General features: G+C 48.6%; 5 protein-coding genes across 9 annotated transcripts; 3 read left to right on the top strand and 2 right to left on the bottom strand.

Moving 5' to 3' along the window:
- The first annotated feature begins 1,914 nt into the window (after nucleotides 1-1,914).
- Nucleotides 1,915-18,049, top strand: LOC143832305 (trehalase-like). The gene is made up of 15 exons (XM_077326527.1): nucleotides 1,915-2,063; nucleotides 3,147-3,247; nucleotides 5,801-5,948; nucleotides 6,566-6,653; nucleotides 7,808-7,908; nucleotides 9,194-9,286; nucleotides 9,763-9,879; nucleotides 10,226-10,348; nucleotides 10,482-10,531; nucleotides 12,812-13,012; nucleotides 14,253-14,470; nucleotides 14,703-14,814; nucleotides 15,564-15,676; nucleotides 17,305-17,358; nucleotides 17,756-18,049. The coding sequence occupies exons 1-15, from the start codon at nucleotides 1,969-1,971 to the stop codon at nucleotides 17,855-17,857; spliced, it is 1,716 nt and encodes a 571-aa protein (XP_077182642.1). The 5' UTR covers nucleotides 1,915-1,968; the 3' UTR covers nucleotides 17,858-18,049.
- A 2,886-nt stretch (nucleotides 18,050-20,935) lies between these two features.
- Nucleotides 20,936-27,259, top strand: RBM8A (RNA binding motif protein 8A). Its single transcript, XM_077326515.1, has 6 exons — nucleotides 20,936-21,120; nucleotides 22,816-22,875; nucleotides 23,926-24,003; nucleotides 24,158-24,294; nucleotides 25,437-25,573; nucleotides 26,859-27,259. The coding sequence occupies exons 1-6, from the start codon at nucleotides 21,054-21,056 to the stop codon at nucleotides 26,902-26,904; spliced, it is 525 nt and encodes a 174-aa protein (XP_077182630.1). The 5' UTR covers nucleotides 20,936-21,053; the 3' UTR covers nucleotides 26,905-27,259.
- A 1,588-nt stretch (nucleotides 27,260-28,847) lies between these two features.
- On the bottom strand, nucleotides 28,848-45,770 carry LOC143832675 (gonadotropin-releasing hormone II receptor-like). Its single transcript, XM_077327471.1, has 4 exons — nucleotides 45,488-45,770; nucleotides 33,097-34,280; nucleotides 31,242-31,446; nucleotides 28,848-29,933 (listed from the first exon to the last, which is right to left on the bottom strand). The coding sequence occupies exons 2-4, from the start codon at nucleotides 33,670-33,672 to the stop codon at nucleotides 29,449-29,451; spliced, it is 1,266 nt and encodes a 421-aa protein (XP_077183586.1). The 5' UTR covers nucleotides 33,673-34,280; nucleotides 45,488-45,770; the 3' UTR covers nucleotides 28,848-29,448.
- Nucleotides 45,771-55,015: 9,245 nt separating this feature from the next.
- Nucleotides 55,016-71,506, bottom strand: ANKRD34A (ankyrin repeat domain 34A). The gene is made up of 2 exons (XM_077326504.1): nucleotides 70,861-71,506; nucleotides 55,016-58,716 (listed from the first exon to the last, which is right to left on the bottom strand). Exon 2 carries the CDS (start codon nucleotides 58,618-58,620, stop codon nucleotides 57,073-57,075), a length of 1,548 nt encoding a protein of 515 aa, XP_077182619.1. The 5' UTR covers nucleotides 58,621-58,716; nucleotides 70,861-71,506; the 3' UTR covers nucleotides 55,016-57,072.
- Nucleotides 71,507-81,446: 9,940 nt separating this feature from the next.
- Nucleotides 81,447-102,350, top strand: POLR3GL (RNA polymerase III subunit GL). Of its 5 annotated transcripts, none has more exons than XM_077326485.1 (9): nucleotides 81,491-81,589; nucleotides 83,337-83,394; nucleotides 88,068-88,203; nucleotides 88,831-88,960; nucleotides 93,598-93,666; nucleotides 95,205-95,261; nucleotides 95,741-95,814; nucleotides 97,855-97,968; nucleotides 101,835-102,350. In XM_077326485.1, the coding sequence occupies exons 3-9, from the start codon at nucleotides 88,078-88,080 to the stop codon at nucleotides 101,919-101,921; spliced, it is 657 nt and encodes a 218-aa protein (XP_077182600.1). In that variant the 5' UTR covers nucleotides 81,491-81,589; nucleotides 83,337-83,394; nucleotides 88,068-88,077; the 3' UTR covers nucleotides 101,922-102,350. The 5 variants fall into 5 exon arrangements, with proteins under 5 accessions (XP_077182594.1, XP_077182600.1, XP_077182586.1 ...); XM_077326471.1 differs by having other exon boundaries at nucleotides 88,015-88,203; XM_077326479.1 differs by lacking the exon at nucleotides 83,337-83,394 and having other exon boundaries at nucleotides 81,447-81,589; nucleotides 88,015-88,203.
- Nucleotides 102,351-106,463: the final 4,113 nt, after the last annotated feature.

The following is a 106,463-nucleotide window of genomic DNA, read 5'->3' as shown; positions in this document are numbered from 1 at the left end:
TGTTTTACAGTCCGCAGGAGCAAGCTATTCCCTATTTGACTGTTTTGTTAGATTCCCTGATATATGTATACATTGTCCAGTATTTGAGGAATCCATATCATAGTGGTAAACCAGGACTGGAAATTGTATTGTGGAAATGGTTGGGGTGTCTCATTCAAAGAGGGTGATGGTTCTATCAGCAGGCATGGATCAGTCCTAAACCCAGGGGTGACCAAACTGTGGCTCTCCAGATGTCCATGGACTACAATTCCCATGAGCCCCTGCCAGCACATGACACTAGGGGCTCATTGGATTTGTAGTCCATGGATATCTGGGGAGCCACAGTTTGGCCACCCCCACTGCTGGGCCTGTGGGTCTGAGTTCAGGATATGCTTCTTGCCATGCTCTTGTTGCTTTAATATATTGTTTGCAACAGCGGCTCAAACAGGTAATTCATATCAGCCTCCCTTGAGAGTCACAAAGGGGTTTTGTCAACACAAAAATTTTGCTTACAAGTTGGGGCCCCCTGCTGGACAAAATATTGTCTGCAGTGCCTCATGCCTTTATGCATCCTGCCTTCCTTGATCATCTTGTACCACAGTCAACAGTGTACCTTTGAAAGCTTAATTTAACACTTCAAAGCCCATTGAGCTCAGTGGGCCTTACTTCCTTGTGGCCAAAGGAGACCCAGGCCCTGAATACTGGGGAAAGACATAGGGCAATGATGTATCAGCAACCCCAATGCTTGTGGGAAAGAGCAAAAAGCTTCCTAAATACGAAGATGGTTGGTGTCAGTATCCCTACCAAAAGGAGAAATAGATGAGCAGTGATAATTGAAACCAGGTAAAAACACCACGTGGCTGGGATGACAGAGATCTCAGATAAGGCTACATTATTTACAGCTCTCCCAGTAACCAGGTTAAGCACCTTGATTCATTATTATGTTAGCATTAGAAAGGGCTAGATCCTGTCAAAGAAAGACAAATAAAATTTCCAGAGCTGTTGAACTGTTTATTATACAATTACAGGAGACAGAAAAAGCCAAATCACAAAAAAAAGTTACAGCCTCCAAGCCCATTTTTGACTTCTTGCAAACAAATCATTCCTAATGACATCCCCTTCCTGACAGTCTTTCTGCTAAATTTGTCAGCTGCTAACTTAAAGACTCCTTCAAATCAGTTTGTCGTTTGGTTTTTTTGGTTTTTTGTTTTGGTATCATCCCTGCTTTATCAACGTAGCGTGTTCACCTATGTGAGTTCTTTGCGCAGCCCTAAAGGAGGCCTCAGCAGCCCTAACATGGTTGTGATCAGGCCAAAATAGATTTTCTTCCCCAATCCAAGGGACTTGGCTTCAGTCCTTTTGCCTCGAATAGCCCTTAGATCTTCTTCCCCCACCTAGCTTACACGCAAGGCATTCCTGTTGCCAAATAGCTGGACTTTACAGGGCTTGCCATATTTTAGTGACTAATCTCAGTGGGACAACGGATATCCAGGTGTGTGTCATGGTTTGAAAATTAACTGGCCTCAAGTTCACAGAATCCAGCATCTTAGACCGAATCTGTTTCTCAATGAACAAAGAATTGGGCCCAATTTGAGTCTTCCTGACTTGGCCATAACAACACGAGGGAATTGAAGTCGGAAACTTATACTGGGCTAAATTTCAGGCTGCCAATGGGCTCTTTCCCTTCTTGCAATCATCTGCAACCAGACATTGAAAAAGCCAGTCTGCTGTTGCCATGTTCTCGCTGTCAAAAGCCAATACACCTACAAGCACATTCTCTCTGCTGACTCAGATGTGATGTGAAGGACTCATGTTTCATGTGTGCAGGCTTGTGAAGCAGGAGAAAATAAACTCTGGCAGGGAAATTTGGCCACACCTCCAAGCCCTAGTTACACTTCAAAACCACCCTTCGGACTTGATTTTACTTCCTGGATGTTGTACGGATGAGACCTACCTGCTGGTCTGTGTAGCACTTTCACCTCTGCCAAGATGCCAGCCCTACCCCGTTGGGTGCTCCTGGGCCTCTGTATGGCTGTTCCCATCTGGCAAGCAGCGGAAGGCCGTTTCCCACCCCCCTGTGACAGGTGAGCGAATGTCACTGATAACGGGGAGGCAAATAGAGTGTGAGGCTGGTTCTGTTCTGTCCCAGCTGGCTCAGAGATAGCAGCTGAGACTCAAGTGCTCAAGCTAAGGGTCCAGGTGGTTGCAGTGGGAAGCTGTTTGGCTGGGGAAAATAAGGGCCTCTCTGTGAACCATACCATAAATGACTTGAGCTGCATCCAGGAAGAGGGACAATCAGGGATATGGGGACAGTGAAAGAGACAGGATGGGTGGGTTAATATTCTGGCCCAGAGCCCTCAAAATCAGGAATGCAAGCTCTTTTGCTGTCTGCTGCAGATGCAGAGGTCTGTTCTGAACTGTGAGGCATCTCAACTCACCGAAAGACCTTGCAACAAAAGAGCAGGCATGGGCTCAGCCTCTGAGGCAGTGGGGTTAGGGCAAAGTGAATGAGTGGCACAGGAATCAGCAGGCATCATGAAGGCCTGGGAGGTGCCTTCCGTTCCCCTCTATGCCATGGGTGAATCTGAGCCAGTGATTTGTCAACCTACCTCATGGGCGATGGGAGGATAAAATCGAAAGGGATCAAATTACATGCCACCTTGGATGATATATTTATTCATATATGAACCGTGTTTATCCCCAGCAAGGGAGCCAAGATAGCTTACAATAACCTTTTGTTCGTGTTATCCACAACAACCCTGTGAGGTCGATTAGGCTGAGAGCCAGTCACCCAGCAGTCTTCCATGGCACAGTGGGAATCTGAACCCGGTTCTCCCAGATCCTAGCCCAACACGCAAATCACTACCCCACAACGTGTGAGTCCAGTGGGATCTTTAAGATTTTCTGAGTAGGCACATTTTGTCAGACACAATAAAACAGACTTCTAGGTAGAGTTTGGGGGGTGTTAATTGCTAGGAAAGGCTAGTCCAGATGCAGAAGTCACTGAGCAATGAGTAGGGCTAAGATTGGACTGAAGCAAGTTGGTAAGGCCTGCAAATGGAAGCAGCTGGACATACAAAGAGCTGTGCTGTGTCTCCTTTCCTGGAAGGATTGCATCTCCTGTTGGTGCTGAGTGCCTCTTGCTTTGTGTCTTTGCTTTCCCCTAGTAAGATCTACTGCACCGGAGAGCTCCTGAGGCAGGTCCAGTTGGCCAAGCTCTTTTCCGACGACAAACACTTTGTGGATATGCCACTGCGGGAGAGCCCAGGTAACCGGCCAAGCCCCACCCAGGCTGCTGCCCATCCTTCTCTGAATTCGGCACAGGGAAGGAGTTTCGTTTTCAATCCTGCCTGCCAGCTAACAGAGTACAAGACCCCCCCTCCCCCCGAGCCCACTTGTTTAATCTGGATAGGACACCATGTGTTCAGGACTTCTAAAGAATCCAGACCACATGGTTTCAAACCTTTTTGCACCAGAGCCAGTTTGGTGTAGTGGGTAGAAGCGTCGACTTCTAATCTGGAGAGCCAGTTTTGATTCCGCGTTCCCCCAGCTGGGTGACATTGGGTTCGCCACAGTACTGATAAAGCTGTTCTGACCAAGCAGGAATATCAGGGCTCTCTCAGCCTCACCTCCCTCACAGGTTATCTGTTGTGGGGGAGGAAAGTGAAGGCTACTATAAGCCACTTTGAGACTCCTTCGGGTAGAGAAAAGTGGCATATAAGAACCAACTCTTCTTCTTCTTCAGTAATATCAGGGCTCTCCCAGCCAAACCTACCTCGCAGGGAGTCTGTTGCGGGAGAGGGAGGGAAGGCGATGGAAAGCCACTTGCAGGCGCCTTTGGATTGTAAAAAGCAGGGCACAAAAATAAAACAACCCAGCTCTTCTAATTGGTTGCAATATTTTACAAAATTCATCCTGGTGGTTGGCAACCCTAGTTAGTGCTGTGTAAATAAGGCTACGCAGCACTAACTAGGGTTGCCAACCTCCAGGTTTAATTTTTGTCCAAGCCTCTATCCAAAGATGCCCAGTGGGAGGCCCAAAGCTGTTCTCAGAAGTCAAGAGAGCAAATCTCAGGAAACCAACCTGCACCCCTGCAGATGGTTTCTTCCCATTTTTGTGTGAATGTATTCAGCTGGGGCGACTGATCCTGGATCTGGGTGACTAACACAATACCAGATTTTCCTGTTGGTAACAGGTCTGAAAGCTCCGCCAGATTATGTCCAAGCTCCAAAACACCCAAACGTGCATTGTTTGGAAGCCTGAGGTTATATAACAGGCTGAAAAGACGTGGAAGGATGTGGTCAAGATCTGACTCATCGGGCAAGACGAGAAAGCAAACTCTGCCTTAAAGACCAAGGCTGTCAAACAATCAGACCAGCCTCTGCAGGATGTAAGACGAGCCCTGCGGGGTCACACCAAAGGTCCATTGGGACCAGCAGTCTGTTTCCCACAGTGGCCGGCCAGATGCCTCTGGGAAGCCCCACAAGCAGGGCATGAATGCCTCCCAATCTGTATTCAAAGGTAGATTGCCTCTAAAAATGGAGGCTCTATTTAGACATCATGTCTTTGGTGAGTGTTTTTTGGTTGTTGGGGGTTTTTTGTTGGTTTGTTTGTTTTGCCATCAAATCACAGCCAACTTATGGCAACTCCTCATGGAGTTTTGAAGACAAAAAAGACAAAAAGAGCAGACCTGCTAGTGCTCAGAAAGCCTGGGTATTCTTGGTGGTCTCCCATTCGACTGCTAATCAGGGAGTTCTTGCTTCGGTTGCAAGAACTGAAGTCACAACACTCAGCAATAAGCACAGATTTGTACCCAGCAAGGCACAATTCCTGCAATCACAAAATTTCAATCTAGGGAATGAACGTGGATGCAATCAGCTCCCCCCGGTACCCATAACCTGATAAACACTCACAAGAGGCCTGCAGGGTTTAACTTGCCATGTAAAGCATGGAAGATGGCTAATGCAACACGAACAGGCTTTGTCAGTTGTGCAGACCTGTTGGTTAAATGGGGCAAAATATCAAGTCCCAAATGCGATTGTGATGCAGCCTGCAAAACTATTTTCACAGAAGTGTGAGCATCGTGCTTCCCAGGGAGATGTGACAGAGCTCTTTGTACTCTCTTCAGCTGCAATTGAGTGGACTGAAAATTTAGATGTTAGTATTTAGGGAAGAGGAGGAGGTGAAGAAGAGTTGGTTCTTCTGTGCTGCTTTTCTCTACCAGAAGGAGTTTCAAAGTGGCTTCCCATCGTCTTCCCTTTCCTCTCCCCACAACAGACTCCCTGTAAGGTGGGTGAGGCTGAAAGAGCCCTGATATTACTGCTCCGTCAGAACAGCTTTACCAGTACTGTAGCGAGTCCAAGCTCACCCAGCTGGCTGCATGTGAAGGAACGGGGAATCAAACCTGGCTCGCCAGATTAGAAGTCCGCACTCCTAACCACTACACCAAGCTGGCCAATCTACCTATTTTATGTGATTATGTATGCTTCCTGTGTGGAACTGCCGCATGATAAATACATATGGGCTAGCCCGGGCCATCCAGGTCAGGGTAACTTGGGGAGCTGATGCTCCATGAATTTCTCACCTCTCCCTTTCCGACAGCAGAGCTCACTGATCATTATGCCATGTGAAAAAGTACATCCTATTTTGAATCTGGAGTTGGTGGGGGTGTAAACCAGGCCTCCGATGGGTGAGCCAGGCACCAGCCAGCCATGGGACGTATTGCTCTCCCCTCCAAGTCGCACTTCTGTCATCCCAGGATTGGTAGAATTGCACCCCTGCACGTTCTGCCCACGCCTTCCTTTGTTTTTCTCTCTCTCAGAGACTGTTCTAGAGCGCTTTCAGCAGCTGGTGAACACAACACCCAGCGGGGCCTTGTCCAAGCAGCAGCTGGCAGAGTTTGTGGAGTCCCACTTCTTTCCCCCCGGACAGGAGTTTGAGCCCTGGGAGCCCCCAGACTGGACAGGCAGGTATTGCTTCAGTTCCAACCTGCCTCTCCCACCTTGATATCATGCGATGGCTAAAGTGGACCTCTTTAATAGAGAAAAGACAACAGCTGTATTTGTTGCTAACTGGAAACCACTTCTGGTTGTTTTGGGTAATATGAACAAAAAAGAAGTGATGGTATTTGACAGGGGTGGCCAAACTGGCTCTCCAGATATCCATGGACTACAATTACCATGAGCCCCTGCTGGCATGCTAGCAGGGTCTCATGGTAATTGTAGTCCATGGACATTTGGAAAGCCGCAGTTTGGCCACCCCGGTGAATGGTTTTCAGGATTAAGGGGGAAATATGAGTTTATAGGAAGATGAGGGATTTTAAGTGTTCTATGTAACATAGTGTAACAGATGAATAATTTGATTTATCTTCATCAGAGATAAAAATCGGAAGGCTCTTCTTTCTTGTATTTTGTTACGTATGTTTCCTTTTTCTGTTTTGTTGTTTGTTCATTCTGTTATTAAAGAAACTAGATTTTTAAAAAAACAATAACCTTGACTTCCTCTACAGATCTCATTCCAATAGATTAAACCTCCTCCCTGAGTCTTTTTGTCTCCTTGAGTCTTTTTCTCTCTGGTCCTTTCCCAGCCCACAGCTCCTGAGCAGGATTTCAGATCCAAAACTGCAGTTGTGGGCCTTAGAACTGAATGCAAAGTGGAAGCAGCTGGGAAGGAAGGTAATCCTGAAGAAGTACCAGAACTGGAGAGGGTACTGGAAAGGGTCAGGGGATAATGTGGAGACAGAGAATGCAGCAGTCTTAATGCACAATTGTACCTTCAGTCTGGGAACTACCAAAGTGCTAGTAAAGCTTCTACTGTCCCTTTAAATCTTATCCTTTCCTTCTTTGCCAGCTCTGCTTCTCAGCTTAGTTAACCACTTGAATCAGTCAATTCTCATGGAGGATGGGCTATCTTTTTTTATTTTGTGGGCAGGGTTTTAGTGCTGATTACAGTTTTCTCTTTGAAGCGAAAGCAGAGATTCTATCTTATTTTTCACGAATGTCATTTCATAATTGCCCAGTTCCATATTATGTAAGTGTTGTCAGTTCATGACTGACTTACGGTGACCCCAGTAAGGTGCTTCCAAGAAGTGGCGCGATCCTGCAGAATATGATTTGGAAGCAGAGCTGTGGACATGCCCACCCGGGACCCCTCTCCTTCCTACCCACCCCAGGCCCATCACTGGCCATTTTGGGGGGGAGGTGGGTCAACATGACCACATATCACTCAATAAATGTTTAGCAAATAATAATAATAATAATAATAATAATAATAATAATAATAATAATAATAATAATAATAATAAACTCCCACCCATTCGGGTTCCACAAATCCCTGGTTAGAATCATAGAATCGTAGAATCATAGAGTTGGAAGGCCCATAGAAGCCATCTAGTCCAACCCCCTGCTCTACGCAGGATCAGCCCTAAGCATCCTAAAGCAGCTGAGGAAGTCTGATGGACAATGCTGCAGCAAAGCTAGTGAACAGGAAGGAATTTGTTAAGATGAGGAGCAGAAGCAGCAAAGAGGGAAAGTGACAGATGAAGCTTGTTGCCTGGGGAAACGGCACCTTTGCAGGACTTGGGGCACTTCCAAGTCAACATGGCAGCAGGATGCATTGGCAGATTTGACTGGGGGAATAGCATGTTCTGTTAAGTCCCGTAGGGAACCATGGATTCAGTGCTGGCTGCTGCTGATGGTGGGGGAAGCAATGCAAAAGGCCCTAGCTTGGAAGTCGTTTTGGCTTGGGGAGGAATTCTACATACATTGTCCTGAGTTCCCAAAGAAAGGCAGGTCACACATGTAAATAAATAAACCATTTCACGTTTCAGATTTCAGCAGAGGTGAAAATCAAGCCTGAACGTTACTCCTTGATGTATGTGCCCAACCCACTGATAGTGCCAGGCGGTCGGTTCATTGAGTACTATTACTGGTAAGGAGCAAGGACAGCCTCAGGGGTGGGGTGGGGGACAGGATGGAAGGGCTGTGTGGCATGCCCACATAATGATGTGGCTCAGTGGTAGAGTATCCCCTTGGCATACAGAAGGTCCCACATTAAATCCCCAGTAGCGTTACCATGTCCCTCCTGGCAATCAGCAGGGGATACGGGAGGGGGGGGGGAGAATGAGAAAGTCCTAGGCCTTGTTGCTGGTGTTGTATGGGCAGTGACATTGTCATGCCAGCGACGTCTTGGCAACACTCTGGTATTTGGGCAAAAACTCTATGGTAAAACTGGCTTCTTCCATAGAGTTTTGCCCAAATATCAGAGCATTTCCTAGGCTTTCTCCTGGCAAGCCCCCCCACTACCCACCTATGCCTGGCAACAGGGGCCCTGCCCTCCACTGTGGGTCTGGCAACCCTAATCACATCATCTCCATTTCAAAGGCATAGTCATGAAAGACCTCTTTGTACAACCCTGGATAGCTGCTGCCAGTTGGAGGAGATAACACTGACTTTTGTCATTCCAGCCGCCTAAGGGGTGAAAACTGTACGTTGTTATAGTTGTCCCAGGCCTTTTCTGTTGTCCCCCCCTTTGACTTGCAAGAAGGTCCTCTTGAAAAACAGAGGTAGCCAAAGGGGGCTTGAGGCCTGCTCAGGTTGTCAACTCCAGGTTGGGTAATTCCTGGAGATTTGGGGATGGACCTTGAGGAGGGTGGGTTTGGGAAAGGGAGAGACCCCCAGAAGGGTATAATGCTGTAGAGGCCACCTCCTAAAGCTGCCTTTTCAGCCAGGGGAGCAGTTTCTGTCATCTGGACATCGGCTGGAATGCCAGGAGATCCCAGGCCCCACCTGGAGGCGTGCAACCCTAAGCCTGCCCCTCATGGGAGCTCTGAACCATGGGGGAGGTTGGGGTGTGGTCCTGGGCACCTGTGCTGCAACCCGCTGCAAGACGGTCTACCAGGAGCATCGGGATATAAATCTAATAAATATTAAATAATATAATAATTGAAGATATCGTGCAGTTTGGTTTATACTCACCAGAATCTCTACTGGGAAAGAATGTGTGTGTTTGTGGGACATATGACCCTGGATTATATTAGCTCTCCCTTGATCCAACTGAGCATGCTACTGGGCAACAGACTGGCCCCAGCCATGGGGGTGTTCCAGTTTTCAAGCATGAAATGTGGGGAGGGTCCGTTGGTCCTCAAGAAGTCTCAAATTGCTGCAAACTCCCCCCTTGGGATGGCGAGTGGTTAAGGCCCGGCCTCTTCCTACAGGGATTCTTTCTGGGTGATTGAAGGCCTCCTGCTGTCTGATATGGTCGCCACAGCCCGGGGCATGATCCAGAATTTCCTGTACCTTGTGGACAAGTAAGAGAGGGTGTCTGGGGACAGGTAAGGGCCGAGGGCCACATTCCCCCCCCCCCAAGCCATGGAGAGGAGGAAATAGCAGAGGCTGCGTTGGGGCACAACCTGCGCCAAACTCTGCCATGTTCAGGCATGAAGCCCCAAAGTAAGAAGAAGATAAGCTTTTTAAAATATATACCCCGCTTTCCCCTACCCAAAGGAGTCTCAAAGCAGCTTACAAACACCTTTTCCTTCCTCTCCCCACAACAGACACCCTGTGAGAGAGGTGAGGCCGAGAGAGCTCTGGTAGAACTGTGACTGGCCCAAGGTCACCCAGCTGGCTCAATGTAGAGGAGGAGTGGGGAATCGAACCCCGTTCTCCAGATTAGGGGCTCCCGCTCTTTAACCATTGGGTCTCCTGGTTGGGTGGATGGAAGATATGGCAACCCACAGAATGTGTCCTGCACTCCTCAGCTGCAGCTTTTGCTTCTTGGGAACAGATTTGGGCACGTCCCCAATGGAGGCCGCATCTATTACGAGCGACGGAGCCAGCCGCCCTTCCTTACCCTCATGGTAGAGAGTTACCTGAAGCGGACCAATGACACAGCCTTCCTCAGGTAACAGACCTCAGGTAACACAAGGAGATTTCATTGCTTGTTCTTGGACATTGCTTTATATAATACAGGGGTAGTCAAACTGCGGCCCTCCAGATGTCCATGGACTACAATTCCCAGGAGCCCCTGCCAGCGAATGCTGGCAGGGGCTTCTGGGAATTGTAGTCCATGGACATCTGGAGGGCCGCAGTTTGACTACCCCTGATATAATATGTTGATGATAAAGTTGTAGTGCCTTTTACGATCTGACTTCATGGTTTTCACAATGCTGTCCGTGGTACACGGAGGTTTACTGTCACCTGCTGCCCGTAGCTGTGATTCGTAGCTAACAGCCCTGCCCCTTTTCCAGAGACCACATCCATCTTCTGGAGGCTGAGTACCAGTTTTGGCAGGAGCAGCGCGCTGTCAAGGTGACCGCTGCGGGCAAGGAGCACCTCTTGAATCGCTACAACGTCAGGGTCGGGGAGCCCAGGTGAGGTGGGGGGAATTGCTGCTGCGGTTATTTGACAGTTCCTGTGCCGTTCTCGAAGCTGGCTCTGGTCTCGGGTGCTGGTCACTTCCTTGCCAATAAGAAGCACGTTTTTCTGTCTTCTTTCATCCCTCAGGCCTGAATCCTACAGCACAGATGTGGAACTAGCAATGGGCATGGATGAAGGTACATAAAGAACTGCTACATTTAACTCGGAACAGAGAGGCTGCTACTGTCTTGGCTATCAGGCTGACAGCTTTTCTAATGGTTGTCTCTTTAGGTGTCTTTTGCAGCTACAGTATTCTCCCCTCCCTTTTGAGTGCTGTAGTAATGAATGAGTGTTGATGATTATCTTATATATATGAGCCCCAGAGAGTACTGCGATCCAGTAACGTTGTTGGTGTCAGCCATTCAGTAGAGTCCAGCTCTTTGCGATCCCATGGCACAGCTGTTGCCATGATCCCTGATCCCGCACCACCTCCCTCCCTCAGCTGTGCAGATCATTTCCAACCACTGTGCCCTTTCTTGGCCTGGTTTCCTTTTTCCACTGACCAATCCGAGCATAATTGCTTTCTCCATTAAGTAGGATCGCGTGATATGTCCAGCGATGCATCAGGCTTCATGTGCTGTAGTATTTCCTTGTTTGCGACTTCTGCTGTCCATGGAACCCGCAGAAGCCTTCTCCAACACCAGAGTTCAAATGAATCTATTCTTCATAGAATAATAGAGTTGGAAGGAACCTCCTGGGTCATCCAGTCCAACCCCCTGCAATATGCAGGACACTCACAACCCTCTCGCTCATCCACTGTAACCTGCCACCCCCTTGAACCTTCACAGAATCAGCCTTGTCCAAGCTTCTCTAGTCCAATTTCTTTATCGTCCAACTTTCACAGCCATGTGACTACTGGAAATACAATAAGTCTAACTAATCTAGATTCGGGAGTCAGGCTTATGGCCTTTGCTTTTCCATGTGAGGTTCAAGCTTGTCATTGCTGAGTGACCCAGAGCGATTTGACGTTTTATTGCCATACTGCAATGGCCACCCCTATCAATTTGTGATCCAAGAACAATGAATTCTTGAACGCATTCAGCAATATCAACTTGTTGAGGCCCTAAAGAAATGTGCCTGGCCTCAACCAGAGCCAGAGCTTTCTGAGCCCTGGTTCCTTCCTTGGCGGAAAGAGCTCCCCTGGGACATTGGAGCCCTGACTGAACTTACTATGTTCCACAGGGCCTGTAAGATGGAGCTCTTCCACCAGGCTTATGGCTGAAGCCAGCCTGGAAATTACATCTCCAAAATAAACAGGCCTTTCTTATTCTTCCCACCCTCTGATGTTTTCGTCAATTAAGTTACGCCTGGAATGTATTGTTGATGCAGGTAACTTTGACAATTCTTAATACTTTTAAGAGCCTCTTGTGGCGCAGAGTGGTAAGGCAGCCGCCTGAAAGCTTTGCCCATGAGGTTGGGAGTTCAATCCCAGCAGCCGGCTCAAGGTTGACTCAGCCTTCCATCCTTCCGAGGTCGGTAAAATGAGTACCCAGCTTGCTGGGGGGTAAACGGTAATGACTGGGGAAGGCACTGGCAAACTACCCCGTATTGAGTCTGCCATGAAAACGCTAGAGGGCGTCACCCCAAGGGTCAGACATGACTCGGTGCTTGCACAGGGGATACCTTTACCTTTAATACTTTTAATTGTGATTTTAGAGTTTATAGATGTTACTGCTGAATCGTTTTATTGGTTGTAATGAATGCTTGGTTTTTACCGCCCCAGGATGGGGGACCAAGAAGGTGGCATAGAAATTGATGAAATAAAAAAATATAGATATATTGTTTCTGACTTTGAAGTCTGTAAACTACTTGGAGCTCTTGTGTTCCAGCAGAAAAGCAGCACATAACTGATAAACAAATCAAATTACCTGTCTTACTAGGTAAGCTAGAGGTTTAGTACTATGTGAAACAGAGAAAAATACTCTCTATCCCCACCAGGCATAACGTTTAAAATCCTTGTCTTTAGTCTAAACTTCAGAAGTGCCCAAACTCTTGTGGGAAAGGTGCCCCAACCCCTAGGCAGCCAGCTCCGGTTTGGGAAGCTTTGAAGACTTGGGGGGCAGAATCTGTGGAGGGTGGAGTTTGGTTAGGAGAGGGATTTCAGTCTATTGCCACAGAGATCAACTTCTGAAGTGGCCACTTTCTCCGGGGAAACTCATCTCTGCCAGCTAGGAGATCTCCATCTACCATCTGGAAGCTAGAAACCCTAGTGAGCATTGCCCCCTCCCCCCAACCCAGCGCCTAGTGATTTACATTTAGCTTTACATCAACTTAACATTTATCATAACCTGGCATGGCTGAGGACTGCTTACATTGAGAAGAGAGAGCTGGAGCTAAAACCTGGGGGTGCTGAAGGTTTCCCCTGTCTTATCCACCTTCAACGCCCCCCCTCCCCCTTCCTGACTTTTTTCATGCAGAAGCCCAGCAGAACCTTTGGGCAGAGCTGAAAGGCGCGGCTGAGTCTGGCTGGGATTTCTCGTCACGCTGGTTCCTCCCGGGGCCGCCTCCCTTGCCAGCCACCCGGAAAGACACCCAGACCAGCACGGTGATACCTGTTGATTTGAACGCCATCCTTTGCAGAACCGAGCGGCTGCTGGCCTCCTTTTATAAGGCTCTGGGTGAGGAGTGGGCATGTGGTGGGGAGTTCCATCGAGTCGCAGCTGAATTACGGCCACCCCGTTTGGTTTTCAAGGCAGGAGGCATCCAGAGGTGGTTTGGCCACTGCCTGCCTCTGCACAGTGACCCTGGACTTCCTTGGGGGCTTCCCATCCCAGTTCTAACCGGGGCTGACCCAGCTTCCAAGAACAGGCTAGCCTGGAGCACCCCAGGCAGGGCAGGAGACCATGTACTTGGCCCCAAAGCAAGTGAGGTATTGGTGCCTCTTCCTGAGGAAGGTCCTGGTTACTTGAACCCATTTCTCGGATCACTCCTACCCAAAGGTGAGCTCTGGGGAATGGGTTGGAATTGACAGATCCCGCCTGACCACCAGCCAAGGATGGAGGTGAAGCATTGCCAGATCGAGGTTGGGAAAGTCCTGGAGATTTGGAGGGTGGAGGCTGGAAAGGACAGGGATCTCAGCAGGGTACAATGGAGAGCCCATCCTACATGTTAATTTTCTCTAAGGGAACTGACCTCCGTAGTCTGGAGATGAGCTGTAATCCTGGGAGATCCCCAGGTCCCATCGGGAGGCTGGCATCCCTAGGCCTACCTGAAGCTGGGATAGCAAGCCAAGCTAAGAACCATCACATCCAGAGAATCATTTTTCTAAACGGTCATTGGAAACCTACAGACAAAATTTGTCATATTTCCACCTCCCCACTTCCCCAAGAATGCCCATGTAGTTTGTAAGCTACTGGTAGCTTGTTCCGATTTCATAGATTAGCGTGTGCATTCCCTAAAGACCAAGCAAAAAATTGCAAAAAGATCTGCTCTAAGCTTTATTCATTCATTTATTTTGTTTTCTGAGCTGCCTACCTGACAGATCATCTTCTGGGCTTGCAGAAGCTCCCAGGTTCAATCCCCAGCATTTCCACCAAAAACAATCAGGTGGTAGGAGATATGAAAGACCCCTGCCTGAGACCTTGGAGAACAGCTGCCAGTCTGAGTAGGCAATACTGACTTTGAGGGACCAAGTCAGAAGAAAGCAGGTTCATTTCAGGAGCTCTTCCTACTCCATGTTCTGTTTCTAAGACGGAAGAAAACACGGTCACATGCTCCTTCCCCTAACCAGGACGGGGGCGGAGAGTAACTCCGGATATTTTCATTCCTCAGCAGTAGCTTTCAAAAAGGAAAAGGTTGGTGATCCCCTGGCCTTATTGGTCTTCGGATCTCCATCAAATAACCATGCCTCCCTTCAAGGAAACGGCGAGAAAGCCGACGGCTTCCAGGCGGCTCATGAGCGTCGAGCAGCTGCGATCCGGGCTGTCCTGTGGAACGAGAACGCTGGGGTCTGGCTGGACTACAGCCTTGCGCGGCGGAGGCACAACGAGGCCTTTTACCCATCCAACCTCACCCCTCTGTGGGCAGAGTGTGGGGTGGAACCAGCTGCAGCTGAAAGGGCCCTTCTCTACCTGGAGGTAAGCAATCCTCAACTGCGACATACCAGGCCTTTTTCACTAACTCATCCGACCTGCGGGGATGGCCTGGGGTGGGTGTCTCTTGGAATGCCAGCCACACTTACGTCAGCCCCCTCCTCATTAGACTGTGGACCCTTCTCCTTCTGACCCCCCTGACCCCATTTTCTTGCTGCCCTCTTGCTAGCATTCTTAGTGGTGCCTGTGTTCCATGTCACTCTTTGTGTGCCCGCAGGGGAGCTCTGCGCTGTCTTATACCAACGGGATACCCACCTCGCTAGCTTCTACAGGGGAGCAGTGGGATCTTCCAAACGCTTGGGCCCCCCTGCAGCATCTGGTGATTACAGGTAAGGACTAGTTACTAAATGGCCCAGTCGAGGCACCCCATCTGTGGCCCCTGGGATTGTCATGCTCCTGACAATGCTTGGGGATCTTCAGCTATTACAAGTGGATCTCCAAATGATTAAAATCAGTCCCCCCGGGAGAAAACGGCTGACTTGGAGGGTGAACTCTGACATTACACCCTGCTGAGGTCCCTCGTCAAATCCCACTCTCTTCAGGATCCATTCCCCCCCCCAAATCTCCATACATTTCCCACCCCAAAGCTGGCAACTCTAGTGACAACCTGAATTGGTCTTGTATGAGCTCTGAAGGAAGTCTTCCTACATGTAGGAGATGCCCCTCAGCAAATAGAATCAGAGAGGAGGGGGAGATTTCAGATTTCCCCATCTGCACAACCTCCTTTCCTTGTCCTTACGTGGCCCCCTCAATATGGCAGCCATGGCCAATACAGTGCCTGCTGACACCTTTCCTGGCTCTCATCACATGTTTTTAGAAAGTAGGTGGGTCCAGGGAGGGATTTTGCCCAGTAAGATTTCTGGATACTTGATTGGCTGTGCAGGTTTTTTTTACATTGCTTTGGGTGTAGTGGCCACCCCAACTCAATGACCTTCGACTAAAGCTAAGCCATTTTTGGTGTTGGAGACCCAAAAGTGCACTTCCCATGTTGTAGAGGTTCCTCACTCAGGGCGGACATGTTTTCCCTTCCCCCGTATGGCCAGAATTCTCACTGACACCCCTTCTTCATGCTTGCTAGGTCTGGCCAAGTCCCCATCTCCCCGGGCCCGTAACCTGGCTTTTACCTTGGCGCAGAACTGGGTGAGAATGAACCTGGCTGCCTACGAGAAGTACCACGCCATGTTTGAAAAGGTGAGGGTCCTTCTTTCCAGCCCCTGAAATCTGCACTGAGGAAGAGAGATGGTGTTAGGCTTGCCAGGGACCACTAGTGTGTGTGTGGGACTGCTAGCTCCAGGTTGGGAAACTCCTGAGATATAGGGCTAGAGCACGGGGAGGGCAGGACCACAGTGGGATATAATGCTACAGAGTCCCCCTCCAAAGCATCCATTTTCTCCAGGAGAACTGATCTCTGTAATCTGGAGTTGAGCTGTAATTCCGTGAGATCCTATTGATGGCAACCTCCAGGTGGGACCTGCGGATCCCCCTGAATTACAACCCATTTTCAGACTACAGAGATTAGTTCCCTAGGAGGAAATGAATGTTTTGGAGGGTTGATTCTATGGCCCTGTATCCCCTTCCCAGGCTCCATCCCCAATTGTCCAGGAGTTTCCCCACTCGGTTCTGGCACAGTCAACCCCTTCCTCCCAAATCCTCTGTAGGTGGCTAGGGTAGACCTGGCATCTAGGAAATCCCCTGGTGTTCTGCGGAAGCATCCTGAGATGGTGTCTGTGTGTTCAAGGGTTCAATACTTAGGGCAGACCATAAAACTACAACACAGGAAATAGAATAGTAACAATCCACAGCACCTCTCCATCCACGCAAGACGACCTCGGCTGGTAGCTGGGTTGTTTAGATGGTTATTACTTCTGCCATATGGTTCTATATTTTTTGTAATTTTTATGGTGTTTTAATGTGGGTTTAATTGGAGGTTGTATTTTATTGTATTGTGTAACCCACCATGAGTCAGCGTGCTGAGAGTGGCGGGTAATAAATCGAATATAAGAAGAAGTGGAAGAAGAAGAAGTTCATGAAGCTCACAGGGGGACCTTGACCTGTCACTTTTCCCTCTCTCATTAACCTACCTTCCAAGAATAAAACTCCTTGGAAAAAAGGTTAAGGTTAAAAGACCCAATTCTAATAAAATTAATAAAGCTGAGCAAAGATATTTGACTCCTGAGAACACAGTTTTGGCGGAAGTGGGGAGGAGAAAGAAGAACAGTTGCTTCCTATCTTGGGTTCTCGTGGCACACCCCTATGTTCCCCAAGCTATGCAAAACTTGGTTATTCAGGAGGGCTCTACTACAGAGATAATAGGGTAGCACTGTCCCTAGGAGAAATGATTAGGCAATGTGAACTATGCGCCTGGGTACACTTTGCTGAATTTAGGATCCTCCTGGATAAATTAGCTTCTGTTAGGTCAGGGGTAGTCAAACTGCGGCCCTCCAGATGTCCATGGACTACAATTCCCAGAAGCCCCTGCCAGCATTCGCTGGCAGGGGCTTCTGGGAATTTGTAGTCCATGGACATCTGGAGGGCCGCAGTTTGACTACCCCTGCGTTAGGTGTCATGCTAACCATATTTCCAGTCGGCTCCACACCCCAAATCCTGTTGTATTTTTACAGAATGCCTCATCCTGTTGATTTTATGGACTCCCCATCTAATCCGCCTTGAGGCGCAGTGAGAAAGGCAACTATAAATAACACAAACAAACAAATAAAACGAATGAGTGCATGTTGTGTTCGGGCAAAAAAGCCCTTGATGGTGACTCTTTCTCTGACGCTGAAAGCTCTCTCCTCTTAATTCCTTCTCTCTTCTTGTAGTATGACGTAGAAGGAGATGGGAAACCAGGCTCTGGGGGCGAGTATGAAGTACAGGTGAGGCTGTTTTCTCTGCCCAAAATAAAGCATGGTCTAGACCTGTTGGGGTTGCCAGCCACCAGGTGGTGCCTGGAGACCTTTTAGGATTATGACTGATCTCCAGGCATCAGTTCTCCAGGAGAAAGCAACAGCTTTGGAAGGTGGCCTCGATGGCATTATACCCTGCTGAAGCCCCTCCATTCCCACTCCCCACCCTCCTCAGCTTCCAACCCCCAAATCTCCAGGTCTTTCCCAACCCAGAGCTAGGAACTCTGGGAGCTGCAACTGCACTGCTGGGGTTAGAAATGGGTTGGGGGTTATGGGCCCCAAAGCTGGGTCTCCAGAAGTGTTCCTCCCTCTAAAGGGGGCGAGGGAACAAGGTGCCTGTCCTGATGTTTCTGATCTCTCCTTACAGGAGGGCTTTGGGTGGACGAATGCTGTGATCTTTCAGCTCCTGGATCGCTATGGTGACCTCCTCAATGTGACAGGCTCATCTGTGTCCAGCTCCGGGGTTTGAATTGGGGCCTTCCTTAGTGGCCCAGCAGCCATCTTTTGTTTGGGAGGTGATGGTTGGGGTTTACCCTGGCATTCCTTCCCCAGGACCTTCTCCCCAAAAGCAGATTTCTCTTTGGCCTCATCTTATGAGACAGTCCTCAATGTTGGCTTTATGTGAGGGCAGGGACAGTGAATAAAGTTTGTTGCTTGCTTGCTTCCTTCTCCGGTGCATTTTATAAATCTCTCACTCCAAATAAGAAAAGCAATGAGGGATCAGAATGAGAATCCAACCCCGCATCTCTTTCCCCAAGCAAGATGGAAGAACAGAAGCCTTTTCTGGCTTGTTTGTCTTCCAGCCACTGGTCTGGAGTGCACCTAGATTCAAAAACAGTAGAGGCCAACAAAATGTTCGTGATATAAGCTTTTGAAAGCCAAACAAGGACTCCATTCTTTGGATGAGACCTGATGTTCCCCCAGAATTACAGATAATCTCCAGACTGTTATGATCAGTTACCCTGGACAAAATGGATGCTATGAAGGCTCCATCCCCAAATCTCCAGGAGTTTCCCATCCTGGATCTGACTATCCTTACCCCTCCATCCCCTGCCGGGGGTACCTGACAGCCTCAAAGTCCCTTTGTCAGAAGCTCTTGTTGGTCTCTAAAGTGCTACTGTGGACCCGACTCTCTCTGTTCTTCTTCAGTCCAGCATGGCTGCCCCTCTAAAACTATCTTGGGTACTAAGAGGTATGCTGTTTCTGAACATCGAGGATTTATTGTGGTAGCAGCCTCTACTGACAGACCCATCCACATATAAACTTGTACAGGGACTATTTGGCTGGAGCTGACCAAAGGTCCATCCATTCCAGCATCCCATCATCAACCTTAGCAGGCCAGATGCTTCAAGGAAGTTCTCCAAGAGAGCACAAAGGCAATGCTCCCTCATACGCATAGTGGTATACAAAGATATGCTGCTCCCGAAGAGGAGGCTCCATTCTTAAGAGATACAAATGCATCCTATATAAGAAGATCTTTGTTGGATTGGCCCAATGGGTCAACTGAATGTTGTTTCCAGCAATGACTAGCCACATGTACAGTTGCCAGCTCTGGATGTTTTGGGGGTGGAGCTGGGAATGGGCAGGATTCTGGCAGGGAGGAACCTTAGTGGAGTATAATGCTATGCAGCCCACCCTCCAGAACGGAACTCTTTAGACTGGAGAATAGCTGTAATTCCTAGCCACAAGCCACCTATGCTGTTTAATGTTCTTCCCTGTTGCTTGGCTCTTGGTGGAAAGTGGCCCCAAGCTGATTTAAAGAGACCCTATATTGTTTTCAATGCAAGAGACATTCAGAGGTGGTTTGGCATGGCAGCTGTGGGCTTTCTTAAAGGTCTCCCATCCACATACCAGCCAGGGCTGACCCTGCTTGGCTTCTGAGATCTGAAAAAGCCCAAGTGCAGGGGGAGAAGAACACAATTTTTAAAACTACATTTTAGAAGAAGAGTGAGCAAGGATCAGACTAAAACATCACAGCAGCCAGTCTGTGATCACCAGATCACTACACCAAGTTGGCTCTGTGTAGTCTGTGCAGCCAACAACAACAGTAATAATAATAATATGGACAGGGTAAAAGCCTGAATGGACATTAAACAAGAGTGCTGCAAAAATCAGTGAGATACATTACTGACACTTGAGAACAGTATTTTGGAAATTAGAACTGGAAATCCTGTATGTTTATTAATCCTTAAAAAAAGGTAAAAAAAGCCTCAGGTAAAAAAAGCCTCAGGAACACCCTGGAACGGGCATTTAATACATAAGAGTACCGCAAAAAACAATGGGATGCATTACAGACACTTAAGAACAATCTTGTCGTAATGAAGACGTGTAACTCTCACTTCTTTATTAACCCATTCCAGGCCAAAATGCCTCTGGGACACCCTGGAACAGGCAAGCGCCACAAATATGTCTGCATTTAGAATTCCAAAATGTTGTTCTGGAGTGCTTTTAACACGTTTGGGCCCAGAACGGGTTGATGAAGGTGGGAGAGTTCTGCGTTTTCATTTCTAAAGAATTGTCCTTAAATGTCTGTAATGCATTCCATTGTTTTTTGCAGTTCTCTTGTTGGTTTAATGCCCGTTCTGGGGCGTCCCAGAGGCATTTTGGCCCAGAACAGGTCAATAAAGATGTGAGAGTTACACTTTTTCATTTCTAAATTATTGTTCTTGCATCTCAGTATTGCACCCCACTGTTTTTTGTGGCACTCTTTTTGGTTTAATGCTCTATCCGGTTTTTACTCCGCCCCATAACAATACGTTTTGATTTGTAACCCGCCCTTCCAGTGTTGGTCAAGGCGGGTAACAAAATTAAAAGCACCATCCCGTCAAGTGTTACTGACGGGCATCTACCCGGTGTGCTCCACGCGAAGTTTCAAGTAACCATGTCGATCTGCTACCGGATCATTCACGCGATTCACTTTCTCTGTCTCTCTATACAAATACCGGCCTATTGTAACGAACGGGTAAGTAGTGCTCCCATAGAGATACAGAAACCTTAACCCAGAATAAACTTCGGTAAACATTGAGAGAGCCTCTTGTGGCGCAGAGTGGTAAGGCAGCCGTCTGAAAGCTTTGCCCATTGAGGCTGGGAGTTCGATCCCAGCAGCCGGCTCAAGGTTGACTCAGCCTTCCATCCTTCCGAGGTCGGTAAAATGAGTACCCAGCTTGCTGCTGGGGGGTAAACGGTCATGACTGGGGAAGGCACTGGCAAACCACCCCGTATTGAGTCTGCCATGAAAACACTAGAGGGCGTCACCTCAAGGGTCAGACATGACTCGGTGCTTGCACAGGGGATACCTTTACCTTTACCTTTAAACATTGAGAGCCACTTTAGACCACTAGGGGGTGGTGGAGTGTGAGTGGTTTCCCTCTATCCCAGGACTCTCTATGGTGACGCCTGCATAGCTGCTGGGAAGCCCCACAAAGCCACCCGCCTCTATCTATGTCTACGCGTCGAGAAGGGCGGGGTGTAGCCGGAGAGACCTTACCAAGATGGCGCCCACAGCTCCCGCTCACGTCCCCTTCTTCCCAGAAGGCCGCTAGCTCTGTCCCGCCCATCCGGCCCCACTGCGCAGGCGCGAGGTGGCCGTTGTTTCCCGTCGCTCTTCGGTCGTCGCCTGGCTCGGCGTCTCTCTCGTGCCTCGCTTCGGAATTTGGCGGACCAAAATGGCGGACGTGCTGGACCTTCACGAGGCGGGCGGGGAGGACTTCGCCATGGACGAGGATGGGGACGGTGCGAGGCGGGGCTTGCTTGGGAGGGGGAGGGCTGCCAACTTTGGCTTGGGCGCTTCCTGGAGGTTTGGGGTCGGGGTCTATGGGGAGGTTTGGCTCCGATGTGACTCCAGATCATCCTCCGGGGAAGGGGCCTGTGTAGCCTGGAGATGAGTTCCGATTCGGGGGAGACTCCAGGCCCTACCTGGAGGCTGGCAACTCTGGGTGCGTGAGTGACCCTCTCATCCCGCCGCCCCTCTCCCTGCCCCACGCAGCAATCAGGCCTCTGCCTGCATTTTCCTTGTTCCTGTTTAGGCTGAATGAAGTCTTCTCATAGGGCGAAGGGATTCTCCTGTTCTCAGCCACGAGGGCTTCCTGTTATGCCTCCTGAATCTCACCTTGTCCTCACAACAATCTTGTGGGGTAGAGCTAAGCTGTAGTGCAGGGGTAGTCAAACTGCGGCCCTCCAGATGTCCATGGACTACAATTCCCAGAAGCCCCTGCCAGCATTTGCTGGCAGGGGCTCCTGGGAATTGTAGTCCATGGACATCTGGAGGGCCGCAGTTTGACTACCCCTGCTGTAGTGCTTGGAGTATTACGTAGGGGTGATCAAACTGTGGCTCTCAGGATGTCCATAGACTACAATTACTATGAGGCCCTATCAACACCATGAGCAGGGGCTCATGGTAAGTGTAGTCCATGGACACCTGGAGAGCCACAGTTTGGGCACCCTTGCTTTAAATACATCATGCTGCTCTGTTTCCACTGCCTGACTTTGGCTCAGATTCACTGGAGGTGGAAAAACGCATCTTGACTGATGAAGAACAGTTGGTTGTCATAGGCCGCTTTTCTCTACTCGAAGGAGGCTCAACAGTCCCCTTCCCTGTTCTCTCCCCACAACAGACACCCTGTAGGGTCGATGAGGCTGAGAGTGCCCTGATATTACTGCTTGGTCAGAATAGCTTTATCAGTGCCGTGACGAGCTGGCTGCATGTGGGGGAGTGCAGAATCGAACCTGGCATGCCAGATTAGAAGTCGGTGCTCCTCACCACTACACCAAACTGGCTATAATTTCATGTCCACTAAAGTTAATCTGCATATAGAAAACTAGGATATCAAGGTGTAAACTTACTAGTTTTTTACATTTAGGGTTTTTTTTTTACATAGACATGTTCTGTTTTTTAAAACTCTACTGCATTCTGACATGGTAGAGGCAGGCTCAGGTTTATCACTTTTGTGAAGGACTCAGCTACTACCCAGACCCCTATTTTTTATTCTTTCTGACTTGCTTTCTGTTTAGTTATCTAAAAGATAAATGGCCATATGTGCATATTTGGGGATTGGGCTCCAGAGATATCCTTGTAGAACACCCCCCCTCCAAGTCACTTGTACAAAAGAGGCAAGTTTCCTGTACTTCTCTCCCTGCCCCTGATCCAACCATTGATTTATAAATTCTCGTTGGCTTTGATGGCCAGCTAAAATAAGTGCCCGCCAGAATCCTTCCTTGCCCCTGAGGTTGTGCTTTGAAGCACTTTGTGATTTCATGGGCGGTCCCTTGCTTTCCTTCCCCAGCTCCAGGCTCAGGAAGACGGGTACCTGTGGGGCTAGTAGCCAGTGACAGTAAATTGTGTTCATTGCTTATGAGAAAACTTGCTTATTCTGTGCAGTTTGTGTTTATTGACCCAGCTGTATTCTCCTCTGCTGTCTCTTGTTCTAGAAAGCATTCACAAGCTGAAGGAAAAAGCCAAAAAGAGGAAAGGCAGAGGCTTTGGTTCTGGTAAGTTGTTTGCCTTGTCTCTTCTGTGCTGGGTTAATTTCTTTGGTGTTCTGCCTATTGATGTGAGCTTATCCAAAACTATCACATGAACTTTGAAAAGTTGGATTCTTATGTTCTGCTAGTGATAAAGGGAAGCTAGCTGGCCAGAATTCATGCAAGCTGTGAACTCTTGTCTCCTTCACAAGGGGAAGAGACACACTTTATCAGAGATATTTGGTGTATCTTCCAAGTCCAGCAAAATTGTGGGGACGAACTCTTTGCCTTCCATTGCAAATCTGGCCTAGAGAAGGGGGCTTGTCATTCTTACCCTCACCAGAAACAGGAAGCCTATTTGCTGTGATGGGCAAATGGGAATAGTATGGCCTATCAAAGCTTTGCTCAGAAGGCTAATAGACATAACAGCCCAACCTGAGTGCTGCGCAGCTGGCTGGGAAAAAGGGTCGGCAAGATAATGTCTGCAAAAGAGAGGTTCGTTTCCTGGGCAAGTAGCTAGTTGCAAGACAAGGTAATTCTTAATGCTTCTCCCAGTGTATGTCAGCAGAGGATGAGAACTTCTCTGCAGTATTCGTTTAGCCTTCTGCTTAGGACAGGGTTTCGTGAACCCCGGAGGTTTCCTGTAAGCCCTGCAAGGGTTTCCCAAATGGATGGGAGTTAAAATTTGTTAAACATTTGTTGGGTGATATGTCCATATGTTCAGGTCAACCCGCTTTGCCCTCTCAAAATTGCCATTGATGGACCTGGAATGGGAGGAAAAGGGAAGGGGTCCTGTGTGAGTGTGTACACAACTATGCTTCCCACCCATATTCTACACGATTGGGCCACTTCTAGGGTTTCTCGAAGCCTGAAAAATGTTTCAAGGGTTTCTCAATGGTAAAAACGTTGAGAAAGGCTCGCTTAGGGGCTGTAAGAAGTAGGAACTGGGTAATGGCTTCTTAGGAGAAGAGACACGAAACCACAGCCTGTTATTCACATGGAGCGAGCCCCTCCCCCCCCCCCCCGAGGATTCTGTCTGCATCTACATGGCTTGTTCTTTTGTGTGTCTGTGATCAGAGGAGGGTTCCAGAGCTCGAGTTCGCGAGGACTACGACAGCGTAGAGCAGGACGGGGACGAGCCAGGCCCACAGAGATGTGAGTATCCTCAGAGTGTTCATCCGTCTCCCTTCACCTCTTTCTAGGGCTCTGTGGAGGGGGTGGAAGTGGATTGCTGGGCAAGGCCCGTAACTCAGCTGTTTTGCCCAAGTACCACTGATGGCTTCTTGTGTCTCGCTTTCCATTCCTACAGCGGTGGAAGGCTGGATTCTCTTTGTCACTGGGGTTCATGAGGAGGCCACAGAAGAGGATATTCACGACAAGTTCGCAGAATTCGGTGAAATCAAGAACCTGCACTTGAACCTTGACCGTCGGACAGGCTACCTGAAGGTAGGGAGGGGTGTTTGGTATCTTTGCAAGGATCTGGCGGTGTGTATATAAATGGATGGATCCCTCCGTTGCCCCAAGGCTGTAGGTTGGCTTTTCCTGGCTTCAAAAAGAGGAGGGTATCAGCTGCTGGGCCTCTTTTTTCTCCAGCCCCTGCAGCAGCTAGGCTTTGCACTTAAAGTAAAATTAGGTGCCAAGCTTGTTGCATTCAGGAATAAAATGGGTGCTGGATTAGGGGGGTGGAGTGGAAGAACTTTGCGGACAGCCTCCCCCTCCCCCCAGTACCTGGAAAGGCTGCAGGCAGCTGTAAGGGAACTCATCGACAGGGGCAGCTCTCACACAGCAGGGATTTGTAGGCTGCAAGCCTCAGAGGGAAGTGGAAGGAGGAGGGGGTGGTCAGCGGTGGGACAGACGTCCTGAGTGGTTGTTTAGTGCTGAGTGGCACTTCAGCCATGAGACCAGCTCCTCCTCCAAGACCTTACCAGAAATATTAAGTGGAACAGATAGAGGGGTGGGCCTGGCACTCAGAACCCTCATCGAAGAGGGTGCAAGGAAGGAAATGTAGAAGGACGACGTCATTTCTGGCAGTGCAGAAGTAACCCGGTGAGATTTGGAATTGTATTCAAGTTCTTGCCATCCAGTGATTTGCATGTGCAAAACGTTATTATTAATCTTATGTCTTGATATTAATATTAATCTTATTAATCTTATGTCTCTAGCCCTCATTGCTTTAATCCCTATATGTATTGATTTGGCATTGTTTTGGCGCTGGTGTAATTTTGTCCATTTGTTGGAAATTGCTGGTCAAAGGACCTTAAATAAATGAATTGTAAATGGCTTAAGTTCTGACTGTGGCAAGCTTGCTCTCTCTTGTTGGCCGCATTGGTGAGCGGACATTGAACCAGCCTGCAGTCCCTGGCGATTGGCCATTCCCCTGGGTTGCCCATTCCCCTCACCTCTGGAGTCACAATGCCGCTCTCTGCCCAGAGGCCATGAGAGGCAGCTTCGTAGCTGGCTGCAGAGCAGGAAACTAAGGAGAGCAAATGATTGAACTCTGAGCGTGCCGGATGTTGAGATGGAGATGTGCGGGAGCTTCCTCGGAGGCTGGCTTTTGCTCCTCATCCCTTCGCCTCCTTCCCCCACAGGGTTATACACTAGTGGAATACGAGACGTACAAAGAAGCCCAGGCGGCGATGGAGGGTCTCAACGGGCAGGACCTCATGGGGCAGCCCATCAGCGTCGATTGGTGCTTCGTCAGGGGGCCTCCCAAAGGAAAGCGCAGGTGAGCGTTTCACAGCCGTGGGAGCAACTGGGCCCATCTCTTAACTTGTTCCCCTGATAGCATACAGGAAGCTGGTGCTTTCAGTGAATTGTCACTGTGCAGCTTGGTTCAGACCTCATGCAAAGCAACAGCGGAATTTAACCGTGGTTAGTGTGGTAGTCTGAAGGAGGGCCACTCTGTTAGCCATAAGCAGCTAGGGTGCGTCTATCTTGGTTCTTAAACCGTGGTTTGAATTTTAGTTAGCTACCGTCTCAGTGAGGCAGCTTGGTGTAGTGGTTAGGAGTGCGGACTTCTAATCTGGCGAGCCGGGTTTGATTCCCCGCTCCCCCACATGCAGCCAGCTGGGTGACCTTGGGCTCACCAAAGCACTGATAAAGCTGTTCTGACCCAGCAGTGATATCAGGGCTCTCTCAGCCCGACCTCCCTCACAGGGTGTCTGTTGTGGGGAGAATAAAGGGAAGGTGACTGTAAGCCGCTTTGAGGCTCCTTCGGGTAGAGAAAAGCGGCATAAGAACTCTTCTTACAGTTTCACAGGATGTAAAAATAACATCCTGGCTTTTCCTTTGCCACTCTCCTTGATCCAGTGCCCGGAAGGGTACCCTTCAGGTCTCTGCAGGGGAAGTATGGAGACTGTAAAAGCAGCACTTGTCAAAGCACTAAATTCTGATATCACAAACTAGCCATAGTTAAAACAAGGTATGCTTATCTGCTACAAGCGGGGGGTTTTGGTTGGCCATCTTCCAAAATGTAGGGATTATTTTGCAAGGTAGAATAAAAAGTTACCAGCTGTCTGGTCAAGACGTTGCAGAGGTGCATCACACTGACTCTACCAGGAAACAAAGTTCAAATTTTGTTTCTGCTGGTTTTACACAGTTTGTCCCTCTCAGTGTATATTTATTTACTTCATTTATGCCCTGTATTTCTCCCCCGTGGGGACCCTTCTCTCCTCCATTTTATCCTCACAACAAGTCTATGAGGTAGTTTGGACTGAGAGTTTGTGATTAACTCATGGTCACCCAGCAGGATACAATGGCAGCAGTGTGGGGATTTGAACCTGAGTCTCCCAGGTCACAGCGTGAGACACTAACCCTTGCACCGTGCTCGCTCTCCAGGGCATGAGGTTTGCCACTTGGTTACCTTCTTAGGTCAGAAGGGGTCCTGCAGCCCATCATGTGGCTGGCTCAAGGCCCTTCAAAGAACTGATTCTAGGGTGTTGTGCTGCATGTCCGAACTGCCGTTCAAAAAAAATGTGACAGGGCTTTTAATCTCATCCGTTTCATTTCAGGGGCGGCCGTAGGAGGAGCCGGAGTCCTGACCGGAGAAGGCGCTAAGGAGAAACCATCGCCACCCCCTCCTCTTTTGCCAGGGCATAGTATAAGTTTGTGGCGAATGTCCTGGAGCTCCTGGTGTGTGCGGGCAGACCTGTGAGCTGGAATATGCCTCTGGCCTTGCCCAGGGTTTATTTTTTTAAATAACGCTGCATATGCCCTCTAGAATGTTTTTTTTTTTTATTTGCATCTGTCTCAAAATACATGAGACTTCCCTTACTGGTTTCCTTGGAGCCACCCTTGTCCCCTCTGTCGCAACAGAACTCGCCCGGCTGTTCGGTTTGAGAAAGGACTCTCCGAGAAGACAGTGTTCAAAATAAAAGGCCGTTGCTTTTTTTAAAAAAAGAAAAGTCCCAAACTCTTGTATTAAGCCTTTTTTTTACTTTATGAAACGGGTGGGGTGTAAGATGTGGCCTGCAGTCGCAGACAACTATAACTGTCGTCCGGCAGCCTTCCCTTGCCGGAAGGGACAGTTGGGGGCAGCATCGGGACCCTTGAACTTGATCTTGCAGGATCCCTCAGAGATCCTGACCGTTTGTGGGCTGGCAGTAGCCGCCTCAGAGGGAAAGAGAAATGGCAGCTCTTTGGCAGTCCAAAAAGAGTTAATTTTTGACTTTCCCACCGGCAGCAACTCAGCGGGTGGCTATTCGAGTCTGTCCTGAGCAAAGAGTTGTGCTTTATTTGTGGAGCCTCTGGTTGCGCTACACAAACTTTGGGGTGTTTCGCAACCATAAATTAAAAATGCAGGGGGTGATCCATGAACATGCAGAAGAAAAAGCCGGGCATTATTCTGTATCTTCTCTGAACCACTTCCACAGGCCGGGTGATCGGGGCAGTGCTCTCCACCCACTTGGACTGCCACCTTTGAAAGCTCGTGCTAGAATAAAACCCGGTTTGCTTTGGTGACACCTTAAGAGGATGGATTGACTTGAGTTGGCGTGGGGAGTAGCTCTGTTACCGATCAGAAGTTCCCTTCCTTTCCTAAAGATTTGGTTCCTTCACTAGTTAAGAGCAGTGGTCCGCAAGCTTACGCTCGCTGCGGACCGCTGCAGCGTAGTGGGGGGAGAGGGTGGCCCGGGTGCCCGCGCACGCGCGGCAGCCCCAGCACAAACGCGCATGCGCGGACTGCCGCACACGTGCGGACTGCCGCACACGTGCGTTTGCGCCCAGCAGGGGCGTAAACGCGCATGCGCTGCAGTCCGCGCATGCATGTTTGCGCCGCCGCCATGCCGGCGGCCACGGCTCCCCCTCCCGGCCCCTCCGGGCCGCGAGCAAACCGGCCACTAAAGCTAAAGCGGCCGATTAGCTCGCGGCTTGGTAAGCTTCTCTTCCTTCCCCTCCCGAAGCGAGAAGCTTGCCGGGCCGCGAGCTAATCGGCCGCTTTAGCTTTAGTGGCTGATTTGCTCGTGGCCTGGTGAGCTTCTTGCTTCGGGGGGGGAGGGAAGAAGGAGCCACGGCCCGGCGCCAAGGCATTTGCGGCCAGGCACCGGGCCACGGCCTGCGGGTTGGGGACCACTGGTTAAGAGGCTTTCCATCCAAGTTGCCAAGCAGGCAGGGGCTATTGCAGGGCTTAGACCAGTGGTTCTCAGCCTGGGGGTCAAACGACCCTTTCACAGGGATCGCAGCAGGGCAAGCAGCTTGGCCGGGGGGGGGGGGGGGGCATCCACACAACAGCCTTGCGGGGTAGATTGAGATAGAGCATCTGTCTGGAGCAGCAGAAAAGAGTGAGATTGACATGGATAGATTCAAATGAGTAGCTGTGTTGGTCTGAAGTAGCACAATAAAATCAGAGTCCACTAGCACCTTTAAGACCAACAGAGATTTATTCAAGGCGCGAGCTTTCGAGTGCAAGCACCATCATGATGGTCAGTTCTTAGTATGACAAAGAGTGCTTGCACTCGAAAGCTCACGTCTTGAATAAATCTTTGTTGGTCTTAAAGGTGCGACTGGACTCTGATTTTATTGAGATTGATGTGGGACAAGAGGCAGAACTGAACTGAAAAACCTCAGAAAAAAACTATACAATCATGAACCATGGATCTTCACACCATTGGTCAGTTTCGGTTTAATTTCTGTGAAAGAACACTTGCATAATGTTATGGTTGGGGTCACCCCAACAGGAGGAACTGTATTAAAGGGTCTCAGCCTTAGGAAGGTTGAGAACTCCTGGCTTAGACCCTCTTGGCGATCCTGGGGCTCGCCATGATTTCCGATCTTGCACCCCTTCTTTTAGTTGTGTAATGTCTGGTCGGAGTCCATTTTGATTGTGTCTGACCACCACATTCTTTTATCAGCCTGATTTCCTTTTATCATGGACCAATCCTACCATATGACCTCATCTACATCTGTGTTACAAAGGGACAATAGGAACCTTATTGAGAAAATATTCTGGATTTATTGGTCGATGGCATCGATGGTTAGAATGATGGATGTAGAAACTTTCTGAGTCCACAGGTGGATTAGAGCCATTTGGTTGCCTGCGCCCAGAAGCGAAGGCCAAATATTTGGGGAGGAGGATGAAGCAGACCGCTGTCTCCTTCCGTCCTTTCAGATGAAGCTCTCTGCCATCTTTCTCCTGTACAACGACAGCTTGGCCCCTGGTGGACCTTCCGCTGCGGTGAATTCTGCTTTGTACTTTTCACGGCTCACCTCCGGCCGCCGCCCCGGCATTGCAGGGGAAGCACGGAAAGAGCCGGTCAGCACGGAGGCCACCCGCTTCTTCCGCCGGCTGCAACAGCAGCTCCTCCGGCTTTCCATCTGGAAGTGCATGGCAAAGAGGCCGTAGATGAGGGGGTCAAGGCACGCGTTGAAGAGGCCAAAGAGGAAGAGGATGTGGCTGAGGGCGGGGGGCACCTGCTCTCTGGTCAGCATCTCTGGGGAGAACCAGTACCAGAGGCCGAGCATGTAGTAGGGCGTCCAACAGATGACGAAAGTCAAGACGATGACGACAGACATCTTCAGGGAGCGCATGCGAGCCCGGGGAATGTTGTTAAAGGAGCGGCGAAGGTGGAACTCCCTGGACTTGGATGCGGCTGCAGCAGGAAATGAGAGAGAAAAGGGACGGAAAGTCCATGGGAGGAGAAGGGACAAATAGGCTGCCATGTGAACTGCAGAGAGTGAATGCTCTAGGTGGGCCACAAAACATCCTTCTCCATTGTTTGTTATCTCCAACTAATCTGTGGAAAGTGGAAGTTTCATCAATTCATCCTTTCCAATAGCTGTTGACCGTCCTCATTCTCTATGAATTTATTTCATACCTGTGTAAGACCATCTTAGCTACTGGCCATTGCTGTAGCTTTCAGTAACAAATCCCCAAAGATTTTCTGGCGTTATGTAAGGCATGTTGGATCCAGACAATTTTCTGCTAATGGAAAGCACTTCCGCCAGTGGAATGGAACTTCCCAGCGGAATTTCCGTGCCGCCTCTTCTTCCTCTGCAGTCTATTAATCTCAGGTATGTTTCTCATGGGCAATAAGGGGACTCTTGGGAATGCAAATGGGGGGAGGGAGTGGCATCTCCAGCAGGATGGAGAACTGGCAGAAGTTTCACAGCCCCTTCCTGTTAACAGATATTGAGTCTGAATCCAACCCAGTATTTCCTTGTTCTGAATTTGCTGCCCACCAATATCAGCGATTCCCAACTTTGACTGTTAAGGGAAAGAAATCTCTTGATTTTGGTATAAGCCTCCCATGCCCTGCTTCACTGGCTCTGTTACCCTGGGAGGGATGCAGAGCATCTGCACGTGGTCAAAGGCAATCTCATCTTTAATACTGCCCCTTGTATCCCAGTGCTCGGTCCTTGGGAAACAAACCAATCCCAGGCCCAAAGAGAATAATTTAGAAATTGCTCTCTATCAAGCCCTCTTGGTGTATTTCCCCCATATATATGTTTCCGTTAATTCAGAATCACACAGAGCTGGAAGAGACCACAAAGGGCCCTCTAGTCCAGCCCCCCACCTTCTCAGGAACTTACAAAACACACCCTCCTGACAGGTGCTCCACCAATCTCCTAAAAACTCCGAATGAAGGAGACTCTACCCCCCTCCGAGGCAGCATTTTCCATTACACAAACTTCAACTTTCCCTACATTCCTTCACAAAACAAAGACCTAGCTGCTTTCACCTGGCCCCAACTCCACTGCCTCAAAACAGCTTCATCTTGCTGACCTCCATCCAACTATTTCTACTCCTTGACTCGTTCTGGAGCCTAAGAGCTTTCCATTCTCCCTCCCACTCCATGTTGTTAGATATTTATCCCACTCATCTTCCGGAGCAGCGGTCATGGCTCTCTGTACCCCGTGCCCACTGCCCTGGTGGGAAGCACCTTCCATGTTGACCTCACCACAAGCTTTCTTCATCTTCCTCGAAATCTCGATGAAGATGCGGGAGTAGCAGACGACCATGATGAGCAGGGGCAGCAGGAAGAGGAAACAGAAGGTGAACATATTGTAGAGAACTTCTTGCCATTGCGCATGGAAACTTCCCATGGTGGCGCACTGGATGAAATAGGTGGGCTGGGAGCGGCTGACGGTGTGGAAGACGAACATCTGGAATGGGCCAAGCCCCCCCCCCAACAAAGAGAAGAAGAAGAAGAAGAGTTGGTTCTTATATGCCGCTTTTCCCTACCCGAAGGAGTCTCAAAGCGGCTTACAGTCACCTTCCCTTTCCTCTCCCCACAATAGACACCCTGTGGGGTGGTTGAGGCTGAGAGAGCCCTGATATCACTGCCTGGTCAGAACAGCTTTATCATCACCGTGCAGAGCCCAAGGTCACCCAGCTGGCTGCATGTGGGGGAGTGCAGAATTGAACCCGGCATGCCAGATTAGAAGTCCGCACTCCTAACCACTACACCAAACTGGCTTTGAGCCAGATCAGAGCTCAAAATTCTCAAAGAGTCTACCTCACTGGAGATTAAGGTCTTCTGACTTCCTACTTCTGACCTGAAGCAAGCTATTTTGGGGGTTACTTTGGACAAATGGTTTGCATGGAAACCATGGTTAAGGGCAACATGGCTGCTTTTGACTACTTGTAGGCGGGGTATGAAACCAACTCTTCTACAAGAAGTAGGCAAGTCACCTTGTGACGCCTTTGGGTAATAAAAAGGATAACACCACCCCCACCACCCACCGGCCCCCAGCTCTTCTTCCAGGAAAAAGGCCTTAGACATTTTTCTGGTAAGATAAAGGGTCGTTCCAACTTTGTCTTTATCACTTACTTGCCTTCCTTTCCTAGCCCCACAACAGACACCCTGTGAAGTAGGTAGGGCTGACAGGCCTGCTCTGTGAGAACAGCTCTAACAGGACTGCAACTAGCCCAAGGTCACCCAGCTGGCTGCATGTGGAGGAGCGGAGAATCAAGCCCAACTCTCCAGCTGAGAGGCCACTGCTTTTAACCACTTAAATGTCAACCTCCAGCAAGAGGCTTCTAGCTGGCACAGAGCAATGTGATTCATTGCCTTTCTCCCTTCTTATGACCCAAATTATCCTATAACATTGTTCTGCCCTCTTCCAATTTACCCTCCCAACAACTTTGTGAGGTAAGTTAGGCTGAGAGAGACTGGCCAAAGTCAACCAGCAAGTTACCATGGCAGAATTAGGGATTCAAATCTGGCCATTCTGATCCTAGCCCTGTACTGCGCCATGCTTGCTCATGTCCAATTCTCCCTCTTTCCCAAACCTAAAACTGTTCAGTGACATGTTTTCCTGGAGGTTTTCATAAAGGAAATTGATTGGTTGTAAGCCGGTGGCTCATTGCCTAGCCCTAAAATGGCTTGCATCTTTTTTGTCTTTCGTTATGGCAACACAGTGGGTCAGAGTTACCCCAAAGGCCTCCAGAATATGATCCCTGGTATCCACAACATAAGAGCCTCTTGTGGCGCAGAGTGGTAAGGCAGCCGTCTGAAAGCTCTGACCATGAGGCTGGGAGTTCGATCCCAGCAGCCGGCTCAAGGTTGACTCAGCCTTCCATCCTTCTGAGGTCGGTAAAATGAGTACCCAGCTTGCTGGGGGGTAAACGGTAATGACTGGGGAAGGCACTGGCAAACCACCCCGTATTGAGTCTGCCATGAAAACGCTGGAGGGCGTCACCCCAAGGGTCAGACATGACTCGGTGCTTGCACAGGGGATACCTTTACCTTTATCCACAACATGCCCAAACCCCTAATTTAGTCCATCCCCAGCATGATTGCAGCCACCTACCTGAGGCAAGGCCAGAAGCAAACTCAAAACCCAAGCCACGCACAACATGACTTTGTTCTTCCTCTTGGCCTCCCCAACACTGAGAGGATTCAAGATGGCCGCCCGGCGGTCAAGGCTGATCACCACGGTGACAAAAGCTGAGGCATACATGGCCACCAGCTTCAGGAACATGAGAACCCGGCAGGCTACGTCGCCGGCATACCACTGCACGGTGATGTTCCACACCGCATCCAAAGGCATTACCACAAAAGTTACCAGGAGGTCCGCGGCTGCCAGGTTCATGAGGAGGATTCGAAGGTGGGGTCTCTTTTGGTATTTCTGCGTGATGGTCCAGAGCACAACGATGTTGAAGAAAGCAGAGGACAGGAAGAGCACAATGGTTATTGCCACTCGGACTTTGGCAGCTGTGGAGAAAGTAGGCAACTGGAAGAGCTCCTCAGCTGGCAAACTCTCATTGGTTGCACCGCTGGCCAAGATCTCCTCTAGGCTGTTGAGTTTCCCATGACTTTGGTTGCCTACCATGGCCAGCCCTGGTTCCACCATCGTTCGGGCCTTCATAGGGAAGGTGGTGTCCATCCGTCTGGTGTCAAGCCTTCCCCAGGCGAAGATAACGTCCTGCCCTGGGCTGGCACAAGGATCCTACCAAAATCAGGGGGTTCCAATCCGGCTGGTCCCTTGCCAGTCCTTTAGGAAGCCCCACTCTTTCAAAACCTTGGCAGAGCTGACAAATCTTTGGCATGGTTCTTTGTTCAGGCAAAGCCGCTGCTACACCGGAGATGCCCAGATCCTACCGTGAACTGAGCAGAGGACACCTTCTTGTCAGATCAGTGGATTTTGTTGTGCTCTAGATTTTAACGCTGCCAACAAATGCTCCTTTGGTGGTTGATAAATAGGCTGGAAATGTTTGCTTTGGCTTGCTGTGCTCGCTTGTAAATATTCTGTTAGGGGAGCCTCCCCACTCGAGAAATGCTACCTTCTATTTAATTTTGTGGCAGGAGTTAGAGAATTCAGACTGGCACAAGGTTTGTGTCTCCAAGGCTTGGATACGCTGTTCGTTGATCCAGCACGGTCCCCACCTGAGCAAGAGGCCACAATTTTGCCTTCTGTCTGCAGGGCCTGTCTTGCCCTTCAGTGCATTTGTGGCATGTCCTTTGCAACTAGGGCACCAGCTCCACTCCAGGAACCTGCAAGAGGAAGAAAATTCAGCTTTGCTTTAAGTTTCCATACCCCTTTTTCAGGATCCTTCAGTAATTAGGCCCTGGGCCAAGAGCCAAAAATTGGCATGTTGGTATGTCTATGTATAATACACCTACTGGGGGACAAGCCAGTTGCATTCAGGAATACAACGGGTCCTAGATTAACAGCAGACAGCCTCCCCCCAGGACCTGCATAGGCTGCATGCTGCTATTAGGGAACTCACCAGCAGGGGCAGCTCTCACACAGCCGGGATCTGCAGCCTCCGAGCCTTGGAGGAAAGTAGAAGGAGGATGGGGTGGTCTGGGGTGGGGGACGGAAGGCGATTGGCTGGCCACTGGACAGGCAAGCCGGTTGGAGGAGGAAGAAGCATTAAGGGGCGGGATAGCTGCCCTGAGTGGGTGTTAAGCGCTGAGTGCCACTTAAGCGATGAGACACGCTCCTCCTCCAAGGACTTACCAGAAATATTAAGTGGAACAGATGTATTATATGAAAGGAGTATGTCTATGCTTGGTAGCATAAGCCTTTTATGATGTCATCAAAAAGATGAAGTTGAAGAGGAGGAGGAGGAGCTGGGTTTTCTATCTCATTTTTCTCTGCACTAAGGAGTCTCAAAGCAGCTTGCAACCACCTTCCGTTCCTCTCCCCACAACAGACACCCTGTGAGGTAGGTGGGCATGGGAGAGCTCTGACAGGACTGCTTTGCTCTGTGAGAACAACTCTGTCAGGATTGTGACTAGCCCAAGGTCACCCAGCTGGCTGCATGTGGAGGAGCAGGGAATCCAACCCAGTTCTCTGGATTAGAGGGCATCTTAACCACTACCCCATGGTGGCTCTCAGCAAAAGCCATTTTCCCCCACCTCATTTGAGTTATAACTCATGAGCCAAGTTACATAATACACACAAAAGAAGTTTTGCCATCTTAAGAGATACCAACATCTGGTCTGGCCTACAGATTATATGGAAGAGGTGACAGCTAAGTATGGAAGAAACCTGAATGTAGTAAACTTGTGTACCAGCAGGGGGTGCTCTATGTATGTGTGAGTTTGTAGACAGACTGCTCTGAGTTCTCAAAATATATGCTAAATGTTAACACAAACTCAGCCAACTAAACAACCTTAGTTAATTCACCAAGTATATTACAGAGCATGCATACAATTATTTTAGCAGAGATAAAGATATCTTATTTGATTCCATGCTTTAGTAAACTGATTACTAAATAAGTTAAAACCGCATAGATTGGCCTGTGACTATACCTACTGAATATATTTTTGCTTATCCATGTCGCGATATCTCAGATATACCTCTTTCTGTGTGCAAGAACATAGAATGACTCTTCTTGCCATATAATCTTTGTGTTTTAAAAAAAGTAAACATTTGGGAGGAATTTTTTCTCCAGTTGGGTTAGTTAAACATTATAATCCTTGTTTTAAATATGAGTTTTTGACTCCTTAAAATAGGAAAGGGGGTGGAAATATTTTTAAAGTTATTTTAAAACCATTATTATACTTGTATGTTATCTGTACAGGGGAAAGGAAAGGAAAGCCCATCAGTGGCTATTGGCCCCAAGGTATAGATGGATCGCTCTGCCTGGGACAGCAATGCTCTGAATGCTTTGTGTTTGGGGGGGGGGGCAACCGTGGGAGGGCTTCTGGAATTCTGGACCTGCTGGTAGGTCTCCTAATGGTGCCTGGGACTTGGCTACTGCTTGACACAGAGTATTTGACTGGATGGGCCACTGGCCTGATCCAACATGGCTTCTCATCCGTCCTCATGACGAAGCAAAACCTTCATCCCAGTATGATGCAGAACAGCCATCTTATTTCAGTCAGTCCACCTCCACTTGGTTGTTTTCATTTAGTTTCCCAATTAAAGGCAATCCCTCTCCTTGCGGCTCAGCAGCAGCCCCTTCACCGGCTTGCCACCCTTTTCACATTTTATTTTTAGCTCGGCTGCTGTTCAGCTCTGCCGGTAGCTGATTTATTCAGGTGCTGCCGGGGGACGAATGGAAAAGGACGAGGAGATAAGAAGAACAAGAAGGAGACAGCCGGCGGGGAGCCTGGCAGGCCGAAAGAATGGCAACTCCCTGGTCTATTTTTCTATGCTTCCCTTCCCCACCAGGGAAGCTCCTGAAAAAGGATGCCGGGCTTAGAAATCCTCCTCAGACAAAAGGCTGAGACCAGCATGAAAAGGGAAGCGGGGACGGCTTTTAAGTCAAACAGCCAAGTTGGGAGTCTTTCCTTCTTGTCTCGGTAAAGGTTGCAGCAAGTGTAGAAAGCTCCCCCGCCCCCTCCCTGTTTCACAGCTGGAAGCAGGGATGTGCAGCGTCCCTGTATCCTGGCCAGGGCTGCCAGCCTCCAGGTAGTGGACAGAGATCTTGAACTATCATAACTCATCTCCAGGTGACAATAGGGATGCCAGCCTCCAGGTGGGACCTGGGGATTTCCAGGTGGGATCAGGCAACAGAGCAGTTCCCCTTGAGAAAATGGAATGATTCCCCTGAGAATCCCTCCCCACCCACTCGCACCTCCACCCCCAAAGTCTCCAGGTATTTCCCAACCCAGAGCTGGCAACTCTAGGTGTCACCTGGAGAAAACAGCCACTTTGAACTTGGACTCTGCTGCATTATGCCCCAAACCTTTCCCTCCTCAGGCTCCACCCCCGATAATCTGAGAATATTTCCCAACTCTAATACTGGTACCCAGGACTGCTTTGCAAATGCTGTCTCCCCAACCAGGGATTGAACCTGGGACCTTCTGTATGCCAGGCAGATGCTCTGACCATTGAGCCATGCCCCTTCCTCTTGATCTGTTTCATCTTGTGGCATTTTGCTATGTAGAGGCTTCTTATTAATTAGCTTACAGCCCACAAAGGTGTTGGCTACCTTTTGATTATGTGTATACTAGGGCAGGGGTAGTCAACCTGTCGTCCTCCAGATGTTCATGGACTACAATTTCCATGAGCCCCTGGCAGTGGCTTATGGGAATTGTAGTCCATGAACATCTGGAGGGGGCCATTTTCAACACTGTTGCCTGGAGATAAATTGCAATTCTGGGGGATGCCCAAGTCTCACCTGGAGGCTGGCATCCCTACTTCTACCCCATTGAGGTCCCTGTCTCCCCCCAGGCTCCATCCCCAAATCTGCAGGATTTTCCCAACCTGGCAACATCACCCCCCCATCTCCCACCAGTGGCTAAAGGGGTCCTGGTAACCTCGGGAGAAACATGGATAGGGTTTACAGCTCTGGGTTGGGAAGGACCTGGAGACTTTGGGAGTGGAGCTGTGAGTGGACAGGATTTGGGGCAGGGAAAGACCTGAGTGGAATATGATGCTGTGGCAGTGGTTCTCAACCTCCCTAATGCAGTTCCTCATGTTGTGGTGACCCCCAACCATAGAATTATGCAAGGGTTCTTTCACAGAAATTAAACCGAAACTGCCCAAGGGCCGGAAGATCCATTGTTCATGATTGTATATAAATTGGGTTTTTTTCCTGGGGTTTCTTAGTTCAGTTCTGTCTCTTGTCCCTCCCTGCCGATCTCACTTTTTTCTGCTGCTCCAGACAGACGAACGCTTTATCACGATCTACCCTGCAAGGCTGTTGTGTGGATGGCGCCCCTTGGCCACGCTGCTTGCTCTGCCGCAACCCCTGTGAAAGGGTCATTCGACCCCCAAAGGGGTCCCGACACCCATCTTGAGAATCACTGTGCTGTGGAGTCCCCCCTCCAAAGCAGCCATTTTGTACAGGGGAATCCCATCTTTTTAGTCTGCAGATGAGCTGTAATTCCGAGGGATCCCCAGGTCTCACCTGGGGGCTGTCATCCCTATGGGCAGCAGGTCTCCTGGTGTCAGGCAAAGGTCTTCCCCATCACCTTTTGCACACTGACAGGAGCTTGTTTGACAACAGTAGGACAAGGATGGTATTCGAAGCCATTTTTAAAAGACAGCCTTCAGTCCTGACAGAGCAGGCCCGGCACCTGCCGAGTAATGAAATCGGCCTAGCTGTCAGGCTGGCGCCTTCAAAGCCACAGACTTATCTACAAAACAGGGCCTCGAAGGCAAAACAAGGCGAGATGAGACAGGAACAGGACCCCTGGATTGGGCATCAGAGACACTTTGCAAAATGCCAGGCTGGGCCAATGTGACAGGCGAGCAGGCCGGCTTGTCTGGCTACGTAGCCCTGCTGAGGCTAGAGCAGCCGCCCAAGTGGGCCTCAGAGAATTAAAGAAGAGAAAAAGTTGGCTTTATGCTCCAGCTTCTTAGGCTCGCTGCCCTGTTTATCTGCTCTGATCGGCAAATGGTGGTTTCGAGCTACAGGTGGGGCTGCCAACCCCCAGTTGGTGGCTGAAGATCTACGGGGGTTTCAGTTGATTTCCAGGCCGCAGAGATCAGTTCTCCTGGGGGAAATGACTGTTTTGGATGGTGAACTCAAATGGCATTATGCCCCAGTGAAGTCCCTCCTCTCACCAAACCCCTCCATCCCCAGAGTCCACACCCCAAATATCCAGGAATTTCTCAACTTGAAGCTGGTCACTGAAGGATGGCTGAAATGTTATTTATTTATTTCATTCCTGGCATTCTCCACAAATAGCAAACCTAGAGTGGTGGCTGGAGGTCTCTTGGTGTGTAGGGGGGAGCCTGCATAGCAGTGGTTCTCAACCTGGGGTTTGGGACCCCTTCACAGAGGTCGTGGCAGGGCAAGCAGCTTGGCTGGGGGGGGCGCCATCTACACAACAGCCTTGCAGGGTAGATCAAGAGAGCTGTCTGTCTGGAGCAGTGGGAAAGAGCGAGATCAGCATGGTGGGACAAGAGGCAGAAAACTGTGAAATTACCGGGGGAGGGGGGGACATTTATATACAATCATGAACATTGGGTCTTCACGCCATTGGTCAGTTTTGGTTTAGTTTCGGTTAAAGATCCCTTTCATTAGCGATCCCCAACCTGTGGGCTGCGGACCACATGTGGTCCGTCGACTAATTGGAGGTGGGCCCCGAAGGACGCCTTCTCCCCCCCCCAGCCCTTTACTTCATCCCCCCCCCCCGGCCCTTTACAACACACTTTGGGTGTCATTGTCTCCCATCGCTCCCAGATGGGACTATCTCGTTGCAGAGAAACAAGCTCAGGGTTCCCATTGATTTGTCATTGTCATGAGTTAAAATTTCCATGAAAATAAAATGTTCCTTATGTTCATTGTTGTGGCGTGTCTGTATCTTATTTTGAAGGGATGTTTAAACATTACCATAGCGATCAGAGAGCGCTAGAGCAGTGGTTGAGAGTAGAGGAGTAAACTACCCCCCCTCCCCACCGGGCCTCAGTAAAATTGTCACGCGTTGAGTGGTCCCCGGTGATAAAAAGGTTGGGGACCCCTGCCTTGCATAATTTCAGGGTTGGGGGTCACCACAACAGGAGGAACTGTATTAAAGGGTTGCGGCATTAGGAAGGTTGAGAACCCCTGCTGTAGAGGGCAGGGGTTGGGAAGGGGAGAGAGCTCAGTAGGGTATAATGTCATAGAGTCAACCGCCAAAGCTCTTTTCTCTAGGGGAGCTGATCTCTCTCATCTGGAGATTAGTTGTAGTTCCAAGTTATGTCCAGGCCCCACCTGGAAGTTGGCAATATCTCAAACACTGATACCAAACAGGTCACAATTGTTCCTGTGGTCACTGGGGGAGACAGGAGGACAGGCCTCCTCCTCTCATGCTAAAATGGTGAAAAGAAATTACTGATCTGGAAGGGGAGATGAGTTTTGAAATATAAAACATATAGAGTTGCCAACCTCCAGGTGGGGTCTGGAGATCTCCCAATATTACTGTTGATCAGTTACCCTGGAGGAAATGGCTACCTTGGAGGGTGGACTCTATGGCATTAAATCCTGCCGAAGTCCTTTCCCTCCCCAAATCCCCCCTCCTCCTCAGGCTCCACTCCCAAAATCTCCAGGTATTTTCCTAACCCCAACCAGAGCTGGCAATGCTAAAAACCTTCCTGCAAGGTGGTCTTGGAATCAGAAGTATCCAGATGTGTCCATCTTATCCTGATGACTGTCCAATAAACCAGGTGGGACATCTGAGCTGGGTCTGATCCACTCTGCTAACAGGAGGGCTTAACCCCTGTGCAAAGAGCATCACTCTATCTTCAGAGCTGGCCGGGAAGGGAGGTGAAAGCACACATGCTTGCTCTGTCCCCCTCAATCAAACAGGAAGGAGAGAAGAGATGGACAATTGGAACTATGGAAGTGTCCGAATGAAAGCTGAGTCAGGAAAAAGGAACGTTGCAGAGCTGTTGCAAGTTCCGAATCAGAATTTGAAAGGATGGGGGGGGGGGGGGAAAGAGAGTGAGTGCAAATAGTACCCTGGGCTGATTCTGCACTTACATTGTTTTTCCATTGTGGTTCCTGCTGAATTCAGATCGATTTAAACTCGGGTCTTCCTCTATCCCGCCCCCCATTGAAAAAGAAAGTGTTCTGCATTTGATTGGGGAAGCTCAGAACGTGGGGGGTGGGGTCAGGCACAAAGCAGTACGTTAATTCGGAAAAAGTAGCCATCTATACATTTACTCATGGAGTTTCTTCAAATATCGAGGCTTATATCCACTCCAGGATATCGCGGGGGGAAGGTTGGGTCACCACGAATCAGTTATGGATGTTGCAGAAGGAAAATTTAAAGTGGCCAAAATTAAAGTGGAAATTGAATTCAGTGTAGACTGCAGGGATTAATTCTGACTGGGAGTGGGTAAAAAGCCCCGTGCAGACTACACACTGGTTTCTTGTACCTCACTTTTTACTACCTGAAGAAGTCCAAGAGCAGCTTACAATTGCTTCCCATTCCTCTCCCCACAACAGATACGCTGTGAGGAAATTAAGGCTGAGAGAGCTCTAAGAGAACTGTGACTGGCCCTAGGTCACCCTGCTGGCTGCACGTGGAGGAGTGGAGAATCAAACCCAGTTCTCCAGATCAGAGATTGCTACTCTTAAACACTACAACAAGCTGGCACAAAGATCGTGCACAAATGGAAATGCAAGGGAAAAAATGTGGATTTATTGTACTCCTACTTGCACGTCTCCTTGTGGAAGATTTTGTGCAACCAATTTCTAGGCTCTATAATATAGAGAGAGGAAAAGGCTAGGTGTTGCCAAAACTTTGCATATGTGGAACTGCACTGTGTCTATGTTTGATCCAGGGTACTGTTAGCATTTGCACCTGCAAACTGAGAAAAATGGCAGCTCAGCAAACCCTTTGCAAAAGACTGTTTATGCCCAGGTCAAAAGATTCCTGTGTGCATCAAAACACCTGAGAACCCAGAAGCAACCGCAGCTTGAGATATTTCACACTGGGTACCTATCAGCTTGGACCTACATATAGTCTCTTGCCTTTAATTTAAGATGGTCAGATACAGAATCCTAGAATCCTAGAATTGGAAGGGACCATGAAGGCCTTCTAGTCCAGCCCCCTGCTTAATGCAGAGTCAGCCAACCGCTGCTTGAAGACTACCCATGAGGGGGAGCTCACCACCTGCTCAGGCAGATGGTTCCACTGCTGAACTGTGCGGACTGTGAGAATCTTTTCCTGATATCTAACCAGTACCGTTCGACACATAGATTATAGTTACTACTGGCGGTCCGGTCCGATCCTCTGCGGGCAACAGGAACTGCTCCCTGCCCTCCTTCAAGTGACAGCCTTTCAGATACTTAAAGACAGCAATCATGTCCCCTTTCAACCTTCTTGCCTTTCTTCATAGGGCTTGGTCCCCAGGTCCTGGACCATCCTCGTCAACTCTACTCTGCAGCATCTTAATTTTGTCCACTTTCTTTTTGAAGTGAGACCTCCAGTACTGGACCCAGTGCCAAGTTCTGGCACCCACTGCTCACCTCCCTCCAATCTGATGAAATACTACTGGGCGTGGTTTTCCAATGGGTTCCCTATCCACCTAACCATCCGAAAATCCAGCTTGCAGTCCTCCAGTTTACCCATCCGAACATCCTGGGGAACCTTGTCCAAAGCCTTATTGAAATCCAAGTAAACAACCTCAACTGAGTTTCCACAATCTAGTAAGACCATGAATCAGTCAAAGAAGGAAACCGGGTTGGTCAGACAGGACCTATTGGAGACAAATCTGTGCTGACTTCCTCAGATGAACAAATTGCCTTCAGATGTTTGCAGAGTGCCCCCTTTAAAATCTGCTCCACTATCTTCCCTGCAACTGAGGTCAGACTCTCTGGCCTCTAGTTCCCATGGTCCTCTTTCCTCCCTTTTTTGAAGACTGAGATAACATTTGCTCTCCTCCAGTCTTCTGGAGGACCAGTCCTTCAAGAGGTCCTAAAGATTATGGACAAAGGTTCCACAAGCTCTCCAGAAAGTTCTTTGAACACTCTCAGGTGCACACCATCAAGTTCAGAGGATCTGAACTAATCTAGTGTAGCCAGGTACCTCTCAACACCCTCTCTGTCCATTTCAGCCCACCACCCAGATACCTTGCCTTGCCTACTACCATCCCCAGATGTGTCCATATCCTGCTGGGAAACCACAGGCAAAATAGGTACAGAGCCTTTCTGCTTTTTCTCTGTCCTCTGTCAAAGTCTCTCCATCTTCAACCAACAGTGGGCCTATTGCTTCATTTACCTTGTGTTTGCTCCTCACATATCTGAAGAAGCTTTTCTTGTTTTTGTGGGCTTCCCTGACTGGTCTCAGCTCACTCCCAGCTTTGGCCTCTCTGATGGCTGAACTCCAGTGCCTAGTAACCTGCAGACAATCTTCTTCATTGCAGCTTCCACCATGCCCTTAACCACCAATGGCCTTCTATTCCCCTTCCCCCTACAGCTGAAGAAGAGTTCGGTCACTCTCAAAAGCTCACTCACTGCTTATCCTTGATTCAGGAAGCTGCCTTATACCGATTCAGATCATCTGGTCCTTAGAGGTCGGTGTCACCTATGCAGATTGGAAGAGGCACGTCTAGGCTGTCAGGAAAAAGTCTTTCACATCACCTGCCCCTGGATATTTTTACGGGAGAGACAGGGATTGAACCTAGGACCTTCTGCATCCTGAGAAGTTGCTTAACCACTGGGCCACAGCCCTTTAGGGCAGGGGTAGTCAACCTGTGGTCCTCCAGATGTCTATGGACTACAATTCCCATGAGCCCCTGCCAGAATTGTAGTCCATGGACATCTGGAGGACCACAGGTTGACTACCCCTGCTTTAGGGGCTTTAGGCTCTTCTAGCTCACTGTTGCCTGCCCTGACCAGAAGTGGCTCTAAGGTCTCAGGCAGAGAAATATCTCCCTGACTCCTGCTACCTGAAATCTTTGGACTGCGGATGCCAGGGGGTGAGCTGGGCTCCTTCTGCATGCAAAGTAAGGTTTGTTTGTTTTTTTGTTTACCTCTGGGATTCCTTGACACACACCCCTGCCACCTGCCAAGCTGGCTGTCCAGAAATTTCTTTGTGTGCAGGCGACAAGAGATCAGCTCACCTGTAGAAAATGGCTACTTTGGAGGGTGGACTTATGACCTGAGACCCCAGGGCTGTCCCTTTCCTCCCAAACCTTGCCCTGCCCAAACCCTGCCCTTTTCAGGCTCCACCCCCCCAAATTTCCCAGTATTTCCCAACCCAGCGTGGAGAGCCCTAATGTTAAGCGTCCACTGAACCGTGATTCTAAAACTGTTCCTATTGTTTGGATGTTAACCTCCACAATGGGTCCCTCACCTATTTAGGAAAGAGGAGATCAGGCTTAGCAGCCGCTCTAATTGGCTGGCTGGACAATCAAAAAGCGGAGTCATCGTCCTGCTGCTGGGATTGCCAGCTTGAACTGAGCACTGAGCATGTGCAGAAAGTCTTCCTTGCCAGGGGGAAGCAAGTTTTTTTTCCCCCCAGAGCGGAAAACGTGTTCTGCAGGTAGGGTCTCTGAGCAAATACAGAGTGCTTTCCCTTTCTCATGAAGAGGCATCCAGCTTTCTGGAATCTCGTCCTTCAGAGGTTCGCTACTGGATATTCCGTATAGTTTGGCTCCATTTATTTCGAGACAAGGTCAGCTTGAGGGTATTTCCTATAAGTTCATAGTAGACTTCCCAGACTCTTGCGAGTCCCTTGGACTGCAAGGCGAACAAACCGGTCAGTCCTAGAGGAGATCAACCCTGACTGCTCTTTAGAAGGCCAGATCCTGAAGATGAAACTCAAATACTTTGGCCACCTCATGAGAAGGAAGGACTCCCTGGAGAAGAGCCTAATGCTGGGAGCGATCGAGGGCAAAAGAAGAAGGGGACGACAGAGAATGAGGTGGCTGGATGGAGTGACTGAAGCAGTAGGTGCAAACTTAAAAGGACTCCGGGGAATGGTAGAGGACAGGAAGGCCTGGAGGATCATTGTCCATGGGGTCGCGATGGGTCGGACACAACTTCGCACATAACAACAACAACAAGACTTCCCATGTAAGTTGGATAGATTCTAAAACTAGTCCCCAAGCACATGATGGGAACGGCAAAGAAGAATATGCCGGGATTAGCTTCAGCCACTGTGCTTCTTTGGACTAGAGGCCTGCCCTCTGTGGTCAGAGAAACTATCTGGGGCAAGCTGAAATTCCACAAGGCTCCCTGGAGGGTCAGGAGTCTGAAATAACTGAACTCCAGGATCCTCATTAAAGCAGAGAGAGAGAGAGAGAGAGAAAGAGAGAAAGTTTTGGAAGCAGTTGTGCATCAAGCAGGTTGGTCTGCAGAGTGGATTTCTGGGACCAGAATGTGTGATTTCTGGGTGAAATATCTGGGCAGGAGGCAGGACCATGAAAAGAAAAGGGGAATGAGAATGACCAGTGCTGCAGGGAGCACCAAGAAGACCCTCGTGGCATCTATTAGCGCACAGATGTTCATGCGGGACCATCACATTAAAAAAAAGACAGAGCAAGGAAATTTGGCCTGAGAATCTGCCAGGATCAGAATAGCCACAAGATTCATGCACCCCCCCCCCTCCCGATAGATGTTTGTTTATTTATTGGGCCTGTGCCATCCATGCGCATGGCGCTTTCTAATGGCAAGCACTTGCACATGACTATTTAATATTCAGCCTGTCCCTCCTTGATGATCTTTGGTCTATCGCAAAGGAAAGCCAGACGGCTTGTCAATTAATTCCCTCCCGACAGTCTGGATGTCATTCATCCGAGCATCCTTGCCATTCCAGCAGCTAGTCTGCTCCAGAGGCGTGGACGGGACATTTTTGCTACTTACCCATCTCTTCTTTCTTTCCTCTGCAGTCCTGCGGCTGGTGCTGCATGAAAACGGGGAGGGGGAAGCCTTCCCCAACAGAAAGGAGGGCCGGTCGTGTTTCCTCTGCCTTCCTGGGGGCGCACACTTGCAATCCTGAGGCCGGATCTTTGTTTTCGGGGTTTGCGCAAGTGAGCACTGCGTCCTTGATGCCGTTGCGGGATAGGACGTGCTGGTGGGGAATTTCTCTGGTGCTGCAGATCTCTTGGAGGTCACTGCAGAAGCTGTTGCCGTTTCCTTCACTGTCCTCCCCGCTCCCCCACCTTTCCAATCTATTTAAAGGTGTCTCTTTTGCTCCTTCTAACAATCCAGACACTCTACAGATGGCTGGGAACCCAGAAGGGGGCTTTCCCCTCAGCATCTTCGGTCTGATCCCGGTGGGTACCAGATGTCAGCGGCTCGCTGGAAGCAGAGCATGCGGGTGGCTCAGTTGCAGGGTCATCCTAAGTGTCTGGCTGGTTTATTTAAAAAAATTTTTTTATGCATATATATATATATATTGGCATAATAGACGTGTTTATTATAAACTTGAGAAGCATCTTCTTTTAGTCCCCCACACCCAGCCTCTTTTGTAATGAGACGTCGCACCAGGAATCAGGAAAGCTTTGCCATCAAATCAATACAGAGCTACTTTCTCTCTGCAATATGTGTGCGTGTGTTTGTGGGGGGTTAATAATCTGGCCCGCCTTGCAGGGTTGTTAGGAGGATTAATACAAGAAACCATTTGCGAAATGTTTTCAGCACTTTCCAAAGCATTGGATGTGTGTTGTTATTGCCTCTCCTTGTTCCTGGTGGTGGATAAAAGGGCCTGTTTTAATCTTACTGGCAAATGCCAACACTTTACAAATTCCTAACATGCGGAGTGACATAATGTTTCATGCCATCCTCTCCCTCTCTCGGGGGTCACCTGACGAAACTGGAGCTTGATGAACAAAATAAAGTGCATTTCACACGAAACACCATTAATATGCAGAGGCTTTTGTCCCATGGGGCATCTTGGTGGCTAGGGACTACGATCTAGTAGAGGCTGCTGATTCCACTGCAAGGAGTCTTTCCTCGGGTAGCATTGGAGGAACCGATCTTTGAGATCCAGCCCAATGGGCTTCTTAGGACCTAAAACACTCAAATATCGCTTTCTCTGGTTTGTGTGATTCCCACCTCAAGAAGAAAGGGAAAGCTTTCCTCTTGCAGGGGGGGGGGTTAGACTAGATGACCCAGGAGGTCCCTCCCATCTCTATGATTCTATGGCTTTGAAACCATCATGTTATGCATTGATTTTTAGACCCAAGTCACAGGGAAGGGGTAGTGTGAACAAAACCGGAAGCCTACCAAAGTTTCACACCTTCAAGAAGATAAATTGGGATGATGAACAATGCCTAGGCCATTCCTCAAAGCATTAAATAGGCCGAGCAAAAGCTCTGTCCCAGAATCACAGTTCTGTGTCTGCATCTTGGCCATAGACACAGACTTCTGTTATGTGTCTGGACTTGGCAGCCTCTCCCTATGGCTATGCAGGAAGCATATTCTCCCTTGTCTTTGGAAACGGAAACCAAGCAGCATGTCTTTTCCAGAGCAAAGAGCCAGGGATGCCTTTCCTCTATCCATTTTGTGCAAAAGGTGCTTCAGAAGAACTCAGGTGCATCTGTAGCACCCATTCAGAAGCTGCTGTCTCACTCATGGGGTGGGGGCATGGCTTGGGAGTAGCCCCTGTGGCAGCCGTTTTATGATTACCTCAACTTTTACCTCATCAGCCATTTTGTGGTTGGACCCACTTTCTCAGAATTTCAAATGTTCCCACAGAGCTTAAGAAATGTAGGGACACTTAGATCGGAATGTCTGTCAGGACTGTCATGAGCTGGAGTCAAATTCTTGCTCCGCTAACGGAGTTATCTGGGCCACAATCTCCCTCAGTCTACCTCACAGGATTGTTTCAAGGATAAGATGAGGGAAAGGGCGTTTGTGTATGCCCTCTGTTTCTCAGAGGAAGGGCAGGATAGATATGAGACACATAATTGCTTAGCAGGATTGTATTGGCTATTTTCTTTGTGAGGACGTTAAAATGAAATATGATCTTCATGGTTTGTACAGAACTCTAACAGTATGAATGTCACTGATTTTTCAACAGGCTCTCCTAAAAATACTGCCCCCTCCCCCCCAAAATGCTTTGGGACTGATTCTTGGTTGGCACTTGCTTGGCACAATTAACTTTGGCAAGTATCTGAGGCAAATTACAAATCTTTGGGCATAAAGTGTGGCGTCTTGACAGGCCAGAGCCCCTCACCTATGGGTTGCCAACTCTGGCTTGGGAAATGCCTGGATATTTGGAGGTAGAGCATGCTGAGTTTGGAGAAGGGAAGAATCTCAGTGGGGTATAATGCCACAAAATCGACCCTCCAAAACTACCATTTTGTCCAGGGGAGCATACACTGTAGTCAGGAGATCACTTGGAATTCTGGGAGATCTCCTGGCCTCCTCGGGTAAATGGCAGCTTTAGGTCTATCCCTATAAAGGAATTTGAACCAAAGTTATGCTAGAATCCAGAGTTCAATCCTGAAACATTGTGGAGAAATAATGAAGAGCAGAGTTCATTTGGTCATGTGCATGGTACATTGGGTGTCCCAGTAAAAAGAGGTCATTCCAAGTGAAGGATTAGAATTGGGGAGACATGGGTTCAAATCCCTATTCTGCCATGGAAGAAGAAGAGTTGGTTCTTATATGCCGCTTTTCTCTACCAGAAGGAGTCTCAAAATGGCTTCCAATCACGTTCCTTTCCTCTCCCCACAACAGGCACCCTGTGAGGTAGGCGAGGCTGAGAGAGCCCTGATATCACTGCTCGGTCAGCTTTATCTTGATTGTTATTAGCCCAAGGTCACCCACCTTGGCTGCATGCAAAGGAGTGGGGAATCAAACCTGGCTCACCAGATTAGAAGCCACCATTCTTAACCATTATGCCAAGCTTGTTGGGTGATTTTGACCCATTGATACTCTCTCAGTTTGCCCTACATCACAGGGTTCTTGTTGTGAGAATAAAACAGAGGAACAGAGAAACATGTTGCAAGCCGTTCCAGGCCCCTATTGTGGAGAAAAGCATTCAGAGGCCATATTCAATCAATAGGAGATATCATAGAATCATAGAGCTGGAAGGGGCCATACAGGCCATCTAGTCCAACCCCCTGCTCAATGCAGGATCAGCCTAAAGCATCCAGTGAGGGGGAACTCCCCACCTCCTTAGGCAGTTGATTCCACTGGTGAACTACTCTGTGAAAATTTTTGTTCCTGCTGTCTAGCTGATATCATTCTCCATGTAGTTTAAACCCATTCCTGCAGGTCCAATCCTCTGCTGCCAACAAGAACAGAACGAGCAGAGCCACTGGGCATACTCAGAGTCCATCTTGTCCAAAACTCCATTATCCAGCCGATATCTCGGCTCCAAAGGAAAGATCCCCTGTAGATGTTCACAAACCTCTGGTTCATTTTCGTGGGGGCCGCTCTACATAGGCTTAGACACTGATGGAAAATTTCTGAAAATAAAATTTGGTAACAGTCAGTACAGCACAGCTGGGATAATAATATTATTCTTCAGATTCTTGTTCCAGTTCCCTCTCAGTTTTAAAGAGGCAGGATTTGTGTTTTTTGTTTTTTAATCCTTCAGCTTGCCTGTATGGTGCTGATGTGAATCTGGATCACAATGTGGTCTAGTGGCATTAGCAGGCTGAGCTAGGAACAGGAAGCTTCAAATCCCCACTCTGCCATGAAGCTAACTGGGTGACCCTGGAGCAGTCACTCTCTCACATTGCCCCTCTCCCACAGAGTTGTGAGGCTAAAATAGAGGAAAGAACCGCGTACGCTGGCTCTGTACTCCTGAAAGGAAGAAGAAGAATGTGTCCTTATAGGCTGCTTTTGTCCTCCAGAAGGAGTTTCAAAGTGGCTTACAATCGGCTTCCCTTCCTCTCCTCCACAGCAGACATTTTGTGAGGGAGGTGGGACCGAGAGAGCTCTGACAGAACTGCTCAGTTAGAGCAGCTCTAAAAGAACTGTGACTAGCCCAAAGTCACCTAGCTGGCTGCATGTGGAACAGCGGGGAATCAAACCCGGCTCTGCAGATTAGAGGCTGCTGCTCTTAGCCACTATGCCATGCAGGTTCCTCCATGTTGGTCTTCCATTTTGTTTTCACAAAACCCTTGCAAGGTGAGGAATCGGTGAGTCATCGAGCGGGGATTAGAACCAAGGTCTCGCCATCCTGATATTCTACCAACTGCCTCACATTGCTGCTTTTAGCTCTTCACCCTCATTTCCTCGCTATTTCCCCCCTCCCCCCAGCCTCTGACATGCTCTAACTGAGCTTCATCCATCTCCTGTTTCAGCTTCCCCTCAAGTGTGTGCTTGTTAATAACTGCTGTTTAAATATCACCGCCTGTTGCTCCGGCTTTATTGACCCAATTTAGCAAAGCAGCCTCCGAGATCTCATACTGATTTCCAAGGAAGCTTTTCTGCTTCTGACTGGCTGAGCTGAACCGATTGGATGAAACACAAACGGAGCCCCACAGAATGAATTCAGCACGAGTGGGCGATTTTACCCATGCGTCGAAAATCCTCCTGCTCTTTAATTCTCCCTGAATGTTGTCATTCTGACTGATCCTGGTTTTGTTGCCGAAGTGGAACTGAGGTGGTATGAATTGTCACTCTTCCTTTATAAAGAAATGAGCTGCGAATATTGATGGAGAACTGCAGTTGGTGGCAACCTCAGTTCTCTTGAGTCTTTTGAGTCTCAGGGATCTGTCATGAGCCCTGTGTTGTTCAACATATTCATAAATAATTTGGATGAAGGAATAGAGGGGGTGCTTATTAAGATTGCAGATGACACTAAACTGAGAGGGGTAACAAATACACCAGAAGACAGAATCAGGATACAGGATGATCTTGACAGGCTAGAAAACTGGACTAAAATGAATAAAATGTCAATAGTGATAAATGTAAAGTTCTTCATTTAGGTAGGAAAGTTCAAATGCATCATTATAGGATGGATGAGACTTGTCTTGGCAGCAGGACGTGTGAAAAGGATCTGAGGGGTGTTAGTAAACCAGACACTGAACATGAGTCAGCAGTGTGACTCAGTGGCTAAAAAGGCAAATGGGATTTGGGGTTGTATTAAAAGACGTATAGTATCCAGGTCACATGAGGTGATGTTACTGCTTTACTCCGCTCTGGTAAGACCTCACTTGGAGTACTGTGTTTCGTTTTGGCCACCACAACTGAAGAAAGGGAATTGCTAATCGCCACTGTGGGATGGTAGGTGAATTTCCTCCAGGCCAGGATTCCGGAGATATCTGATGGGGGGGATCACTTGGGCATGAAATTGGGGTACCTGTGGGTGGGCAGGTAGTTGTAAGTCCCTGCATTGTGCAGGGGGTTGCATTAGATGACCCTGGAGGTCCCTTCCAACTCTGTGATTCTATGATTCCCTATTCACAAGAACAGTTGGGGATTGTTTGCAAGCAGTGTTGTGTCTTATGTTTTGTTAGGTGAAAGGTTCTCTTCTATGGGTTGGGTTGTCAGTCTCTGGATGGGGGCTGCAGTTGTTCCACGATTGCAACAAATCTCCATACAACAGAGATCACTTCCCCTGGAGAAAACAGCAGCTTTGGAGAGCGGACTCAGTGGCATTATATCCAGCAGGGGCTCCTCACCTCCCCAAATCCCATCCTCTTTACTCTCTACCCCCAAAATTTCAAGGCAGTTCCCAACCCACAGCTGGCCACCCTAACCCACTGCAAGGAGTCCTGGCAGAATGAGATGACAAACAGCCAGACTGTGTCTAGCCCAAACTCGACCCTTTCTGGGCCCTGCCCCCAAATCTCCAGGAATTTCTCAGCCTAGAGTTGGTAACCCAATCTATGTTTTTGGCATAAAGCAGCAGGCCTCACAAAAGCTGGAGACTACAGCAAATGGAATGGTGGTGCAGCTTAATGTCTGCAGCTAATTTCCTCATTGGGACTTAATCATTAGCCTCTGAAACCATCAGAGCTTAGTGGAGGGGACTCTTCCTGCTAGCTAGGGTTCCCATCCTCCAGATGGAGCCTGGAGATCGCCCAGAATTAAAACTGATCTCCAGACAACAGAGATCAGTTCCCCTGAAGAAAAGGAGCTGTTTTGGAGCATGGGTTCCACACTATTATGCCCAGTGAGGGCCCTCCCTTCACCAAAACCCACTTTCCCAAGGCTCCACCCCAAATCTCCAGGAATTTTGTGGCCCAGAGCGGACAACTCTACACCCAGCTGAATGGAAGAGCAAGGTGTCAGTCTGTGTGCTCAGTGGTCTTCGGCCTTTCCAGATCCAGGATCCAACTTGAACACCTTTGTAGCAGCATGGGCTCTGCTCAGGTGAAAACACAAGACATGAAGTCATGTGACACCACAGTTATGGGACAAGAAGAAGGGGAGCCAGAGTTTTGGTCACACGAGTGTCGAAAGCAGATCACAAGAACAGGGGCCGGGAAGCACAAGTGAAACACCAGCAGGTATACGGTGGCTAAAACAAGACAAGGGTCAGAGCCATGGAAGAATATTCTCCATTGACCTGGATTCTCTGTGGAGCAGGGAATCAAACCCAGTTTGCCAGATTAGAAGTTGCCACTCTTAACCACGACACCACACTGGCTCTCCAGGAGCGATGGAATGCAACTCTCTGACATTTCAGCTTAGCACTTGAGGGCGGAATGGGACACAATGCAACAGCTGGGTTTTGGAATTGAAACGGTTAACAACAGGCACCAAACAGAAGGGGTCCAGGGATCTGAGTCCCGGATAAGAGGTTGGTGGTATAAATTGCCATCAAGCTGCAGCTCAGTTATGGCAACCCCATAGGGCAGGGGCAGTCAAACTGCAGCCCTTCAGATGTCCATGGACTACAATTCCCATGAGCCCCTGCCAGCATTGACTGGCAAGGGCTCATGGGAATTGTAGTCCATGGACATCTGGAGGGCCGCAGTTTGACTACCCCTGCCATAGGGTTTTCCAGACGATGTCCAGATTTAGTTTGATTCCTTGTTCTGTGAGAGCTTGAAAAGAGAGTCTTGAGTGACGCTGTATAATGGGTGCTAGATTTGTTTGTCTCCAGAGCTTCTGCCAATGTTGCTGGGAGTGCTACATTGTTGAGGAGTAAATGTGAAAACAGACAATCCCCACCCACCCCGAAATTCTATCGCAACCTCCCATCCAGGTAACCCTTGGAAAAAAACGGGAAGGGACAGAACTGTCCTAGGTATACCATTCTCTATTTGCTCACACACACACACACACACATGGTTGCAAGTAAAGAAACGCACTTGAGTTTTTTTACACAGTATTATTTATATATAATTTAATATTGATCTATCTATATCTATCGGTCCATACAGGACTTACCACAGAAAAAGCTCTAAACAGCCGGAAATCACTTCCCGGCAATTTGTGCGTTTGGCCACAGGGGGCAACATTGTGCTTATACCACAGTTGGAAGAGAAGGACGAGTGCCTAAGAAATTAAAAATTTAAAAATAGTGTGAACGCTCTGGGAACAACATCGCTTTAGAATGTGGAAGGTTGTCAAGCAGCGACTTGTGCAGAAAAGGGGGAGCATTTATGGGCTCAGGAAAGTAGGGCTGGAAGAAAAGCAGGAGGGAATTTAGAACAGAAAATGCACCCTAATGGACGATGTCAACCTCACATTGCAGGTCCCAAGTTGGTCAATGGCCACTAATTACAGGTCTGAAATTAAATCTTGACCCTATCTTTCTCCCCACCCTCTCTGTCTCAGCTGTTTCCTGAAATGATGTGAGGCACTGGAATGTTCACAAACATTCCAACCAAATGGTCAACAAACCATAGCCCCTGGACCAAATCCCTTCCCCCAGTTGTCAAGCCAAAAGCCAGATAACTTCATGGAATTAGGACTGTGGAAACATAATTTGTTAACAATGGTCTTGGGGGATGTGGTTGAGCCTGTGACCTTCCTTCCTTCCTTCCTTCTTAAATAGAACCTGTGGCTAATCTGCTGACCAGGAAAAGCACAGGCATAAAATATTAAGAAAGAATGTAATTTCTTACATTGAGCAGGGGGTTGGACTAGATGGCCTGTCTGGCCTCCTTCCAACTCTATGGTTCTATGATTCTAAAATGGTGTGGCTGAAAAATCACAGGCCAAGGAGTCAGTGTAGGGCTGGGAGGAAGAGAGGGAGACCTGCACAACCTTTCTTATGGTTGAGAATTGTAGCCTAGAGAAGCAAAAGTCACTAGTGCAACAAATTAGGCATGGATGGCATGCATTCTTACAGGAAGCTGGGCTTGGAGTGTCCACACAGCAAACATGACACTAACTCTCCTTGAACAAAATACTGAGTTTATGTGTGAATGGCCAGGATGTTTTTTCTTGCAACCCTAACAGGAGTCCTCCTTCCCAGGGTCACTCTGTGCCAAGAAAAAAAACCCGGCTCATTCAGCACCTTGGAGAGCATCTGGAAGAGACTGAAGGTTGGAAGGGATTAACTTCAAGTGTTGTTCCAAGTTCTATTGCTTTGTCAGGGGAAGTCAAACTGCGGCCCTCCAGATGTCCATGGACTACAATTCCCAGAAGCCCCCTGCCAGCGAATGCTGGCAGGGGGCTCCTGGGAATTGTAGTCCATGGACATCTGGAGGGCCGCAGTTTGACTTCCCCTGGTCTAGACTACTCAGCCCGGGAAGGAACAGAAAGTACATTCATGATCCACGCTCTGACAGCTTTCACTGCCCTATCCCTTGAGCGATCAAGAGTCATTTACAGACACAAGTCGGTATCAAGAGCCACGTTGGGCAGAAGGGAGGAACTGAGGCACGCAGAAGCAAGGGAGGGGAAGATCCATACTGCTCAGTGCCCATATTGGCACATCCCAACCTCTCCCCCTGTATCTGTGCTAGAAATGCAAACCAATTCCAGGCCAGGTGAACTGTCACGGCTGCCTTTCAAAGATCCTGAAGACTTCAAGTTTGGGGAGGCTGCAGGGGATTCTTGGTTGCCCTGCAGATTTAGTCCAACGAGGGGCAAACCTTGTGCCTTTGAAGAGGTCTGAACTGTGTCCAGATGCATCAGGGCAACCGGTATAAGAGTGACCACCCCTCGACCAAAAGATGAGCAACTGCATCATGTAGAATGATTATGGACAAATTCTATAAATTTTGCTTAAGCTGCTGGATGCTGATATGACTTTTCCATTTGGAATTGTTTTCAATTCAGTAGGACTGCTCAGCAGTAGGGAAAACACTCTGCTGTCTCTTTGGAATTGTTTATGATATGATTGATGACCCAATCCCAAGCCAGAGGAAGAATGGCGGAAGAAGTGCTTGTTATTACTGTTTAAACCAGGGGTAGTCAAACTGCGGCCCTCCAGATGTTCATGGACTACAATTCCCAGAAGCCCCTGCCAGAGAATGCTGGCAGGGGCTTCTGGGAATTGTAGTCCATGGACATCTGGAGGGCCGCAGTTTGACTACCCCTGGTTTAAACAATTGGAGGTTGGGTGGGGGAGCATGCAGGTAGTTTTTTGGACCTGTCAGTAGCTTATGGTGGGCCAGCCCAGGAGATGAAGCGCGGTTCCAGGGGATGGAACGAGAAGAGGAGACACCTGGTTATTGGCCTGATCCGGAAGGGCATCATCTCTCCCAGCCTCCAAGAAAAGGATGTTTAATGTAATCCTATTGTTGGCACGTAGATTTGTGTCTATTTCTCCGCTGCAGTAAATCAATACATATTAAAAGGTCTTTCCTCTCAGTTTAATCAACGAGGAGTGATATACTAGGCAAAGGAACCCTGATTAGGCCACTTGGCAATCATGGGGAAGGAGTAGGACATACTGACATGCTCTGATACAACTTGTAGCAGGGGTGACAGCTGGAAGGAAATCCTAGACGTATCACCACCAGAGCTTATTCTTCTGAGGTGTAGCCAGAGAGATTTTGTGCACTGAGAACAAAAATGGAGTGTGGTGTTGAATTATGCTAATGTGCAGCTGGGCTTATAGGCTTTCATAAGGAGCTCTAATAAACGGATGGGGGAGGGAACTGCCCAGGCAGGTTAGCACTTCTACAGGACTCAAAATCCTGAGACTTCCTTGAGTGGGAGCCATGACAGTTGCAAGAGGCTGGGGGAGGTCCTGAAATGATGCTGGCGGCCACAAGAAGGACGAAGCCGGAAAAAAATAAGAATAGTGCAAGGCTGAATGAAAAAATCTCAATTTTGGGTGGGTTTATTTGATGAGGAGGAGTCATCAGAACGAGTTCCTAGGTACAATTCTCGTTTTCGGTATAGGAACTTTCCCTAAATAAAATGTACATTGCTAAACTAATATATACATGTGAAACCCAACCTAATGTTTAATTCGTGTGACTCCTCATCAAATAAATCGACAAAAAATTAAGATTTTTTCATACAGACTTTATTATCCAGCCTTGTGTGATTCTTATTTTTTTTTCAGCTTCGTCCTTGAGGGATTGACGGTTCTATCCTGACCATGAGAATGCTGACAGTTCAGGATCAGTGCCTGTAGGATCAGGTCCCAGTAGACTCATTCCTTCCATAGAGGGATTAGCAGCTCCCTTTATCCATTCAATCCCCTTCCGGTGGATCCAAAAAGAACCGAAAAATCTTGGTTTTTCAACTTCCTAGAGCTCCTGACAGCCGATATGCATGCCCATGTATGTTCCCCTCCCTGAATTGGGCATAAAACCCAGAGGTCAGTCCCAGTACTCTACCCACCCCCCTTCCCAAAACATGAGCAAGCAGAAGAACTCAACACCAACACAATTCATAGGACTAAATATAGTGGTGATTGAGGCCGTAGCAAGTGGAGCTCATGGCATTCTTTCTTCTAGGAACGGGCTTCTAAGTAGCTCACCACCAGACTCCAGCGACAGACGTCCACCTCCAAGTGCTTCCTTTTTTCCCTATGTGAATTCATTCCCCATTTGGATTCCATCTTGTTTCAGTTGGGTTTGACGCCACTCCACCCAAAGCTTGGCGTTGCCAATCCAAGCATCACCCTTGTGTATTCATTAGCTTCTTCAGTTGCTTGGACTTGCCTGCTGTGAGCCGTGATGGTCGGAGACAATGAACGTAAACTCTCCCATAGGCCTATTGGTTCAACTGGAGAAGCCGATGTCCTACCTGATATTGCCTGTCTAAAGGGTTTGAGTCAACGCTGTGCAAGGTCAGTGGTCATAGTAGACATGGATGGACGTTCCTGGAGTGCAGCATATTCCTCATCCATGCCAAGAATGTAGATGTAATGACCTGTTCCTTCCACCCTGAAGTTGGCAGTGGTTGGCCCCAACTCTATGTCCAAGCTCAGCTAGGATCGTAAATATGGAGGCTATGAGATGGGACACCAAAGAGAGAAAGAGGAGGAAGACACGGAAACCCAATTACAAAGACATGTTGGGCTCAGAGGCCATAAGAGAGCAAGGAACAGCATTGGGAAAGGCTCTCCAAGTCCCCGTGAGTCAAAGACTGTCAGTGTCTTCCCCCCAGTGATTCTACCCTTTTTAACTGGCCACAGAGTCCCCATGTGTGATCATGCTTTGAAAACTGACCAGCTGCTTCATCTGTTCTGGCTGCATCGAGTGCCTCCTCAGAAGCCGCTTGGCCTTCGGGGAAGTGGGGGCTACGGGAACCAGCCCCTTGTGTGCTGGCGAGGGAGGTTTGCCATTGGGCCGGATGTCGCGGAGCGGAGGGTGGGGGTTGAAGTTGAGCGGGGGCAGGAAGCCAGGGCGGGTGTGAGCAATGTGATCCATCAACAGGGTCCCAGAGCCCCTCCTCTCAAGCAGGCACGGGTTCCTGCGCCTTATCATGTTGGGGGAGACGGCGCTGGGGATGCTCTCCAAACTCTCCCTCGACGAGCTTGCCGGCAGAGTCAGCGGGGAGGCATTGTACTTCCTCCTCTCCACGGAAACACGGCCTGAATCGGGGGAGCCCGGGATGGAGTCCGGGCAGAGGGAGTCGGATTCATAATGCTCCATGCAGTTCAGCTTGTGGTGGGCCGCGCCTCGTGTGCCAGGACCAGGGCCGCCTTCTTGGGTTTCCGGAGCTGTGTTGCGCCGAGAGAGAGGTTGGTGGAGGTGGCCAAAATGGACTTTCTCTGCCCATGCGGCTTCTAGGCCAGAGATTTCTTCTCCCAATGCATGGTGGGAAGCCATTTTGAGGCAGGACGACTCTTGTCCTTCCATGCTGTGCCTCCGTGACAAAGGCGGCCTCTTGGAGAGGCTCAACCCGTTCATCTCCACCACCATCCTTTCCTCGGGGGTCCGGGCCTTCTCCTGATGAGCCAAAACGGAGGGCGCCACCAGGCCCCAAGGCTCTGAGTTCAGCCTCTTCAGCTGCTTGGGCCTGCCTTTGGGTGGGTGAGCAGAGGTTTTCTCCTCCCCTTCCTTCCCTTTGCCGTGCGGAACGGGGTTACAGGAGAGCCTGGTCGCCATGGTGAAGTTGAAAACGTCCCGCTCCTCTTCCTTCTCGCTGCCCCCTGGAGACTGGGCAGTCCTCACCTCGATGTCCGAGGGCGACATACACAGAGCGGGAGAATGCTTCTCTTCGATACCGGGTGAGGGGGGCGAATTCAGGTACTGCTTGGTCTTCTTGGTCCCTGAGGGGGACGTGTCGGTGGTGATAATAATGACCTCCTTCCCCTTGGCCTTACAGGCATCCAGGAGAACCTGCAAGGTTGCCCGGTCCCCCTTGTTGATGGCGTAAACCAAAGCTGATGCCCCCGAATAATCTTTGGCACTGGGATCTGCCCCGTGATCCAGTAAGATGGTGGCTACCTTCGCCCCGGCACCGTCAGCACAGGCGTGCATCAGAGCAGATTTCCCCGTCTTATCGGGGATGTTTGGGTCGGCCCCGTTCTCCAGGAGGTACCTGACCATGCGGGGCTTGTTCTGGGGGTCCTCGTAGGGAGCTATGCAGGCAGCAATGAGCGGGGTCTCTCCCTGGGTGTTGCCTTCGTTGATGTAGGCCCCTCCCTCCAGCAGCAGGCGGGTCAGCCGGAATTTGCCCTGCCAGACTGCCTTCAGCAGGGCATTGCCTTCGGTGTGGACCATGGCGGCAGCAGAGGTCTGTCGACTGCAGGGGGAGGGATGGAAAGGTCACAAGGCAGAAGCAGGAGAGGAGCCGGGCATTTCAGAGCATGCAGCAACCTGGAAAGAGAGAGAAAGGAGGAGGATGAAACAGGAGGGCTATACTGCAGAAAACTGGTTTCCTCTCTTACTCAGTTTCTGGGTTGGGAAATTTCTGGCGAATGTGGAGTGACGCCTGGGGCAGGTGGAGCTGAAGGAGAGAGGGAGCTGAGAGGCGTTGGGATGCCGTGAAGTCTGCCCTTCAAAGCTGCTGCATCCTCTGGGGGAAACTGATCTCTAGCCAGGGCCTATTCTGCACAAATTGGATAATGCACTTTCAAAGTGCTTTTACAGCTGGATTTTCCTGTGCAGAACAGGATAATCTACTTTTGAAGTGCATTGAAAGTGCATTATCCAACGTGTGCAGAATGGGCCCTGTTCTCTTCCATTCCCAAACCCCAGGCTCTATCCCCAAAATATCCAGGTATTTCCCACTGCAGACCTGACAACTCTACAGAAAAAGGTACAATGATTAAACTTGAATAAAGCTACAAAGGACAACTCAGCAAGTTCACACATTCAGTTAGTTCTTGCCTAAGGAAAGGCTGAGTCCATCTAACGTTCCTGTGGCTTTCTATTAAACTCCACTTGTGCCAAGTTAGTAGATCACACCAATGCTACCTGGGTCCTTCATTGATTTGAGTTCTTTCTAAGGAATAAAATATTTCTTGAACAAGGCAATACACGATTACATTAACATAGCTATAAATGAGAGCAACGTAATTCCCATCCAGCAAAAGAACAGAGAATATCCGGCTATTATTTTATAAAACGTTATAAATTGTAAATACGGGGTCTGTGATTCAGTCACGAGATCTGTTTCCAGAGGGTGCCCCTTGTTGCAAGGCTGAGAAAATATTGACAAACCATTCATGCCTTCATTAATACCAGCCTGCCTAATCTGTTAATTTCAGCTCCATAGAACATTGATCATAAAATTCAGCCTCCTGTGCCTGCAACATTTTTGTGGGTGCTACTAAACTTCATTTCATTGCATTCTGTATTCTTTTGTGCTCTGCATAGGACATAGCATTGGTATCTCCTGCACAATTTAGACCAGTTTTTTGTGAACCCCTGGGGTTTCTTGACAGCCCTGCAGGGGTTTCCTGAATGGGAGGAAGCAAATTATTTTTTAAAAAATGTGTTAAAGATTTATCATGTGATATGACCATTTACGGTCATGTCAACCTACACCCTCCTCCCAAAATAGCCAGTGATGGGCCTGGAAGGGGTGGGGAGTGGAGGGGCCCCTGGTGGGCGTGTCCACAGCTCTGCTTCCCAACCAGATTCTGCACAATCACACCACTTCTGGACACCCTGTGAGGTAGATGAAGAAGAGTTGGTTCTTATATGCCGCTTTTCTTTACCTAAAGGAGTCTCAAAGCGGCTTACAGTCGCCTTCCCTTTCCTCTCCCCACAACAGACACCCTGTGAGGTAGAAGAAGAAGAGTTGGTTCTTATATGCTGCTTTCTCTGCCAGAAGGAGACTCAAAGCTACAAATCCCCTTTCCTTTCCTCTCCCCACAACAGACACCCTGTGAGGTGTTTATTGTTTACGTTTCTCGACCGCCGCTCCCGAACAATTGGCTCGTGGTGATCCACAACGAGGTCCACAAGGACCATTACATAAAAATGCATAAAATCACATAAAATCATAATAAAACACAACAGCAATAACCATCAGCAGTAATGACAGAAGACCTAAGTAATGACAGAAGACTTAAACTAATTCCTTCCTCCCACCCACCCATGGCCATTGACAACAGGCCTCAAAGTTCACAGAAAACACCACCATTGCCCTCTGGAGAGATGACCCTGCACAGATGGCAAACCTGTGCCTCACCACAGGTCTATACAGGAGCCTATGCAGGGATTGGCTGAGCCAGAAAAACTGTTTTCTAAGGTTGGTGACCAGTTTGGGGTTCGGAAGAGCCAGAGAAACCCACTTCCCATGGAGTTCCGCACCTGTTTCTACTCTGCTGACATTCTACCCGCTGGCCCTACGATTAGAGGGGAGTCAATATTTTTATAAATGGAAAGCCGGCAATAGGAACAGACCAGGAAGCGACTATTCTCGAAAGCAAGATTAAATTTGTTGCTGTCAAGGGAGCTATCGGGCAGGTTCACAGGGAATTCGTTTTCTGAGCAGCTTCGCAATTGTAAATCTGGAAAATTGGAGACAATTTGGCATTTTAAAAAATTGACTGTAATAAACACAGCACTGCCTGAGACAAGCGGATTACAGTCTGATTCAAAAAAGGACTAAATTGTTACTCGGTGCCGACCCTCCTGCCACTTTTGCGGCGGTGAATTTTTTTGCCTGTGCCATTTAACAACGATAGCCTGTAATTATGTAAATTCTGTACTTATAATTTGGTCTTTTGCATCTTTTCTTGACTTGCTTAGGACCGGTTGGTCGGTGAGCATTCATAAACGGAATGGGAAGTGAAAACAGCCCTGGAGCAAACCAAGCTGAGCAGTCAGGGCTGTACTAGAAGCCAGGCTGGGCTGCTCGGCTCCATGGGGCTGACAATGGGCATTAGCTTGCCCCCTGCACCAACCCCCAAACTGGAAGCGGTGTAGAGGGACACAGCTGGTGAGCTGCCACAAACAGCCATGAATAGGGTGGTTAGCTCTTTTGGGGGATATATCTTGAGACTTTGGGGGTGGAGCCTGGAGTTGGTGGGATTTGGGGAGGGGAGGGACTTCAGTGGGGCAGAATGCTGTGAAGTCCATCCTCCAAAACAGCCAAGGGGACTGATCTCTTCAGCCTGGAGATGAGCTATAATTCTAGGAAATCCCTGGAGTTCCGCTGGAGAGAATGGCTGCTTTGGAGGCATGGCTTTCTAGCATTATACTCCACTGTATTATACTCCTTCACATGCTCTTTACCCAGCAGTCGCCCTCTGGATTCTTTTCCAGCTTCAAGCGTGCCTTTGCTCGAGTGGGAAAATGTCCTCCCATCTCTCCCAGGGCTTGCCAGCTGAGCTACCCCCACTGAGGCATGGTGCCTGCCAGAATTGGCAGGCCAAGCCTTCCATCCACATGGTGTTCTGCGGGTGCAACTGGCAGATCTTCCTGGGCACTGCGTCCAAAGCAGGCTGCTCGGATTCGTAATCCCATCCATCGGAGCCAGAACGGAAAAGGGTAATTAATTCATTTGTTGGAGCTTGGCTTCCCTGTGCCTTGAAGGAGGGCGAAATTGGGGGAAGGGGCCTTCTTGCAAAGACTGGTTCCCTTCGCAGGAAGGAGCGCTGAAGAGTCCCAGGGAACGCGGCTATTTTCCTTGAGCGAGTCGCTTCTGCGTGCCAACTGCACCTTGCACAAGGGAAATCAGAGGGCCCGGGCCGGCTCCAGCCTAGTCTCTTCACCCAGAAGCAAGTGAAGGTCCTAAGAAATGCAACTGGGAAGTGATGGTGACAGATTTCCAGTTGACATCTGGATATAATACATGTAATGCTCTCCCTAGGTTTGTCCCCAGGATCTGTCAAGTAGAGCAGTGGTTGTCAGCCTGGGGGTCAGGACCTTTTTGGGGGTCAAACAACCCTTTCACAGGCAGGGCAAGCAGCCTGGCTAGGGGGGGGGGATGCCATCCACACAACAGCCTTGCGGGGTAGATCGAGATAGAGCGTTCGTCTGTCTGGAGCAGCAGAAAAGTGCGAGATCGGCGTGGTGGGACAGGAGGCACAACTGAACTGAGAAACCCTGGGGGAAAAAGCCAATTTATATACTATCATGAACAATGGATCTTCATGCCATTGGTCAGTTTTGGTTTAATTTCTGTGAAAGAACACTTGCGTAATTTCATGGTTGGGGGTCCCCACAACAGGAGGAACTGTATTAAAGGGTCGTGTCATTAGGAAGGTTGAGAACCACTGCAGTAGAGGCATTTTGGATGTTCCTTGTGAAATTAGTTGGCCAGATCCTGAGGGGCCCAATTCAGATGGGGACCACAGCAGGCTGATAGAAGGGGAGTAAGCCTCCCCCCCCCCAATACACACACATACCAGTTCCCCAACCTGAAGTCACAGGGGGCAAAGAACAGCTCCCAGTGGGCATTTTAGGTTAGGCAAACAGTAAGGCTTTCTCTTCCTGTGTAGCTCAGTCAGGTTTGTCAGCCCTGAGTTAGGAAATTGCTGGAGATTTGGGACTACAGCCCAGAGAGGGTGGGGTTCAGAGTGGAGCAGGACCTCAGTGGAGCATAATGCCCTACATTGTCACCTTGCAATGCGGCTGCTTTCTCCAGGAAAACTTCTCACTCGTCTGAAGAACAGTGGTAATTTCAGAAGGTCTCCAGGCCCCACCTGGGTGTTGGCAACCCTCTCAGCCCCAATCCATATAGCCCCTCACAGACACCCCCCCTTGATTGCACCCGGCACACATCTGCCTGATTAAGAGCAGTGGACTCTAATCTGGAGAACCGGGTTTGATTCCCTGCTCCTCCACATGCAGCCAGCTGGGTGACCTTGGGCCAGTCACAGTTCTCTTAGTGCGATTCTTACAGAGCAGTTCTTTCAGAGCTCTCTCAGCCCCACTGACCTGACAGGGTCCCTGTTGCGGGGAGAGGAAGGGAAGGCAATTGTAAGCTGCTTTGAGTCTCCTTCAGGCAGTGAAAAGTGGGGTATAAAAGGCACCTTGTTTTGATTAGAGCTGGGTAAACCCAGAGCCAGATTATCAGAAGGGTGTAATTATATGTCTGGGCTTTTATCATAGAATCATAGAGTTGGAAAGGACCATGCAGGCTGTCTAGTCCAACAACCCCCTGCTCAATGCAGCACGATCAGCTTAAAGCAACCAGTATCTGTCCAGCAGCTGCCACCACCTCCTTAGGCAGCCCATTCCACTGCTGTACTTGGACTGTGAAATCCCCCCCTCCCAATATCTAGCCGATATCCTTCTCCATGTAGCTTAAACACAATACTGGGGGTCCTCTCCTCTGCTATTAACAGGAGCCTTTCCCTTCCTTCCTCCAACTAACAGCCTTTCAGATACTTAATGAAAGCAATCATGTCTCCTCTCAACCTCCTCGTCTCTGGGCTGAACATTCCCAAGTCCCTCAGCCTTTCCTCACAGGGCTTGGTCCCCAGGCCCCAGATCATTCTTTCCCAAAATCCTTAAAAGCCTTCTGCATTCTTTTAACATCAAAGTGTGTGGGGGGGGGGACCAATAGGATCGCTGTTGAATAAATAACGTCTAGAAAGCTGATCTAATTTGCACCCTGGCTCATAAATTCTATTCCGGGCTACCATTCACGGCTAATTTAGCAGGAACTATCTCCTGCCCACCAGTCATCAAGGCCCATGCACTGTGCCATCACTTGACCCCCAAATTAGGATGGATTGAACCATGGCGCTCAGAAACCTGCTGATGAAATCCCTCTTTACTAAGGCTTTGGTTTGGTATTTTCCCCAGCCCCAAGTTTGTTCTATATACTTCAAAATGCGTGGTACTTCAAAGTCCAAAATAAGATGCAACCCACAGAACAGTTTATCATGCATGAGTCACTGGTACAGCCACCTCAGAATCACCTGCACTGTCCAGTAGAGTCTCATCAGGATGACAGGTTAGGGAGTTTCTTGAGAGCCAGTTTGATGCAGTGGTTAGGACTGCAAACTTTTAATCTGGCAAGCCAGATGCTGGAGATTCAACCTGGGACCTTCTGCATGCAAAGCAAATACTTTCTCACCAAGCCTTAATTGTATGTGTTCCCTGTACAAAGGCACACAGCGAAACATATGCATGAGGGATGAATGGGAGGGAACATCTGTGTGCTTGCCACATGTGATTGCACACACAAAATGCTTCTCACATTGGAGAAATTCAAAATACACAGCTTAGTGGTGTTCATGCTTGTTTTAACTGGGCTTTGTTGTTGTTTTTTTTCTGAGCTAACCTCAGAAAAAAATGGAGGGTGCACATCCAGAAGGCATGGGGAAGAAGGCAAGGACTGGATCCTCTAATATTCCCAGGCTGATAGCTGCACGTGTGGAAACATATAATTCTGGGCTCAGAATCCAGCTTCCTAAGAGCCCCAGCTTGCTTGCTTTTAAAAAATAAGGTTTGTAGCCAGAGGTCTCTGGTTTCTAGACCAATGGTCCCTATTTTTTTGGAGATTTGGGCACCTTTGAAATTGTGACACAGGGCAGTGGGCACAAAACGGCAGTCACGGGAGGCAAGGCCAAGCACAGAAAGTCAGGGGATGAGGCTATATATAACTCACATAGCAACTCTTCAACATTTTAGGCAAGTTTTACAGGATGCCTCGGTGTAGTGGTTAAGAGCGGCAGCTTCTAATCTGGCGAGCTGGGTTTGATTCCCCGCTCCTCCACATGCAGTCAGCTGGGTGACCTTGGTCTTGCCACAGCACTGATAAAGCTGTTCTGATGGAGCAGTGATATCAGGGCTCTCTCAGCCCCACCTCCCTCACAGGATGTCTGTTGTGGGGAGAGGAAAGGGAAAGCGACTGTAAGCCGCTTTGAGACTCCTTCGGGTAGTGAAAAGTGAGGTATAGAAGAAGAAGAAGAAGAAGAAGAAGAAGAAGAAGAAGAAGAAGAAGAAGAAGAAGAAGAAGAAGAAGAAGAAGAAGAAGAAGAAGAAGAAGAAGAAGAAGAAGAAGAAGAAGAAGAAGAAGAAGAAGAAGAAGAAGAGTTGGTTCTTATATGCCGCTTTTCCCTATAATAACCAACTCTTCTTCTTTTTATCTGCACAGCCAAACAGAAGTCCCACCTATCCCTGACCCCTTTCTTGGGAGCCAAGAAAGGTGTTCGTGGTGCCCGCGGGTGTTCTACTTCTCATGAGCACAAAGGTAGGCTTGATGACTCCTCCTGGTGGATCTCAGGAGTTGGAAGGTTTGTTGGATGTACAGTCAATAATAGGTGAGCCCTTCTGCCTTTCGTCATTCTCCCCCATATCTAGCAGAGTAAAACAGAACAAGACAAAAAGTAGGATTTTGTACCCCGCTTTTTACCACCAAGGCCACCCAGCTGGCTGCACGTGGGGGAGGAGTGGGGAACCAAACCAGTCTTGGCCACAACACCAAGTTGGCTCTTGTTGCATAAGCAAATGCATTAAAGTCCAATCAGTATCAGTGGGACTTCCTCCGTGGCTCACAGAGAGCCACGTTCACAACCGTTACCAGATCCCCCATTGACTTCCATCCCTCGTATGATGCCTGTATCTCAGGAAGGGTGGGCACAAATGGATGTGACACAGAATTCACAAGGTTCAGTTCTCTCCTCTCCTGGTACTGGTGAAACAACAACACAGATCATTTTAAAACCACTTCTGGCTCGAATGATGAGCAGAAAGAGTGGCTGAATTCATCCGAGCCAAATAAGGCACCCTTCAGCCCTTACCTCCCTGTGGGGGGTGTACACGTGATAACCAGAAAGGCAGCTTCACATGGGGTAGTCATAGTCTACCTTCCTGTGTTCCCCAACACTCACAGGAGGGCAGCCCAAGGGGAGTCATAAAACCACCTCAGCTTTGGCTTCTGCTCCCTTCTCACCCTTGTCCTTTGCTACATGGCTGCTCACCCCATTCTCTGGATCTCTTGCCTTGCTTGAGAGCAGGCATTCCTCAAGACTAGGCCATTCAAAAAGACAGGGCCATCCAGATGGCTTACGGCAGGGGTAGTCAACCTGTGGTCCTCCAGATTTCCATGGACTACAATTCCCATGAGCCCCTGCCAGCATTTGCTGGCAGGGGCTCATGGGAATTGTAGTCCATGGACATCTGGAGGACCACAGGTTGACTACGGTATCTGGGTAGATTTGGTAGCTCCAAGTTGGGAAATATTTGGAGGTTTTGTGGGTGGAGCTTGAGGAGCTCTGGCTTGGGGAAAGGAAAGAATTCAGAGGGGCATAAAACCATAAACTCTGCCTTCCAAAGGAGACCTTTTCTCCAGGGGACCTGATCTCTGTTGCCTGGAGATTGGTTGTAGTCACAGGAGAGCTCCAGCCACCACCTGCCAGCTCTGGATTGGGAGATGCTTGGTGGTTCAAGTCTTATGACTCTCCCCCCTACCTCTTCTTGTTGGATAGTGAAAAACGGGCAACAGTTGGCAATCGTTTTAATGTTCTCAATTAACTAATTTAATTAAGTGTTAATATTGGATTTTAGTCTAGTCCTGTTTTGTTGTAAGCCACCCTGAGTGGCCAGAGAGAAAGCATGTAATAAATACGATATAAGGATGATGATGATGGTTTCACCTCTCTATGATAGGTTTAGACTCCCTTGAAGTTGGGGTGCTGGGATTAACCCTGAGCTTCCCACTCACTCCTGAGCTACAGTTGCCAGTTCTGGGTGGGAAGTACCTGGATAGTACTGGATAAGTACCTTTGGGGGTGGAGCCAGGAGTGGGCGGGATTTAGAGTGGGGCGAGACCTCATTGGGCTTTAATGCTATGGGGTCCACCCAGTTTCTCCAGCGGAACTGATCTCTGTCCCCTGGGGGTGTACTATAATTTCAGGGGATCCGTTGGTCCCACCTGGGGCCTGGCATCCTTATCCTGAGGACATTCTGTGAAGGCAAAGGGGTGGCAGTAGATGAGCGATTGGGATGTGAGTGTCCTGCATAGTGCAGGGGGTTGGACTAGATGACCCAGGAGGTCCCTTCCAACTCTATTATTCTATGATTCTATGACACATTTTATAGTCTGTTTAAATCATTTGCTTGACTTGTTCCAGATTCTTCGCACATCAAATGAGCAAATATTCCATAACAATGTATAACATTTGCTTCACTGTTTATTTACTTCTTTTACACCCTGTCTTTCTCCACAGTGGGGGTCTGGCATCCTAACATCATTCTCCTCTCCCCAATTTTATCCTGTAAGGCAAATGAGGCTGAGAATGTCACCGAGCAAGCTTCCTTGGCCAAGCGCAGATTCAAACCTGGGTCTCCCTGATCCTTGAGTCTCATGCTGGACGCACTGCACCACAATGGCTTGGTTGGGGAAGGTCCCTGTTCTGCCACAGATTACATGTTTTGATTCAGTGTCATCTTACACCTTCAAGTAAGATTTGGGTCTGGTAGCTCCTCAAAGGTCAGCAAGATTCCCAGGGCTCACGCTTTCAAGAGTCAACACTCACTTCATCAGACTCTCAAACGCTCATACTCTGGAATCATAGAGTTGGAAAGGGACCTCCAGGATCATCTAGTCCAGTGGTTCTCAACCTTCCTAATGCCACGACCCTTTAATACAGTTCCTCCTGTTGTGGTGACCCCCAACCATAAAATTATGCAAGCATTCTTTCACGGAAATTAAACCAGAACGGACCAATAGCGTGAAGATCCATTGTTCGTGATTGTATATACATTTGGTTATAAATTGTATATAAATTGGTGGGCACCTTCAGGAGGAGCAGCAACAGTGCTGGCACCCCCCCCCTGCCAAGCTGCTCGCCCTGCCGCGACCCCTGTGAAAGGGTTGTCCGACCCTCAAAGGGGTCCCGACCCCCAGGTTGAGAACCACTGATTTGGTCTAACCCCCTGCAGAATGCAGGAAATTCACAACTGCAACCTTGCCGGTCACTAAAGTGCTACAGGACTTGAAACGAACACTCACCTGAAACTATCTTATACTCTGATACAGGGGTAGTCAACCTGTGGTCCTCCAGATGTTCATGGACTACAATTCCCATGAGCCCCTGGCAGGGGCTCATGGGAATTGTAGTCCATGAACATCTGGAGGACCACAGGTTGACTACCACTGCTCTAATACACCATTTCCACTTAAATAAAACAACAAGAATCATGGGACGAAAAGTCCTGGGCTCTCTGACAGCAGCTCTGCAGAAGAAGGCCTCAAAGTTGCCTTACCGGGATAATCTGGCCGCACAGGCTGGCCACACAGGGGATCCAAGCACACCCAGCCAACTTGCTAATTCTTCCCTCACGCCTTTCTGGATCCTTCTCTCTCCTTCTTCACTCCTCCTTCCAAAGACGGCTGCTGCTGAACCTGGCAGCTTCAGGATGCCTCCAAGAAGCTGCCTCCAAGATCTCATTTACACAGGTTGCAGAATCGGGCTATTCTTAGCACAGAATCTGGGTTACCTTGGCACAATGCGCCGATTCGGGGAGGGTTTTAATGGCAGAAGGACACACCCGTCTGTTCCTCCTCCTTTCTGGCTTAGCAGCAGTTCATGTTGCTGATATGGCCTCTATTCTTATTTTTCTATACACAAAAGCAGACTCTTGGGTTACTGCTGAAGCTTTGAAAGTTCCCTGCAGGCCCGGCCCTTGTTGTGGGCCAGGCATGTGAGAAGGTAGGTTTATTCGGAGGAGAAACTCTGCATATGCACAGAGGCATTTCATCTATGCCGGAATTTAGCCAAGATCCAAAGAACAGCATTGGTTCAGATGAAGCTATTTCACAAGGGAACAAACCGACTTCCATGCGAATTTCTAGGGCCTTAAGAATGAATGAACCCATGAGGAATCACTTGTCTTATCCGCCTTCCTGCTCCCTCTAGGGGCACTCAAACGAAATCTGCAACAGCCATAGATCAAATATCAGCAAAATCCATATGTCATGGTGGGGGTGTCACAAGCCCTACAGTTTCATCTGTGCCGGGATTCCCAACAAACTGCAAAATCTATTGATAGTGAGCAGAAGAATGATTTTAGTGACATTTTGCTTGTGTATCCCTTGGCTTCTTTTCCTACCCTCACCTCTGCACGTTCACCTTCGCCCAGGGGACTGGAAAGTATTTCAAAAGCCATTTTACTTGGGGGCACATCACAAGCGCTGTTGTCTTGGCCAGTAAAACCATGGAAAACACAAACCTCCTTCCAATTCTCTTACCCTTCCCTCCAATCAGATAATTGACTTTTGTTGCTATTGCTTTGAAGCAGAGCAGGTGTTGTCTCCTGTGGTGATATTAAAATCAAACACTCCCCGAAGAAGAAGAAGAAGAAGAAGAAGAAGAAGAAGAAGGAGGAGGAGGAGGAGGAGGAGGAGGAGGAGGAGGAGGAGGAGGAGGAGGAGGATTTAGTTTTTATTTTCCCTTGAGGGTGATGGTATTTAGGAGCAGAAATGGAATCTGTTTGGAATATTGCTAGCAAGCTGAATGTTTGCAGAAGATTCCCAAACTAGAGGGAAGCTCAGTAGAGAAAATCATTCCATACTTTATCCATCTGATGTTTGTTTTCCTCTAGGATTTTAGGCCTTCCACTACTAGATGTTTGGGGATGTACAGATGGAACAGAGCAATTTAACAGAGGGTACATTGAAGGGGGGGGGGTGTCACCTCCATTTAAATCACACAACTATACAAAAGCGAACCGAAAGAGAAAAAGGCTGGCTCGTTCAGCGAATAATGTAGAATTTGTTTTACTTTTCTGGAGAGAGGTGAAGACATGCATTTCAACTAATGAGAAATCAACAGCATCTGAGCCTTTCTGAACAGGTGCTGTGGGGGAGGCTTCAAACGGAACGGGGTATGATGCATGACTGTATCGGAATACTTTTGAAAACACCCGAAATAGCCCCCCGTCTGGATCGGCAAACTGAGAGAGAGGTGGGTGAAGCGGTGCACAGCTTCTCGATTTAGCCAGACAACAAATATGCGCGCACACAGGGAAAGTGGAACGGATTAAATCGCCCCAGAAATACAGTGCCAAATTTGGAGTGCAGTGGAACACTGCAGGGATCAAAACGAGGGAATCTGGGGATCGGGGAAATACATCAATATAGTCTGGAGAATGCCAGCAATTTGAAATTTAGCTGTATGAAATTTAGCTATCATGGAGGGGGCAAGCAAGGAGGGTGACTTTAGTCGAAATGATGCTCCAAGAATCAGGGAGGGTCCCACACATCTCTTGCTCCAGGCTTCTCTATGGGGTTTCTCTAAAACCAAAGCAGGCCAGATTCGTTCTGATTTTGTAACAGCTACACCCCTGGCAAAATACCCTTGCAGGGTTTTTCTTCTCTGCTAAGAGCCACTAGCAAACCCGCTTCCCCCCCCCCCCTCCTCCCCATTACCACCTGGTTAGAGAGCTCAACTGATTTGCACATGCATGCACTGCTACATCATTTTAGATTTAAAAAAAAATCCTTTCTCTTTGCTCCTTAATTTTCAAAAGCAGACCTGATCAAAGTTGATCATCCAGACCCCCCCGGCCTTAACCATCCATTACCACCATCAAACAAGGCAACCGTACCTGGCTTCATCTTCCAATCGCCTTCGGGGTCTCTTGGCGTGGGCTGACGCGGCACAGCGGCGCACCCGGGCTGCATGCTTCTATGCTCCTGGAAAAGGCGAGAGGAGCTCTGGCGATATCGCATGCCTCGCCGTCTCCTTGGCGCACCAGACACGTGTCTTCCTCTTGCACGGAGTTATTTTTGTGTTTTGGAATGATAACATTCTCTGCCGCGCTTTGGCAGCACGAGAAGAGCAGGACGGGTTTCGTTCGGACCAGCCATTACAAAGCAGCCAGTTAAGAAAATAGGATTCTCATCTATCTATCTATCTATCTATCTATCTATCTATCTATCTATCTATCTATCTATCTATCTATCTATCTATCTATCTATCTATCTATCTATCTATCTATCTATCTATCTATCTATCAATCATCTACTGACTGACTGACTGACTGTCTGATCTACTGCCTGAATTTGGTTCACGGTTAGGATATTCCTGCCTCCCTTCTATTTTTAGCTTCCTCACCCATCGAATGCAAGCAAGATATTCCCATCAAAATACACGGCACCGACATACACATTAGGGGTGGGGGGGGAAGGACTGCCCCTTTTCTCTCTCCACCTCCACCCCCCCCCCCCCCCGTCTTCCAGCAGTTCTGAATTCTGCACTCCCACCCTCCACTGCAATTTCGTGGCCGTCCCCCCCCTTCTCCCCAGAGGATCTTGCAAATTATCCTCGTCTCAGTTCAGTCTTTGGATCGGCGGCTGTATGAATTCAAGAGCTCTCCCCTTCCGTTGTCCTCTCTTTCATGCTGGCTGTGGGGTTCATGGCTGTGATACAGGGAAGACTCCTGTCAAAAACAAACAAGCGCGTTTAAAATATGGTTCCTTTTGTTTGCTTAGTTCTCATCCCAAAAAGAAAAGGAAGCCTGCATGGATAACTGCATCTTGCTCCCCTGTTCTTACTCTTCACCCCCCCTTTCATTTCTCCCCCCCCCCCCCCGTTTTACAAAATGAGGACAGGAATAAGATTGGGAATGCCTTGGGGCAGGGACCTCTTTTGTTTGGGGGGGGGGGCTTTTCTGGCTTACGGTACTCAGTCCAGTTCCACAACTGGTTCTGATTTAAAACAGCAGCAGCAATCGCCACACATTTAATTTTCTTTATTTTCTCTAAAACATTTCTAATGCTGCCTTTCCACCACCAAAACGGGGGGGGGGGGGGGTGTGCAAAAAAAAAAAGTTTTCACCGGCTGGTGGAACACTGTAATAGAGACAGACAAATCTCCTTGAGAAGGCAGTTCCAAAGTTTTGGTGACACCATCAAGAAGTCCCTTTCTTGGATTGCCTTCTTTCTAGCCTCAGCTGGTGGGGACACCTGAAGAAGGACCATGAAGGTAGGTTTACAGGAGTGACCGTGGTCCTCCAGGAATCCCCAAGCTATATAGTGGTCAATACCAGCACCTTGTATTTGAGTCTGGAAGCAAACTGAGGGTCATTGTTGATGGACCAAGATTGGAGAGACATGGTCCCTACAATCCAACTCAATATCCTAGCAGCATCATTCCCTGAAGCTTTCAAACAGTCTCCAGGGACTGCTCCATGTACAGCTCATTGTAGCCATCTAATCTAGAAGAAGAAGAAGAGTTGGTTCTTCTATGCCGCTTTTCTCTACCTGTAGGAGTCTCAAAGTGGCTTATAATCACCTTCCCTTTCCTCTCCCCACAACAGACACCCTGTGAGGTGGGTGAGGCTGAGAGAGCCTTGAGATTACTGAAGAAGAAGAATTGGTCCTTAGACAGCCTATTCCATAAGCTGGCACTGCCCAGTTGCTTACCAGAGTGGCATGCCTCTAGGCCAGGGGTAGTCAAACTGCAAACGCTAGGAGGGGCTCATGGGAATTGTAGTCCATGGACATCTGGAGGGCTGCAGTTTGATTACCCCTGCTCTAGGCTCTTGAAAAAGCTGAGTAAGTCTTTTTAAATTATTGTTGTTGCTGTTGTTATTTATTAAATTTATAGTCTGCCTTCCTCCTGGGACTCAAGACGGATCACATAACTCCTCTGCCATGGACTGGTGTAGTTAGCCTTGGCCAAGTTCCTTGCTCCTAGCTCCAGCCTTCCCTTTGCAATGAGTCTCATCACCCCAGCCTACCTCACAGGCCCGTTTTAAGGATGACTTAAATAAATAATATTTCTAATTTACACGAACACATGAATCTGTCTTATAATGAATCTAGATCACTGCACCATCAACGCAAGTACTGTTCATGGCTTTCCAGGGTCTCAGGTAGAAGATGAGGAGTTGGTTTTTTAATACCCTGCTTTTCACTACGCAAAGGAGCCTCGAAGAGGTTAGCAATCGCCTTCATTTCCCCATAACAGACACCCTGTGAGAGAACTGTAACTGTCCCAAGGTCACCCAGCTGGCTGCATGTGAAGGAGTGGAAAATCAAACCCAGTTCTCCAGTGGTATTAAAGTAGCCCACTGGTATTAAAGTAGTTCACACCACCAGATTGTTGCTCTGACTGAGCAGTAATATCAGGGCTCTCTCAGCCTCACCTACCTCACAGGGGAGTAAAGGGAAGACGATTGTAAGCCGCTTTGATTCTCCTTCTGGTAGAGAAAAGTGGCATACCAGAACCAACTCTTCTTTTTCAACCTTCTTTTTCAACCTCACAGGGTCTCTGTTGTGGGGAGAGGAAAGGGAAGGAGATTGGAAGCCGCATTGAGACTCCTTCGGGTACAGAAAAGCTGCCTATAAGCACCAACTCTTCTTCTTCATCAGTAATATCAGGGCTCTCTTAGCCTCACCTACCTCACAGGGTGTCTGTTGTGGGAAGAGGAAAGGGAAGGCGATTGGAAGCCGCTTTGATTTTCCTTCTGGTAGAGAAAAGTTGGATATAAGAACCAACTCTTCTTCAACCTCACAGGGGTGTCTGTTGTGGGGAGAGGAAAAGGAAGGAGATTGGGAGCCGTGTTGAAACTCCTTTGGGTACAGAAAAGCTGCCTTTAAGAACCAACTCTTCTTCTTCTTCTTCTTCAGTAGGGCTTTCTCAGCCTCAACTCCCTCACAGGTTATCCGTTGTGGGGAGAGGAAAGTGAAGGCTACTATAAGCTGCTTTGAGACTCCTTCGGGTAGAGAAAAGCGGCATATAAGAACCAACTCTTCTTTTTCTTACTGAAGATGCCGGGGATTGAACCTGGGACCATCTGCATGGATGCTCTACCAATGAGCCACAGCCTGTCCCCTTATCTTAAAACAGTGGCTGCCAAATTATAATAAACCACAACATTTGCCTTGCTGACCTAGTTCCACGACCAGTGGGCCTCCGACTGGATTGCAGCCCTTGCTAACTGTGATTCCAGATTAATGAGCAGGAAGTGGTACGAGGGTGTGGTGTGTGTGGCATACCAGAGCTTCGGGTTTTCCTTTTCAATTGAAGGGGTTGCGAGGAGTCTCAACCAGCATCCCTTCCTCTGTCATATTCCTTGGGCCTGAATGGAGTCGCCAGCTCTGCAGGCGGCCCTAAGATTGCTGGCTCTGGGTTGAGACATGCCAAGAGTGGCCGGGATTTGGGGCGGGGAAGGACCTCGGTGGAATAGAATGCTGTGGAGCAGGGGTAGTCAAACTGCAGCCCTCCAGATGTCCATGGACTACAATTCCCAGGAACCTCCTGCCAGCGAATGCTGGCAGGGGGCTCCTGGGAATTGTAGTCCATGGACATCTGGAGGGCCGCAGTTTGACTACCCCTGCTGTGCAGTCTGCTCTCTTTAAAGCAGCTCTTTAAGCCCTCTAAGTATTTGAAAGGTTGTCACTTGGAGGAGGGCAGGATGCTGTTTCTGTTGGCTGCAGAGGAGAGGACACGCAGTAATGGGTTTAAACTACAAGTACAACGATATAGGCTAGATATCAGGAAAAAAAATTTCACAGTCAGAGTAGTTCAGCAGTGGAATAGGCTGCCTAAGGAGGTGGTGAGCTCCCCCTCACTGGCAGTCTTCAAGCAAAGGTTGGATACACACTTTTCTTGGATGCTTTAGGATGCTTAGGGCTGATCCTGCGTTGAGCAGGGGGTTGGACTAGATGGCCTGTGTGGCCCCTTCCAATATGATTCTATGATTTTCTCCAAGGAAATGGATGTCACCTGGAAATGAGCTATGGTTCCAGGGGATCTTTATATAGCCCCACCACCAATTAGGGACAGGTCCTGAATGGCCAGCTGATGCTGTAGCAGATGTCAGAAGTGGAAAGGGAACAGCAGGAGTCCAAGGAGGGGTAGCTGGCCTGGAAGTGGAAAGCAGGTTGCCACGCACTGTGGGTCAGCAGCAGCATCTGGCAGCTCAGGTGGCAGAACCCAGTAGGAGAGCAGGATCACTTGATGGTACCTGGTGGAAGGGACTGAAGACCAAAGGGAGAACCCAGCTGTGGATGGCCCCTGAGTAGGGCAATATGAGGAACACAAAAAAATTAGCAAAAGCAGATTAGCCAAAAGGGGGGGGGGGAAGCCAGGTTCTGACCCTCTCCACTGAGATTTCACTATCTCCCCTGAGTTGGTAGGAAATGTCACGGAACAGCGGACTTCTCCAGGGAGTTCTTCCTTCTCATGAGGTGGCCAAATTATTTTTTCTTTAGTATCTTTTCTTTAGAGATGCAAGTTTTCATTTTGATACCAAGAGGTACGCATTTGGAGGTGCACAGAACAGAGATGGGACTAGCCCAGAGGGCTTCTCATTGACTTGAGACTGACAAAATGAGGACGTGGGCCAAAGATGGGGGGAATTGACGTTGTGTGTGTGAATCAGCAGACGTACTGAGACAGCTAAACCTGAACAGTTCTGAATATCAGCTCCGGAACGTGCGAAGAAACAGCAACAATAAAAGCACGGAGCGTTTTTCGAGTGTTAAAAAGTCTTTCACACACATTGCCACAGTATTAATCTACTCTATTTATAGTCTGCCTTTTTCACCGAGACAAAAAAGATTACACGAGGTAAATCAAAAGGATGATACATCAGATAAATGTGGGTGATTTGTCCTTACCAAGTTCCAGGATGAATGGAGGGATTGTTACAAAGACTAGTAAACATGCAGTGAAACAAACAGGTAAAGACAGCAACACTACAGAACCAATGGGAGGAACTTTCTATCAGGTAGTCCTGAAATCTTATGGACTTTGCCTTCATCAGGAAAAAAAATTTCACAGTCAGAGTAGTTCAGCAGTGGAATAGGCTGCCTAAGGAGGTGGTGAGCTCCCCCTCACTGGCAGTCTTCAAGCAAAGGCTGGATACACACTTTTCTTGGATGCTTTAGGATGCTTTGGGCTGATCCTGCGTTGAGCAGGGGGTTGGACTAGATGGACTAGATGGCCTGTATGGCCCCTTCCAACTCTATGATTCTACGATTCTATGATTGTACTGGATTGTCAATTTTCCCCATTCATGGTGACTAATAGGATATTCTAGTAATCCATACACAATCCTAAAATTCAGGCAGGAATTTGCGGGTGACTCTAGATGCCTCCCTATCGATGAAGGCCCAGGTCATGGAAGTAACCTGCACAGTGTTTTTCTACCTACACCAGGCGAGGCTACTAACATGCTACCTGGCCTTGGGACACCTGGCTACGGTGATGCATGCAATGGTCACTTCCAGACAAGAGTTCTGTAACTCACTCTACGCAGGCCTACCCTTGTCCTTGATCCAGAAATTGCAGCTGGTACAGAATGCTGCTTTTAGAGTCCTCACAGGTACATCTTGGAGGGCCCATATCCAGCCAGTGCCGAGGTAGCTGTATTGGTTGCCGGTTGTGGCCCGGATCAGGTTCAAGGTTTTGGTATTGACCTTTAAGGCCATCCATGGTCCCTATCTGAGGGACTACTTGACTCCTTATGCCCCTCCACAGGGTCCTTTGCTCTGCGGGTGCTAATGTGCTGGAGATCCCTGGCCCAAGGGAAGAGCGTCTGGCCTCAACCAGGGCCAGGGCCTTTTCAATCCTGGCCCCGACCTAGTAGAATGAGCTCCAGGATTGATGAGGGCCCTGATGGATCTCTTCCATCAGGTCTTTGGTTGAGACCAGGAGAGTAATATCAGGGTTGATGACCAGGCTGGGCCAGGTCATCGGACTACTCCTCACTACCCCCAGGGTGGAATGTTGTCTGTATGGGGGGGGGGGTCTTTTAGCCACCAGGTATGCTGGGGTTTTATGGGGGATCTTAGTTACCCGGCATGCACCACTCTCAGGAGTGGTGGGCTAAAAGTCAAATAATAAATAGATAAATAAATAAATGTTGGTTAATACTGTTGTCCCCACAGGTGGAGTGGGGGACTGCACTGAGGTAACTGATGTCCAAAGTCCAGCGACTGATTTTGTGGTGTCTTTCTCTTTCTCTTTGCTGGTCCACAGCCAAACCAGTTGGTCACTGGGCCAAAGGTAGCTCTCAACAGCACAGATAAAGGAACCTCAGAACATGTGCAAAAGTACATTTCCCCTCTCCTTTGATAGCCAGGATGAAGCTAGAAAAAGCACGAAGGGATTTTCTCCAGCATATTTTTCTGGCCAAATAAGAAGGCCCAACTCAGACTGGTACAGCTATGCAGATAAGAGAGGCAATTTATTGCATTCCCCTCTGCACCATAATTCTGACAAGCAGCTCCCCAAAGGGGCTATTTGACCCACCAGAGATAACATACTAATTGCCTCAATCCTTCCATCGGCGTTCCTCCCAAGAAATCAAAAAGGAAGAGCAAAATCAAGATCTGGAAAATGACATGGGGGCGGTTAATACTCTCCCCACAGCTTTTCAATTGGCCTGACTCTTGTCCCTCTGCCCCAGTTGCTATGTACCCAGAAAACCCACGCTGGAGATTCACTTCCAAATTTCCATTGCCTGGTTTGCTTTGACTGTAAGCTGAAGTTCGGGAGGCTCAGCAAAATGCAAAAGGGTGTGTTAAGAAGCAAGCTCTAAAGAGATATTGGAAACACCAAGCGACAATATATATATATATTTGTAATTAACTGCGACTCCCTCTCCCCAAGAATCCCTTTCCTTTTTTTCTTCCTATGGTCCACCTCTTTCTCTCCATCTCTCTGCTCCTCTGCATCCCCCACTCCGTTGCCATGGCAACTTCCCAGCTGGGCACAAAGGACTAGGTATCCCAGGGTGATGAGTTTTCTGAGACTCCTTGCAGACGGGGGAGAGAAAAAGAGAATATTTGGATCTCTCTGGTCCCTTTGCCCTCCCCCACCCCAGCCGAATCAGTCCACGTGCTCACGCCATAGCTATTAATATTGTTCGGAGGCTTGAGGAAATGGTTATTTTAAGTTGGTGCAGTTTTGAGGCCTCTCTGAGGAGGGGAGAGAAAGATGAGTCACTTTAGCACAACATAGAGCTGGGGGGGGGGGGGAAGTAACCCATAAAAACTAGAGCTGGTGTCAGAAATGGCTGGAATTTTATTTATTTATTTTTAAGTTGCTGCTCACCCCAGGGGTCCCGTGGCGACTTGCAACGCCTAAAACAACACCATAATTATTAAAACCGAATTAAAAACCAGGATCAAGGCACACATTGAAAATTAAAATACATGACTCAGAACTGTACTACTATCTTTAAGTATTTGAAAGGTTGCTACTCAGAGGAGGGCAATGAAAGGTTCTTGTTGGCAGCAGAGAATTGGACCTGCAGTAATGGAGTTAAGCTATGTGTAGAATAATATCAGCTACATATTGGGAACAAAATTTTCAGTCAAGAGTAGTTCTGCAGTGGAACCAACTGCCTAAGGAGGTAGGGAGCCCCCCCCTCAGTGGCAGTCTTCAAGCAACGGCTGGACAGATCCTTATCCTGGATGCTTTGGGCTGATCCTGAATTGAGCAGGGGTATCTGAAAGCTTTGCCCATGAGGCTGGGAGTTCGATCCCAGCAGCCGGCTCAGGGTTGACTCAGCCTTCCATCCTTCCGAGGTCGGTAAAATGAGTACCCAGCTTGCTGGGAGGTAAACGGTAATGACTGGGGAAGGGAATGGCAAACCACCCCGTATTGAGTCTGCCATGAAAACACTAGAGGGCATCACCCCAAGGGTCAGACATGACCCAGTGCTTGCACAGGGGATACCTTTACCTTTACCTTTTTATGGACTAGATGGTCTGTATGGCCCCTTCCAACTCTATGATTCTACTATCAAACCAGCCCAAAGCATCTGGTTAACCTCCAAAGGCTAACCTGAACAATTTGGCCTTACGAGCCCAGCAGAAATTCAGCAAGTCTTGCAAGGTGCAAGGATCAGAGAGTGCATTCCACAGGATGGGGGCCAACACTGAGAAGACCCTTCTCTTGGTAACAGCGAAATGAACCATCCTTCCGCCGGGCATCGGCAAAAGGCTCCACGATGCTTCCAGAAGGAGGTGTGGTGGGTTGCAATGCGAGAGGTAGTCTCATGGGTACGAGGGTCCCAAACCACAGAGTACTTAAAAAGTTAACATCGATATCTTGGATCTGGAAAAGACATTTTAATGACATTAATATTTTTTTATCATGACAGTAGGAAAGAGCAAGAGTCCAGTAGTACCTTAAAGACTAACAATTAAAAATAATTTTTAATTTATTCTTAAATTTATAGGCCACCACTCCTGCAAGTGAGGGGCAAGGTATGAGTTTGTGGCAGGGTATGAATCATGAGAGTGGCCCACCTAACATGGTGGGTTAATGCTACAAGACAGAATGAGACAGAGAGACAAAGCAGGAGAGATGCTCCTCCCCCCCCCCCCCCACTCTGCACAAGTTGTGTGGGGAATGAAAAGAAACTCTGTGCATGCTTAGAGGCACATACAATATTACAACATTATTATGATACTGCATGATATAGTTAAGACAGTAGCAGTGATAATCAAACAATGAGCCAAGATAGAAATTTTTGTTACCATTTCAATAAAAATGAATATAAATTTATTTATTTGTTTATTATTATATTTATATACCGCCTTCCCCGAGGGCTCAGGGCAGTTTACAGAAAACAGGGAAGGATACAATTAACACATGGTAACAGGAAACAGTAACAGCAGTAATATTATAACAATAATAACTTAACAAGATCATAACAATAACACCATAAAATAGAAATTGTGAGAGCTTTGTTTATTTAATACTCAGGTATCTTTGTTGTCCTGCCTCCTGAATACAATTGCCAGCCTCCAGGCGTTGCCTGGAGATCCCGTAGAATTACAACTGATCTCCAGACTCGACAGATCAGTTCCCCTGGAGAAAGAGCTGCCTTGGAGAGGGGATTCCATATGTCATTATACCCTGCTGAAGGCCCATCCCCAAATCTCCAAGGATTTTCCAATCCAAACTTGGTAGCCTTATGCCATTGGTTTGTCTGGCTTAGAGTTCATAGAAACTGGTGGGCAGGGAGGTAATGCAATGGGCACTTTAGGGTTTGTTCTGGAGCGTCTTCAGGACCCTGGCCCGTCCAAATCAGACATGAAGCCACGACGGCTCTGGTCGGTTTACATAGAATGTCATAGAGTAATTACATAGACCATTATTAAAAATATAACAATCATAATGTAGCATATCAACCAGAACAATATTTTAACAGCAACAGGAACATTGACAAAATCCTTGGGTAGGTCAGATTGTACAGTCATGGATGGTGCTGTCTGAGGGGGGACCAGCAGATGTTTTGGGGTCGGTCGGACTAAAGCAAATGCCTGGGGGAGGAGCTCCGTTTTACAGACCCTGCGGAATTGTGCAGGTTCAGGCAGGGCCCTGATTTATTCAGGGAGCTTGTTCCACCAGGTGGGGGCCAGGGCAGAAAAGATTCTGGTCCTCATTGAGGTCCGACGTGCTTCTTTGGAGCCAGGGAGGTGGTGAAGCATAAGGCTTTTGGGGGGGGGGGGGGGTTAGGCAGGGAGGCGGTCTCTCGGGTACACAGGGCCCAGACCGCATATGGCCTTGATTACCATAACCTTAATTCAGAATTCGACTGGGAGCCAGGCGAGTTGTTGGAATACAAGCTGATGTGGGATCTCCACAATATTTTAGGTCATTTTTTGCACTGCTTCTCGTTTCTGTAACCCCATTCCAGTTCAAGGCCTGTCCCTATCAATTGCATTGAGCCTTAGGAAGAAAGGCATACTATAACAAATCGAACATACTGTTGTATAACCTTGCGCGTATGCCTGTGTATATATTTACACCCACATTACACAAGCAATATAATGTCCTGACATCGGAAGGAATTAAGACTGCAGTCCTACCCATACATTATACTTCGGCGTCCCTTTTTCTTTGAATTTTTGATGACTGCTGTTCGGAAGTCCATCTTAACGACCTCACACTGTTTGTGGTCCTTGCGTGCCTTTATCCTGGATCTTGCATTTAAATGTCATAAACACAGAGGGGGTCTGTCGTGATCTTATGCATTTTTAACTTCTACCGAATCAAACGGGGAGGGAAAAAACTGCACGCGCAACCCTTTTCGACGTACATTAAAACGACCTAGTCCAAAGCCCAAATTCCCGAGGACTGCAGATCAGCCGCCTCTCCCGACAGCCCTGCAGAGACCTCCCCGGCTTCCCGCGAGTTTCGTCCCCACGCCCCGCCCCCACGCCTTGAACTTCTCCCTCGCCATTGGCTGTGAGTCTACCGGCTCCGCCCCTTTAGAACGTTGTGTATCCGGCTTCGGAACCCCGGGCGCTGCCTGGTGCCCCCGTCCCACGTGCGTTTGCAAAGGAAAGGAAGCGCCAGCGACGGTAAAGCCTGGGGGAGGGTTTGGATTGATTGGCTGCTTGGATCCGTTCGGTCCATTTCGGTCGCGCGCTAGCCCAATAACGCGCTTGGGAAGGAAGAAGGCCGGCAGGGTCCCGCCCACTTGGGGGGTTGGGGGAGGAGGAATGGCTGACGAATGATGGGGGGGGGGGGATTTGAGGAAAGTCGCCCCTGGAGGTTTAAGCGGCAGTTAACCTGGACCGTGTGTTGCATTAGGCCAGGGGTCTAAACTGCGGCCCTCCAGATGTCCATGGACTACAATTCCCATGAGCCCATGGCAGCATTCGCTGTCAGGGGCTCATGGGAATTGTAGTCCATGGGCATCTGGAGGGCCGCAGTTTGACTACCCCTGTATTAGGCTTTGTGTTAAGCTAGGGGTGGCCGCGCTGCCAGCAGGGGCTCATGGGAATTGTAGTTCATGGGCACCTGGAGAACTACAGTGCGGCCGCCCCTGCGATGCCTTTGCTGGATGGGAACAAAAGCCGGTTTAGTCCAGCATCCCTTTTCCTGCTGGGAAGCTCAAAGGAAGCCTGTTGTTTGCCCCCAGTCTCTGGTAGTTCAAAGGTATACCTACCCCTGAGCTTACCTGGAGTTCTCAAATCTTTTTAAAAAGCCATCTGAGCCGGAGCTGTCACTGCATCAGTTGGAGGGGATGACATCCATTTAATGATGCCTTTCTTTTCCCTGAATCTCTTGCGCCTCCTTGGTAGACGGGCCTCCTCCCTTTGAGCTCCGAGAAGGGGGACATTTCTCCTTATCCGCTCCCTCTCTATTTCCTAGTATGCTACGGATGGTTAATAGGATTACCTTTTGGAGAATTGTGACCTCTTTGTATTTAGTGTCTTTTGGTGGTGAGGATGAGTTGGAAATGAGATTGCTGCAGGGGCTGCAGGGGTGATATTGGTAAGGTTTTAATTAGTTCATTAATGCTGATTATGTAGGCCCCTCTCACACACAAAACTGAAAGCCCTGCACAAAGGAGCATCTGAATGCTGTAACGTTTTTATGCTGTCTTTCCACTTGGGGGGGCTCAAGGCAGTGGGTGTAATTCTCTCCAATTTGATCCCCATAAGAGTCCGTTGAGGTCGGGTGAGGTTGGGAAAACAACTGACTCAAGCTCACCTAGAAAGCTGTATAATCCCCGGGATATCTGAACCTACATCCTCCAAATTTTAGCTAGTCTTGTCCAGGGGTAGTCAAACTGCGGCCCTCCAGATGTCCATGGACTACAATTCCCAGAAGCCCCTGCCAGCATTCGCTGGCAGGGGCTCCTGGGAATTGTAGTCCATGGACATTTGGAGGGCCGCAGTTTGACTACCCCTGGTCTTGACACTAGCTGGTTTGGTGAGCCAGTTTGGTGTAGTGCCAGTTTGGTGTAGTGGTTAGGAGTGCGGACTTCTAATCTGGCATGCCAGGTTCGATCCTACACTCCCCCACATGCAACCAGCTGGGTGACCTTGGGCTCCCCACAGCCCTGATAAAACTGTTCTGACCGAGCAGTGATATCAGGGCTCTCTCAGCCTCACCCACCCCACAGGGTGTCTGTTGTGGGGAGAGGAATGTGAAGGCGACTGTAAGCCGCTTTGAGCCTCCTTCGGGTAGGGAAAAGCGGCATATAAGAACCAACTCTTCTTCTTCTACTCTTAGCCATTACATTTCACTGGGTTAATAAGTCATGTTTGCAAATTAATGTGTTTTATATCTTTTCTTTCTTCCCACTGGGGACCACAGCCGTTTCCATCACTCTCCTCTCCTCCCTTGTATCTTCACAACATCCCTGTGAGTTAAGGTAGGCTGAGAGTGTGTAACTGATAACCCAGCAAGCTTTCATTGTAGGGTGGAGATTTGAGTTTGGGTCTGCCCAGATCCTAGTGTAACAGTTTAAACACTGTACCACACTGAGAGATTCAAGTGGGTAGCCGTGTTGGTCTGAAGCAGCACTAAGGAAGTCTGAGGAAGAGTGCTTGGACTTGAATAAATCTTTGTTGATCTTAAAGGTGCCACTGGACTCTGATTTTGTTTTGTTGTACCACACTGGTTGGTTTCCACAACTAGTAGCCAAATCTCACACATGTATACTCAGAACTAAGGCCTGCCACATCGTATTCTGCTCTTCTGTTTATGCGGAGGGTCAAATAACAGTATGGGTCTAGCTGCATCTTGACAGATCTTGAGGTCTAGAAACGTGTTCACTAGGGAGTATACTTTTAATTACCAATTGCAACTAAATGCAAATCAAGAAACACAAATCTTCAATACCTGTGTGGTGAAATAAAGTGTGGCAGCCAATTTTAGGGCTGGAATATACAATATACATGGTCCATTATGAAGAAGAAAATCTGGGAGAGTTTTATTTAATTATTTGATTTACTAGGGGCAAAGCCCGTTGTCTCCAAGAATACAACGGGCGCTAGAACTTGGCAGTGGGAAGAGGAAGGGGAGGAGTTGTCCAGTCTGTAAGGGCATGGGGTTGTCATGTGTGTTGTGTGGGAGGTTGTGGTGGCATGGTGGCAAATGAGGCCATGGGTGTGGAGATATGGGTGTCAAGAACCTGTGGTGTGGAATGTTTGTTGATTGTGGGAGAGGACTGAACTTTGGGAATTGTGGCCTAGTGGTTACAGATGAGCTTTCCAGAGCCATGTCCTCAGATATGTGAAGGGAAAATCAGACTGGAGACTCTTCTTAGGGGAAGATTACATGGCAACCAATTCCCCCCAGTTCTGCGTCATTTCCCTTATTGTGTGAATTAGGCCACATTCACCGAAATGCCCCTCTGCCCTAATACACATAGGGTAGTCACAGTACACAGGTGTCCACCCTGTTCCTTCTGTGTCCCATATTTTCACTGTTGTTAAAATGTTATGTGCCCACATGCTTCTTTCATGGTTGCTCCTTAGAACGGATTTTTGTACCCTATTGCTTACTACCCAAAGGAGTCTCAAAGCGGTTTACAAACAACTTTTCCATTTGTTTCTCCACAATAGTCAACCTGTGAGGTATGTAGGGTTGTGAGAGATCTGAGAGAACTGGGAATGGGCCGCAGTGACCCAGCAGGCCTCAGATGTCTCAAAGCATTTTCCAATCGTCTTCCCCTTCTCTCCCCATAGCAGACTCCCCATGAGGGAGGTGGGGTAGCGAGCCTCACAGGGAAGCTGGCAACCCTAAGAGGAAGACTGTCTGTGCACAGCAGTCTTGACCTTAGTAAGGGTTTTAATACTGTTTTTTTATTTGCCAGGCCAAGGTTATTTGCCAGTTACTATTTCAGTGACGATGTGTCTCCAGACATTTACTTGTTCTCTATTTAGTTTCAGGCTGTAAATATTTATTTAGATCTTCCTGCACTTTCCAGACTCACAGGATTGATGCTGGTCTGCCTGTCTGCACTCCAGAATACAAACAGTTGCTGATAAGGGCTGGCCATAACCCATAGGCCAGGAGGGACACTCCTGCACCACTCCCTACCAACTGCAGGCAAAAACGGCTGATTTGAAGGCTGGACTCTGAGGCATTGTACGATTTTGAAGTCCCACCTCCAAACCTCCAGGAATATTTCCAACCCAGGGGTAGCCAACCTACAGGTGTGGCCTGGAGAGCTCCTGGAATTACATCTCACCTGCAGAGTATAAAGATCAGCTCCCCAGGCAGAAAGGGCTACTTTGGACAGGGTTGTGGTAGAGAAGAAACATTTAAGGCTTCCCACAGGGGTTGTTGTTGAATTGAAAGACTTGAGGCCTACTGCACAGGGTTGTTGTGCAGATGAAACAGGAGACAAAAGAGCCAGCTTCCTCTGCAGAATAACGCTGTGCAGTGGCCTCAAATCTGCAGAGAGTTGCAAAGAAGAAAGACACATGGCTTGGCTGTGTCTAACCCCCGGCCAGAGCAGTATTTAAAGTGAGAAGGGGCTTTTCTGTGGCCTCCTTGTCAGGCAATTTTTTGGTAGAAGGGGAAAGCCCCCCACACACACACTCAAAAGGAAGGCCCTCAGGCTCCCCTGCGTTGCTCTTGGAAAGGCCTCCTTCCCTCAGTCAGGGCCTGTCAGAGGCTCCTTCTCAGCAGGCCTGAAGGGGGGGAGGGGGAGCACTCTGCAGCCTCCTGCCAGCTCTGTCAAGGTTCTGAGGCAATTTGCAGTTGGACATGACAGTTAGGACAGCCTTGGGGCAAAAAGGGCTGGCACAGCCTGTCCAAGCCTCATCCCCCTTGGCAGCCCTACTGACCTCCTCTCCCTTTGGTGGTCAGGAGCAGACTGGTAGCCATTTCTCCAGATTGCCCCTGGCTGGATGGAATTTTGGTCTGTCCTGATGAGGGGCCGATAGGAAGGCACTTTGCGCGCCTCCCCATTGGCTGCTTGGCCCTGGATGGACACTCGGAGGGCCCAATCAGGAGCCGCTTTGCGGCTCCTTATTGGGCCCTCTGAGTTTTTATCCTGGACAGGGCCCGCCCTAACTCCTCCCCAGGTGGCCTTACTCTTTTATTTAATAGGACCCTGTCCTATTTAAAGATTTAATAGGACCCTGTCCTATTTAAAGATACCCTGCACCATCCGGCATGCCAGCTCAGGGGGAGGACTTCCAACATTGTTACATAAAACACACATAACAATAAAATTATATACAGTTTTAACTTTAAAATCATAATCTTAATTTTAATTGATATCTGCAGTCTAGCCCTGACCTGGACAGCTCAGGCTAGATGGGCCTTCTGAGATCTCAGAAGCTAAGCAGGGTCCGCCCTGGTTAGTACTTGAATGGGAGTCCTCTAAGGCAGGGGTAGTCAACCTGTGGTCCTCCAGATGTCCATGGACTACAATTCCCACGAGCTCATGGGAATTGTAGTCCATGGACATCTGGAGGACCACAGGTTGACTACCCCTGCTCTAAGGAAGTCCAGGGTTGCTATGCAGAGGCCAGGCCATGGCAAGCCAACTTTGTTCATCCCTTGCCTTGCAAACCCCATGAGATGTTGCTATAAATTAGAAATGACATGGATCCCTGTAATCTAGTTTATGCTTGCTTTAAAAATAATTCTGAGACTGAAGGAGACATGGTATAACCCAACTTTGTCAGATCTGGAAGCTAAACAGGGTCTGTATTTGGAAGGAAGACCACCAATGAAATTGTAGATGAGGAGGGCAATGGCAAGCCACTTCTGCATCTCATTTGCCTTGAGAGCCCCTTTATGGGGTCACTGTAATTTGGCTGCAGCCTGATGACACTTCACACAAAGATAATTTTAGATAGTTGGTTCTGGCATTTGGAAATGATACCCGCCTATTAACTGTTCTATAAAAGTTCAGCTCTTATTGGTATGATTGTACTTTTTTAATGTCATTTTTGTCCCCTTTAATGAAGACCAAACAAAGGTGTGGTACTCTTGGGTACGTTTGGTGTGATTGCAGAAAACATTCAGCTTGTTTTTTAATGGAAGAGGCAGTGCTGTCGAGTGGTGAGAGCGGCAAGCTAGTCCTAGGCGATCTTTTCAGTGGGAGTACTGGGGGCGGGGAAAGACACACCTGCACAGTGTCCACTGAGGAAGAAATCGCTGTCCTAGCTGCCAAGCAACAGGAGAAGTGGTTCATCTTTAGAAATTTGTAAACAGAGGCTGGATAGCCATCTGACCGAGAGACTGATTCTGTGAAGGTTCAAGGGAGTGGCAGGTTACAGTGGATGAGTGAGACGGTTGTGAGTGTCTTGCATGGTATGGAGGGTTGGACTAGATCAGGGGTAGTCAACCTGTGGTCCTCCAGATGTTCATGGACTACAATTCCCATGAGCCCCTGCCAGCATTTGCATTTGGACATCTGGAGGACCACAGGTTGACTACCCCTGGGCTAGATGACCCAGGAGGTCCCTTCCAACTCTTTTATTCTATGATTCTAGAAGAAACCAGGGTTATACTTGGGAGTAATCTGTGTCCCATTAGTGCTTCCAGTATCTCTAGGGCTCACCTGGGATCTGGCGGGTGGTGTGCAGGCCCAGGAGGTTAAGCCCTACTGGCACAACCAGCACATCAGGAAGGTACAGTGGCTGCTTTGGCGGAGAACTGGCCTTCCATGCCAAGCATCATGATCTGGCATGCCACAGTTGGGCTCATGTGTAGGGGCCTTCCAGACCCTGATCTAGGAGACCTGGTTTCATATCCCACTCTGGCATGAGCCTTGCTGAGTGCTGTTGGGTCAGTCACTCTCTCTCAGCTTAATCTAATTCATGGTGGCTGAGGTTAAAATGGCAAGAGGAGAATCATGTACGTCCCCCTGAGTACCTTGGAAAAAGGATAGGATAGTAATGCATCATATGTACCTGGCAAGGGAGACACCAGGATCATAAATAGTCATGCACTGGATGGATTGATTGTTGCTTGGGGGATCAGGACGCAATAATAAATGTTCCCTTTTGTCCTGTTGATGCCACAGGTTCCACCTTCCAGCAGAAATCAACCCCAAGATCTATGTTTGCTTCTTCCCAGACAGCAAGTCATGGCTGGAAGAGGCGGCAGAGGGAGGGGCAGGGGCGGTCACATGACCTTCAACGTCGAAGCTGTGGGCATCGGAAAGGGAGAAGCCCTGCCCCCACCCACTCTGCAGCCATCACCACTGTTTCCTGTGAGTCCTGCCCCCTTCTTTATTATTATTATTATTATTATTATTATTATTATTATTATTATTATTATTATTATTATTATTATTATTATTATTGGATTTCTAACCTGCCGCTCTCCTGAGGCTCGCAGCGGGTAACAACATGTAAAACCCCCATAAAACTCCTAATACATAAAACACCTAAAAACAATCCCCAACCCACCCCCCCTGATGGCAGCGGAACTATCCGGGAAACCAGGGGTCACTGCTGATGTGGGGGGTGGCGATCTAAAAAGGGGAGGCACAGGCCTCAACCATAAGCCTGGTGGGAGAGCTCTGTCTTGCAGGCCCTGCAGAAGGATGGCAAATCCCGCAAGGCCCGCAGCTCCTCTGGCAGCTCATTCCACCAGGCGGGGGCCAGGACTAAAAAGGCCCTGGCCCTGGTCGAGGCGAGACGCGCCTCCCGGGGGCCAGGAACCACCAATAAATTAATCCCCGCCAAGCGTAATGCCCTGTTTTAATCCTGGGTTTAGCCACCTGATTTGAAATACTTACATAATCAGATAAATTCTTTGTTTACCGACCCCCTAGGTATTTGGCTAAATTTTTTCCCCTGCAAGGTTTCACTTTTCTCGTTGCTTATTCTCCTAGCCCCTGGAATACAAACCAGTCCCTTTACAAACTGGCGAAGAGGTAGAATATATGTTGGCCCTGAAGCAAGAACTGAGGGGAGCGATGAAGAACCTGCCATATTTCATCAAACCATCAGCGCCCAAGAAAGGTAACAGGAACTAAGGAATGCTCAGGAATACCTGGAAGAGGCTACTATGCAGAAGGCTGGAGCCAGACATATTTTAATTTTGTTTAAGGGGAAAAGCAACAGGTCACTTTTCCAGCTGCAAAGCTACTGCTAGAGATAAGCCAAAAACAAAATCAAAAGGCCAAAATAATGAGCCAAAATCCAGTTTTATTAGGTATATATTAAGCAAACTAGCTTCAAAACCCGTTCCTAAGAACGGGCCTTGAAAGGGTCCCCTCCCCTGGCCCATGGCCAGGCAGCTTAAGGTGGCTTTGGGCCGCAGCTCGTAGCCAGATTAAGAGGGATGGGCGGGGGTTGGCCAGGTTGTGAGCGGGCCCGAGACAGAGCTCCTTAGCAGGCAGTCAGCAGACTGGAAGGCTCTCATTAGCAAGCCCAGCCTAGCAGGCCAAGAGGCCCTCATTAGCAGGCCCTCCACCAGGACCCTTTGCCCAGGGCCCTCTCCCCTTACCTGCTGCTGGCTCCAGGCACTGAGGCGTGTCTGAGAGCAAAGAGGCTAGAATCCAGGGACGGAGGGCGGGAGCTGCAGGGGCTATTCCAGCTTGGACAGCCGGACACATTCCACCCCCCAGGCTGTTTCACAAATATATAGAGGAACCATGGATAAGGATTAATCATTCAACTTCTTGGCAATCATGATTGCCAAGAAGTTGAATGATTAATATACTTAATATACCTAATAAGAGTGAATGAGAGACTTGTTATTTTGGCCTTTTGATTTCATTTTTGGCTTATCTATAACATTGGGAAATCAACAGTGCAGCTTCTTTGCAAAGCTACTGCTGCCATTGATTGGTTGACCTGGTGTGATGTCACAGAATGTCTGCACGTGTTTTAATGGAGATGGATCAGTCACGCTATGTAGAAGGCGAGTGTGACTGCTGTAACGGAGAAGAAACACATGGGTTTGAGATGGAGGATGACACGGAACTTGAGGGAGTGGCCTGTTGACAAAAATGAGAAACGAAGTCAGTTAGGAGGAGGCTGCTGGATTGGAAGTTCTGGGGAGAGATTTCTTAGGGTTGCCGCTATAACTGGGGTGTTTTTTGGCAGAGATCCTGCAGGTTAAAAAGCTGAGTGGCAGTTTTTGAATTTCTGTGCTCCACTCAAATAGGGGTAGTCAAACTGCGGCCCTCCAGATGTCCATGGACTACAATTCCCAGGAGCCCCGTGCCAGCATTCGCTGGCAGGGGACTCCTGGGAATTGTAGTCCATGGACATCTGGAGGGCCGCAGTTTGACTACCCCTGGTTTAGAGCACCGTATTCTGCCTGAAGACAAAATGTTACTGTGTTTAGAAGGCAGTGGCTTTTTCTAAGCAAGTGTGAAATATTGGTTGTGGGTGCTGGAGAACTGAGTTCAAGTTTACATGCAGCCATGAAGCAGTTGAGGAAGGTATCTTGAGGTAAATCACTCCCCCTCCATGTAAGTGTCCTGACAGGATTCCTCTCTGCGTAATTATTTCAGAATGTTAAAACAAAACATGACAGGGTGTTAGGAAGGTGTTAGGAAGGGGCAGCCACAGAATATGGCAGCCACATGTGGAGCTTCCCCTTCATAACATCTGCCAGAACTTCATTACCTGGCAAGTAACGTTTGTCATAAGGATGACAGGAAGTGAAGCGAGTCCTTCTTGGGCCCTCTGCTAGCCTCCTCTGTGAATTGAGAATTTAGATCAGGGGTAGTCAAACTGCGGCCCTCCAGATGTCCATGGACTACAATTCCCAGGAGCCCTTGCCAGCATTCGCCAGCGAATGCTGGCAAGGGCTCCTGGGAATTGTAGTCCATGGACATCTGGAGGGCCGCAGTTTGACTACCCATGATTTAGATCTATAGGAGCTTTTGGTTGTCTTATATATTTCTGATGGCCCTCTTAGCAGAACTTCGTGGCATTCACTTTTGGAATTGTGGTACTTTGTGTTTATAGAACAGGGAGGGGAGATTCATGTTGCCCTTTTCAACTCCGATTCGTTATCACTGGCTCTGCACACACAGTTGTGTAAATCATAACCATAGCAGTGCATATGCTGCAGTTACCCCGCACAAGATTTGGTGTTGAGCACAAAATCTAGCATCCTGAGAACGTTAATTTCCTTTTTTAAAAGTCCCTAGTCGTTATGGTTACAAAGATGACCTTCAAAATGTGCGTGTAGAATGCCTGTGAAATCTTAGGTGGGCTGAACAATGTTTCCACTAGACAGAGTGAAGTTTATCTTGAGCAACGTTCCCCGTCATTTAGCAGAAGGGATGAAATTATGCAAACGACTACCCTTCTTTGACAATGCAATTAAATTAATCTTTATATAGGTTGCAGAATGCAGGTTTTCTAGGCAGAGAATTCTTACGTGGAGCAAGAATACTTTGGGGCCAGTTGTCTCTTGCTATCCCATCTTTGGGGCCAGTTGTCTCTTGCTATCCCATCTTAGGCATGTTTACGCAGGAGTAAGCAATAAAATTGCAACATGGTGGGCCCCAGTGGCCTTTGAGGATGTTTGTTAAAAGGTTAGGGCAGCGGTCCGCAAGCTTCCGTTTGCTGCGGACCTCTGTGGCGTAGTGGGAGGAGAGGGCGGCCCGGGGGCCCACGCACGCGCGGCAGCCCCAGCGCAAATGCGCATGCGCGGATTGCCGCGCACGTGCGTTTGCGCCCGGCAGTCCGTGCATGCGCGTTTGCGCCACCGCTATGCCGGCGGCCGCGGCTTCCCCTCCTGGCCCTTCCGGGTCGCGAGCAAATCAGCCGCTAAAGCGGCCAATTAGCTTGCGGCTCGGCAAGCTTCTCTTCTCTTCCCTCCCCTCCTGAAGCGATAAGCTTGCCGGGCCGCGAGCTAATTGGCTGCTTTGGCGGCCGATTTGCTTGCGGCCTGGCGAGCTTCTCGCTTCGGGAGGGGGAGAAGGAGCTGCGGCCCGGCGCCGAGGCCTTCGCAGCCTGGCGCTGGGCTGCGGCCCGCGGATTGGGGACCACTGGGTTAGGGTATGTTTCCTGCGTTGGCAAGGGTACAGTTCCCATCCTTATGTCTCTAGATCTCAGCAATGGCTGGTAGCTGTTGGGTCTCATTTCTGGTGGATGTGCATCTAAATACATGTGCATGAACATTAAGGCAGCATGCGAGGCACACACCCCAAAAAAAATAATTTTGTGTATTGCATTTTTATCCCATTTTCCTTCAGGAAGCACATGCTAGCTCCCCTCTGTCCTCACAACTGCCTTCTGAGGGAGGTTACGCTGGGAGAGTACGAATGGCCTGAGATCACATAGCTGGCTTCATAGCAGCATGGGGATTTGAATCTGTGTCTCCCAAATCCTGGAAATAGCTTGGTATAGTGGTTAGGAGTGCAGACTTCGAATCTGGCGAGCCCAGTTTGATTCCCCACTCCCCCCCCCTCCCCCCACCTGCAGCCATCTGGGTGACTTTGGACTCCTCACAGCACTAATAAAGCTGTTCTGATCGAGCAGGAATATCAGGGCTCTCTCAGCTTCACCCACCTCACAGGGCGCCTGTTGTGGGGAGAGGAAAGGGAAGGTGAATGTAAGCCATTTTGAGTTTCCTTCGGGGAGAGAAAAGCGGCATATAAGAACCAACTCTTCTTCTTCTTCAGTAATCTCAGGGCTCTCTCAGCCTCACCCACCTCACAGGGTGTCTGTTGTGAGGCGAGGAAGGGAAGGCAATTGAGCGGCATGTAAGAACCAACTCTTCTTCTAATCTGATATTCTGCTCACAGTACCATACTGCCGTCTTTGCCTTTTAAATCTGAGGGAGATGGCTGTCTGCAGAGTAGATGAATATGTGGTGAAACTTTCAGCCATGGATAGTAAGTAGCACAGGGTGCACAAGGATTGTTATTATTAAATTTCAATGCTGCCTTTCCTAAACTGGTTCAGCGTGGTATGGTGCTGAGGGATGCTGAGCCAGTGATTATTGGCATGAGAATTTGGGCATCCCTGTTTCCCTGTATGAAATGTTGGGGAGTATCACTGTATCTTATTGTATACTTGCTGGCTCCTGTCGGATTACAGAGCAACAGAATGTGGCCAGGCTCAGGCAAAACTGGAATCTCTTCATGTTCTGGAGACTCCGCAGGTAGAAAAGTGCGATGTAAATGCTGGAGAGAATCACTGTACCCAATAGCAAACGGGCTGGCGCTTGTGCGGATGACAAAAGCAACAGAATGGGGCCAGGCACAAAGTAGGAGTCTCTACATACACCAGGGGAAAATGTGATGTCTTCAGTCACCCTGAAAAGAAAAGCAGCCTAATGTGAACTGAGCATGCTCCACGAGGCCTGAAATGTTGACAGGAACTGAGAGTGGGTAAATGGGAAAATTCCCCTTAGGTGGAGAGGAGATTAATTTGCTTGGGAGGTTTCTGAGGGTGAGATTTACAGGTTGTTTGTTCTTCCTGCACTTTATTCCCAGAGCTGTAAAGAATGGACAGTATAAAAATCCAAATAAATAAATAAATAAAAATAAAATCTCACAAAGCATACTCTTCATGGGAGTGTGGACTGGGGTGGGGGAAGGCATTTCTTTCCCTAAGTCTAAAAAAAGGACTGGCCCTTCCAGTTTGTTGATACACGTTTATATGCTGTTTTTTCTCTCCGCCCCCAGATGTGGAGCGTTACTCTGACAAATACCAGATGTCCGGTCCTATCGATAACGCCATTGAGTGGAGCCCAGGTGTGTCTGAGAATATCTTTCCCTCGCATAATTTAATATCCTAGAAGGATCGACGTGCTGGTTTGTTGCTACAGAAACAAAGGATCTTGTGGCACCTGGGGAAAAAAATATTGAGCAGTGTTTAGTACGCCAGCGTCTTTCTTGGATTAGAACCTTATTGAGTCAGCCGCGTTAAAGGTTATTCTCGGTTGTCAGGGACGCATTTGGATATCGAGAAAAGCCACTGTAAGCAGCTGGAGTAAAGGGCAATCAAATTCAGCAAGGGCCAAGCTGTGACACTTGTTTGTGAAGGTGATGCATATATGCAAGATAAAACGTTTTGCGGGGAGAGAGATCCCTATAGTTCCACCCCCTCCCTTTTGGTTTTAAGGCTGCAATCCTAAACACACAGATTAATTTCCCTTGAATTTAATGGGGTTCACTTCTGATTGCATATGTTTTGCATTGCACTGCAAATCCCCGAGATGTTACCAGGGCCAATCTGTGGGTTTGGAATGGCTTTCTTACGTCAGGCTACCTTATACGCTCTCCTTTGCGTGTTGCTTGCTAGATCGGTTTGTGGTTTTTCCATGACTCTAAGGAAGATCAGAGGTTACAGGGTTGCCGACAGGTCCCTTGCATGGGACAGTTGAAGCTTTTAATGGCATGGAAGTCAGACACATCCCGTTTTCTTTTTTCTAGGCCAGCCTTTCTCAACTTTTTTACCATTGACAAACCCCTGAAACATCCTTCAGGCTTTGAGAAACCCCAGAAGTGGTGCAATCCTGCAAAATATGGTTGGGAAGCATAGCTGTGGACACGCCCACCCGAGGCTCCTCCCCTTCCCACTCCCTCCAGGCCCATCATTGGCCATTCTGGGAGGCGGATGTTGCCATGACCATATATGGGAGCCTTTTCCAACTATTTAACCTTTGAGAAACCCAAGAAGTGGTGCGATCGTGCAGAATATGGTTGGGAAGGAGAGCTGTGGACACGCCCACACGGGGCCCACCCCTTCCCATCCCCTCCAGGCCCATCATTGGCTGGGGGAGAGGTCAGTATGACCATATAACTCAATAAATGTTTAACAAATGTTAAAAAAATATATTAAAAATGTATTAACTCCCAGCCTTTTTGGGAAACCCTTCTACGACCAATCAAGGAGCACCTTGTTGAGGAAATCTGCTCAAGCCAATTGGCAGTTCTCTCCGAGAGATGAGATTATCTTCACAATATGTTCCATGCTCAGCAAGTGTTAAAAACCAAACTATAAGTTTAATCTCTCCCCGTCTCCCCCAATCCGATTGCAGGAGCCGGAGCTACCTGGGGAGAAACAATGCCTACTATTTCCCAGGCGTTTCTCCACACTGATTATTGGGAATAATTGGAGAGTTTCTCATCTCGTGGAAGCGACATTGCCGTTTCATAACTTGTTTTCTAAAAAATAACAAAACACCTAATCAAGAATTGCTAAGGGCCCTGAAATATATATATTTTTAAAGAACTTTACACGCTCATGTTTCGCATGTGTACCTAACTGGCTAAATTTGTCTTCATAGACTGGAGACGGCTGCCTCAAGAGTTGAAAATCCGAGTGCGGAAGATTCGAAAGCAGAGTAAGTGCTTTTCAAAATATGACGGAGGGTCTGAGTCTGTACCAAATCAGACCCATCAAAAGGGTCCATCAAAGACAGCACTGTCTACTCAGACTGTCAGTGGCTCTCTAAGGCAGGGGTAGTCAAACTGCGGCCCTCCAGATGTCCATGGACTACAATTCCCATGAGCCCCTGCTGGGGCTCATGGGAATTGTAGTCCATGGACATCTGGAGGGCCGCAGTTTGACTACCTCTGCTCTAAGGTTTCAGGCTGAGTTTTTCCACGTCACCTTTTGCCAGGAGATGCCGGGGATTGAACCTGGGATCTTCTGTATGCAAAGCACTGCGTCTTCCACTGAGCCACAGTAGACGGTACTGAGCCTTGTCTGACCGATTGCCTGACATGAAGCAGGTTGATGTGTTCAACCAGTTGCCAACGCAAACCTGATGGGTTTCTTAAGGTCTAGGCCAATACTGTAATCGTCTTCTTTTTGGCACAGGAGTGACCGTCCTCCCCCCCAAGCGGAAAACCCAGCTGCCAGTGGACAAGGAGGAAGCTATTAAGAAACTGGAGGTAGGCCCAAATGTTGCCATGGGACCCTTCAGGCAGTCATGCGATGGGCTGGGGATTCCTGGCCAGCCTTGAGAGTTGTCGTGAGGACAGAATTCCACTAGAATTTCTCTGGTTCTCTTTGTGTGAGCCACTTTATCATCGGCTCATGCTGCTTTTGGCTGAGAAGGGCTTTTTGTACAGTTCCTGGTTTTGTGTGTTGAGGGGCGGCCTGATGGGCCAACGTTGGCCAACTGCTTGATCGTGTTGAGAGTTTTGCTGCTGCATTTTTGTAGGAGCAATGGCAGTGAAAAGAATTTGCAGCCCTAATCCCCATCCTATACCCCTCCTCTTTGTCAAATTCCTGAAGGTTTCTAAGCAAGCAGTCCCACACCAGTGTTGTGCAGATGGAAACAGGGACACGCTTTTTCTTGTACCTCCTATTCTTGTACCAGGGCTTACTTCCTGAACAGTCTCTTCACACATGGATAAGGGCCCCACCGGCTGTGTGTTGGCTCCTTTACTGTGCAATGGTTGGTCCTCTATTTGGAATGTCGCATCCTGCTCTTTACACTAGAAGTCCATGCTCATAATTATTCTACAATTGGTTTGATATAATTTGATTTATTGGTTTTATAAACCACCCCTTTCAGCACAGCCATCTTGGGGTGGTTGTTGGCAGTTCAGAGTATAGTTCAGGTGCTGGACAGTATGAAATTGTTCTCTTTGTGCAGTGCATGACCCGTTGGTGCTCATGTGCTAGAGCAGCCTTTGTTAACATTTTTACTATTCAGAAACCCCTGAAGCATTCTTCAGGCTTTGAAAAACTGGAGATGCTGGGGATTGAAAGGATCTTCTGCATGAAAAGCAAATGTTCTATCCCTGAGCCACAGCCCTTCTCCAAGCACTGAGTCTGAGGGCCAGAGATCTGCGTCCTAATAATCTATTATTATTATTATTTTATTATTTATTCAATTTATAAACCTGCCACTCACACACAGTGGCTCATGGGGGGGGGAACGGCATTCACACCCACAGTAAAACTCCTTAAAATAGTAAAACCAATTAAAACTCACCTATGGCGGACACAGATAACCCACCCGCCCCCCACCCTACAGGCTTCAGAGGACACTGTGGGGTCAGCCAATGACCTGGCTGTTTCAGGGAGGGGTCCCTGGTCTAACCAAGCACATAGAGATACTTTGCATGTGTCCCAACCCTGTTTAGACAAGACACAAAGCCTCTGCAGAAATCACAAAGGAGAACCAGCTTTGTGTTCCGATTAGGTTTTAGCCGGGAAATGTGAAAAAAGTACATATGTAAAAAAGTACATTAGGGATTCAGGTCTTCCTGAGCTGAAAATATACCTGAAAAATACCTTATCAGTATTTTTCAAGTATATTTGGCATTCCAAAAGTGTTGGATTTTGGGGCGAAACTGGAAAATAAATCCTGGATATTTTGGGGAACCAGGAAGATTGGGGAAATAGCTGAGACAGGGAGGTTGCATCCCCACATATTAGCTGTCTCCCCTGCCTTTTCCTCCTTTTCTGCAGTCCACTTAAACAAGCCTGTTTTAAACAGATTGTAGAAAAGATTGAGGCAACAGCTGAGAGTCTGGGAAATTTCTTCATACCCATCAGCTGTTCCCCACCTTTTTTCTTCTGCAGTCCCTTCTAAAAAAAAAATCCTGTTTTTTTCCATCTTCGGTCAATTGGACCTGAAAAAAAATCTCAATACTTTGCCGGTATTGGGAATCCAGAATATTTCAGAAATCCCCAAATTTGGGGAGAAGAGTCCGATGTACCTGAACTGAAAAAATAACCTGCATACTCCATTGCTCCTGTTTTCTGGTTTCTGTTCTTAGCCAACACCTGAGCCTGTGGCTGCCTTGTGGGGGTGTGCCCTCTGGGGCTCAAGGGTTGTTAGTGTGAACCACCAGCATCCTTCACCTCTCCCTCTTTGCCCCTGGATCCCATTTTTAGAGTCAGGAGCCATCCCTGGAAAGTATCATGTAATAAGAAAGAAGGATTAGAACAAATACATGTGCATATCTTTCCCCTAGACGCTGGAAAAAAAGGAGGAGGAGGTGACATCCGAAGAGGAAGAGGAGAAAGAAGAGGGTGAGGAAGGGAAAGAGGAAGAGGAAGAAGAATATGACGAGGAGGAATTTGAAGAGGTACGTTGCTTTGCTTCTGAAGGTTCCCCAGCCCTTGGCAGAGGAGGGAATTTCAGAACACACAGGGGCCTGCTCAGGGAAAAAGTTCCCTGCCCCTTGGAAAGTGGGGAATAACTGCAAATTGCCATGAATTAAGGACTGGTCTCTGTAGAGTTGCCAGCTCCCAGGTGGAGACGGAGATCTCCTGGGATTGGAATTGATGTCCAGGTGGCAGATCAGTTCCTGGGGAGAAAATGGCTGCTTGGAAGGTGGGCTCTGCAGCAAGTCCCTGCCCAGACTCCACCCCCACCCCCAAATCTCCAGGAATTTCCCCAGCCTGGAGTTGGCAACTCTAGGTCTGGGCTGCAGAATGAGGTCAGAATTCTGAGGGGGTGATATGGGCTGCCCCAGTTCAGACTCTTGGTGGGGAAGGCCTCCCTTTTACGACTTTCCCCATAAAAATAAAATCCTGCCCACTGGGGTTAAAAGTTCTAGCCTAGCTGTTCCCAGACTGCGTTAGCTCCCAGGTCCAGGCTCTTCTGAAAGCGGGAGAACCATGAAAACAGTGTCGTCTGAAGAGGTGCACCTGCCGGCTCCTTCCGTGACCCATCTGAGCCGTGTCAAGCGGAGTTGGTTGCCGCCAGCTAACAAACTGTGGCACAGCTTTCCGAGTCGTCTCTGCTTCGTCTCTGTGGAAACGAGCCATCCGTCTTCGTCCCCGCTTGCTATTTTTGTCTTGACACCTCATGTAATGTCGGTGGGGGAACTGGGAGAAGAGCAGCCGTGGCAGCAACTGGGTCGCCAAGGAGGCTTTGGGAGACGTCTTTAGTCTGCTCTATTGTCCTCCCACCCAATCGTTCCCCGGCTGGAAAGGCAAGAGACTGGAGGGAGACAAGGAAGCCAGAGAGGGCAACTCGGCTTGAGGGAGGATGGTCAGCCCCACTCCCACCTGGTGGAAAGGAGCAACCGCCATAACCATTGTAAGGCCACTGTGTAGAACAAGAAGAGGAAGAAGAGTTGGTTCTTATATTCCACTTTTCTCTACCCGAAGGAGTTTCAAAACGGCTTACATTTGCCTTCCCTTTCCTCTCCCCACAACAGACACCCTGTGAGGGAGGTGAGGCTGAGAGAGCCCTGATATAACTGAAGAAGAGTTGGTTCTTACATGCCGCTTTTCCCTACCTGAAGGGGGCTCAAAGCGGCTTACAGTCGCCTTCTCTTTCCTCTCCCCACAACAGACACCCTGTGAGGTGGGTGAGGCTGAGAGAGCCCTGATATCACTGCTCAGTCAGAACAGTTTTATCAGTGCTGGGGTCATCCGGCTGGTTGCATGTGGGGGAGTGCAGAATCGAACCCGGCTTGTCAGATTAGAAGTCCGCACTCCTAACTACCACACCAAACTGGTGCGGCCTCATTTGGGTGTACAGCAGGGGTCCCCAATCCCTGGTCCGCGGCCTGGTACCGGGCCGCAAAGGCCATCGTACCGGGCCGCCAGTGGCCGCGCCTGCCTCCCCCGCCCTGCAGCGAGAAGGGGGGAAAGAGGCCAGCACAGCAGCCGGTGCGGCAGCCGGCGCGCCAGCGACGCTAACGCGCATGCGTGGAACTGCCGCGCATGCGTGTTAGCGCCACCTGGTGGCCAAAACGCGCATGCGTGGCAGTTCTGCCCGTGCGTGTTTTTGAGCAACTGCGGCAGGCGGGCCGCTGGCTCTCCCCCACCCCCGGAGGCGGTCCCCGACCAGATGAAGGTTGGGGACCGCTGGTGTACAGTTCGAGCCACCGTATCCCCCAAAAGGCTGCTTTTTATACCCTGCTTTTCACTACCCAAAGGAGTCACTACCCAAAATGGTTTACTAACACCTTCCCCTTCCTCTCCCCACAGCAGACACCCTGTGAAGTAGGTGGGGTGGCTGAGAGAGCTCCAATAGAACTGCTCTGTGAGAACAGCCCAAGCTACAGAGCTGGAAAAAGTACAGAGGAGGGCAATCAGGATGAATTGGGGGTTGGAACATCTTCCCTGTGAGGAAGGACTGAAGAGACTTGGGCCCCTTATGCATACATTGGATAATGCACTTTAAGTGAGCAGCTGGATTTTCCTGTGCAGGACAAAACAAGATAATCTACTTCTAAAGTGCATTGGAAGTGCATTATCCATATGCATAAGTGGCCTTAGGACTTCTCAGTTTTGAAAAGAGATAGCTGGGGGCCATGGTGGAGGTTTATAGAGATTTGACAAAGATAAACTCCCCCCTCCAAAAAAAAAATACTAGCAGTCTAAGACATCCAGTGAAGCTGATGAGCAGTAGATTCAGGATGCACAAAAGGAGGTTCTTGTTGACACAGAGAGTGATTAAAATGTGGAATTTTTTGCCAGAGGATGGAGTGATGGCCATAGGCATAAACAGCCTTAAATGAAGTTTAGATAGACTTAATCTATCAGTGGTGACTAGCCATAGTGACTGAGGGAAACCTCCACATTCAGAGGCAGTAAATCTCTGAATCCCGGAACCAGGAGGCAATAGCAGGGGAAGGCCTCAACCTCTATGCCCTGTTGTTGGCCTTCCAGAGGAACTGGTTGGCCACTCTGTGAGACAGGATACTGGACGAGATGGACCACTGCTCTGATCTAGCAGGGCTCTTCTTAACAGGAAGAGGGGAACAGATCACTTACTTCGCACTTAAAACCAAGGACAAAAGTGCCATTCTTTTAATCCGTGCTTCCAGAGCAGATTGTCCCTTCTTAATTTACCAGATAATTTCTCAGTAGGCCTTTGCTCTGAGGGGTCCCAACCAGCTAAAGAGCCCCTGGGGTCACACTGTACTTGATCTATTCAGTTCACCCAGGCCTCCGGGACAAAGACAATGAACATATGGCCCCCACAGCATGGTCTGAGTGGACAGTGAGGTCTTGCCTGTGGCATAGCCCAGGGGCTGTTTGGATCCTCCTTTGGTTGGAGAATGCTTCCTTGCCAGCAGAGGCAAGGGCCCTCTTCTCTCCAAAAGAAAAGGCTCCTACCCAAGTCATATGTAAACATTGAGAGAGCTTTGGTATGCCTAGCCTGGAGAGAAGATGACTAAGAGTTGCTATGATTGACATCTTCAAATACTTGAGGGGCTGTCACATAGAGCAAGGGTAGTCAACCTGTGGTCTTCCAGATGCCCATGGACTACAATTCCCATGAGCCCCTGCCAGCAAATGCTGGCAGGGGCTCATGGGAATTGTAGTCCATGGACATCTGGAAGACCACAGGTTGACTACCCCTGACATAGAGGATGGAAAAGAGTTGCTTTCAGCTGCCACAGATCAATAGGTTGAAATTAATTCAAAATAATTTTCAGCTAAACATCCGGAAAAAGTTCCTGACAGTTAAAGCGGTTCCTCAGTGGAACGGGCTTCCTCGGGAGGTGTTGGGTTGTCCTTCTTTTTAAGCAGAGGCTAGAGAATCATCTGAGAGAAATGCAGCTTTTATTAACTTAGGCAGATTGCGAGTGGGTGGACAGGAAGATGTTCCAGTGTTTGTCTCTTGTGGCCCTTCCTTGCATACCCAGGGAATTGCTGTGGGATGGGAGATTAATTCCTTCCAGGCCAGGCTGGATTCTGGAGATTTTTAGTAGTGGAGGGGATCACTTGGGCATGAAATTGGGGTCACCGTGGATGGGCAGGTAGTTGGGAGTTCCTGCATTGTGCAGGGGGTTGGACTAGATGACCCTGCAGGTCCCTTCCAACTGTACGATTCTATGATTCATTCCTATCCCCAGCCCTTATGTACATTATGTATTGTTCTGGATTTGAACTGTAAGCCACTTTGAGAGCAAGCCTAGCGGAAAAGCAGGGTCTACATGCTGAAAGGTAGCAAAATACTTTTTCACTTTCTCTTCTGCCTGTACAGGAGACAGACTATATCATGTCCTACTTCGACAACGGTGAAGACTTTGGGGGCGACAGCGACGACAACATGGACGAGGCCGTATATTGAACTGTGATGGGCTGCAGATGCAAGACATTTCCATCTTGTGCACAAAACAACTCCTTTCCTGTCGATATGTTCTGCCGTCCCTGGGGGATCCTGCTGACTCACATTGAGTGTCTTCCCTGACTCACTGGGAATGGATTTTCCTCAACCTCTCATCATGTGTGCGGCCTCCAGATGGCGCCATCAGTCTATCATTCTGTCAGCCTTTTCCGTGGCTCAGGGATTGTGACTGGACCAGCGCCCATCAAAATAACCAGCCTGCCTCTGCCAAAGAAAGTTGACTGGGTCAAGTAGAAATCCTGCTTTATTTACAGTGCCACCTTTGGAACGGAGGAGCACATTCCTGGGAGGAAATGGCAATCTTCTGTCAGCCAAAAGATCACTAATGCTGAGGAGAAACAGATTCAAATAAATATTTTCTTTGGGTTCCAAGGATCCTCTCTTTTCACTTCCCCTCTCTGCCCTGAAATGCAGTGGTTTCTTATAAAAGGAGCTCTTTTAATGCCACAGTTCTGAAAAACAAGTATCTTTTCCATGTTTCAGCATTGTGAATGTTGGCGGACGGGGGAGGTAGGGAGGGGCTTTCCAGCATTTTTCAAGAATTAGGAAGAATCTCCCACAATCTTCCTGGGCTTGTGATATGAACCCTTCCTCCCAGTATCTGCTTCTTGTACTCTGGATGAGTCGATCATCCTGCCGTATGATGTGAATGTGTGAATTTTAAAAAAGAAAGCATGTTGTTTTAAAGCATGTTAGGAGAAAGCGGCATCAAACCTTTCTTATTTTATTAAAAAAATATTTTACCTTGCTTCTCCAAAAAAAACCAAAAACCCCAAATCGTCTGTCCAAAGCAGTTTGAGGACAGAAACCCGAAACATATTACAATGTTAAAATGAACCTACTGCATTACCGACAAATAAAGCAGTAACAGGTTATAAACAAATTAAAAACTTGTTGTTTTGCTTAATCCCCTTCCCCCCATAAATTTTATTTCTTGTGCTGTTCTAAGAAGGTCACCGTGTAAACGATCCCTTCTGTTTAAAATTTTGATTTTGTAATATGCTTAAGTTCCCATTTTGCCACAACTTCAATCACACCTCAGCCATTTTAGGCATCCAGACTGCTGCAGTTCCTGCTCCTGTTAATTTTTCATCCTGGTATGTTTTTAAAGCCTTCCTTTCCTCTATGGAAGTCCTGGGGCCATACATGATCCCCCTTTTATCTGTTTTCTCTATACTGGAACCTTGTGAGTGAGGTTAGGCCAAGAGAGAATGACTGACCCAAGATTACCCAGCAAGCATTGTGGCAAGTAAGGTCATGTAGAAGAAGGTTGTTTTTTATATTCTGCTTTTCACAAGAAGGTGGTAGTGCTCATGGTTTCCCCATGGAAATTTGGAATTCTTCCTTTTAAAAATGCTGATATGTGTGCTTCTATTGGCTGAGTGCCTGCAGTTTTTAGCAGCATACCAAACAAAAGTGACCCTTTCCTGACATTGACTGCAATGGTAGAAAAGTGTCAGTGGCTGGAATGCTAGGCTTCAGGGTACCGCTGAATACAGAAGAGCAAGGTGGGTTTGAAAAGGAGGCTTCCTTAACTTCCTGGTTGGATATTTTGAAGTGCAATTGCTTCTTCTGAGAAAGTGGAATGGGAATGAGGTGTGTTGCGGCATGGCTTCATTCTTGATCTCGCTGGCAAAGGCTCTCTGGGATTAACAGAGCCAGCTTGGTGTAGTGGTTAAGAGCAGAGGCCTCTAATCTGGAAAGACAGGTTTGATTCCCCACTCCTTCGCATGCAGCCAGCTGGGTGACCTTGGGCTTGTCACAGTGCTGTTAGAGTTGTTCTTATAGAGCAGTTCTGTCAGAGCTCTCTTGGCCCCACCTACCTCATAGGGTGTCTGTTATGGGGAGAGGAATGAGATTGTAAGCCGCTTTGAGACTCCTTCGGGTAGTGAAAAGCAGAGTATAAAAAACTATTATTAAACAGTGTTAAAGCAGAAGTATTCTGTGCATTTCAGTTGTGAATTTCCTACACTCTGCAGGGGGTTGGACTAGATGACCCTGGAGGTCCCCTTCCAACTCTATGATTCTGAGAGCATTCGATCACTCTGCTGTTAGATAAGTTGACTCATCCCAGCCTTCTCTCCCAGAAGCGAGCTGTGCTGCAGTGGCATTGTATAAAATCCACCACACTCTTCATGGAACCAGGTCAGCTGAAAAAAACTGTGGTTATGGTCAGGAACTAAACTCAGTTTGGAAAAGAGAGAGACAATTCAGATAGTTTCCTGTTGGGGAGCTGTCTTTATTTTAGCAGCTCTGCGCTTTTTAAAATATTTGCAATATAAGATTTTTGTCTTTTTCTGTTTGCCTTGTTTTGGATGCATGAGTTTGGCCTCACCCTCCAGGACAATGCCATTTCTTTAGCTCAGAAAAACACAAACCACTCAGGGAGAAACAGCAGTAAAATGTTTGCAAATGTGATTTGGGGGTCTCAGATTTCCACAAGACGGTGCTCAAGGCTGGAGCCACAAGACCCAACCTTGGTCCTCCCTATAGAGTTCCTTTTTGTTGTTTTGCATGTTCTCTCTTCCCACGCATGCTGGACTCTTTCCAGATCAGGACTATGGTATTGTGTAGAACAGGGGTAGTCAAACTGCGGCCCTCCAGATGTCCGCTGGCAGGGGCTCATGGGAATTGTAGTCCATGGACATCTGGAGGGCCGCAGTTTGACTACCCCTGGTGTAGAATAAAGTTCAGCTGTCACCCAAACAGAAACAGTTTGGTGCAGGCGGTGGACTATTTCAACCATTGCAGAAGACCTTATGGCCGTGTGTTCTTGCACAACGTCTCAAATACTTCCTCATTTCAGGGTAACAGCAATGGAAGGGGGGGGGGCTGAAACTGATCAACTTGTGGTCCTGATCCAAAGTAGGAACATGGTACACTGGAAGCACAGTGTATGACTGTGATGGAATTCACAGATTGGGCCCAGGGATCCTAAGCCTCTCATAGTGTGGTATGGTGATAAAGAGCAGCAGCTTCATAGAATCATAGAATCAAAGAGTTGGAAGGGGCCATACAGGCCATCTAGTCCAACCCCCTGCTCAACGCAGGATCAACCCAAAGCATCCTAAAGCATCCAAGAATCCTAAAGCATCGAAGAATCTGGTGAGCCAATGTTTGATCGCTTGCTCCTCCATATTCAGGTAGCTGGGTGACCTTTGGCTAGTCACAGCCCTGATAGGGCTGCTCAGTCAGGGCAGCACTATCAGAACTCTCTCAGCCCCGCCTACCTCACAGGTGTGGGGAGAGGAAGGGAAGGCGATCGGAAGCCGCTTTGAGGCTCCTTCGGGCAATGAAAAGCTGGGTATAAAAACCAACACTTCTTCATATCTTGTGAAATGGAAACTGGCCTTGGGCAGGGAAAATGAAAAGGTGTTTCACGGGGGAGAGTTTCTGTAGAGAAACCGGGAAACAGCAAGAGCTGTCGTTGGTGCCCTGCCTCTGTGGAATTGTTCACACGTTGGCCATGGGACAGAGCATGCTGGAAGGAGTGGGTGACAGGGCAGGCCACAGTGGAGTTTGTGTGGAACAGAGGAAAGTGCCAAGCGTAAGGCTGGGTGTGTCTTCTTTCCCAGTGCGTAAACGGTCTACCTGAGAACCCATCCACCAGCGTAAAGCCCCTCCAAGCTCTGGCCAACCTCAGAAAGGTGCAAATTATTAGGAGATCCGTTGTTTTTTAATGTTTTTGTTTTCTATAATTCTTTTACAGTTGGTTGTTATCCACCCTGAGCTGACCAGGGAGAGGCGGGATAGAAATTTTAAAAATATATGCTTACAGCATCTTAGGTAGATTTCTGCTTCCTGACGCCATCCAGTAAGCTTCAGAGGCAAGTGAGGTTCTGATCCCACCTCTCCCATCTGTGCAGCCTCCGAGGGGCCGGGCTCCTTCGAAGCAGCCGGAAAGAGGAGACTGAGATGCGGAAGGCGCCATGCCAGGGAGAATGAAGTTTTGCAATTCCATACAGTAAACAAGTTCCCCCTCTTGGCACTGTTCTGTTTCCAAAACAGCATCGCTCTTGACAATGCCCACCGGACATGTGAGTCCCACTTGGCTGACCCCTGTGGAGGATTTCATGTTCTTAACGTTGTTTGAGGAGCCAACGGGGAGATTTGACACAAACCACTGAACGTACACGGAGGAGACTAAAGTCCGGGTGTGAGGTTTGGGACCTGGGAAACAAGCTCTCTACCCACCCTTTACTCATAGTACTGTATTTTGTGTCTTTCTCCTGTGGTGGCTCGTCATCAGATCTGTGCACCATACAACCACCTCTATCTGACCATAATCGGACTGTTGAGCAACCGGCCCAAGGCCATCCAGCCAGCTTCCATGGCAGCGGGAATTTGAACCTGATTGCCCTGACCGTGGTCCTGGATTCTAATCACTGCACCACACTATCTCTCTGCTGTAATTAAACTAACCCTGCTATGTGTGAGCATCCCATTGTGGGTTGCTATGCCAACCATGATTCATAAAAGAACAAA

Source organism: Paroedura picta, chromosome 1 (genome assembly GCF_049243985.1).
Source record: "Paroedura picta isolate Pp20150507F chromosome 1, Ppicta_v3.0, whole genome shotgun sequence".
Classification (NCBI taxonomy): Eukaryota; Metazoa; Chordata; class Lepidosauria; order Squamata; family Gekkonidae; genus Paroedura; species Paroedura picta.
This window is presented reverse-complemented; position numbering and strand designations above follow the sequence as displayed.

What these genes read in the sequence shown, in the direction of transcription:
- LOC143832305 (XM_077326527.1), top strand. Translation starts at nt 1,969, where the DNA reads ATGCCAGCCCTACCCCGTTGGGTGCTCCTGGGCCTCTGTATGGCTGTT. An exon ending in GTCAGGGTCGGGGAGCCCAG is followed by an intron (nt 10,349 to 10,481) that starts GTGAGGTGGGGG and finishes TTCATCCCTCAG; the next exon opens with GCCTGAATCCTACAGCACAG. An exon ending in ACCACGCCATGTTTGAAAAG is followed by an intron (nt 15,677 to 17,304) that starts GTGAGGGTCCTT and finishes CTCTTCTTGTAG; the next exon opens with TATGACGTAGAAGGAGATGG.
- RBM8A (XM_077326515.1), top strand. Translation starts at nt 21,054, where the DNA reads ATGGCGGACGTGCTGGACCTTCACGAGGCGGGCGGGGAGGACTTCGCC. An exon ending in CATGGACGAGGATGGGGACG is followed by an intron (nt 21,121 to 22,815) that starts GTGCGAGGCGGG and finishes CTCTTGTTCTAG; the next exon opens with AAAGCATTCACAAGCTGAAG. An exon ending in AGGCAGAGGCTTTGGTTCTG is followed by an intron (nt 22,876 to 23,925) that starts GTAAGTTGTTTG and finishes GTCTGTGATCAG; the next exon opens with AGGAGGGTTCCAGAGCTCGA.
- LOC143832675 (XM_077327471.1), bottom strand. Translation starts at nt 33,672, where the DNA reads ATGGACACCACCTTCCCTATGAAGGCCCGAACGATGGTGGAACCAGGG. An exon ending in TGCTTCTGGCCTTGCCTCAG is followed by an intron (nt 31,447 to 33,096) that starts GTAGGTGGCTGC and finishes GGCCCATTCCAG; the next exon opens with ATGTTCGTCTTCCACACCGT. An exon ending in GAAGATGAAGAAAGCTTGTG is followed by an intron (nt 29,934 to 31,241) that starts GTGAGGTCAACA and finishes TTCCTGCTGCAG; the next exon opens with CCGCATCCAAGTCCAGGGAG.
- ANKRD34A (XM_077326504.1), bottom strand. Translation starts at nt 58,620, where the DNA reads ATGGTCCACACCGAAGGCAATGCCCTGCTGAAGGCAGTCTGGCAGGGC.
- POLR3GL (XM_077326460.1), top strand. Translation starts at nt 88,006, where the DNA reads ATGCCACAGGTTCCACCTTCCAGCAGAAATCAACCCCAAGATCTATGT. An exon ending in GCGGAAGATTCGAAAGCAGA is followed by an intron (nt 95,262 to 95,740) that starts GTAAGTGCTTTT and finishes TTTTTGGCACAG; the next exon opens with GAGTGACCGTCCTCCCCCCC. An exon ending in ACGAGGAGGAATTTGAAGAG is followed by an intron (nt 97,969 to 101,834) that starts GTACGTTGCTTT and finishes CTGCCTGTACAG; the next exon opens with GAGACAGACTATATCATGTC.